Raw genomic sequence first — 144,179 nt, forward strand, 5'->3', positions numbered from 1 at the left:
GCTGCACACAGGGATTACTTTATTTGCAACTGAAATATAACCACTAGTGGAATGAGAGGTAGCAGCTGTTTAATTGCATGCAGCAATAATTCTCAACAGTTTAGGACAGGAATTGCATTTATAATACACCAACCATTCTAGGTAGGCAGAATGTAATTGCTCAAATTGGAATATGGCCAGAACACCAGACTCAACACTTTTGTGAAAGGTGCTATAGGATCTTAAATGACCAAAAGTCTTTACAGTTCTTGGCTTTATATCTTATCAGAAACAGGTCATCTCCAGCAACATACAATTCCTCAACATTATGATGGAGCAGTACCTCAATATGACCTCAGAGGGAAGAATGCCACCTGTCAAATCATCTCAGTGTTCCAATGAGATCTAGCCAAGTAGGCAACACTGCTTGATTATGAAAAGTGGCAGGATCACAGAAATGTGCACTATGGCTGCAGGTACAATAGCCTATTTATTGCTCCCTAATATTCAGCCCAGAAATATTTCTATTGTTTAGTATTTGGATTCAGATGATGCTAATAATGTGTACTAATGGGTAAAATTCAAGAAAACCAATTGGTAAGCACCAGGGAACACTAACAATGAAAAACCTTCCATATACCTTCGTAGATCCTTGAAGAAGGTGGGGGGCAAGGAGCATGAGAGAAAGGAACATAGCCCCTGCAGGGGCGGCGAGTTGTATGGGCCTGTGCTGCGTGGGCTCCAGCAATATTCAGGGCCTGGGGGCCCGGGTCCACCAATGTTCAGGGCTGGGTCTCTCCCCTGGCCCCACCTGCTGCCCCTGCGCGCCTCCCCTGAGTGTCCCCCGGCCCCCACTTGCTGCCCCTGCATGCTCCCCCGGGAGGTCCCTGTCTCTGCCATGCAGGTCCATGCTGCCTCCCTGCATCAACTGCCGCTGCAGGGTCCTAGTGCCTCCCACCCACTACTGACAGGGCAGACTGACCCTGAGCCTGCCCTTCCCCCTCCGACTCTTTCATTTTCCAGCGGGACCCTCCACCAGCACTTGCCCCCCCACCCCGCTTGCATTCACCACTCCTGCACCATGCTGGACAAGGGGCAGCCCCACTCTCCACCCCCAGTGAGGTGACAGTGAGGGGCAGGAGCAAGGGAGGAGGCGCACATGTGATGGCAGTCTCCCCCCACACACACCCATCACAGGGGCCCTGGGTGCACATGCACTGACAGTGGCGCAAGGTGAGTGTGGTGCAGGGGGGAAGAGGGGGAGGCCCTCCCCTGGAGCTTGCTGCTGCCTGCAGGGAGAGGGCTGGGGGGAGTACTCCTCTCTGGCCCCAGCCCCGGGGCAGCCTGTCTGCACCCCAAACTCCTCATCCCCAGCCAGAGCCCTCACTGCCACGCTCCCCAACCCCCTGCCCCAGCCCTGAGTCCCCTCCTGCACCCTTAACCCCTCATCCCCAGCCCCACCCCACAGCCCTCACCCCAACCCTCTGCCTGAGTCCCTCCCACACCCCAAACCCCTCATCACCAGCCCCACCCCAGAGCCCTCACATTTTTACATTATTTAAAAAAATATACAGTAACTCCTCGCTTAACGTTGTAGTTATGTTCCTGAAAAATGCTATTTTAAGCAAAACCATGTTAAGTGAATCCAATTTCCCCATAAGAATTCATGTAAATAGGGGGGGATAAGTTCCAGGGAATTTTTTTTTTTGCCAGACAAAAGACTATATTTTATATACACACACACTATAAGTTTTAAACAAACAATTGAATACTGTACACAGCAATGATGATTGTGAAGCTTGGTTGAGGTGGTGGAGTCAGAGTGTGGAAGAGGGTGGGATATTTCCCAGGGAATGCCTTACTGCTGAATGATGAACTAGCATTCGGCTGAGCCCTCAAGGGTTAACACGCTGTTGTTAATGTAGCCTCACACTCTACAAAGCACCACAAATGGCGGGGGAGGGGGGGAGAGACAGCATGTCAGAGAGAGACAGAGACACACACCCTGTGTATGAGAGAGAGACATTGAGACAGCTGCTGCTGCCAGCAAGCTCCCTCCATTCTGAGCTCTGTCGTGTCCCCCGCCCCAACTTTGTGGAGATGGGGGGAGGGGGACATGCTGACACCAACACCCCTCTTTCCTGCCCCTCCCCCCCCAAGGAGCAGCACACGGCAGTGGGGGGAGGAACTGCCCAGCAATTCATAGTCTGCTGGGCGGCTGCCGCACAGGGAACTTAGGGGAGCTGATGGGGGGCTGTTGGCCCACCCTGGTTCCAAGCCCCCACCAGCTGGCTCCAATAGGCTGCTCTTTCTGCAAGCAGCGGACAAAGCAGGCGGCTGCCAAACAACGTGATAAGGGAGCATTGCACAACTTTAAACGAGCATGTTCTCGAATTCAGAGGTTCTCAAACTGTGGTCCATGGCCCACCAGTGGTCCGCAAGCTCCACTCAGGTGGTCTGCGGATAGTTCCCCCTAAGGTGCACTCCTGGGTGGCCACACACGAGAGAATGAAGGGCCACCCACCTCATTAGTGGAACCGCGCAGGCGTAGCTCCGCTAATAAGGTGCCTGGACCCTGGAGAAGATGCACATGTAAGGTGATGTGGTGGCGTTGGGAGGAATAGGGAGTAGGTGGGAGGGGGTAGGGTGTGAGAAAAGGGGGTGGGGGGAATTTGGAACGTGCAGGGCTACGGCAGCCAGTCAAAGAGGCGACTTTCCCCAGTTCCAGGGCTGCGGCTGCTGGGGAGAGACCCCCTCCTTTCCACCCTGAGCTCGGAGCTGCTACGGTGTGGGGGAGAGGGAGAGAACCCCCCTCCTTCTCAGTCCCAGCTTGGGGGCTGCTGCGGTGGGGGAGAGAGGGAGAGACCCAACCCTCCTTCCCAGTCCCAGCTTGGGGGCTGCTGCTGTGCGGGAGAGGGGGCACATCCATCACATTAGAAAGGTTAAGACTACTGATATTAAAATATGAGTCGTATGCTTTTACGTGTAGAACAAAAAAAGTTAATTATTATTAAGGGTTTTTTTTAAATATAGCACTTTTATCCAACGCGCTTTACAATAGTTAGCTAACGGTACAGACAACATTTGGAAAGATCATTAAGTGGTCCGCCAAGACCCTCAGCAATTTTCAAGTGGTCAGCAGAAAAAAAAGTTTGAGAGCCACTGCTCTAATTGATCAGCAAGGTAACAACAGAACAATGTTACCAGGATGACTTTAAGTGAGGAGTTACTGCATATTGGCTTACAAGGCAGGTGTGGGGGGAGGGGAGGCGGGACTTGGACCTGTTCTGGGCACCATCAAAAATTATACAAACCTGCCGCCTCTGAGCTCCTGGGAAGGAAGTGTGTTCAGCAATGTTCATATCAAAGTAAGTAATAAGTCACCACACATGCACTGTTTGGTCCCCTTTGAGAAACAGAACAGAGGATATTTTTAAATTAATATTGGTGCTGCAGAGTAGGAAAGTTTCTCTTCGGAAACACCAACTCTATACTTGACTTGGGAATAACTTCGAAGGATGTGGAGATACTGCATGCCCTGTATCACTAAAAAATCCGTTTGAGGGCACATTCATCAGGGGCCAGGGTGAGAGGTTGGAAAGGCAAGAAGTGTCAATGAGAGAGTGAGTTTTCTGCATAATGTGTGCCCTGATCTGATGAGAGAGAATGGAGGAGTTCCTCAAGGGGCATCTCACATTAATATTCACTGGAGATGTTTGAACGGTTACACTGTTCACCTGCCATAAACTATAGGGACTGAGGCAGAGATATCCCATAGGCCTATGGCAGGAAGACAACCTGCATGAAAGCACACAGGGCATGATGAAATTAGAAGATTCACAGAAGTCCAAGGCAGGGAAGCAGACCCAAAGGGAACAGGAGTAAAAACATTCAGGAGTGATCAGACAGAAGCTGCTTTGGGCATTATCTTACAAGTTGATTAAAATAAACTGCAAGCTGGCCCCACACACTTACTAAATCCTCTAGACTACAAAGTATATATTTTAACTGTAGTTATTTTTGTGTAAGTGTGTTTACTGGAGTTTTGTCTGTATATGACTGTTTTCCTGAAAAAGGAAGCAATGAGTTTTACTAGACCATTCCAATGTCCATATCACAAACAAAGATATTTTCCCCACAATCTCAAGACACAATACTGTGCAAGAGTACTACACTATCCAGTGTTCACACACATACACACAGTACCACTTATAACACCTGTAATTATCCTTATTTCTAGTTTAAGCATTTTTTATAGGTCCATTTCTGACAAGTGCGATTTTAGTGACTGGAGCTTTAATAGATTCATCAACAGTATATTTGTTGCAATCTGAACTCACATAAAATGCACAGTGAGGTTTCAAGACAATGTTTTATGATAATTCCATAAGGGTCTTTTTTTTGACCATCCTAGAACTCAATTAATTTATTGAAGTCAAATTTGATACTTCTTTTGGGTTTGTTTTTTGGTAAAAGCTTTTTATTTTAATGAGATCAGATACCATGTGAACTGTACATCTCCTTTTAGAGAGTATGCCCTTCTTCAGGAATGCAGGAGAGTGAAGTCTTGTCTAGTTTTTTCTTCCCAAGTGAAATATTCATTTGTAATTGACTTTGCTATTCCAGTAAATTACAAATGGACAAGACCCGCATAGTTTATATAGATGGGATTTACTACAATTTCTGTTAGATTGATATGGGATTCTAGCAGTGAGATACCAGTAAATCAATGCACACTTCCTGCAATAAAGAGAAGACTTATATCTGGAAAGGAAAAACAAAACCTGTTTAAATGTAAAAGACATGGTGAGGAACATATACTGATCGTTTTATCTATTTCATTAAGTGACACAACAAAGTTTCTAACCTTATATTACTTGGAGATGAGTGGTCCCACTATCTGTATTCCACTGTCAGTGTTCAGAGTAGGATAATTCTTGCAAGCAGTGTCCACTGGTCCACGCGTGCACCCTTGGCCTTCTTGTGCCGCAGACCAAGTGTATAAAAGGAAGAGTGGACTGATTACCTTTTCAGTTACTTTTTCTACCGGGAACCCAGGTATGATCTGAAGCAGAGGGGAAGGAGGGTGGTATAGGGACCAAGGAAAGGGTTGTCAGGTCTAATGTTAGAGTCAGGAGCTTGGAACAACTGGAGTGGAAGCCAGAGTCAGGTACCAAGCCAGGATCCAAGCGTCAGGGGTAGGGCATAGGGGCAGGGACCTAGAGGGAGGCAGGAAAACAGAAACTGGAACAGAGGTGGAACCTGGGATAAAGAGGGCAGGAACCAGGAACAGGAGGGAAGGCAGGGCTCAGGAGCCAGGCAAGTAGACAAGATCCTGTAGCAACAACCAGCCAGGTTTCAGAGTAACAGCAGTGTTAGTCTGTATTCGCAAAAAGAAAAGGAGTACTTGTGGCACCTTAGAGACTAACCAATTTATTGAGCATGAGCTTTCGTGAGCTACAGCTCACTTCATCGGATGCATACTGTGGAAACTGCAGAAGACATTATATACACAGAGACCATGAAACAATACCTCCTCCCACCCCACTCTCCTGCTGGTAATAGCTTATCTAAAGTGATCATCAAGTTGGGCCATTTCCAGCACAAATCCAGGCTTTCTCACCCTCCGCCCCCCCACACACAAACTCACTCTCCTGCTGGTAATAGCCCATCCAAAGTGACCACTCTCTTCACAATGTGTATGATAATCAAGGTGGGCCATTTCCTGCACAAATCCAGGTTCTCTCACCCCCTCACCCCCCTCCAAAAACCACACACACAAACTCACTCTCCTGCTGGTAATAGCCTATCCAAAGTGACCACTGTCCTTACAACGTGCATGAAAATCAAGGTGGGCCATTTCCAGCACAAATACAGGTTTTCTCACCCCCCCCTTTCCAAAAAAAACCCACACACACACAAACTATTTTAATTTTCAGAGTAACAGCCGTGTTATTTTAATTTTCAGAGTAACAGCCTAGTTGCATGGACAAAATTCCTGTGCCTCTTTCTGGTTTAAGTCTTGCATCCCAGACAATTGGTAGGGCTGGACATCTCTTCCGATCAGGAGCTTAATGGGCAGGGTCCCATGGGCTAGAGCTTTTCTAACCCCTTTCTCCACTGGTTCGGGCAAGCTCCTTGGTGGCAGCCATGGTCTGAGCATGACCTGGGAGCCTGGGTTCCAGGCCTATGATCCCTCACAGGCGGGTAGTGGCGTACAGATAGGGGTCACACATCTCAAAGAACCTCCAGTTACTATAAGGTAAGTAACTTTTTCTTCTAGTGCTGGTCCTCATGCGCATTCCAATGCCAGACAAAGAGTACTCAAGTAAAAGGAGGATGTGAGAATGCAAGCAGCAGAGTAGCTTGAAGGACCACTGTCCCAAAGGAAGCATCGCAGAGTCCTGTACTAGAACATCTCACAAATGCGTGGATGGAACTCCACGTAGCTGAGTTGCAAATGTCAAGTAGGGTACTTCCTGAAGCATTGCAACAGATGTCGCTTGTGCTCTTGTAGAATGAGCCCTTACCCCATAAGAGGGAGGAAGATGTGACAACTATTAGCAGAGTAGGATGCAGCCTGAGGTCTATTTAGAGACCCTCTGAGAACATATTGCTTGACCGGTGAGAAACAGTCTAGGTGATTTTTTTATTGTTTTTGTCCTTTGTAGGTAAAAAGTCAAGACTTGCATGTCAAGACAGTGAAGTCACTTCTTCTCCTCAGATGCATGTGGTTTCAGAAAAAACACAGGTAAGCAGATGGACTGGTTGAGGTGGAACTCTGAAAGTACCTTGTGGGTGAACTTTGGGTGTAGTTGTAATGAGATTTTGTCCTTATGGAATATAGTGTACGGTGGATCTTCCTCTAGGGCTCCAAGCTCACCTATCCTTCTGGATGAGGTGTTGATCACAAGGAATGCAACCACTGATATGTGACACATGGAATATGTGACAGTAGTTCAAAGGGAGGCTTAGTGAGTGCCAAAGTACAAGGTTAAGTCCCAGTGAGGGGTAGGCTTCCTTATTGGTGGGAAGGTTCTGATTAGGCCTTTTAAGTATTTGTCAGTCAACAGGTGAATGAAAATTAAGGAACCATCTGATGGTGGATGGTACGCACTGATTGCTGCCAGGTGGACTCAGAAGTGTGGGAGAGCCCCGTCATTTTGAGAGAAAGATGATAGTCCACAATAAGGGGAATATCTGCTGACACAGGAGATATGTTTTTCAGCTGTGCGGAGATGGAAAAAGCACTTTCACTTGGCTGAATAGCATTTCCTAATGGAATATTTTCTGCTGTTACTAAGGTTGGTTTTATGGCTTCACAGAAGGAACATTCTAGGGTTGATGCACATTCAAAAATCAACAATGAGTAAGTAAAAGTGCTTTGGGGCTGGGAAGCTTGATCCTGCTCTTTTCCTGGATGAAGAGACTGGGAAAGGAATGGACGCTAATCGGAGGTCGAGATTACATTAGAAGGAGATATGAGACCCAAAACTGTCTAGGCCAACTGGGGGTGATGAAGATGACTCTGTTGAACATTCTGTAGTGCTCAAGGTAGGAGTGGTAAAGGACAAAAGGCATAGCTCAGATGTCCTGACCAGGGAGGAGAGCATCGTCCTGAGCATAGACTTGGAGCAGGGGCGGGCAAACTTTTTGGCCTGAGGGCCACATCGGGTTTCCAAAATTGTATGGAGTGCTGGTTAGGGGAGGCTGTGTCTCCCCAGACAGCCAGGCATGGCCCAGCCCCCGCCTCCTATCCGACCCCTCCTGCTTCTTGCCCCCTGATGGCTCCCCTGGGACTCCTGCCTCATCCAACACCCCCTGTCCCCTGACGGCCCCCCAGGACTCCTACGACATCCACCACCCCCTGCTCCCTGTCCCCTGACCACCCCTGGACCCCCCACCCCTGACTCCCCCCGCCAGCCCATCCAACCCCCCCCCCATTCCTGTCTTGCCCCCCGGGACCCCTGCTCCATCCAACCACCCCTTCTCCCTGTCCCCTGACAGCCCTCAGAACCCCTGCCCCTGACTTCCCTCCGCCACCCCATCCAAACCCCTCTCCTTCCTGACTGGGACCCCTGCCCCATCCAACCCCCCTGTTCCCCACCCTCTGACCACCCTGCCCCCTATCCACACCCCCGCCCCCAACTCCCCTGCCCTCTATCCAACCCCCCCGCTCCCTGCCCCCTTACTGCGCTGCCTGGAGCACCAGTGCCTGGCGGCGCTACAGCTGCACCGCCCAGAGCACCTGGTCAGGCCGCAGCTCTGCAACTGCGCTGCCTGGCCGCCCAGAGCGTTGTGCCGGCAGCGCGGTGTGCTGCGGCTTCAGGGGTGAGGGACAGTGGGGGAGGGGCTGGGGGCTAGCCTCCTGGGCAAGGAGCTCAGGGGCTGGGCAGGAGGGCCCCGCGGGCCGGATGTGGCCCACGGGCTGTAGTTTGCCCACCTCTGACTTAGAGCTTCCCTGGAACAGTAGATGTTGCATCTCCTGTTTATTTTGGAGGCAAACAGATCCCAAGTAGGGGTTCCTCACTGAGCGAAGAGATAGTTCACTACCATATCATGCATCTCCCATTCATGATCAATGGTGAAATGCCTACTGAAAGTGTCTGCCAACACACTGATATCTCAGGAAGGTATGCTGCCGACAGGTTGATTTGATTCCTGATAGACAGAGTATGGTGTAAACCCAAATTGTCAACCTGAGCTTGACAAATTCATACACCCCCTTCACCAGTAGCATGAGAGCCTTTCCTAGTGAGTAGAGGCTTGCCCATCCAGTTCTGAATTAAAAACACTCACCTTCTCATAACTGTTGTTCTTCGAGATGTGTTGTCCACATCCATTCCAATCAGGTGTGCACGCGCTGCGTGCACAGTCGTCAGAAAGTTTCCCCTTAGCAGCTCCCCTCGGGTTGGCTGTGGAGCCCCCTGGAGTGGGGACTTCAAGGCGCTCCATATATGACTCTGCCAACCCGACTCCCCTTCAGTTCCTTCTTGCCGTCTACTTTGACAGAGGGGAAGGAGGGTGGGTATTGGACTGGACATGAACAACGCATCTCGAAGAACAGCAGTTACAAGACAGTGAGTAACCATTTTTTCTTCTTCGAGTGCTTGTTCACGTCAATTCCAATCAGGTGACTCCCAAGCTGTACCCCGGAGGTGGGGTCAGAGTTAAGGAATCACTGATTGGAGCACCACCCTGCCGAGTGCTGCATCATCTCCGGTGTGTCGGGTGATAGCATAGTGAGAGGTAAACGCATGCACTGTTGACCAAAGTTGCTGCCCTGCAGATATCTTGTATCAGGACCTGGGCCAGGAACGCAGCTGACGAGGCTTGTGCCCTTATGGAATGTGCCATAAGAGTTGGGACTAGGACCTTGGCTAACTTGTAACATGTGCAGATGCAGCATGTGATCCAGGAAGATATTCTTTGAGATGAGACCAGGAGTCCTTTCATCTGGTCTGCTAGCGCCACAGACAGTTGGTTCAACTTCCTGAATGGCTTTGTGAGCTCGATGTAGAATGCTAGCGCTCTCCGAACATCCAGTGAGTACAGCCTCTGCTCTTGGGTACTGGTGTGAGGCTTAGGATAGAAGACGGGTAGAAAAATGTCTTGACCAGTGTGGAATTGTGACACTATTTTGGGAAGGAAGGCTGGGTGAGGCCTGAGCTGCACCTTGTCCTTGTGAAAGACTGTATAGGGTGGGCTGGAGGTCAGAGCCTTTAATTCAGATACCCAGCTGGCTGATGTGAAAGATACCAGGAAGACCATCTTCCACGATCTGCTAGTTCATTCTGCGCTCCTGGGAAATAGGAAGCCTCCAGGTGAATGGAGTGGTCTCTGCAGAACTCCCATAGTTGGAGGGCTTCTTAACATAGGGGGGAGGAATGGGCTCCTCCCTATTTGTTGATGTAAAACATGGCAGTGGTTTTGTCCATCATCACTGCCACACTTTGGCCTTGCAGCTGGGATTGGAAAGTTTTGCATGCCAGTTGCACTGCTCTGAGCTCCCTGATATTTATATGAAGGGAGAGCTCATCCTGCGACCACAGGCCCTGTGTTCAGAGATCTCCCAGATGTGCCCCACAACCCAGATCTGATGTGTTCATTACTAGGGACAACGAGGGCAGTGGATTGTTGAAGGGGACACCTTTGCATAACATCTGAGTGTCGAGCCACCAATGTAGGGACTCAGTGGTAGCAGTTGACAGAACGAGGAGTAATGGTCTCAAGTTGCAGTGGGGGAGGTTTAGGTTGGATATTAGGAAAAACTTTTTCACTATGAGGGTGGTGAAGCACTGGAATGGGTTACCTAGGGAGGTGGTGGAATCTCCTTCCTTTGAGGTTTATAAGGTCAGGCTTGACAAAGCCCTGGCTGGGATGATTTAGTTGGGGATTGGTCCTGTTTTTAGTGCTGCTGTATATAAAATTACACAACACAGTGTGAGTGTGTAATTTTATATACAGCAGCACTAAAAAACATACACACTTTATAAAACATTTTTAAAAAATGAAGGTTACTCAGCTGTAAGTGGAGTTCTTTGAGATGTTCTCCACACATTCACACTTTTGGGATGCACTGACGGTACAGTCTGGACTGGTGGAATCTTCTATCATCAGTGGCTATTGGAGCCCTCTTACAGCTACGAACATTCAAAGGGCAATACTATGAAAGGAGGAATGGCACACCAACTGCTTCAGTTTCTTTCACCATCTCCTCAGATCCAAAGCTGTAACAAATACTCTGAGGAAGAAGGGAAGGTAGGCAGGAAGTGTGTGTGAAGTCTATGTTGAAGAAATCCAGTTACAGGAGCGTAACCTTTATTTCTCCTTTAAGTGGTCTCTGCACATGCTGGCTCTTGGGAGTCTGGCAAGCAGTACTCCTCCGCAAAGCAGAGAGCTATAGGAGAAATATGGTGCACTATGCACAGCTCCAGAAGAGTGATAGTTTTTTTGAAAAGGCTGGAATGTGCTCCCCATTGCTTGTTCCCATAAAATATCATTGTAGTGTTCTCGGGAACTACTTGAATGACTTTCCCATGTAGGTGATGAGGAAAAGACTTAAGAGCAACAAATTGGGCTTTCAACTTTAGAATGCTGATGTGGAGTATTTTCTCCTGGAAACCCCAGTGACAGTGAATTGTCAAATTCTTGCAATTAGCTCCCGAACCAGATCGGAGAAGTCAGAGGTGACTGGCTGGCTGAATTGGGCGGTTGAATGCAACTCCTTAGATGGTATTGCATTGTTGAGTTTACAGCATGATGGATAGGAACACATTCCTGGATAGTGTCAAATACATAAATATGCTCTCTGCATCTGGAATGTAGTGTGCTTGTCAGTGCTGTAGAAGGTTCATATTTAGATGTGCATACACAGTTATTTATGTTGCTGAAACCATAAGATCCATTAGTTTGAGGAAGAACACTGTGAGATATGAGCTCTCCTGCAGTATTTCTATTACTTCCATAGGGTAAGCATGTGGAATTTGAACTTCCCGATCAGAGCTGAACATCTGAAGGTCTAGAATGGGTTGGAAAGCTCCATCTTTCTTTGAACCAGGAAATACCTGGAATAAAATCCCTTTCGCCAAAACTCTTTGGGAACTTCCTCTATGGCATCCTACTCTTTTAGTGAACTTCTGATCTTAGCAAGAATGATGTGAGGGGCTCTACTCTTTTATATGAGATGCCAAACTAATGTCCAGTACAATTGTGGTCATTTAAGAGTCTGTGTACTTTAGGGGAAAAAAGTTAACTCTGGTGCTCTGGCCAAATTCAAAATCCAATAATTACATCAATGAAATCAAATGATCTCCTACAGTGCCGAAGTGTTGGGGTGTAAATGTCCAGCAGATTTATTTTGGCAGATATTTTTACTGAATAGGGAGTTAGCCATCCTAATGAACATCATCAAACAAAACTAACTTCTGCAAAACTGACTTGCGATGTCTAGACAGTTCATTTTTTTAAACATCTCATGGATATGAAGTTAGGGATGATGACAGATATTGACCAGCAGAGAGCGCACAGAAGCCACAGGTCTGTTCAGACTGGTAAATGATTCCTAAAGTAATCTTGATACAGCTAATTAACATAATATTTTTCTTTACTATCTGGGTTATGGAAAATAATCTTTAACCTTATTGTTCTTATGGATTTTTAGTGATTAGAGTCAAGGTTCTAGTATCCACATAAGCTAGAGATAAATATAAAGCAAACTCAAAACTCAAGAGATTAGCTGACCCACAAAATAGCTGGAGAAAATAATGTTTTTCTACAATTTGGGGGGGTAAAACATCTGTTGAAAATTTCAAATAAATATTAATCACTATATCATTACTAAAAGTGCATGAATATTTTCTTATTTGTAAAAGCAATCTATACAACATTTCAAGTCCAAAAAAAATTATGTGAAATGGAAAACCCCCATTATTGGCATAAAACAGGATTTTTCTCTATTTAGGTATGTATTAGTACCCACATGCAATTAGTATGTAAATTATAAGCCAATTGCAAGCTGTTTTTCTTCCTTAGATGCTTGTAGGCATTTTTCTACACAGACTGTCCTCCTTTTGTGCTTGTACACACCCTCGCACAATGAAGTCTTGGTCCCCAGGCACTAACTTACATTTATTTTGCTGAAACAAATGACAACATATCATCTAAGATATTGCGTTTCAGTAATAAAGGAAATTAATTTAATGGAGAAAAATTACAAGCCTGGATAAAGAATTAGGGTAGCGGTGGGTGGAAGGCACTAACATTTACCACTCAGAATGATACAGATAGCTCATTATGGGGTACAGTCTTCCACTCTTATGTTGAATAACATTTTACTCCACCGTTACCCCAGTTGCAATATTATTATTTACTCAGTAAGGATCTATGCAACTGAGAGTAAGGATGGCAAAACCTGGCCCTTGGGAAATTTATTTAATCTGAGCTGTTTATATAAATTTACATTATTAGACTTATCCATTCAGAAAACTGTGCTGTCTGGCTTCTGGAAAGATTCATGCATAATTTTTTTTGTACCGCTAAGAGGATTTTCTTTCTTTTTTTAAACTCAGCATAAGTAATTTCTACTGAGCTCTTACAGGGCTTTGCATCTTCAAAATACTGTACCAACATTAATCCTCACATTGCTATCAAGTTGATAGGTTTCATTCCCATCTTACTGATGAGGAAATAGGTTAGGTGATTTGCCCAGAATCATGCAGGAAGCCACAGGCATCAGAACTCCTGAGTTCCTGTTTCCTAGGCCTGATCTAGTGGTCAGAGCATCACGTGCCCTGATGAATAGGTCATCTTAGAATGCATTTAGAGGAGACTGTAGATTCTTCATCTGGTTATCACCACTATCAAGATCTTCACAAACACTCTGCAGTGGACAACAGATATTGTATTATAATATATACATATTATAAATGTAGAAGTACATCTCCTACCAAAGGGCAATTGTATTAATAATTACAATTTCCAAATAAGTTATCAGTGACAGGATTTGTCTGGAATACGCAGATAAGCGCCTGCCAGGTCTGCACCGTAGAGACTGTAGTGAGAGTGGAAGTTAGTTTTCATCCTGACTCATCTTCATTGACCCAGTCAGCCTCCTGAAATTTAAGATGGCATGGACTCCTCCTGATCTTTTTCTTATTATAAACATGAAGTAGAAACCTTAGCACCTTTCTGGTCCAGTTACTAAATCACTCATTTTAGAAACCAGATAGTAAAGATAGCATCAACATTATCCAGAAGTTAGAGGAACAAGATGGGGATCAACTGTCCCAGTTCTATGAACATCAGCTTTGGCCCTAGTGTACTCAGTTCAGAGCATCATGTGTGAACAAAAACCTGCCATACCCAAATTGTGGATAGGCAGGCTGAATCTGAGCATGCAACTCATCGCAAGAACTTTAAAATCAATGCCTTTACCATGGCTTTCTGTATTAAATATCGATCCTCCATTTAGTTATATAGCCACAGCACGAGAACTTAAACATGCCAAAGAATACCCAGAAGTTCCCAGCAGGCAGGTTATGGACAACATACACCAACATCATCTTTTCAAAGAAATTTTACCCTGGTTTAAATGGTTAAATAATGTATTATATACTAGTAGCGGAAAACCCATGCTGTCACAGGTATGGACTGTTGGGCCATCTGTAGAGTCTCCCTCGTGCAACCAATGAAATTGTTGCACGCAAACTGTCTGAAGAGCAATGTTGGGTGATTAGAGGAGTTACCTCTGATAGCACAATAGTCTAGGTTTCTTGGCATGGCATAGATACATGCCTTCTGTCACACAAGCATAATTTGTAAAGTCAAAATGGCTGCGAACTTAAAATTCAACAGCAACAGACCACAAAACCCCGTGATGATTCAACCTGGTCATATCCTGAACAAAAAGTTCAGCTTGTAGCTGTTTCCATCACTTTGTGCTGATTCACACATTCCAGGCTTCAGAGTGACACGCAGACGGGTGACAATTCTGGAATCTTATTTTATAGGTAAGTGTTAAATATTGGGCATACCGGTATAGTTTTGGTTGTTATTTCTTATACAGTTCACTTTAGACAGACAAGACAAGATTCCCTCCTGAAGGTGCTTACAATCTAAATACTGTGAGGGCATGCATGCTGTGTATCCATTACTGTAGTTCCATAGTCCTTCCTTATAAAGAATAAGCTTTAGCCCAGACAACTTAGATTCACTCTGTAAGTAAAATCTAACAAATACTTATTATCGTAATTGCATTTTGCCTCAGTTGACAGTCTGATTTCTTGTTTCCTTTTCCCTATTAATGTAACCAAAACCCGGCAAGTTTGTTTGACACGTTCTGTAATCTGATTAGTTTTCCCGTATCAGCTTTTTTATTTGATAACAACCTAATTTTGCATTTATAGTCAGCCACTAATGTTCAAATGTGCTCTAGATTTGGTTGTGATGTTCCTTACTTTTTGCATCTCAAATATATCACCCCAGTAATATCTGGGAGCCAATATTATAAATGTAGAAGTACATCTCCTACCTTAAGGAAATGGAACAGAGCTACCTTGACTTTAGCAAAGCTTTTGACACAGTCTCCTACAGTATTCTTGCCAGCAAGTTAAAGAAGTATGGGCTGGATGAATGGACTATAAGGTGGATAGAAAGTTGGCTAGATTGTCGGGCTCAACGGGTAGTGATCAATGGCTCCATGTCTAGTTGGCAGCCGGTATCAAGTGGAGTGCCCCAAAGGTCAGTCCTTGGGCCAGTTTTGTTCAAAATCTTCATAAATGATCTGGAGGATGGTGTGGATTGCACCCTCAGCAAATTTGCAGATGACACTAAACTGGGATGAGTGGTAGTACGCTGGAAGGTAGGTATAGGATACAGAGGGACCTAGACAAATTAGAGGACTGGACCAAAAGAAATCTGCTGAGGTTCAACAAGGACAAGTGCAGAGTCCTGCACTTAGGACGGAAGAATCCCATGCACCGCTACAGATTAGGGACTGAATGGCTTGGCAGCAGTTCTGCAGAAAAGGACCTAGGGGTTACAGTGGACGAGAAGCTGGATATGAGTCAACAGTGTGCCCTTGTTGCCAAGAAGGCCAATGGCATTTTGGGATGTATAAGTAGGGGCATTACCAGCAGATCGAGGGATGTGATCGTTCCCCTCTATTCGACACTGGTGAGGCCTCATCTGGAGTACTGTGTCCAGTTTTGGGCCCCACACTACAAGAAGGATGTGGAAAACATGGAAAGAGTCCGGCGGAGGGCAACAAAAATGATTAGGGGACTGGAACACATGACTTATGAGGAGAGGCTGAGGGAACTGGGATTGTTTAGTCTGCGGACGAGAAGAATGAGGGGGGATTTGATAGCTGCTTTCAACTACCTGAAAGGGGGTTCCAAAGAGGATGGATATAGACGGCTCTCAGTGGTAGCTGATGACAGAACAAGGAGTAATGGTCTCAAGTTGCAGTGGGGGAGGTTTAGGTTGGATATTAGGAAAAACTTTTTCACTAGGAGGGTGGTGAAACACTGGAATGTGTTACCTAGGGAGGTGGTGGAATCTCCTTCCTTAGAAGTTTTTAAGGTCAGGCTTGACAAAGCCCTGGCTGGGATGATTTAGTTGGGGATTGGTCCTGCTTAAGCAGGGGGTTGGACTAGATGACCTCCTGAGGTCCCTTCCTGAGGTCCCATAAACTTCCTGATAGTCTATGATTCTATGATACCAATTCCTCACCAGATTGCATCCTTTTAAGGAGACTCAAATTGAGATGGCTTATTTTAGTAGAGTGTGGTCACCTGAAATTACGGATACCACTTTTGATTCACTTCTCCGAAGAGGAAATGTATACAATTTATTTTACAAGTTTAAGGGAATTAGATGCCCAAGCCCTATTGAAATTCAGTGGAAATTGGGTACTTAACTCCTTTAGATTCTTGTAAATGCCAACCTTAAGATTCAGTTTTAAATCAATACAAATTTAAGTACTGTCAATGTCTACAACAGGCATCTTCTTACCGGCTTTATTTAAAACTGTAAAAGTACTTGCTGTCTAGCTGTCCTAGAGGTCCATCTTTAATGTTCACTTAGTGTCAAACCGGCTATGCTTCATCAGCCAAAATATAGGTATTTATTTACAGCAATTTATGATTTACAAAGTGAAAAGTTATGTTAATTCTAAGTACTTTCAAAAAACGAAAATATATGTATCAAACAGTAGTGACAACACTGGTAGAAAAAAGTTTTATTCTCCATCTTCTAAAAAGGAGTTACATAGAGAAAGTAAAAACAAAATATAAATAGTGCTTTAGAGAGTCATTTAAATAAAATTGTATTCAAAATAAATTTAGAGAGGAATCATTATGAAACGTTCAGTCTCCACGCAATCATATCAGAACACAGCTGAGCCTCAGCAATTTTCGAAGTAATTTGTCTGTAAAGGGCACCGCTTACTGTTCGGTTCATACCCAATGAACTTTGCTTCTGTTCGTTTTGAAGCTTCTCTCTGAACTGTCGCACTGCTTCCTTTTTGTCAGACAAAGACGACACTGTAACCCTGCTCATTTCCTTGCCTGCCTCACAGCTCAAGGTCAAGTTGTTTTCAACTTCACTTACTGCAGAGGAGAAAGAACTCCGAAGGGTGACCATTTCCTTTTCCAAAGCTCGTGCAAACTGGTCAGTAAGGATGTCCTTGCCTTCTAACCTCAGGGGTTTTACTTTGCAGGTTGGTGGGAGAACTCCAATGAGGCTATGAAGGCACTGGAACAAGACAGTTTGATTTCTGTAAAATAAAACAAACACAAAGGATACAATTCTTTCAGAATTCGTTAATGGAACTGTACAATGAAGCTACTTTAAACTGACTGGGGAAATTACCTATACATCTTATTGTATAAATCTTTTAAGTTCTATTTCCTGCAGGTAGAATGGCAAGCAAAATCTTCTCTTTATGCCAACTACTGTATAGCCAAAGAATTAATACTAAGTAGACTTGCACATCATCAGCACTGAGATATATACTCACAGTTAAGAGTGCTGTCTGGCATCTGTTTCTGGGACAAGTACTGGACTGTAATTAAGGGGGTGAAGGAGATTAATGTGTTGAGTTAGTGTGTTTCCTTACATGCTGAGCCAGAAGGAAGTTACAATGTGTTTTGTGTGCACATTATAGTAAAGAGTTGTCCCATAACTTGGCATTTTCTTGTTTTTAAGGGTTTACAGAGGGAATGGCTATGTTGCACTTAACCAGCCTTAATTCCTTTAGAAAAGTGTTTTTAGTTTATGATTTCATGGGGCTTTTCAATACAAGAGCAGGAGGGTATAGCAGTGGGCAGGGATGCTTTTCCCACAACTTCCACTATGGCATGCGGATGTAGTATTATGGGCCATGGGAGACTCAGGGAAGACGGAATGGCCTGTCAAACGCTACATCTGCTGTGCTGGGCCAGCCCCAGATCCTCAGAAGAGAGGAGTCTTTGAAGCCAAAGAGCTTAACCAGAGACTTGAAAGCAGCCAGTATATTGGATGCTATCCGTAACTGAACTGGAGTTTACAGCCTAGGCTATCTTCAGTTTCCTGTACATTTTTTTAAACCGCAGACTATAGGGCCTGCCATTTTTCTTCAAGGCATTCTGATTTCAGTCCATTTGAAGACAAGGGAAGATGGAGAAAGCTTTATTTTCACGATAAGGCTTTAGTGAAATAGTGTCCATCTTCACCAAAGATAGCCTGTGGCTTCAGTCTCATAAATTATATGAAATGACAACTATTAGAATGAGAGTTAATTATAAGTATAAGGGCAAAACTTAGATACACTGAAGTTAATAACTTTGATTAGCGATATAACCTGAATTCCTCAAATGTATATTTGGCACTAGTTTTCAATGAATTAATTACACGGGAAGTTTGAAAGATAACTAGCCAGTGGTTTATTAGCAAAAGGGATAAAAACAATGGTAAGACACACAGTTTCTTAAAAAGACTGATATTGAATCAGTTTTCACTAGCAGATTTATTCAGAGTTCCTCAGATGATTCAATCTTTACTCAAATAATGTCCTTTAAATTTGGTGATGATACACTGTATTCTTCATATGAAACAACGAGGCTAATCCCTACTTTGAGTAAAAACTGAGCCTACTATAATTATAAAGGCACACCAGTAATACCTTCTCTTTACTCTGTCTTTTAGACTGAATTGTTCAGGGTAGGGAACGTACCATATTTCATGTTTGAGAAGTATTTAGCATACTGTGTAGGCTACCAAGCCAAATAATATTGCTATTATTAACATAGTACTTGGCCTGATGGAAGAAGTTCTGTGGCCTACCCATTTCTGAAACAGGTAAGATCTAAACGTGGATACATGCTAGTTCAGCTGATCCATACTGAAAAAAATAATGAAGGTGCAATCGTGACTATTCAGACAAAGATTTATACTATCATTTATTAGATTTTGAGGACAGGAATTAATCAGCACTGCATACAGAATATTGAATTAAAATTCACTATGAGATGTTAAGTGAAAAAATGGTTAATGATCAGATCACCATTTGTAGATTTCTTATTTTTAATCACAGTGTTAAAGGGCAAATTTAGTTTTATTTAAATAAAAGTTATATTACCTTTTAGAGAAATTCAGGATTTTCCTAAATTGACATAATCTTGCAATTCAAACTGAATGGCCATAAACTGAAAAAAGTAGGGAACTCATGAGAGTTGCAGATATTTGCACTCTCCAAACTGCCTCGTGAAGTTTGCATATAAGAAGCCCTACAGGAAAGCCTGCAAACTGCTAAGCTTCATTCATTTACTGAAGATCTGTGGTTAGTAGTGAGATTCCAATTCTTAGTGCCAAGGGAATATAGCCAGAAATCTGACTCCGAGACATGCATTATTTTCCAAGGGTAGTAAGCAAAGACAACCCTTAAAGTTGCTGAACATACATTATTGCAAATTCATGGAACTGTGTATTTTGACATATTAAATAGCATTAGTCCTGTATATACTTTGATTTTATGCCCAAGTGTCTGTGCAGAGCACAAATGATTGCAAAAGGCAATCCAATCAGATCTACTAATAGGCATAGGATGGTAATTTAAAAACAGTCCTAAATGGCTGTCACTGCTATACTTATTACACTATGGCAAAATAATTATAATGAAAAAATAATATTCTGCCTCAAATTCAAGTTATGGAGGATGTGACACTGCCCCCCATATTCGTCATAGTAATATTATCTGATCATAGCATAATTCTGATGTATTTTATGCAAAATAAGCCATGTGAGGTGACACTGGAAAAGTTATGATTTGCTGAATATGATTTCTTAAAATCATATGTATCATTGTCTGTATTCATGTATCATTTTTGTATCTGAAGTTATAAATACTAGGTATCTGTATTTCAAATGTAACTACACCAGGGTAACGTCCATTAGACAAGATGCTTTCAGTCTAGATAGCTGGTTGGGAAGGGCGTATTCAGAGCAGTGAGCCATTAGGGAAAACAAAAGGCCTTAGGAGAAGCTTATCTCCCACCTGGTGAGCTGTCTTGAGAACATTACTCAGCATATGAGTGATGGCTGCTATGACACTACAAGGACATGTGACCAGTCTTGGGATGTCAGTATTTTTCCACAGACTGGGTTGGGAACCAAACTTTGGAACAGAGGGTTCCCACCATATGCAAAAGCTATATAAGGCAGGGAGTGAAATCATCTGGTTTTCTTCAGTCCCCACAAAAGACTACTCCTGGAAACATCCGAGGAACAAAGACTGAACTGGGGGAAGTGCTGGACCCAGGCTAAAGCAATTTCTAGCCTGTGAATGAAATACCAGGGGATTCCAAGCTGTGAAGCAAGTGCAGCTTGCCCCTTAAGAATCTGCAGCCTGCTTGCATCATCTTTTAGGGTGAGAATCTGCTAATTCCTATCCTATCTATCTAGTATATTAAGCTTAGTTTGCATTTTTTGTTTCTTTGCTAGGTAATCTGCTTTGATCTGTTTACTATCCCTTATAAATCACTTAAAATCTATTTTTTGTAGTTTAGTAACTTGTTTTGTTTTCATCTAAATCAGTGAGCTCCGACTGGAGCGCTTGGGGAAAAAATCTCTCGCTTGGTTACCACAAGTGTGCATTGTTCTCGTCACACTGAGGGAGAGGTGGACCGGGTATTAAACCCATATACTGGCCAGACTTGACCAGGGCAGGACAGTACTACTTTGGGGTCCCAGGCTGGGAATCTGGTGGTTAGAGAGCCCGCATATAACTGCAGCTACCTGTATGAATGCTGGGGAAAGTGCAGGCTGGAGGGCTTTGAAGTTTGTCACAGCAGTACAGTGTGAGAGGGAGCCCTGGCTGGTGGATCAGGGGGCTCAGTGGGGCTCCAGGTGGCACCCCAGGGGGAACCCATCACATAGAACTTGGTATTCCCTAAGCTTTCCAATTACCATTACCTGCAAAACAATGTTAAAGTTCCTTCAAATGGAGTTTTTAGATTCCAGTTAAAGACAGTGCCATGCAGACTTCCCAATTTATGACAAAACATATTTTCAGGGCATTCTTTGATTGGCATACACTCCATTTGTGACAGTAGCCACATGTTCACTGGAGTCAGTGTGCAGTCAGATGAGACTATCTGAAAGGAGAATTTGAGAGAGACTGCAAGAATAGCAAATATATCTTCCATGGTGCCTGTAAGAGAAAAAATATGAAAGGGTATTAAATCTAAGTATTTAAATATTTTACTAGTTAACAAATACTGATCAAAATGTGTTTTTCTTTCAGATTTCATCCTTAATTTCAATACCTCCTTTTTACTGCTATTTCAAGGAAGCTGAAACTGGGAAGTTTCAATGTTTCCATAGTCACAGATGATATCTACCTTGCTTACCTAGCATTGGTATGTCCCTCTTGCTTGATCTTACATCACAACTGTCACCCTTGGATTCTGTTTCACCTCACAAGTCTACCAAAGCATCCAGCCCTTCCCAGGGAATTCCCTTCCCACCACCTTCTTACTGGGTTCTTAGCAAGCACCCAGGTCAGCTGACAAAGGGCCTCCTGGATATTAGAGAGTTGTAGGGAAAAACATCGGTTTGCCAAGAGAATTATCAATAGCCTACTGTGATATTAGTATGATTGGTGGACCTTGGCCATTGATACAGTATCTCCAAAATAGTCTCCTCTTCCCTGGCTTTGCCCGCAGAGATGACAGAGAATTTCAGATTCCCTGCAGCTGATTGAGAGAGGGAGATAACTGTATCACTAGAGAGGGAGGTCTGATTCTAAAATCAGACCAAATGAGAATTTTTTTTTTTTTTTAAATGAAAAGGGTTTATGTATGGCTGCATTTTGTCATCGGTATGAGGTAATCTCAAAATGTTTAGCTAGTTATCCCAGGAAAAATATTGTTATATAATTGTTTATATGAAAGTTTAATATCTCATACTTAGAGGAGATAAGCAGTAGAGACTGTATCTTTAAAGACATTTTTCTCCCCCTTTCCTCCTCTATCAAGCTCTAAGATTTGCCAAATAAGCTTGTTTGTCAGTTTCTCTTGAAGAATGAGTTTTAAATTTGGTGCCCCTTGTTTCTCTATTAAACAAGAATAAACTGGAACTCCCAATTTACCTTCTCTATATCATTCTCTCTTTGTATACCTCTATCCTATCCCTTCCCCTTATTTAATTTCTCTAAATGAAAAAAATCTCTGCCTTTTCAATTTCTACACATGTAGAAGTCTTTCCATGCCTCTAGAGATGTTACTTGTCTGTGGGCATCTTCTATTTCTGCTACATCTTTTTTTGCAAGAAGATGACCAGAACTGAATTCAGTATTCAGGGAGAAGGCCATTGATTTATAATGGGATAACACCATTATATGTAATGGATATCCTACACATTGTTTGCTTTTTGATCACCAATGTGCATTAAACAGAAAAGAGGATTATAGTTATTTTGATCCCAGCAAAGTTTATGCAGAGCTGGTAAGAAAATTGCAGACAAAACTGTATACACTGGTTTGCCAAACCTGAAATTTCTTGTGAAAGTGAGTCAGGTTCAACAAACTTTTGATGAGCATTTGGCCAAATCACAGACAGTTGCCTGATTCCCTGTCTGCTCACCTGGTCAGCTGCTGGGGAGCTGTGCCATGCAGGTCATGAATCCCAGGATTCCAGGGTCCGTGGCTCCAGAGCAGCCCCACTGTCAGGGTTCCCAGGATTCCCGCTGGTAGCCTAAAAGCCCTGGGGACTCTCAGGGTATCCAGGCTCCCTGCTGTGGAGGGATTAATTGGGGCTTTGCTCCTGGCACCATGGAAGGGAAGCTGGCAGACTGGAGAATCTTGGCTGAAGCCAGGGCTCTCAGGACTTCCAACATTCTCTGCCATGGAGCTGGGAGCCTGGAACGAGCTCCCAGGGTTTGCAGCTTTGGGGCACTTTCCATGGCAGGGCTGCCCCAGCACTGTACACCATGAGCCGGTCTGGGAGCCCAGGCAGCTGCTGAGTGAAAATGACAACAATCTCCATTTCACAGGACAGCAGTTGGACGGGAGAGCATATTTTATTTTGGAAATACCATGTGTCAGCATTTCTGAAATGACATTTTTTCAGAATTTTCAGGTCACAAGAAGTTTTGAAAAAATTGGTTGTGTTCCAATATGGAACGCAAGCAAATTTCAAAGTGTCAAAATTTCTCAAACCAGAAATCCCTCAACCAGCTCTAGTTATATGAAGTTCAAATTATTCTTTCCAGGATGCATTACCTTCCATTCATCATCCGCCATCACAATGCCAATTGACTTAAGTTTTATTAGGTCCCTCTGAAGTTCCTCTGTCTTTTCTAAATAAAGAATCTAAATTTTATGTTACCTCCAAATTGTGCGCTGCTCTCCCCCTTTTTAAGATCAATGAATATATTTAAGCACTAAACCTAAGTACAGAACCTGGGAGCAACTTACTTAAAATTTTTCCACATTGAGAACATATTTTTCCTACTGTTTTCTGTCTCAGTCAGTTTCTAATTCATGACAGACCATTACTTTGTAATGAAATTATACATATTTTGATAAAAATAATTACAATATGAAAAAATGAGATTATGGCTTAAAACAAAGATGAGGAAATTAAATTAACCAGCTCTTCTGACTAATGTGAACAAATCAATGCATTATATATTTACCTGTATGACTATTATTTCTTAGCAAGTTTACTGAATATTTTCCACTTGAAATATCTTCCAAACATAATGAAATTTTCCCACATAGTAAAGTCAGCTTTTTGCTTTCTGGCAGGTTGCCATTTTGATATTTTCTCATCTTAGCATGCAGTAGTATCATACAACATATATCACGGAATGCCAGCAGTGGTGAAAGGCGGGTAACAGCAACAAATGTCTTTGCCCCATTTGACAGAATTTTAGAAGGTCTTCCAAGGTACTCTCTTTTCAGATCATTCTTGCTATGGAACTCTAATTTTATCCTTTTTGGTTGTGGTTCCATTTGGCACGAGGAGATAGACATTGCTGAGAAAGTCTTATTCAGTTTAACTATTTTACTCTGACACTCAATAACTGGAGAAACTGAAGTGAAGTCATGATCCATTACCAGGGATAAGCTGACATCATGCAGTGACCTGTAAAACCCATAAAGATTACTGTACTTCAAGTTCACATTTTACAGTCAGACAAATATAATCAAAGATTTGCAAAGAGGTGTACTGACATTTAGTGCTTTAACGTCTTAGAGATTCAAGATTTTACGCTGTCAGCCCCATTACCAAAGAACAGATGAATTGATCAAAAAAACTTTAACATACTTTCAGACTAATTCATATGATAGTGCAAAGGTGTCAGGTAAGCACTTTGAAAGTATATTTTAATATATACTTTACCCAAGTCAGTATGCATGGTGTTAGGTTTCGAAAACACGGGCTGGGATTTTCAGAGAAGCCTACGGCAGCTAGGTGTCCAATTCCCATTGGAAGTTAATAGGATCTATGTGCTTAATTCCCTTAGATGTCACTAAAAATCCCAGTCACAAGTTTGTGTAGATAAACGATTAAAGTTTATTTTTAAATTTTGTTTTAAAGAGGTATATTTACTTATAATGCAGTACAAGGATACCTAAAATACAGAACAGCAACATTCCTGCCATCTTTAAAAATCTGTTTGAAATGTGATGTTAATTCTTCAAGTGAAGGACAGGGCCCTTCTGCTACTTCAGACTTAATTTTAGAAACCTCTATGGAGTTTTGTTCAAATAGCATTTGAATTTCAAAGTAAGATTCTAAATTATTACACTATTTAACTTAACAGATACGATACAGTGCTGTGTGAAATTTGTGAAATGCTCTATTCACTTTAATATTACTATGTACTGTTCTCTCACAAGGCCCTAAAAGGACTTGAAACAATGTTTTTGTTAATTTCATTTTGTCAGTCAACTAAGCTTCAAGCTATGAGTCAGGTTTAAAAGACTCATGTTTCACAGTTTTCTTTGCAGTGAAGTAACATCTTATGCTACAATACAACATTGCAATTTCGCTCAAAAGGAAAGGGAAATGTTTTTAGGCACAGGCATTGCTAGTTAAATATTCCATGGTCCCATTAAAAACAATTACTATGTTAAATACAAAATTACTACCTTCAGAGCTAAATATTAAAACTTAAAAGCGAAGACAACCTCTTCCCTCAATGGCTCTTAGAGATGAAGATGAAGTCAAGTTTTTTTTATAAAGCTATAGCAATCTGGCAGTTGAGAGAGACCACATGTATAGCTCAGGCACAATGTCTAAAAGGCTTAGCAGGTCAGTTCAATCACAGTCATTGGACAAATTTTCAGTGGCACCCTCCAAAAGACTAACTTTCCCAACCTCTACTACATTGCTTATAGGAATATACATAGGTCAAAAGGTGAGAGCTCTGCCTCTAACAAGCAATATGTTCCTGTGTCAAGTTTAAACGCACTTTTCAAATTAAATACTTGCTAATTATATTTTTCTAGGACATAAGTGAATTAGTGAACACTCTCTAGGGATGGAAAATGTTCAACTAACTATGAAAATCAAGATATATAACAGAATAAACAAGTCATTTTAAAGAAAGTTAGTTTTATTTAATTTTTTTATACATACAGGAAGTGCTACAAATTTATTTACACTTGATTTAAATCATGTGGGATTGCCAAATTTTTATTTGGCTTCACATCAAACACCAAACTGTAACAAAATTCAATTCAGAAGACTAAGACTAGAGTAGCTGGATGCACATCACATGGCCAGATGTTACAAATGTTATGGTCAACAGAAAGTCTGTGATGTTTTCTATGGTACTTTTCTCTTAAAATGACATGGACTCTTGCCAAGAGTGGAAACAGAAACAAACATTTTTAGATTTATTGAAGGAACTATGCTAAGGCAGCAGAAAGGATACAGTGAAAAACAAATCCAGAAATGCAAAAGTTAAGGAACTTTTAGCATTGATGTAGCCACACTGCACATAGGTAGTGTATTACGTTCAGTTTTCTTGCTTCCTATGTAGTTTAAAATTTCTTTAAGTTTATAACAGGGGTTGCTAAACCATGGCTCTTTTACAGTTAAAGTGCGTCTTGTGGAGCCCCCCACGTCCCCTCCCCCGCTCCCCATTCTCCATCTACCAGACAGCGGGGAACTCAGGGCTTCTGCCTTGCAGCAGGGTGGTGGGACTAGAGGTTCTGCCAGAGACAACTGGTGCCTGCTTGGGGGGGGGGGGGGGGAGGGGGGTGCGGCGCACAATTTAAAGGTTTGTCCCCTGCTCCTCCCAACAGCTTGAGTCACACCCCCCAGACACGTCTCCCCGCTTACCCTCAGTGGCCCCTCCCTGCAGCTTCAAGATGTTAGCTCTGCAGGGAGAGGCAGCAGCAAAAGCAGTGGCTCTCCCAGCTATTTGCCACTGCCTCTCCTTATGTCTATAGCTCCCAGCTTGACAGCTCCAGCAACTGCAGTGCACGGAGTGGGTCTGGTGGCACCATGTGACTGAGCGGGGCCAGCAAACTCAGGCAAAAATCGGGGGACGGGTACATGTCTCCCCCCCCAATGTATCACCTTTGGCTTCTGCCCAGTGGGGAGGGGGTCTCAGGGCTTCAGCCCCACGGGGCATGCCTGCCAGGGCTCGGGGCTTCAGCAGGATCGGGGCTGAATTCCTGAGCCTGGGCAAACGTCTCCCGCACAGCTGAACCCCTGAGATCACCCTCCCCGCAGGGCTGAACCCTGAGCCCCGGCAGGCGCCTCCTGCATGGCTGAAGTTCTGAGACCCTCCCACGCCACCAGGCTGAAGCCCTGAGCCCCAGCAGGCGTGACCTGGATCTTGATTTTCTGAAATTTTGTCATATGCGGCCCAGAGGGTAAGTAAGTTTGGCCACCCCTGGTTTATAACATAAAATATAGATTTCTAAAGCACAGAGCCAAAAGTTACAAGTCAAATTTTTAACTTTGTAGTCACCTTCAACTTTGTAACTGCAGGATCCAACTTATAGACTAAGTTATTAGAATGTATTTACTTACAAGTTAGGTGATTCGGTTATTTTTACTCCAATTACCAAACTGTCATCCACCACACGTTGCCATAATTTCTCTATGAGGTGTTCTGGGACCTCAGATGTCAATGTCATTTTTTTATCAAGAGGATACAGAAAATCATCTTCATCATCCCAGAGTGAAACAAGACCTTCCTTACAGAAAAATATATCTGTTTAAATAACTGAAGTGCATATAGTATAATTCTTTTACTGAAGTGTTTTTACTTTACTGATTACCAAAAAGTATTCAGCTGGTCATAAGGACAAAACAGAAATTTACCTGGAATGTGTTATACTTGATGTATGAATAGAAATCTATAGAAACTAATTCTATCCTCTACAATAAATGTAAGATGTGTTTATCTAACTGTGCTTTGCAATGAACTCCTCATATGCATTAAGAAACTCAAAATTCATCCTTCCATTGTGAAACTGATTATATATTACAACAACGCTGTACTGCCACATAACCCTGTTCAAGCCAGTTGGGTATGTGATCCAAAGTTGTCTTGCACTATTGCATCTTAATTTCTTAATAGCTTTTGGTACCTAAAACTATTAATTAGCTAGACATTGACAAAGGTGAGTCTTGAGATGCCCTAAAATAGAGATGCTCCAATGTAGGTTAATTGAATATGCCACACATCTAGGGAAATATACTAAGAGTCAGTTTCCCTAAGTATGTCGCCTTTTCAACCCACAACTGAAAAGTCAGTTTCCTACTATATACCCATCTCCAGTTAAAATAGATCATATTTCATTTTGACAAAAAATATAGAAACCATGACCTCACAATCTATTTTTACCTCTTCTGCAGTTGGTAGGATATGCTCTCGCTCTTGGACAAGATCTATTAATGCGCAGCAAGATTCAAAAAGAACCTTCTCCTTGAGCCGTAAATGCTGTTGAAGTTCCCGAACAGAACTGCAACCAGCCTGTGGGGTATAAAAAGGATGGTGATTAGACTTAAGTCAGCAAAGTATGAATGGAAGTGCCTTAGGGCCTTTCAGCTTTATACTCCACTCTAGACATTTAAGTCAAAATTTTAACTTCAGGGTGCCTGAAGTTAGGCACTGAAATTCATATTTTGAAAATCAGGCCACTTTGCTGACAAAACAAACTTGGGTGCCTAACTTTAGACACTTAAAAAAAAATCTTGGCTTTAAGATAGTCTTCTGGATCCTCAAAGAAATCAAAGATCCACACAAATATTTAGTCATCTCTTCCTGCTTTACTTTTCCTATCTAAATAGAAAGTTCTTTTTTGCCTATGTTGGTTGGGATTATTGGCCAAACAAAGACCTTATGCTTAACTTCTGAATGCCCCATCTGATCAATCTCAAAATTGCCTGGAATGTTCTAGGCAGAAATTGGCATACATCTATTATTTTGATGAAAACCAGAAGGGGGGGGGGGAGGAGGGGAAGCAAAGGACCCATCAAGCCCCTTGCATCTAGTTAGTAGACTTAGCTGCTTCAACCACCTCTTTAATCGTCTATAGGTCCAAAAAAACAAACAAAACAAAAACAAAAACAAAAACCAGTTGATGGCAGCCATTCAGCCTACTGGCATAATCTCAGCTCTGCCCATCATCCCATTAGAGTTTGATGACACCCTGAATGCACTTATCTCCCGGCCAGGAATAAAATGAATAAGAATGGTGTGGAGGATAAATGAAGGGTCATGGAGCACACAGAGGTGGGAGAGTCAATGGAGGAATGCATGGTGTGTGCAATGAGCTCACCCTGAAGAAGCAATAAAGTGAGTAACCCTCTGGTAATCTAATTTAAACTGTAAGCTTGATAAATTATTGAACACTAATTTGCATCTTCTATGCTTTTTCTCCAGAAATCTTGGTGCAGAAGTCTGGAATGTGTTCTGCTTCATGACAAAGCAGCAGTATTCAAGTATTTGTTTAGTAAACTCTTTGCTGTGTCTCCACCTCTGTCCTACTTTCTAGAAGAGCATCAAGAGAATTTTAGAAAAGATTCAGGACACAAAGCTATCTTTTCAAAAGGGAAAGGTTGAAAGATATAAAAGTTGGGATTCATTCCTTTAGTTGTTTCTGCAGCACGAACTCCATGCACACTGCCCCACTCTTGCTCCTAAGCTCCCCATTTGGAACCCTCACATTTGTTTCTATTTCAGGAACTCACTGCAAACCCTTCACCATCCTCATGCCCAGGGCTCCAGGTGTCCATTTCTCATTCCCCCAAAGACTCTCTCTGACTCCCCCATTCTACGTGCTGTGTTCACCTGCATTCCCCAGTCTCCCTCCATTTTCCCCTTCCACTCCATACCAGAGTCCACCCCGCATTTTTCCCTCTTGCCAGAGTCTCTGTGAGCACCTCTTTTCACCCACCATTATTTCTCTTCTTTCTATCTGGGAGATATGTCATTTAGGATATCAACATGTTAAACTGTTTTGGGACAATGGTAAGAGGTGAGATAGGGATATGCTTGATGGAGAGTTACTAATTGGTGCTATCAACCAACTACAGTAAAAGCTGTGTTATCTGGCACTTTATCAACCAGAAAACTCTATTAACTGGCATTTCCGATATCTCCCAATACAAATCTTCAGTCTAGTAACTGGGACGAGTATACTGCCCAGGAGGTTATGCAATTGCACATTCTGCACTCTACTTTTATGCAAAAGAGGCAGAAGACAAGTAAGCAAGCTGATATCATGGATTTATTCAAAAAAGCAGCTTCCAGGGTGTGTCATAGGGTCATTACAAATTCAGCCCAATCTCCTACAATGATAATTGATGTTGATAATGATGACCCTGACACGCTGCAAGATCTTGAAGAGCCTTCTGAATCATCAAAGAAAGATTAAATTATGTTCAGTATAGTTTTAGAGCTTGGCTACACTTGCAGATGTAGAGCGCTGGGAGTTAAACCAGCCTTCGGAGACCGCAGCAGGGAAACACTGCTGTGTGTTTACACTGTCAGCTGCAAGCGCACTGGCCTGGGCACATAAGCAGCTCCTGCAATGCCACAAAGAGCAGTGCATTGCGGTAGCTATCTGCAGCGTGCTTTTCAAATGGGGCGGGGGTGGAGTGTGACAGGGAGTGTGTTGCGTGTATGTGGGGGGAGAGACAGTGTGTTTTGCGGGGCAGAGTGTGTCAGCATGCTGTCTTGTAAGTTCAGACAGCAGCAGACTCCCCTCTCCCCCACCTCTCTCTCAGACACATTCACAGCAGCAGCATTCCACAGTAATGGTTTGCTTTGTCCCAGAGCAGATAAGCACGCTGGCTGTCAGAAGCGGAGCTCGGAAAGGGGATATCCGCATGCCTGCAGCCGAGTTCAAAACAATGACAAAAGTGGCCACTTGACTTCAGAGGATTATGGGACATTTCCGGCAGTCAATCACAGTGCAGTAATGCAACACGTCGTCCACACTGACATCCTGGCGTTTCAGCCAGGGCGCAGCAAGCTCTATGCTTCTCGTGGAGGTGGATTACCAGAAGCGTTCCAGCTGCAGAGTCCAGGTGCTCTACGTGTCTTGCCAGTGTGGACGTCTCAGGAGTCGGGGCGTCCAGGGCTGATTTAATGCGCTAACTTGCAAGTGTAGCCAAGCCCATAGCGTTCAGTGTAATTTTAGTGATTCAGATGTACGCCATGCGCTGTCCATAGTGATATGTAGTGTCATAAGATAACCTACTGTATAGAAAACTACCTGTATTCACCCAAGTGCTTCAAGAAACCAACTACTTTGCAGTGCAGTACTACTACTGGATTGGTAAGTACCTGTATACTATTTTATACTTTATGCATTTTATTGTATTCTAATCATTTGAAAATTGGTATTCTATTGGTAAGTATAACTAACTGGAATTTTTACTAACCAGCATGCTCCCCACCCCCATATCCCTAACATGCCAGATAAAGCTTTTACTGTAATTTGATCTATAGACAATTGCAGAGGTGCTTGATGCTATGGCTCTGCTAAACATATTCCAAGGGCTCCAGGTGTCCTCCATTTCCCCCCTTCGAGTTTTCTGCCCCCCCCCCCCAAAAAAAAAAAAAAAAGGTAATAGGGTTCTGACCCTTGAGGCCTAAAAATTCCCTGAAATGTTGGTATTAATCAATGTGGCATTCAAAAGTTTTCACGTTACAGCCAAACAGTGAAATGCCATTAAGTTGAGAGTAGGATTTCTAAAGCTGGCCAATAATACTAATCTAAGAAATTAAGATGCACAGAATTTGAAAGTAGAGAGCAATTTTTTGAGTAGGAATTAGTCTTGCGCGTTTCACATCGGTCATTTCCCTCTAGCGTAAATGAAGCCCTGGGACTTTTCTGGCAAAAATGATGCATTTCATGACTGTCAATGAAATCTACACTTGAGCAAGAGATAAAGTTGCCAATTAAGTTAGATAAAATAATAATCAGCAGGAGGATGGAAATTTTACAATCCCAGGGTTCTCTATCTAGATTGCAGGTCTATGAAGATCAAAAAGCACTCAAAAGAAAATTTTCAGTATAAAGAATCTTACATGGGAGATAGTCAATGGGTCCATAAGGCCCAAAGCAAAGAAAATTATTGCCTTCGAGAAAGTGGGAGAGACAGGAAGGAGGCACCTATAAAACTTCAGTGGCCAGACAGGAAGGTACTGAGCTATAAAGCTTCAAGTGTCCAGGCTACTTTCGGGGCTAATGCAAAGATTACCCTATGAATATATTTTTCTATAATCATTTTTTGCAGTGTCCAGCTCTCACCCAAACCACTACCTAGACTAGACATTGGGAAAATAAAGCTCTGCATCATCAAAGGTTGATGAAGCATATATCACATCTACATACTGCTTACTGAGAACAATGTGGTCCTGACCGGATTAGGGAATCTAGGTATTACTACACATACAACAAAAGAAATAAATCATAGCGCAGACTGCTTCATGATCTATACCAGTGGCTTCATATATGTTGAGCAGGGCTTATAATAGCAGAAAACTGCAGAACACAACATAAGTGATCCTTTGGGGGTAGATGAGCAAACAATTACCTAAAAATAACCCCTACAATCTCAGAAGATAACAGAGCCACTCCAGGAGTGTATCTTAGCTTGAAAAGTTAACAGGTAGAACAAATACTTGTGATTAATTCTCATAAATTAAGCATGGATATAAGTACTCATACCACAGTGATAGGGTCATATAATAACCAAGAACAGTAAGGTAGTCTTCTGTTCGAATGAGATCATCAAATAATTCTACAGATTCTGAGCCATATCTATCACAGAGCCAGACTCAGGGAATTGAGGAGGGGTGGCAGGGGGGGAAATCAAGAAAGTCTGAGGACACCAGGCACACCAAATTTTCTTCTCCATAACATTACTGGAGCTTATGAAAGAGGAATAAGATGGTGGCTATAAGGTTCCAACAGAAAGCTGAGGAGATAAAACTGGATGTGTTCTGGACTTTGGAAAATTACCCCTCATGCTTGCTTTATTTTTCTTAGTCAATTCCGTTTAGGCATTTTACTTTTGCTTAATTGTTTTGCAAGCCTACCCCCACAAATCAGCTACTGGCATGTGGAAATATACCACCAAGAGGTTAAGTGTCTCGGCCATGGTCACAGACCAAGTCAGAATGAAGAACAGAATGAGGACCCAAATCACTTGACTGCTAGGCATGTGCAAAACCCAAGAGACTACTGTTACTTCCTTTCTCTCAAGGCAAACCATCACTGTTTAGAGAGTCTATGACTGCCCTGCCAGAAGAGAATCTTAAGCAATAAGAGTAACCATTCAAATATTAAGTTGGTATTTAAACACAGTGTATATATAATGGCCATTGTGACAGTCTTAGGTATTTTGATAGAATAGTTTCAACATTACCCCCAAATCCCTTTATTTTCTGGATTTAAGTTGGAAACAAGTTAATTCTCGAAAATATTTGTGATTTTTTTTTCCAGTGCACAGAAATTTTATATATTTTCACACTACTGGTTTTGTTTCTGATGCAAGAACATTTGCAATTTGGTAGGTTCAAATTCTGCTCTCAGGTGCACACATCCAAACTGTAGTAAGGTATGTGAGGAAAGACTATGAAGATTTCTTGGCTAACAGAGTAATGAAATATGGACCACCACTGATGCAAAAAACAGAATACTTAATATTTATTTCTCCCTGAGCCATACTATATGATACAATTAACAGCAGAAATTCACAGCAGAAATTATTTTCTGCTTTTTTGGCATAAATCTATCTTATGTTCTACAACAGGTATATAACATAAGAATGGTCATACCGGGGTCAGACCAACAGTCCATCTAGCCCAGTATCCTGTCTTCTGACAGTGGCTAATGCCAGATGCTTCAGAGGGAATTAACGAAACAGGGCAACTATTGAGCGATTCATCCCCGGTCATCTAATCCCAACTTCCTGCAGTCAGAGACTTTGGCATACCCAGAGCTTGGGGTTGCATCCTTGACCAGTTTGGCTAATAGCCATTGATGGACCTACTCTACATGAACTTAGCTCATTCTTTTTTGAGCCCAGTTATACTTTTGGCCTTTACAACATCCCTTGGCAATGGGTATGTTGACTGGGTGTTGTGTGAGGGAGTACTTCCTTTTGTTTGTTTTAAATCTGCTGTCTATTAATTCCATTGGGTGACCCCTAGTTCTTGTGTTATGAGAAGGGGTAAATAACACTTCCTTATTCACTTTCTCTACAGCATTCATGATTTTATAGACCTATATCATATTCCCCTTTAGTCATCTCTTTTCTAAACTGAATGGTCCTAATTTTTTTAATCTCTCCTCATACAGAGACTGTGCCATACCCCTAATCATTTTTGTTGCTCTTCTCTGTACTTTTTCCAATTCTAATATATCTTTTTTGAGATGGGATGAGCAGAACTGCATGCAGCATACAAGATGTGGGCACACCATGGATCTATAAAGTGGCGTTATGATATCTACCCCTTTCCTAGCAGTTCCTAAAACTGTTAGATTTTTTGATTGCTGCTGCACATTGAGCAGATGATTTCAGAGACCTATCCACGATGACTCCAAGATCTCTTCTGTGAGTGGTAAAGACTAATTTAGATCTTATCAATCTGTATGGTTTTCAACCATCAACACTGAATTTCACTGGCAATTTTGTCACTCAGTCTTGTGCGATCCCTTTGTAACTCTTCACAGTCAGCTTTGGACTTAACTATCTCAAGTACTTTTGTATCGTCGGCAAAATTTTGCCACCTCACTGTCCACCCTTTTTTCCAGCTCATTTAGAATATGTTAAATAGCACAGATCCACGTACAGATTCTTGGGGGACTTCACTATTTATCTCTCTCTACTGTGAACACTGACCATTTATTCCTACCCTTTGCTTCCTATCTTTTAACCAGTTACTGATCCATGAGAGCACCTTCCCTCTTATCCCATGACTGCCTATTTTGCTTACAAGCTTTTGGTGAGGGACCTTGTCAAAGGCTTTTTGAAAGACTAAGTACACTATATCAACCAGATCATTCTTGTCCACAGGCTTGACGACACCTTCGAAGAATTCTAATAGACTGATAAGGCATGATTTCTGTTTACAAAAGACATGTTGACTCTTCCCCAACATATTGCGTTCAACTATGTGTCTGATAATTCTATTCTTTACTATAATTTCAACCAATTTACCTGGCACTGAAGTTAGGCTTGCCAGTGTGAAATTGCCAGGATCGGCTCTGGAACCCTTTTTTAAAAAAATGGTATTACTTTAGTTATCCTCCAGTCATCTGAGACAGAGGCTGAGTTAAGCAATTGATTACATACCACAGTTTAGTAGTTCTGCAATTTCATAGTTGAGTTCCTTTGGAATTCTTGGGTGAATACTATCTAATACTGGTGACTTATTACCATTTATCAATTTGTTCCAAAACCACCTCTATTGACTGCCTCTAGTCTGGGATGGTTCCTTAGGTTTGTCACATAAAAAGAATGGCTCGGGTATGGGAATCTCCTTCACATCCTCTGCAGTGAATATGGATGCAAAAAATTCATTTAGCTTCTCCACAATGGTCTTGTCTTCCTTGAGTACTCAATTAATACCTTGATTGTCTAGTGACCCAATTGACTGTTTGGCAGGTTGCTGCTTCTGATGCACTTACATTTGTTGTTTTGGGGGGGGGGGGGGGGGGAGGGGGCGTGCGTGTGTGTGCGCGCGCGTGTGTGCGCGTTTTGCTATTTACTCTCCAAATTCTTTTTTGGCCTGCCTAATTACACTTTTACCCTTGACATGCCAGAGTTTATGCTCCTTTCTTTCTAATTTAAAAAAACAAACAAACAACTCAGCAATTTACGTATTAGGAAATACAGAGAGCACTACAGAATGCAAACCTGTAACCTTGCTTCGAGAGCTTGGATGGTAAGAAAACCATTCTCTTGTAGTTCTTCCGTAGGAGGAAAATCCTCTTTACAATTGATGTTGCTCTAAAGAAAAGAAAACATTAGTCTATCGGCTGAAAGCAAGGTGCAGCTTACTGACATACAATTATAGAAGAACCTATTATGAGAAATTACAAAGCCACAAGGATCATAATGTGCAATCAAAAAAGTTTTTTTTATCTACCAAATAAAAGTAGAGGTTAATGGTAAATATTGCAAACACCAATTTATGAGAGGTTAATTAACAAGTGCTAGGCTCTTAATTAAGTGTCTTTGGTTAATCAGAAAATAAACAATGTAGCAAATGTTGCTATAAGTATCAACATGTAGCCTCTTCAGCAGCATTATTTTAATTTCCCCAAAGATCTTCTGTTATTGACTGTCACGTCAAGTCAGACAGTTATTTCAATTGATTCTTGTTTGTTATAACCTCACTATTAAAATCATAAGGCATTGTATTCAAATTTAAGGGGATTTGATAGCATATGTACAGCTTTACTTTGCACAAATATTTCTATTAATATCTTGAGCTTCTGTTAATGAAATTTCATTAGCATGTACTGAATGGGTAAGAAAAGGTAAACTGAACTTACTGCGTAGCTGACCTCTCCAAAATCTGTTATAATGAATGTACTTAAACTATCTGTATTAGATTCGTCCTTAAAAAGCAATAAAATTTGTTCAGTCCCAGTGCCAATAAAGTCATCTACCAGAACAGACTTCACTTCTTGCCATCTGGAAGCAACCTGCAGTAAAATGCAATATTAAAAATGTATACACCTTTTTCTAAGACATCTGTATTTGAGATTCAATTTTGTTGCAGTTTGCCTACAATTATCCACTTTTTAAAAAAGCACATAAGTGAGCAATTACTATATTTGCACAAGCGGGTACTTTAGTCAAGGGGTTGGACCACGGTACTGTGAGCTAAAGTCTCAAATTCTGTTTCTAGCTCTATCACCCTGGACAAATTAGTTATCTTCGGTGTCTCAATTTTCCCCATCTGTAAAGTGCATATAACTTCTTTAAAAGAAAAGTCCACTTTTCCAAATAACGTCTTTCAAATACTGCAGCTTTTGAGCGTTCATTCTTAAATACAATTTACAATAAGGATTTTCAGAATTTATTGAGACCCGTGATTTAGTCATGTGATTCCCACCAATATTAAGATAGTTGTAGAGCTAAATTCTGCACCATGTATGGAAAGCTAGCTTATTCATAGAACAGTTAAGGAGATGGTAACTTCAGGCATTTAGAGCCTACCATATTCCCTCTCAAAGCTCAAATTACAAACAAAAATATCAAATTAAATGTTTATGTCAATTAGGTTCATTAAATGCAAAGAACTGAACAAAAAGCGTATTTTGTGCTTTGAAGGCAAACTACGAATTTCCAAATAAAGCAAAATTAAACACAGCTTTGTCAGAATATCAAGAAAACACTAATAATTCACACTGCCTCATGAATGTAGCAAAACTAAAGCCAAAAAATGTCCATGGGCTTCACTTGCTGCATTTCTTTGTTGCCAAAATGTCAGGGAAAGTTAGTAAAATCCAAGCAGCAAATTTAAATTTGGAGTCAGTATCAATTCAGTTCAGTTCTCTAAAATGGATTATGTAAAAACATTCATAACACAGACTTATTATAAGGGCAATTCTTATTCTAAACAACTTTTGAAATAGGAAGAGAGACACTGGCCAAGTCTCATTTTTTTAAATTAAGCAACTGAATCATTTACTGGTTTTTTTAGAAAAATCACAAAGCCATACTAGGAAAGATGTACCCTACTGTACGTAGGTCATTTTAATGGAAGCAACATAAGGAGGAGCAGAGGTTTACACTAAGCTCTCTCTTGTGGGAACCTGACTTACAAATGTGGATGGGGAGAGGAAATAAAACCCTTAAAAACTTCCATTGTTTCTAGCTATATAAGACCACAATACCTGAAAGCTATCTTTCTGAACAGCACAGACATTTCCGGAAGCAAATGACACAACATACAGCATGCCATTTCTGCTTGTTGTCGCTACTTGTATTGAACAGGGCTCCTCATATGGAAGCTGGCAGATATCTTTAGGAAGACCATCTTGGAACCAAATCAACTGTTTTTTGTGGGTGATGGCAGCAGCTGATGTTCTGAATTGGCTTCTTGATATTGCAGTCCTGCGGACATGCACACAAGATATCACGCTGCTATAGGCATGAGGCAGAAAACAGGTGCCAGTTAATATTTTCTGATTTTCAATTGCATATACAACAAACTCACTGCCCCAGATGGCTCCATCTGATTTCGAAAGTGTTTGCCCATCTTTTTCTTCTGGCAAACAAGCAGTTCTTGTCCCTAATACTACAATGCCTTCATTCTCAATCTCATCCGCCCATTCAATGGAAGAAAACGGAACAGAAGCACTTAGCACTGTGCAGGTTTTGGTAGAGATATAAACGAGTTTTTTAGCATGTCTCCATAATACTGTTGGACCATTAAGCAACCTTATATCATCTTTCAATTCATAGTCCAGTTTAAAATTTAAGCACTGTTCAAATTTGTTGGAGCTGTGAAGCAACAATAAAAAGTATTTGAAAACACTATTATTTTTTTTCTCTCTCATCAAAATACAGGGGAGATTAATTCCTGTTCTGAAGTCTGCTGTACAGCTGCAACAAACAATTTCAATATTCAAGCTCCCACCATACATACTAAACAGTCCTGAGGATTTTTGAACAAACAGCTTAGTGCCACTGTCGTATGCCATTCTGTTGACATGTAATCCTCTTGTTTTTTCAGCTGCACATTTTGTTTTTGACAGCTGAAAAATGAGGACTTCTCCATTGTGAGATAAGATTTTTTCTTGTTCATCTGATAGCATTTCCCTTTATGGTTATTCCACTACATGAATTCTGGATGTCTCTTCATTTTTCATTAGGACAATTTTTCTGTTGAACGAAATTTGTAATCCAACTGATCTTTTTCAATCTACAAAAGTAAAAAGAAATAAAACCTTTTCAGATTAATTGAATATAATTCATGAGGATTGCATATACACAAGGATACTAGTTACAAGCCAATCATATGGTCCCTACTGTAAAGTTCTGAAGTTAGTGTGATGTTTGCCACAGTTAGCAATGCAGGACTGGAATCCAACTTAAAAACTTTTAAATCAAATATAGACAATCAGTAACAATTTGTGGTAGAGATCTAATATTTTTACTCTTAATATGACAAAATATCTGTTAGTTAGTTTTTGACGTTGTTTACCAAAAGTATTAATTTACTGGTTTCCAACAATTCTACAACATAAAATAATTTATTTCATTTAAGCTATTTGATAACAAAATTATTTTAAGTTATTTCACACATATGGAATCATGAAAATTCAAGAAGGTAGCTCTTAGGCAGGGGTGGGCAAATTTGCCCACCCCTGCCTAAGAGCTACCTTCTTGAATTTTGCCCCGAGGGCCACATCGGGGTTCCAAAAATGTATGGAGGACTGGGCAGGGAAAGCTGTGCCTCCCCAAACAGCCTGGCCCCCGCCCTCTACCTGCACCCTCACACTTCCTGCCCCCTGACCACCCCCCCAGGACCCCAGCCCCATCCAACCCCCCCGCTCCTTGTCCCGACTGCCCAAACCCCTATTCACACCCCCCACCCCCTGAGACTCCCACAACTATCCAACCGTCCCTGTTCCCCGTCCCCAGAACCTCCGCCCCATCCAACCACCCCCTGACTGCACCCCCGGGATCCCTTGCCCCTTACCCAACCCTTCCCCTCCCCCCCCCCCCCCCCCAGCTCCCTTACCATGCTGGAGCCAGCTATGCCACTGCGCTGCCCGGCAGGAGCTTGCCGCCCGGTGGAATCAGCCACGCTGCCGCACTGCCTGGCAGGAGCGGCAAGCCAGAGCGCTGGCAGCGTGGCGGCAGGAGAGGAGGGACAGCAGGGGAGGGGCCGAGGGCTAGCGTCCCTGGCCGGGAGCTCAGGGGCCGGGCAGGACAGTCCTGCGGGCTGGATGTGGCCCGTAGGTCGTAGTATGCCCACCTCTGCTCTAACAGGAAATTGCAACTCCAAGAACTCCCAAACTATTTACTCAGGCATAATTCTATTTACATTTAAAGAATTTATTCTTGAGCACAGTTACACAAAAAGGTCTTTTTACAAGACTTTATTTTCAGAATAAGAATACAACTATCATGGTTGCCTGGAAAACCTTTTATAGACAAAATGTAAAGAACGGAGGCAACCTAAGCCAAGTGACAGGTCACAATTTATATCCCAACTACATATTCTCAGCAAGCTCCTAAGAAGAACAAAGGTTAATTTCCATTAGCTGGTCCCATAAATCAACAGCAACTGAAAACAGCTTGATTTATATCTAGTTTATTTTTAGCAAGGAAACAAGCAGATGTTGGGAAAATAAATTTAATTCTTAGCTACATTTTAAAAAAAATCAATACTACACATTGTGTGAAATATATATTTTCAAATATGTAGCAACAATTTAAATAATACTGAATTACTTTCACACTAAGCCTTACTGTTCAACAAAATTGCTTTTCATGTAATATTTCTCATTTCAACTGATGCGGTTTGAAAGTTATTTTTTTCATCCCAATCTGGTCCAAATTAGTTAAGCCTTTCTGAGGGAAAAAAAACAATACATTTTCCCCATAAGTTCCATTTAGAAGTTTTGTTCTTGGATAACAACACACCCAAACCAAGACACTTCAAACTTGGCATATTAGTTTTACTGAAGCTTAAAAAGCAAACCAGGTTTAAGGAAAACTGATCAACAGTTTGAGACAGTTGGGAGCTTTTAAGTAGACAGTTGCATATATGTGCAAACTTTCTCCAGGTGTGCACCGAAAGAAGGGAGAACGATTCCACTCCTGTCCTCACTTCTCCACCTATTTCTTTTTTCTAGATGAGATTAGAAATACACAGAGTGGATAAAAAAAAAATCAATGATTTAAAAAATTTTTAAAAATTAATTGATTTTTTGATAAAATGCTTTTTGAGGAAAAAACCTATCTAAAGATAGTTTTAATTAAGATATCTTTGAGCTATAATGTATCTCACCATGGAATAGGGATTATAAATTCTAATTCTATAGTATGAGATAATATATTCATGTACTGTTTAAGAAAAGTTTTGTAAATGAGTTCCAATAGTTCATGGATTAGGGACCCAATTTTATGGGGTTCCAGGGGCTTCTGGATAGATTTAGATTAATCTTTCTATCTACCCAATGGGACTATGTGCTCAGTCTATAAGATAACATCAGAGATGCTTAGTTTTGCAGTTCTCAAACTGTGGATTTGTGTCTCCAGAGATAACATGCTTGTTAACAACAAAAATGTTTTAAAACAAAATAAAAATAAATAAATAAAATAGAGGTGAGAAATAGCAGACCTCAACCCCACTGTCCCTCTACAAATTTGTGTACACAGAGTCAATCCCTTACCTCTCTCTAAAAGTGCAAAGTTTCAAAAAGTTCAATGAACAGAAGATTGTTGGGGGTGGAATAGATCTGGACAAGGAGAAGTCTGGAGATAAATGTGAGAAGGGAGGGATAGGCAGTAGAAACAAAAGTGAAACTGTTTGAGCAGCATATTCCAGAAGCCTTGAGGTCTTTCTGAGTGCAGCCTTCACTGATTTGAGATCTACCATACCATTCTCTCACTAGAAGAGAAAACCTATAATGGCAGCAGGCCGTAAAAGAGACCCAGTTTGTGAATCATAGAATCGAATCATAGAATATCAGGGTTGGAAGGGACCTCAGGAGGTTATCTAGTCCACCCCCCTGCTCAAAGCAGGATCAATCCCCAATTTTTGCCCCAGATCCCTAAATGGCCCCCTCAAGGATAGAACTCACAACCCTGGGTTTAGCAGGCCAATGCTCAAACCACTGAGCTATATCCGCAATGATCCTGTTGTATGTGCTTGTGTGGTAACAGAAGAAGGGAATGTCTTCCTTATAGAAACAACTGATACATCAGGAAATGCACACAGCAGAATATTTACAAGTAGTAGTAGTAAAAGCTATAACAAACTGTGAAAAAAAATTCAAAAGTCTAGTACACACCTTGGTCACAGACAATGCTGCAAATGTATCCAAGATGAGAAGAAATTTAGAGGAGAGTCCCAAGCTAACAACATACAGCTGCAGTGCTCATTTGATGCACCTCCTAGCCAAAGACTTCAGTGTTCCAGAAATAAAGGCTAACCTTGTTGATATTGCAAAATACTTCCGTAACAGCCACTTTGCAGCAGCTGCTCTGAAAAAAGTGGGAGGAAGCAAGCTAACTCTCCCACAAGACATGCGATGGAACTCAGTAGTGGACTGTTTTGAGCACTATATCAAGAACTGACCTAATCTGATGACAGTTTATGAAAAAAATCGTGAAAAAATAGATATCACTGTCACAGCCAAAGTTCTCAACATTGGGTTTAAGAAAAATGTGAACACATGCTGAGAACCCTGAAGCCTATTTCTGTAGCCTTGAACAAAATGCAAGGAAATAGCTGTTTTATTGCGGACACTGTTGAAATTTGGAAAGAACTAAGTGAGATCTTAAAAAGAGAAATATGCAATGACAGAGTTAAATTACAAGCATTAAAAAAATGAATGATACAAGCACTATCTCCAGCTTATTTTCTTGCAAATATTCTCAGTACCAGGGTCAAAACTTCACAGCTGAAGAGGAGTTGGCTATGATGTGGACATCCAGCAATCATCCCTCCATAATACCAACTATAACAAACTTCAGAGCTAAGCGTGAACCATTCAAGAAATATGCGCTTGCTGATGGTGGTTTAAAGAAAGTCACACCAGTGAACTGGTGGAAGTCACTTAAGCACTTGGATTCAGAGACTGTTGAAGTGCTAATCTCACTTTTAACAGCAGTAGCTTCTTCTGCCGGTGTAGAAAGAATATTTTCTTCCTTTGGACTAATTCATTCCAAATTGAGAAATTGTTTGGGACCTGAAAAAGCAGGAAAGCTTGTTTTTCTCTTCCAGATTATGAACAAACAGGAAAATGAAGGTGAAGACGACTGAGTTAACTGAAGAAGCCAATACAGGTATTTTAAATTTTTCATGTTGACCTGGCTGACATAGTTGATTTAATTTTTTTTTAATATTTAACTATTTTAGTAAAAACAATTTTAACAAAAACAAACCTGATTTTAAAAAACTTGAACGTTTAACTCAATTCAAAAATTCATATGCTTGTTTTGTTAAAATATTATATATGTTTGCTGATGAAGAAAAAAAATCCAGAATACATAATGCTGTTGTTTTAGTTAAATAAAACAATTTAAAAACAATTTAAAATGTCTGTCTGGTGATTTTCTCCTCCTAATACAGCATGACAAGAAAAACCTCCAAATATTAATGATTAACCTGTTTAATTGGAGATATTTATGAAGTCATTGGGAGGTGAACTATATGCTTCAATTACCTTTGGTAAATGAAATAACCAATCATTTTCTGATATAGCTGTTTTCAAAAGAAATCACTTTAAAAATGTATAGTGCTTACCTTCTAAAAATGAAACCTACATCTATCTCTCAGTTGTGAAGATTACGTATTAAGGTTATAACAACCAACAAGAATGCACTTTCATGTAGAAATCCATGATTAAATCGAGTCTTCCTGACTAGTGATTTAAATCATTATTTAGATCAATTTGATTTAAATTAAATCCACCCTGGAAATACAACATGTCTACAAGTTACCTTTCACAAACTGCACAATAAAATAATAATAATAATAATAACAATAAAAAGAAAGATAATAGATAAAGAAATGGATTGAAATTTGTTGTAAAACATTTATAGTAAAAATGTAGTTTGAAGTTTTCGCGGATATATTTTTTTTCATTAACAGTCCCACAAAAACAAAAGTGACCACATTCAATTTATAAAAGACCATGTTACAAGTAATTTGCTACCCTGCATTAGTACATGTACTAGTAACTTGTATAAGTTATACCCAACCAATGAACACAAGTTAACGTTACCACAGGAATGAGCAAGTCATTTAACCACTCAGTAAATCAGTTCCCCATCTGGAATAGTAAAACAGGAATAGTAGTAATTCCCTACTTCACATCAGTGTTGTGAAGATAAATACATTAATGATTGTGACAGTCAGATATAATAGTAATAGAAACCATTTAAATACCCAAGATTTATAAATAGTCTGCAAAAGTGAGGTTCCTAATTTATATAGATTCTTATAACATCCTCATCACTGTATTATGTGTGTGCCATTTCCTATTTTTCAAATTCAGTTTATCTAAAGACCCAGAACTTGCAACTAATTCACATGGGGGGACCCATGTGCTGAAATGGTACCTGTCTGTGCAGAGCAAGTTGCAAGATAAGCCTTAAGGTTGTGTCAAAATAGGTTTTTCCAAGTAACAAACTTTGCAGAAATAGTATTTTCATTTAAAAAGCAAGTTCACACCTCTGATAAAATTCCTACCTAGGAATGATCCAAAAGGAAGGGAACTATTGTTCTAGCCATCCAGTGAGGAATCCCCCCATTACCCTACTTACAAAAATGAGTGTTCTAAACTACATGCAAAATTCGCTGCCGCATATTACAGCATATTCGCATTAAAGCTACAATACTAGTTACTAGTCTTCTGCTCTGTTTAGTAAAGTGCTTTTTACAGTAGCAGAGATTCATTGAGCAGATAGGATTTGTTCTAGCACCAAAATCTGGAGATAGTTCAAGGTTTTCCATTTATGGCATTGTTTTGTCATGAATTCCAACAGCTCTCCTATTCAGTCATACTTTTTGATCAAGATGTAAGATATCAATAAGCTACTTATAACAAAAAGAAAAGGAGTACTTGTGGCACCTTAGAGACTAATCAATTTATTTGAGCATAAGCTTTCGTGAGCTACAGCTCACTTCATCGCTCATGAAAGCTTATGCTCAAATAAATTAGATAGTCTCTAAGGTGCCACAAGTACTCCTTTTCTTTTTGTGAATACAGACTAACACGGCTGTTACTCTGAAACATGTATTAAGGATGTCTAATTCACAAAAGAGAAAAACTTTACTAACTTGTACACTTTATATTGAAAAGTAGCTCTCTGCATACCAAACCAGTCTTCAATTCACCAAGCTGAACCTGATGAAATATAGCTGCAGCCTGCATACAGGAATTACCAATTGAGTGGTTGCCACTGGATGTTGCAACTGGCACCATCAATGTGGAGAGAAATGCAAGCTGCAAGTGACTTACCAGGTGATGTGTATATTTTACAACTCTGAATGTGGGCAGAATACCTAGAGTCTCTATTCAGTCTGATAGTTCAGCTATCAACTAGATCAGTGGTTCTCAAACTTTTTTTTACTGGTGGCCCCTTTCACATAGTAAGCCTCTGAGTGCGATGCCCCTTATAAATTAAAAACACTCTTTTACATATTTAACACCATTATAAATGCTGCAGCCAGAGCCGGGTTGGGGTGGAGGCTAACAGCTCGTGACCCCCCCCATGTAATAACCTGGCGACCCCTTGAGGGGTCCCGACCCCCAGTCTGAGAACCCCTGAACTAGGTAAACGCTTGTAAGCCAGGAGAGCCCGACTCCCCAGCTAGAGAAGAGCGGGCAGGCACCTTCCCCAATCTGCCCCCTCCCAACGCACTTCCATGAAGTCCTTCCCTGAGATCCGTATTAATTAAACGCCAAAAGTAAAACTCAGCCCAACCCTCAGCCTCAGGGGTCGCTGCCCGCTTAGGGGGTCCCCCCTCAAGGCGGCGCAGCCCACACCTGAAGTCATCGCTCTTGACATCGCCAATCCCGCACGCCCAGGTCGGGGCACCAGCCGCCTGCCCCAGAGGGGCGGCCCAGTGCGTGCCCCCGGGGCGGGGGCTGTTACGGGCAAGCCCCGCCGGGCGGGGCGCGGATGGCGCTGAAGGGCCGGGGGCGGCCGCGGCGCGCGGTACCCTTCCCAGGCAGCGGCGCCGGGGCCGTTACCACAGGCACGAACCTCCAGTCCCCGCAGCTTCGCTAACCGCGCCCCGGCCCCGCCGCGCTGGCGCTCAAGGGCAAAGGGCCGCAGACCGCGCGCCTGGTCGACGGGGGGGCGGGGGGTAGCGCTCGGGGCCCCCCTCCTCTCGCCCCCAGCCCACGCGACCTTACCTGTCCCGCGCGTGCGCGGACAGCGCCCCGCCCCGCGGCTCCCGGCCGGCCCGCCACGCAAAGCATTGTGGGAGAGGAAACTCTCCCGGCAAGGCCGGAGCCGGGGAAGGGAGGAGAGAGGCAAGACACGACGGGCAGGCGCTGGGCGGGGCTTTGGGAGGCGCGGGGCGGGGCTCGCTCCCGGGCGGGCGTAATTGGGGCGGACGGCGGCGAGCTGATTGATTTGTTGGGGGCAGTTCCGGGAAGCGCGCGGCGTCAGTCGGCGCTCCCTTGTCCCCCCCCTCCCCGTCACGCGCTTCTCCTCCGTCCCCGCCCCGCCCTGCTGCCTTGTCACCTGCTGGTGCGGGGTCCGCAGAGCCTCCGCGGGACCATGGCCGGCGTGAGTAGTTGCGCGAGAGCGAGGCGGTTGGTGATTTCTCCCCCACCCCGAGAGCCGTGTCTCTGCCCCTCCCCCCTGCTGCGGAGCCCGGGGAGTGGGGAACGAGGGGGTCCAAACTTGCGGGGGGGGTGCGACACGAAGGACTGGGGAGGGGGACGACTGGGGGGTCGGGGAGAGTGGCGGGGGAGGGGGACCATTGGAGGGCATGTGGGTTGGAGGACACAAAGGAGTGGGGCGGGGGGCACTAGCGGAGAGGGGGATACCTGGGAAAGGGGTGCGTGGAGGGGGGGTCTCATACAGGGTTTATCCTCTTGTGTCTCAGCAGCAGGACAAGGCTGCCTTAATTAGCGAAACCAGACGGCGCTTTGAGACTGAATATCTGCAAGGTTGGTACCACGGTGGTGGTGATGTCCATCCGTTTTAGGGTTTCATGTGCTGTCCATCCCCAGGTGCAATGCTGGGGGAGTGTTAGGACAAGTGTTTCTTCGCACAGATTGCACATCACACGGTTTGCTCAACCCTTAGTTATTTTGTAATTCTTGTGTCATTTTGCCATTCTCTTTTCCCCATGCACCCAAGTGAATTGATGTCTTGCCCTTCTTCAGGTGAGTTGACATGCGGAGCCCTTCATTTCTAGATCATGGGGTCTAACACATATCCATGCCGTACACACATGGTAGTTTCTGTGAAATGAGTTGCTGCTGTTTGTTCCATTTTCTACTACTCAGGTGATTGCATCATAAATCATCACTGTAATTAGTTCGCTTCTAGTTGGCAGTGTTAGAGAGGAGGCCAAGGATAAAATGGGCATAGTGCTGATTCACTTTGATTCCTATTATTATTTTTTATATTACACTAGGAGCTAAAAGCCCTAGTCATGAACCAAGCCCCATTGTGCTATGCACTGTATAAAAAGACAGTCCCTGCCCCAAAGAGCTTGCACTGTTAGTATAAGACCAGAGACAATAGATGACCTGAAAGAGGTCTCTTTGTGTTGATTTCCCCATGTCTACGCTGGGGAAATACATAGGGTGACAGCACCTTAATTAACACAACGTCAAACAACTTCATTTAGTATTTAGCATTGTGGTATTATAAAACTTGTTAGTTGTTTTCTAACACAGCCAGTGTAAAAGTACTCTAACACAGTGCTTCTCAACCGATTTACCATTGTGGGCTTCGTATGCAGCTCTCTATGTGTTATGTGGGCCCGCACATCCACACAAAATATATGCTACCTGTATGTCCCTGAGGATGCCACATGGATCTCAGCTGTGTGCTGATTGGGCCACAAGCAGCCTGTGGGTTGAGAACCACTGCTTTAACATGATCTCAAACATGCCCCATGATTTGGGGCATTCAGTGTAGATAATATCTCTCCCCTTTCTTCTTAGGAATTTTAATGTAAATTCATGAATATAAGAACCCCGCAGCATAAGAACTATGATACTGTGTCAGACCAGTGGTCTGTCTAGTCCAGTATCCTGTCTCCAACAATGGCTAGAACCAGAGCTACAGGGGGTGTGTACAGAATAGGGCAGTTGGAATGGTCCGCCTGTTTTCCCCTTCCCACTCCCCCCTGGCTTCTGGTAGAGGTTTAGGTTGTCCCGAGCTTGGGGTTGCATTCCCAACCATCGTAGCTAGTAGCCATTGATGAATCTATCCTCCATGAAATTATTTAGTTTAGTTTTTTTTTTTAACCTAGTTATACTTTTGACCATCACAACATTCCATAGCACTGAGTTCTAGAAGTTAATTTTGCAAAAAAGTACTTCCTCTTGTTTGTATTAAACCTGATGCCTATTAATTTCACTGGGTGGCAGCTGGTTTTTGTTTTGTGGGAAAGAGTAAATAATATTTCTCTGTTCACTTTTTCTACACCATTCCTGATTTTGTAGACATTTTATCATATCCTTTTTAGTTGTGTCTTCTCTAAGGTGAACAGCGCTAATCTTTTTAGTCTTGCCTTTTATGGAATCTGTTCCATACTCTTCATCTTTGTTGCCCTTCTTGGAACCTGTTCTGGTTACGTTCTATACTTTCTGAGATAGGGCAGCCAGAAGTATTCAAGGTGTCGGTACACCATGGATTTATATAGTGGCATTATGCTATTTTCAGTGTTCTTTACTATCCCTTCACTAATAGTTGTTAACATTCTGTTGGCCTTTTTGACTGCTGTTGCACATTGAGCTGAAGTTTTCAGAGAACTACCTACAAGTGATTCCAGTATCTCTTCCGTATATATGTGGAATTAATTGTGTTAGTTGTACACCCTGGACTCTTAATATAGTCCTCAAACCTGCAAATGCACATGTGCTTTAACTTTACACCCATGAGTAGTCCTATTGAAGTTAAACGTGAATAAGTGTTTGTGGGGTTTGGGCTATAATAAGAATTCTTGTGACTTGATAGTGAGCGCTTATTGTGCTTTCTGTGCAGTTCTGTTTTAAAAAACAAAACAAAAACCTTGAATGCTGCATAATTGGACTCAAATTTAAATTTGGGGCACATTAATCTTGATTTTTTTTTTTTTTGTTACAGTAGAACAGACAGGGACAGCTATGGTTAAGTTTGTATAATGGCCAGCATTCAAACTCCCTGTTTTCAGTAAATATGAAAGATTGTAACTTTCATCTTTTGGGGCTACAATATTTTAGGCTTTGCCTGAAGGTGAATTTTTCTTTACTAGTTTGGGAAGGTGGGAGAGAGGGTGCTGTCATTGAGCTCAGTGAGTTTTGAGTTCGGGGGACTGGAGGGTGGATATACTTTTCCCACTGTAAAAAGGAAATTGCCACTTTAACAGTCCTTTAACAAGCAGCTACAGTTCTTGTAATGAAAAATTGGACTTTGTCATGAAAATATTCCTGATTAAAGAGCAGAACTTCTGAATTTCTAATGTTATCTTTTCAGCCAACAGCTCTCACTAATAGATTATATTTTATTTGGTAAAACCTGTGTATATGTACCTTCAGTATATTTTTCTCCACACAACTGTTTTAACTAGGCACCTGTGCATAGTCAACCTTCCTTAGCTACAAGTTTTGTGAATTTGTTTAAAAAACAAAACCAAACACGTGACGTAGAATGTACTGTATGAGCACAGCATGCAATATTTACAGGTTTCAGAGTAACAGCCGTGTTAGTCTGTATCCGCAAAAAGAACAGGAGTACTTGTGGCACCTTACAGACTAACACATTTATTAGAGCATAAGCTCATATTTACAAAGGTTTCTAGCTCACTCAAACCAAAACCAAATTTCATCATAACACCTCTCTTCCTTTCTAGGTTTCAGTCCTCTCTCTTTTTAGCTGTGGAGCTGTTTAAAAATAAATAAACATCATTGTCACTTTAATAGGAAAAGTTTTTGTCCCACTCATCTCGTATTCAGAAATGTCTTTGCCTTTCTCTGGTCAAAGAGAAATTATACACTGCTTGAGTGCTGATAGAATTATTAAAATGTATACCGTGGAGCAGAGAACTTACCGTACCATATGAAATCTCTCTACATAAGTAAAGATGACCTTGACAATTCCATAACAGAACTGTGAGACATTGGGGTTCATTTTTGGATTATAAAGCCTCTTGAATATGGTCCTTTTCAGACCGGAAACAATTCCTTCCCCCATATTAGTATCAGGGAAGGAGGATTACTCTTTATCAGTGTGATTTTTATCATGAGACCATAGCCATGTAAGGATGGTCTTGGGTGGTTATCTAATGCTGCTTGGTTCTTACACAATCTCTGTTGAGAAGTAGTATCTTCTTGGAATAGGGAGCAGCCTCCCTGATCATAGCTAGATAAGTCTGTGGAATTTCCATTGGCTATTAGCCACAAAAGCTGTGTTGGGCTGACTAAAACCCTTAAAGAAGAAGCTTATACCATTGCTACTGGAATACAAACAGTTGTTAAAACTTCTTGGAATTCCTATAGAAATATCTTTTCCATAAATGCTTTTTCTGATCATGTTCCAGAGATTTTTTTCTTTAGTTCTATTTTTTTCATGAAAGTAGGATTATGATTTCTTCAGTTAACTTGCCTCGAGGTTGTAATTCTTTGTTTGTGGCATCATGATCCTTCACACAGTAATCAATTGCAGTGCGAAAAAATGAGGATTTTGGCTTCAGTGGGGAACAATCAGCAGAACCAGACAAGCTGTTAAGAATATAGTACATGTTATACTTAATTTTCCTCTTCCCCTTATCTGAGAAAATGTGAGGAACTCTGAGTCAGATACACCTTTGAACACCTGAAACAAAAATGGACTGCTCTGTTGTAAAGGAAGAAAACACTGCTTGATATCCAGTTCTGTTAACCTGTCTTAAATTTGGGCCCCAGCACTGAAGGAGATAGCTTGAGAGATGTGGGCTGCTGCTGTGTTCAGAGAGTCCACTAAACTTGCTTGGAGTATTATATTTGAGTATGAGAGAACTGCTGATTCCACTGTTTTGCCTCTTTATTTAATTACACAAGGAAGTCAGTGTCTGTGATTATACTGGGGAGAGTTTTTTGCCCCATAACAGAAAGGTACCATACCATAATCCAGAATTCATGATCTCTGGGTTGCCTCAGCAGAGAAAGCATACTAAAACTGAGGTGTCAGTGTCACGATCACGTTTACTAATGTTGTAATGTGATGTTATATTGTTGTAGTGTTGTTTTTTTGTTGATACAAAAAGTTGGAGAGCCTTTGAAATATTCGTTTAGTGAAAACTCTTAAGCCTATTGGCTGCCATTCAAGCTTTTTTCACATTCCATAAAAAAAGGAGTAAATTAAAAATATATATTCCTTGTCTGCTTACCTTTAAAGAAATTTGAATATGAAATGTAACCTGTTTTAACTGGTACATCTAACTACAAAGACTAAGGCCAGGTCTATACTACCACTTACTTTGGTATAACTTACATGGCTCTTGGGTGTGAAAAAGGCCACCCCCCTGAGTGACACAAGTGACATCGACCTAAATGCCGATGTGGACAGTGCTATGTTGGTGGTATAGCTCCCACCGACACAGCTACCGCCTCTTGTGGAGGTGGATTCATTATGCTGATGGGAGAGCGCTCGCCCGTTGGCATAGAGCGTTGTCACCAGACGTGCTACCATGCACAGCTGCATCGGTGAAGCCACGCCCATGTAATACTTCTAGTGTAGACTAGCCCTTCATTGCATAGTTTTTGAACCATCTTAAATCTAAAGAATAATCAGACAGAGTATACTGCTGTGTTGATAATTTGCAGTGTAGGACTTAGGAATCAAATTCACCATTTGAGAAGTTTTTATAAGGCTGGTTCATCTATGTGGTTAAAGTAACCAGCTGTTTAATAACCAAATATAGTTTGAGAAACAATACAAAACTTAAGGCATATAAATATAGGATAATTTCACAGTCTAATTTCCCAAAAACTTACATGAGGGTACTTGCATGAGAGTGCCTCTTTGTCCATGTCCCTTGAAGCAATCTGGAAGGAAGATTAGGCAAACCTGAGGTATCTGATCTGGAAAACATATGTTTTCATGTTCACTATGATCTGAGTTTTTCTTACGACATTGATATATTTTTAAAAATGTATTTTCTATCTTCATTGTGTGAGTTAAAGGAAACAGCCTGTGCCTATGAACAAAAATATATTTTCTAGTATCAAAATGCTCTGTATCTGAATATTGGAAATATGCTTTTAAAAGTTCCTTTTGCTCAGCTTGAAGGATTAGTGGCTGCTAGCTGAGCAGTACTGATATGCAAGATTTTGGCAGTGCAGGCTGGTCCATGCGGGGGGGTGAATCTTTTTTGGAAAGAGCTGTTAACATAAGTGGTTGGGGTGGTGAGACAGAAACAATGAAAACAAGATTTGCCGGTAGTGACTGGTAATAGCAACATCTTCTGTCAATCAGTCTTACTTTTTCCTTCTTTTTCTTTGCTAATACTTTTCACTGCTTAGGAAATTTCCACAACTGGCCTTATGGCCTTGTGTTGCTACTGTTGCAGTGTTCCTTTCCTCAATGTAAGTAGTGTGATCCTGAAAGAATACTACTAATTGTTTTAATAGTAGCTTAATCATTCCCCATGCAAAGTCTCTAGTAATAAATAAGGGAAGGGAATTGAAGAAAACATATTAAATATATGTAATAATATTTGAACGATCAATTCATGTTTTTCCTTAGGCATCAGTGCATTTTCAAATACAATTTTGTAACAGTTTCTTAGATTTTTCCCATATGTAGTTCTCTTGGTACACAGAACTCATTTCAAATGTAAGTTTTTTGTTCCTGTCCTCATTTAAGGCAAGGACAAATCTGTAGTTGTCTTTAATATGAGTAGGATCAGACCCTCCATGTTTTGAATTCTCTGTGCTTAGAGAACCATGATTTACATATATGGGAAGGGCTCACAGAGGCTTGTGCTGTGACTAGTTTTTAAAAAAACAGCCCAACACTTCTTAAAGGCAAATGTGTTGCTTGCCTGTTCATGTCTGTTTAGGTTCTGAAAAACATGTTTTTCCAGGCTCTGGCTCTGACTCCAGACTCTGACAAGCCGAGAAATGATATATTTACATTTGTATCAGTGCAGATAATGAAAGAATAAGACCTTGTGTACACTGCGAAGTTTTGTCATCAAAAGCTGCATTTTGCTGACAAAATAGGGGAGGTGTATACACTACAAAGCTGTTTTTGGCGGCAAAACTGCTGTTTTGCTGACAAAACAAAACAGTCTCAATGAGCGGCATAGCTGCTGTTCATTTTTTTTTTGACATAACTGGCTTCTACCGGTATCCCACAATGCCTGCCTGACCGCTCTGCTCACTGTTTTGATCTCTGCTGCCCTACAGGCATCCGCCCCTCCCCTTTCAAAGCTACAGGAAGTATCCAATAGCTGAGTGTGCTGCTCCATTTGGGAACAAAGAGCAAATCATTAAACAGAAATGCTCCTGTTCTGCCCTGCACTAGGAACACTGACTGGGAGTGGGGGGATGGGGAGGGACTGCTGTGCTGCTTTGATGTTCCTCAGCAGGGAGAGCTCACAGAGCTGCTCAGGATGCTACTCCCTGCAGCTGAGGAGGCTGTGGGAGAACTCTGAGGGTTTCACAGAACCACAGCCAGGCAGGCACCCAAAGCACCCTGCAGCCAGTTGCACAGTGGCATAGCTACCGCCATGCACTGCTCTGTGTCAATGCAAGAACTGTTAGTGTGGATGCACTCTGCCGACACAAGGAGCTAGTGTGGCTGTGCAACAGCGGTTTTGATTAAAGCGGCATAACTTTTGCCAGCAAAACTTTGTAGTGTAGCAAGGCCTAAGAAAGATATACTATTCTAGTCAGTTCTATGACTTTATCTGTTGATTAAAAAAACCTTCTATCTTCTGTTGTCTTCTCCCATTGCAGATACTTACAGCCTGTGATCAGATCACCACTTAACCTTTTCTTTGATCACCTAAATAGATTGAGCTTCTCAAGTCTCTCACTGTATGGTCTGTTTTCCAGGCCTTAAACCATTTTTGTGCTGCTTCTTCTATAAACTCTCTACAATTTTTCAGCATCCTTCTTAAAGTATGGACACTGGAACTAGACACAATATTCCAGTAGCAGATTCATTGGTACTGTAGTTAAAGGTAATACAACCTCCTTTTCTTACTCAATATTTACTTGTTTATACATCCAAGGATTGCATTAGCTCTTTTGGCTACAGCTTCCTACTGGCAGCTCACGTTCATCTGGTTGTCAACCATGATTTCTAAGTTCTCTTTAGAGTCCCCTATCTCATAAGTACGGTTTATATTCTTTATTACAAGTTGTATGACCTTGGCTCACCTGTTAGACCTAAAGGAAGAAAAAACCATCGTACAGAGGCACAGAATATGGCCAACCGTTGCTTCTGGTGCTTTGGGTAAAATAGCACATTTTGTAGCAAATGCAGTTAGAAAAGATATGCTCTAATTCCCCCAAAGTGTGTGAACAAAAGTAGATCTGTTCCCATACAAGGCAGAACTTAAAGCAAGAAAGCCAGTGAAACCTAGAAGAAACCCTGGAGGATTCAAAATCCATTCTTCATTCATTGGATCGGTATCCGTTATTTAACAAAAAACAGAAACCCTCATTGTATCAAACTCAAGGTCAATCTTTTCAACCTGCAGATGACTACAGAAAGGGCTCTTGGAAATTATTCAATGACTATTCTTTCAGGAACAGGAAATCAGGTTCCAGAAATAAAAACCTGCAACTGTAATATCGTGTCCTGAGTCTTCAGCAAAGCCACACTTGTCAGGCTAGGTTTCAAAATCTCAGCTCAAATCTTTTGGACTTAATCCCTTTTGGGGACTGTTTGTCCCTCTCAGTGGCGTGGAATATAATTATCTTGAAAAAGTGGATTTGGAGGTTACAGAAAGCAATAATTCCATCTAGATCCATTCCATGTAGCTGCTGTGCCTCTTAGGATTTATTAGGGGGAAAAAGGTATTTTACTCTTCTTGTCAAATCTCCAAAAGAATGAAGGGGATAGTGAGAACTTTGGCCCACTCTAGGTCTGTGAAGATTGAACAAAGTCATTTGAAAGTTGGAGTTAAGAATTGTAACATCAGATCTCATTCCTTAAGTCCTCGGAATTGGTTCTGGCTCTGTACCTCAAAGACGTATAAGTTCTGTTGTCTTGTCAATTACCTTGTTTCAGAGTTGGCATGTACAGATCTTGTATGCCTGACTTTTGATATAATTGCTTTCAAGGTTTATCCGGAAAACCAGAAAGAAGGAAGCAAAGGTGCAGCTGTTAGCCCCAATTTGGGGCTGTCAGTATTTATAAACATCCTCAGTCTAATGCTGGAGCTTTCAGTGCCTCTTCCATACAAAAGGGAAGTATTTTACACCTATGCAAAAAGTCGCCACAGTTAGCTTTCTGAATTTCATAACCTTAACAGAGAAAGAGAGAAGTTTTAATGTTTCTTAGAAGTAGTTACTGGTAATTGTACTCCATCTGCTAGGCAGGCAAAATCTGGAGATTTTCTCTGGGCAGACCGCAAGCCTATTGACCTAGCATCTGCTACCTTTCCCAATGTATTGGACTGTCTCCTAACTCCCAAAAAGAGTTTTCATGATGCTGAGAACTAGCATCTCCCACTAAAAGTCAGAGTTCCTGGGTGAAATATGTGCTTAAGAGCTAAACGTCAGGCACCCATAATTTGAAACTTTACCAGAGTTTTTAACTAATGTAGTGTCTTAACTTCAATCTAAATCAGACTCAGTTTGCCACTTTCTTCCCTAATGTGTTGGGAGTCTCTAAAGTGCATAATTAAAAGCTAACTGCTCTCTGCATATTTAATCTGAAAAAACAGTAGTCCTCTAGACTGCAACTTCTGGGGAAGACCAAAGCTTGTATTCTTATCTGCTTGGACTGTCTTGGTAAATTAATATTTTACATGAAAACACATTTTGCTTTGGAGATCATCATAGTTCCTGAGCGCCTTAGGGTGCATTCGTATAGAGCCAGAACAGTCTTCACAACTTGCATCAGAAATGTCCCTGTAGTGGATATTTTCAGAGCTGATATTTGGAATACTATCCATGCATTAATATGGTATGTAATAGATTTAGACTTTTCTTTGGTGGAGTGGTGTTTAGTCTTCATTTAATCTGATCTTCTTCAGACCCACCACCTTTGTAAAGGTCACTGCAGCAAAAATCTCTGAACTGCAGTTACGGGTAAATAACCTGTCTCCCTTTTCACTTTTTCGAAGTTGTCATCTCTGATAGTAATGACTAATTAAGTGAACATTTAATTTATTGATTAAGGTTTTATAGGATGTTGCTGGGACTGGAAATATGAAGAGTTTAGAGGTTTTGCTGGAGAAAGACTTTCTCCTGCAGAATCTCCTGGCAAACTGGATGAAACTATAATAAAGAATATTGTCAGACATATAGATGTTGAGGAAGAGTCAGCATGGTTGTAGTAAAGGGAAATCATGCCTCACAAATCTACCAGAATTCTTTGAGGGGGTCAACAAGCATGTGGACTAAGGGGATGCAATGGATATAGCGTATTTAGATTTTCAGAAAACCTTTGACAAGGTCCCTCACCAAAGGCTCTCACACAAAGTAAGCTGCCATGGGATAAGAGGGAAGGTGCTGTCATGGATTGGTAACTGGTTAAAAGATAGGAAACAACAGGTAGGTATAAATGGTCAGTTTTCAGAATGGAGAGAGGTAAATAGTGGTGTGTGTCGTCCCCCCCCCCGCCCCCCCCGGTCTGTTCTAGGACCAGTCCTATTCAACATATTCATAAATGATCTGGAAAAAGGGGTAAACAGTGAGGTGACAAAACTTGCAAATGATACAAAATTACTAAAGATAGTTAAAACCCAGGCAGACTGTAAGATCTACAAAAAGATCTCTCAGAACTGGGTGACTGGGCAACAAAATGGCAGGTGAAATTTAATGTTGATAAATGCAAAGTAATGCACATTGGAAAGCATAATCCCAACTATACATATAAAATGATGTGGTCTAAATTTGCTGTTACCACTCGAGATAGAGATCTTGGAGTCATTGTGGATAGTTCTCTGAAAACATCCACTCAGCGTGCAGTGGCAGTCAAAAAAGCGAACAGAATGCTGGGAATAATTAAGAAATGGATAGATAATAGGACAGAAAATATCATGTTGCCTCTATATAAATCCATGGTACGCCCACATCTTGATTACTGTGTGCCGATATGGTCACCCCATCTCAAAAAAATATGTATTGGAATTGGAAAAGGTTCATAAAAGGGTAACAAAGATAAGGGGTATGGAACGGCTTCCGTATGAGGAGATATTAATAAGACTGGGAGTTTTCAGCTTGGAAAAGAGATGGCTAATGGGAGATATGATTGAGGTCTATAAAATAATGGCTGTTGTAGAGAAAGTAGATAAGGAACTGTTGCTTACTACTTCTCATAACACAAGAACTGGGGGGGAGGGGTCACCAAATGAAATGAATGGGCAGCAGGTTTAAAACAAATAAAAGGAAGTATTTCTTCACACAACACACAGTTTAACCTGTGGAACTCCTTGCCAGAGGATATTGTGAAGGCCAAGACCATAACAGGGTTCAAAAAAGAACTAGATAAATTCATGGAGGATAGGTCCATCAATGGTTATTAGCCAGGATGGGGAGAAATAGCGTCTCTAACCTCTGTTTGCCATCACTTGATGACTACCTCTTCTGTTCAGTCCTTCTGGGCCACATGCACTGGCCACTGTCGGAAGACAGGATACTGAGCTAGTTGGACCTTGTCAGGATTCAATTTAAATCGTTGGTCAGTAAATCTTGATTTCATCTGACACAGATACCCATCGTTAGCTGTTGGCCAGCACAGCCTCCGATGCACCTAGCGCCTTCAGGGATCCCAATCTCTGCAGGCCCAAGATGTGGGGAAAGTCCTGGTCCTGGTGAGGCAGAGCAGAGACCTGGGCTAGGATTGTGAGGAGCAGGAAGAAGAGGAGCCCATGGCCAGGATCTTGAGGAGGAAGATGGGCCCCTGGCTGTGGGGGAGGTGATCCTGTTGCTAAATGGCTCCCGCTTGGGGATGTCCCCCATCTCCGGCTGATGGGTGGGTGAGTGAGTGAGTAGGTATTGATAGTGGGACTGCAGGGGGCTCCCTGCACAGCCCCAGGGCCAAAGACAGCAGTGTGGTCTTCCCCCAGCCAGGGGCTGGCGATCCTGGCTTTGTCCCACCAGGATCACAGTCTTCTCCCATCTTACTTTGTGCCTGCAGGAATTGGGTGTCACTGCCTGTGGGGAACCCCCTGTAGTACCCAGTGTCCCAGTCCTGCTCGCTCACTCACTCATGGTTGGGAGTGTGGGAGTCATTTTGCAACAGGGTGGCCTCCTCTGCAGCTGTGGTTTGCCCTCCTTTTAGTCCTGGGGTGGTGGGGGTGAGGTGTCTCTGCTCTGCTCTGCCCTGCCAAGATCTCCGCTTTCTCTGCGTCTTGCACCTGCAGGGACTGGATGTCATTAAAGAATTATTTTCTGACCCCTCCCCCCGCCTTGATTTCCCGCAACTCTGAAAATTCAAGTAGATAAAAATAAAGTAAACAAAGCCGCATATTTTCAAAACTATTTGAAAATTAAAATAAATAAAAAATTTATATTATCCATCAAAATACCAAAAACAAATACTGAATTCTGCCAAGCTGTAATATAACTAGGGTACATAGCTTGTCTAGCAAGAATATTTTACAACCGTGCAATTTATGGTAATTCTCAATGGTTAAACTGTAGAAAATTTTAGTTAAAAGGAGTACCTTCACATTAACAGTAGTGTACTTGATTTTAAATAAAAAGTAAATGTCACAAGACTGAGAATCTCTCCTTATCACTTCAGCAAAAATTTAGAGGAACTTAGTGCATGTGTGAGTTGTACAAATAACCATGCTTAAAAAAACATGTTAACCCTTCTCTTTTTTCTATTCTTTGTCCATTTCACAAAATTAGTTATGCGTTAGCAGAGTGGACATAGATTAATGGCTACTTGAGACATTCAGCAAATGTTAATCAATTTATTTGTTTCATAATTTTGCAGATAACTTCAGGGTTCAACAGATCATCTTTTGTTGTGTACTTGTTACCTCCATTTCACCCCTCACTCTAGTATTCCTAATTTTTATTGATTAGATACCTTTCTAATAGGCTTAGGGCCGAATTCTGTTTTAGGGTAAGTACACAAAGTAATCACTGAGTTAAATGGAAATATGTGCAAATAGAACCTTTACGCCACACTACATCATTACTGGTGGAACCGCCTACTGTTACGGTTGCACAGCACGTCCTATTATAAAAATAATATATGATTGTATAATTAAAAGCTCTATCATAATGGATACAGACAATGGAGCCAAATTAAGGTTGCACAGGCAGCCTTAATTCTGGCATTTCCTAACTTCTGAGTGCTTGATTTTGCAACCTTAATAAAGTTCTTTTGACGTAGTGTTTCTGATTTTGTGTGTGTGTGTGTGTGTGTGTGTGTGTGTGTGTGTGTAATAGATATATTTTATATGCATTTATATATACTCATCAATATCTACATATAAAGATATCAGCCAGCATAATGGTAAAATATCATAATTTTGAACTCTCAATTTGGCAAAAATTAAACATGATGTGTTCGGTCTTCAAATCCATATGTGGAGTCTATGTAGTAACAGAAATCATCCTGGATCATCTAATAAGTTCTACTGTTTTCCAATATATGTTTTCTCTCTTTTTTTTTTTTTTTTTTTAATTACCTTCAGTGATCTTAATGGTAGGCTGTTTCAGTTGCTTGCTGCGGAAATAGCGAGCAGTTTTTCCCTCTTCCAATAACTGAGGTTTAACAAAAGTATTTGAGAAAGGAAAAACTTGTTTTTAGGTATAATCATATATAGCAGTAGTTTCAGAGAGCAAAACCACGTAAGAGATCAATATAAAATCTATGAGCAGCAAAGAGAGAAATTAAAAAGTTTTTCAGTACACAATAAAGAGGGATGCTCAGAAATCTTTCAAAACCTGCAGAAATATATTTTCTCTATTTTTGTCACATGCCCTTATTCTAAGCACTGTATCACTGTGCGCTTGCATGTATGTGTATATATATGTATTATGGTATATATATGTGTTGTTATGGAGAGTCTGAGACTAACCAGGGTGCATGCATGCTCATATATATAATAAAAATAATTAGACACAGTCACTACATCCAAACAGCTAGCAATCTATAAAAGACAAAAAAAATTTGAAGGGTATGGGAAAGTATCCAGATAATGTGCTTTAACCTTATTGTCAGCCACTGTTCAACCAAAGTAATTTTTTTAACTTTTTGTTGTGAGGTGCAATTCCATGTTACAAAGTACATTTTCTTTACTACTTTCATTTTATACCATTTTTATGGAAGTCAGCATTGATCTAAAAACTGAACCTTCTCATCTGAACAAGTCAATAACAATACCCCTGTCATTTTCAAAGGTAGTTATCTAAAGTTAAGCAACAAAACCCATAATTAGGCACCTAAATCAATAACCTGATTTTCATAGGTATGGAACCCTCCAGTTCCCATTTGACCTTAAAATAATTCCAATAAAACGTCTACCAGTTTGTGGTTTCTCGTGTAGGAAGGCTTGTGGTGTTTTTTGTAATCTGAACCAAAAATTACATATAATGGGAAAATAATAAGATAAATGTATAACCAATAGGCACTGTGAAATGTGTTTTGAGATGTAAAACTTAATTTTGTTTAATATGATGGCATAGCGCACAGCTGGGAATGGTAGCCCAGGCCAATGGGGGCTGTGGCAAGCAGCGGCCAGCACATCCCTCAGCCCATGCCGCTTCCCGCAGCCCCCATTGGCATGGAACGGTGAACTGTGGCCAGTGGGAGCTGCAAACGCCCGAACCTGTGGACGCTGCAGGTAGACAAACTGTCCTGGCCCGCCAGCGAATTTCCCTGGTGGGCTGCGTGCCAAAGGTTGCCGATTCCTGTTCTAGATTAAGGGTGCGGAGGCAGTGCATGGTAGTGTGGCTCGACCTGGCTAATGCCTTTGGGTCCATACCCCACCACCACATCTTTGCCACGCTCCAGGAGTTTGGGATGCCAGAGAACTTTGTGTGATCCAAGAGGTGTACGAGGGATGCAGCACCACCATTTGCTCGGTTGAAGGGGAGACCGCTGAGATCCGGAGCGGAGTTAAGCAGGGCTGTCCCCTCAGCCCCATCATCTTTAACTTCACCATGGAGCCGTTGCTGCGAGTGATCTCCAATGGCAGAGATGGCTTCAACCTCCGCAGTGAGAGGGTGAGCGTCCTGGCTTACGCGGATGACCCGGTCCTGACTGCGGATGACCCAGAGAACCTCCAATGTATGCTAGATGCCACCAGTCGAGCTGCCGATTGGATGGGGCTCTGCTTCAATGCAAAGAAGTGCGCAATTCTCCACATTGACGGCAGCAAAAGGGGCTTGGTGCAGATGACAGGGTTTCAGATCCAGGGTGAGCCTGTCATCCCCCTGGCAGAAGGGCAGGCGTACCAGCACCTCGGCACGCTGACTGATTTCCGTGTCTGGCAGACACCTGAGGACACCATCCAGGAGATCTTACAGGATGCCACCAAGATCGACGCCTCTCTGCTAGCACCGTGGCAGAAGATAAACGCCCTGAACACCTTCCTGATCCCCTGCATCTCGTTTGTCCTAAGGGGATCCGCCATGGTGAAGGTACCCCTCAACAAGGCAGACAAGATCGTCGGGCAGCTGGTGAAGAAGTGGCTGTTCCTTCCCCAGAGAGCCAGCAATGAGCTGGTCTACATCACTCACAGGCATGGCGGTGCCAATGTCCCCAGCATGGGTGACCTGTGTGACCTCGCGGTGATCACCCACGCCTCATGCCTGCTGACGTGTGCCAATGCCATGGTAAGGAACATCGCAGCAAACTCCCTCCATGACACAACAAAGAAGCGGATCGGCAGAGCTCCCTCCAACCAAGACTCCGCCACCTTCCTGAGCGGTTCCCTGGATGGCGAATTCGGACAGGACGGGCGTGACATCGCTTCACTGTGGTCCCGCACTCGCAATGACACGCGTCTCCTGGGGAAGTGCATCGGCTGCTGCTGGGAGTGGTGCGAGGAGCGCCAGGAGCTGGGAGTCCTGGTGCCGCAGATCAGGTCCGACGACAACACCATCGTCACCCCGAGCGCCGTGGTATGCTGGAGAGGACCCTGAAGGCAGCCATCCACTCACTGTACATGGAAACCCTGAAGCATAAACCGGACTAGGGTAAAGCCTTCGAACTGACCAGCAAGTGGGACGCCAGCAACCGCTTCCTCGCCGGGGGCGGCTTCACCCGTTTCGCCAACTGGCGGTTCATCCACCGTGCCTGGCTCAACTGCGTCCCACTCAACGGAGCCATCCGCCACGGGAACAGAGACAAGCGTTGCAGGAAGTGCGGCTACTCCAATGAGACCCTGCCCCACGTCCTGTGCAGCTGCAAGCCCCACTCCAGAGCCTGGCAGCTGCGCCACAACGCCATCCAGAACTGCCTGGTGAAAGCCATCGCACCGCACCTGGGGGAGGTCGCCGTGAACTGCGCCATCCCCGGTACTGACAGCTAGTTGCGACCTGACGTGGCAGTCACCAATGAGGCCCAGAAAAAGATCATCCTCGTCGACGTCATGGTCTCCTTTGAGAACAGAACCCCGGCCTTCCGCGAAGCCTGAGCTCGTAGGCTGGAAAAATACGCTCCCCTGGCTGACACCCTGAGAGTGAAGGGCTACGAGGTGCAGATGGATTCCCTGATCGTCGGAGCCTTGGGTGCTTGGGACCCCTGCAACGAGCGTGTGCTGCAGACCTGTGGGATTGGTCGACGCTACCCACGGTTCGTGCAGTGCCTCATGCTCTCAGACACCATCCAATGCTCCAGGGACATCTACATCAAACACATCATCGGCCACCGACAGTAGGTGTGAGCTGGTACGACATCGTGCATCAGCTATGGGAAAGGGACTGAGAGACATTTTCCATTGGACTATATGAGCTGGAACCATAAACTCACAACATTAAATCCCACCAAATGAGGATAAATCCATCCTCGTCATCGTATCCACTCATTATACTCCACACCTGAACATAACCATTATATGAACAACATACCCCCATATCTCAATGTCTGTACTTTGACCCGTTAAACTTTTACCCCCAATCGGGGAGATTGTAGATTATATATTCCTTATGCCACCCGTTCCTAAACCAAATTTCGTACCCCTTAATAATCTGTACCTTATTCCCTGATAACCAGAAATTTCTATGCTTAAACTCTGTACTGTTTTTTTACTTCAACAACATCTTAATAAAATTATTAATTCTGTTAGAAACCAGTCTGTCTTTCTGTGTATTTGAGGAAAAAGATAGGAAGAAAATTTTGTCATGCAGATACTAAAATTGACAAAAATTATTGTATTTTTCTTTAAATAAAAATCATACATAATGCATATCTTTCCAACCCCAAGAAATATTGTCAGTTTCTTAATAAATTCCACTTTTTAATGTAATTGATAAACATTTTCAATAGCTTATATTATTCCACGCTTGCTTAAATGTGCTGAAATCTTTGAGAACTTTTGTATTCCCAAAGAACTGCTGCCCTGAAACTTGCCTAGATTCAATTTCGTAATATTTCTTACATTTACTACAGTAAAAATTTCCATTTTTTAAATTAGATAAATCAGATAAATATGATTCCAGAGATGTGGAAAGATTGCGGCAAGATGATAATTGGGTTGAAAATTATTTAATTTGGCGTCATGATGTTGTGGATGATACATTGAAGATGATTGATGAAAGCTTTCAGTGGAGGAAAGAATACATCGTCAATGGTAAGATGTCATTTACTACTAATTAATACATTGGTGATGTATATCAGTTTCTTACTGAACTATTCCTGAGGCCCTATATACAGTTTCATTAAGTACCAATGCAAATGGCTATATAAATTCTTCTTTGTCAAGTTGCCATATCAATCACTAGTTGTGTTTTATAATTTGGTATGGCTCTGGCTGGGTTGTGAGCATTGGAGCTATTCAATAGCCTAGGGGGCCAAAGATAATTTGGAATTTGAAGGGGTTGGGTAGTTTGCTGGACTTCAGTTCTTTGTGTGTTCCTCTGGTGCAAACCTCTATGGGAATAAAAGTTCCCCTCCTCCGGTCTGAAAATTATTCAGGAGGAGGTGGTCCATACCTGGGAAAACACCTATCCTGCAGGGGTCATAAGCTAATAATTCATTATCTCCTCTACTACTGAGAGGAAAGCAGAATCTTTCCAGATTAATAAAACTAATTAAACCTGTGAAATGTGATCATTGCAGTTATTACTGTAGTGTCCAGAGGCTCCGATCAAAACAGGGTCTCATTTAGGGTTATCAGATGTCCCGATTTTATAGGGACAGTCCCGATTTTTGGGGCTCTTCCTTATATAGGCACCTATTACCCCCCACCCCTTGTCCTGATTTTTCACACTTGCTGTCTGGCCACCCTAGTCCCATTGTGCTTCATGCTGTATAAACATACATAAAGACAGCACCTGCCCCAAATAGCATACAGTCTAAATTAAGAAAAGTTGCAACAAGTGGGTGTAACAGAGCGGGAATGCAGGAGGGAGGCCAATGCTAACAAAATATTTGTAGGTCTTTTTTCCTCTAGCCATCTAAATCTACTTTGTTTTCCCCTCTCTTCCCACATAGATGCTAACCTTTTTCTATTTTAGTTTAAAACAAAAAAAGAGGAAAAAATATTAGTTTGCAAATAGGTTTATCCCTCTATTTTACAATTCATTTATCTCACACATGAACATATTCAAAATCATCAAGTTTCTTATTCTGTTTTAAGATTAAATGGTATTTTATAGTCACTTTTTTAAACAGCAAAAATAAGGATGCCCGATATCAGTTTGCTAAAATAATCCTTCTGTTTGCTTTACAGATTTGTCTGAATCTGCCCTTCCAAAATCGTTGTTTGAAAATGGTGCTCTTTACCTGCATGGATATGATAAAGAGGGCTACAAGTTGTGTAAGTTACATGCACTCTTATATTTTCAGTTATCTAGTAGTCTTTTAATATATATATATATAATTATACATGTTCATATTGGAGACTGCTAAAATGCTGGAAGCAATTACTTATCAGGAACTACCTTTGTGGAAATAAATGAGGAGATCAAGTGAATTTTCAATGAATATCTGACAAATAGATCATGGGCAAATGGTTACATTGCATTTTTCATCATGTATTATTAAGACCTTTAGCCATGCTCGCAAGTCTTTTACTAGAGAGGAAAAATCTTTAGTATTCATATTTTGTAGCTTGAAATTCAGCTTTCTCATTGTAGCGTTCATGATCCCATTGTTAAGGTTACGTTCAGTTTTCCTTCATAAACTGGGACAGGAGGTAAAGTTTTGTAATGCAGTTTTAAAATGTTCCATTAAAATGCAATGGTTTTATCTCTTTTGCTTCGAATATATAGCCATCATGAGTCTACAGGACAGTGTATTGTCATTGCAATCATTTGGTACAGCTGTAACACACCATGCTTACACATACTTGAACTGGTCACAAGTTTTCACATCACTGTTTGAATTGAACTTGTTCTGAGAAAAGCCTTGGTCCTCCATTGCTGTGTACTGCCCCTATGCAGTAATAGTATAGGCAACAAGCACTGGCATTGAAGATGCAATGGTGTAATTAGTTTTCCCTGTTAATCCTCCAGTTCTCCTGACCATCTTTCCAGGTTACCTTTGACAGCCCAGAGAACTGTGTCTGTCATATGCAGATGCTTTGGTTACCAGCTGCATGCAGGCCCAAGAATGCTCAAAATAGTGTAGTATCCACTCAGGTCTCAGATTTGCCTACCTCCTCTTGCCTCCCCCTCACCAATCTCATTGAAGGTAGCAGCACTTGAAGAGGTATGAAACGCCCCTCCTCAACTTGTTTTAAAATAATAAAATAGGGAATGAGGTGGGCGGGGATGAGAAAACAGTTGTTCATGCTTAATAATATTAGCACTTCAATGATCCCAGTTCACCTTTGTAATCTGACTTTTTTCAATGGGTATGTGTGAGGTCCCTTTTTTTGCTCCTATTATTGTATGTTTGGGAACAGTTTTCTGTTTATTTAGGTTAGGAGGATGTCTGCATCTTTGCAGTGGAAAAAGATAGACTTCATTTAAATGAAAAAAATAAAATTTTCAAAATGTAGAATATAGCAGAAAAATGCAGTGAGACCTGATTGAAAATAGCAGATGAGCCTCTGTTGTCTCCTCTCTCCCATGTGTGTTGGGAACCTTTTGTAGTGTCAGTTTATTTCAGAAGCGTGTGTATCTTTGTAAATGTAATTCTAAAAATCTACTTCATCTTTCTGTTCCTGCCAGAGTTATCTAATGACAACAGACAGTGAGAATGTTCAATATTGTCATACGGAAGTGGGCTTTTATTACTCTTTGCCTCCCACCGCGCTCCCCATTCCCTCCCAAAAAGATGTCCAATGAGCACGCTCAGAAAGTATTTTGTAATTACTTAAGCTTTATTTTTCCCCAAATCAAATATAGACAGTACTTCTTAGAAAGTGGTCTAAGGTGGATTGATTTAAATCAGCAACTTAAATCACCAAGTGGAAAGCCTCAATTTAAATGCTCCATTTTAATCAACTTTTCCATTTGTACTTCAGTTATTTTCTAAAGAAAGATGCTTCTTATTGGTTGATTATAACATATTGATTCACAACTAAATAAAGCCATTACACTAGATTTGGTGCACCTTTTTGCTACCTAGAGGGTACCCTATAACTATGTACATATATAGCAATAAATACAAGCAATAAATAGCAATTAATATTAGCGATGTATAGCTTAATTTTTCAGATTCTTATTGTATATTATTTCCATATGTTAGAGGAGTTGGTGGATTTTGTAAGAGGTCACTTAACACTTACCACTAATATGGTTCTGGTATTCTGATAACTTGTTCAAGCTTTTTTTATATACATATGTTTTCTTTGTAGTCTGGTTCAGGGTGAAGTTTCATACAAAAGAGCCTAAACTGCAGTTTGAAAAAAAGAAGTTTGTAGCCTTTTGGTTAGAGCATTATGCCAGAAGAGAGCATGGGAAGCCTTTAACAGTGGTGTTTGATATGGCTGAAACTGGAGTCAGTCACATAGTAAGCATTTTAATTATGATTTCTGTTTAGACTGTGTATAGCTTAATCAAGGCACTCCGTTCCTGTGCAGCACATTAGACCTAAATTATACAGCAAAGGTCCTAGAATCTTGATCTCATAACTGCCCCCTTCTCCCAAACAGTCATGGCAGGTGGCTTTTACGCAGCCAGGCTTTTTGTTCTGTATTTTCTCTTCCCCTTTTGAACTGAGGCAAAGGTTACTTCATTTACTGGGAGGAGAGAGGGTTACCACAGTCACATTTAACAGCAACTGTCTTCCCTACTATATCCTGACCCAATATCTGCCACTGCATCCAAAAATGCCAAATTAGTATGTTAGGTTGTTAGTATTTTTGTTTCCTGCAATGGAATGGCACCCACTTACAGCAGTTGTGAATTTGACCCATACAGCCTGCCTCTAGTTCAGGGATTGGCAACCTTTGGCACGCGGCCCATCAGAGAAATCTGCTGGCGGGACGGGATGGTTTGTTTACCTGCAGCATCCGCAGGTTCAGCCAATCCCAGCTCCCACTGGCCGCGGTTTGCCGTTCCAGGCCAATGGGGGCTGCGGGAAGCGGCAGCCAGCACATCCCTCAGCCCGCGCCTTGGCCCACTTAATGTTGAGCCTCTATTTGTAATGTAGGAATACAAATGTGACAAAGTGTAGATGTTGGGTGTTTTGTAATTTTGTTTATGGCCATGATCTAAAGCTTCAAGTCAATAATGTCTTTTGTATTATACTTAAATAACTCTCTATTTCAAGATGAAAATCATGAATTTCATTAGAAGTTTTTTTTTTTTCATTTTAAAAGGTTGTTCTCCGATAAGGCATATTTCCAACTTCTTCAGGATTTCAGTTTGCAAAGCTACAATGACTAGTTATAAATGATATTTCTTTCTGAGTGTCCTCTGCATATTCCCACACGTGGGGTGTGACAGCCAGGACAGCCTAGATGTTGGAACCTTCTCGTAGCAGTACGCATGAGAGGGCTCAAGTGTTCCTCCTGCCCTTCCCCTCAGCATTCCTGAACTTTTCAAGGGGGCGTGTCTCTCCTTGCTACCTCAGTTCCTTCAAACCACAGCAGCAGACAGTTGTGAACTGGTACAGTTCCCTTCCACTAAAAAAAGATTTAGTGCCTTTAGGGATAGTTTTTTACTATTAGGTATGGTTAGGATCAATTATAAGATAGGTTTAGATTGTTAGTCTAGGATAAATTTTGTTTTATACTTAAATCTTCTATTCCAACTACTGGTTGCATGCAGATCCAAATCTGAAAAGATCACGTTTTAAAATATGCACATCATTTCCAGTGGTATTTGTGGCATCAGATGCTTGCACTCAATGCCTAGCATGCCTGTGTGAGCTTCTCTCTTTTTTTTAAGATGTGTGAACTGCAGCACTTTTACCCTATGAGCAAGAAAGAAATGTCAGAATAGGCTACAAGTCTTATTACAAGCAGCTCTGGATGCAAATCCTGTCTGTTCTGACCCTTCTGAAGGGCCCGAGACTAAGAACAGGAGGCCAGTGTCAACTCTAGATACTTCCAGATCTAAGCAGAAAACAGTTCAGCATAAGACACCAAGCTCCCAATCCAAAGCGATCATGCTGTTGATACCAAAATCAGCAGATCCAACATCTAGATACTTACTACCTCCACTGGTGGTGGCCTTGTTCATAAGAGCCAAACCATGTGACCGCATCAGCTCTGAATACCCCGGCTCCATTGCGTGTGACAAAGCTGGAGATTCTTCACATCTCTTGGAGCAGGATCAAATCTAATGTATCCATATGTAACGAGTAAAAGCACTCAGGAGAATTTTTGCCCATTCCTTGCTTCAGAGGGTTCCATCAGATCTGTTGAAGCTTTTGGAATCGTTGTCAGTTTCTGTGGGTCTTTTGGTCACGCTTGTGATGCAAGTGCACATGGAGAAGGGAATCATAGAATGTCCGGGTTGGAAGGGACCTCAGGAGATCGTCTAGTCCAACCCCCTGCTCAAAGCAGGACCAATCCCCAATTTTTGCCCCAGATTCCTAAATGCCTCCCTCAAGGATTGAACTCACAACCCTGGGTTTAGCAGGCCAATGCTCAAACCACTATCCCTCCCCACCCCCCCCATAGGAAGGCTCCTATGAGTCACCCTCTTCCTTCAGTCTATACAGAAGACTCTCCTGCTATCGGGCTGGATTTTTATCTGAAGAGGAAGCTGCCTGTGGTACAAATGGAATATCAGCAGCTAGACCCAGAATTTGATTAATTCTTCTTTTGATGAGAATGTTGGTAGAGCTTGCAGCTTTTCCTAAATAGAATGGTGCCTATGTTAAAGCTCTTGTCACTATCTTAGAGGAGACTTCTTACCGAGTCTTTGATATTCTCAGCTCTAACTTTGAGTAAAGTCTCTGTGCTGATTTTAGATGGTCTCTGGCAACCAGAAGAATCTATCTGGTCTAATCATGCTTTTTGTCAACTGCTCTCAAAAATGCTGATAAGCTATATCAAATTCCATACGAAAGATTTATCTTGCTTACATACTCTTCCTCCTCGTAATTCATTGGTAGCAGTTGCAGTGACCAACAGGTCAAGAGGTGGACATTTGCATTCTACAGCCTCTGACAAGGAAGGCAGGAATTTGAACTCAGTGGGGAGGAAAATGATTTGTCCTTTCTTCATCCTTTGTTTGAGAGTAGCTACCAGGCAGCGATGCACTTATGGGACAAAATGTTGATGTTTGCAAAGACACTTTCTGAAGACCAGTGCAATATAGTAATTGCATTAATACAGATGGATGGACGGTAGTATAACACACTGTATCCTTTGATGTTTTTGACTTGGTTGTAAGATTGATTGCGATAGCAATCACATGGTTATGATCTTCCACTCTCTCGCCAGAGACAAAATCTAAAATAGTGCATCTGTTTTGAAGGAGATGAACTGTTTAATAATAGGAAAGATTAAAAATTACAGCCAAGATCAATGTGTCTTTTTCAGTTTTGGAGGAAGAATTCCATGGTCTGTGTTCAGGTACAGTAGAAAGCTTTATTCACCATCCTCCTTGTCCTCTTAAGCCCAGAGACATCACTCATGCGATCACAAAGCTTCCTTTGCCTACGTCTGTTGAATGTCAAGCCTGAAGTTTGATAGGAGGATCAAAAGCTGCAAACCAATTGATAATATACTTACCTCCCTACCTTTTGGAAAACTGGCTTTCTTAATTCCTTGATTCATACCGTTTCATCAGTTTGGACAAATATATTTTGAGGGTAATAAAAAAGTGTTCTGCCCAAGTTTGAAACCTATTCTCCTTACAAGATCTCCTCCTTTCTTCTCCCCTGCCCCTTTTTCAATATTCAGGGGTTTCTCCCTCAACAGTGTGCTAAGATCAAAAATCCAGACTCTGATTCAAGCAAGAGCAGTAGAGGAGGTTCCAAGGGAGTTCAGAAATCAGGGATTTTACTCAAGGTATTTCACTAATACCAAAGAAGGATGGATGTTCATCTGATATTACATGTGAGGAAGCTCAGCACTTACATCAGGAAGTTCTGGTTCTGTATGTTGACTGTAGCCTCATGTTATCCTTTCCTTTCAGCCCTAGATTGGTTTGTAGCTCTCAATTTAAAGGATACATATTTCTAGAAGGCCAAATCACTGCAAATATCTCTGCTTTACTGTTGATCATGATTATTTTCAATACAAGGTCTTAACTTGTGGCCTTTCTACCACTCAGAGGGATTTTACAAAGTTCATCTTTGTAGTAGGAGCTCGTCTTGAGACAATAGAGTATTTTTGTCTCCCCATGGTTAGACAATTGGTTTCTTAAAGCCTCATCAAAGGAGAGCCTTATAAGGGATATACTCCTTAATTGAAAATCACTTTGGAAGCTTCAAAGACTGATGAGGGGGCGCAAGTTGACTATCTTGTTGTTCGGGACCATTGGCGTTACCAAGAAAAGATATTACATATGAGGGTACAGTAATTGCAAACTATCTGTTTAGCTCTCAAATCATTACTACCTCACATCCAGAACAAAGCAATACAAGTCATCCTGGGCAACAAGAGAGCAATATATTAACTGAAGAAGCAGGGAGGAACTCACTTGTTTCAACTAGCCAAGGAGATGATCAAGTTATGGGACTGGTGTATCCACTTCAACATCTACCCAATTGCCTTGCTCTTAGCTGGCAAGGAAATGACAAAGCTGGCCAACTCAGCAGAGATCTGATGCAGGTGCATTAATGATCTCTAAAGGACTCAGTAATTTAGGATGTATTCAGTCTTTCTGAGGTTTCTGGATATAAATCTTTTCCACCAGGTAGAACACAAAGTGCCCCCTTTTCTACTTGAGAGAGGGGAGAGACAATCTCCCAGTGTTGGATGTGTTCCTTCTGAATTGGTGGGTGGGCCTGTTATGTGTTTTCTCCTCTTTTACACTTTTATAAAGAGGGTTTTACAAAAATAAGATGTGACTGGGCCTCAATTGCTCCTTCATGTGTGACACAACAGTAATATATACAGACCTTCGTCAACTCTCCAAGGGGATCTACGTATTTATGCCAGTGATGCCAGGCATACTTCTGCAACAGGACAGGAGGATTTATCACCCGAACCCTCTTTAGCTACATCTAGCTGCATTGGGTCTAACAGATGTTGAAATATCCTGTACTTTAGATGTGCAGCAAATGTTATGAACATAAGTGATGTAGATTTGTGAAGTGGGTAGCTGAAAAACATATAAATCCAGTACAGGCACTATGATTGTTCATAGAATTTTAAATATTAATTTTTGTCTCAAAATATTAGTGAACTATGATTTCATTAGAAATCAAGACAAACAGAACTAAAAACCCCTGATAAAAGGCAAAATATTCTTATCCCTAGATGTTTAACCTCCAACGTACAGAACTTATGTAACTTGCTTGTCTGTCTTCAGTGCAAGTCTGTGCTTGTACTATGTAAGAAAGGCCTAACACTGCCATTTAGAGACAGAGGTTTGTTTCTTCTGTTAGGCTGTAGCTCTTAGGAAAATCTCCTGACCCTTTCCTGAGACCCCAGTTCTTCAAAGACTTAATACAGTACATGTGCTTAACTTTATGCACTGTGAGTAGTCTTAGTGAAGTCACTAGAACAACTTTCAGTTTACAGAGTTAAACATGTGTATGAATCTTTGCAGAATCATCTCCTGAATGAGTAGCATTGCATTGGAAGTTGGGGCAGTATTTGAAAAGTAATATCCTATATATAGCCTGTGTATTTTATTGTTTTACTTTAATTGTGAACTTATCTCATAAAATCTTTATTACAAAATTCATAGTTTTTATCTAATTAGGTTTTTGAATTATAATTTGTACTACATTTATTATTTTTGCCTTTATTTTAGGACTTGGACTTCATTCGGTTCATCATCAACTGTTTTAAAGTTTATTATCCGAATTACCTCTGTAAGTAATATATATTATCCTTTCTAAGGGGGATACAATTTTATAGACTGTGTTATGCAATGTTATTTTTATTATATAAATATTCATAACTGATGAGGAGAGAGGTTCTTTTTTTAAGAGATGTGTAAATATTACTTTTTGCATGTGTGGACTGCAAAGGTAAAACCAAAGTAAAGTCGAGAAATGTGTTTGACATGCCCCAGAAACAAGGTGCCATGAGGGCTGGGTAGTTCAGCATATAAATAAGTTCAGTAGTAATGTCTTTTAGAAAAGTGAATTTATGTGCAGCATTCCCCTATCACACCCTCAGACTGGTTAGCGGAGCTAATCAACACACATTTATTAACTTAATTTTGGTTTGAAGTTCATATGTAACATATGGATTTGTATTAAAAGTAAAGAGTCTAAAACAAGTATTTTTGGAGGTACATATTCACCCAGTTGTTCCAGTTTTAGAATTTTTGTAAGCATTGAGTTAATATTTATAGATTCCAAGGCCAGAAGGGACTATTGTGATCATATAGTCTTACCTCCTGTATATCACACATGATACAATGTCTCCCAAATAATTCCTAGAGCATATCTCTTGGAAGAACATCCAGTCTTGGTTTAAAAATTATCAGTGATGGGCAGTGTTCCCTCTAATTTTTCCCACATGTGCGGAATTCATTTTATGTGCACCAATATGGAGGTGATGTGTGATGCATCACCTTCATATTGGTGCACATAACAAAATTCATGCGGTGGGGTGGGGCCAAGGAGTTTGGGGTGTGGGAGGGGGCTCAGAGCTGGGGCAGAGGGTTGGAGTGCAGGGGTGTGAGGGCTCCGGCTGGGGGTGCAGTCTCGGGGGAGAGGCCAGGGATGAGGGGTTTGGGGTGCAGGCTGTCCTGGGGCTACTACGAGGAGAAAGTATTCCCCCTAACTCTCTCCCCACAGCCCAGGTGCTGCTGTGGGGGAGAGAGGCTCCTCTTCCTGCTGTGGCAGTTCCAGGGCTTGGGCTGTGGGATAGGTGCCCCCCCATGGCTGGGTTGGGGCTGGGGCAGTGGCGCCCCTCCCCAAGCCATGGCAGGTCCTGGCTGGGCAGATTCCCTGTGCGACGCTTAATAGGCTGCTGCGTGGCCACACAGCTTACAGGGAATTTAGGTGATGGGAGAATCCACCACAATAATTAACCATTAGAACAATTTACTAATGACCCTCACTTTTAAAAATTTACACCTTATTTCCAGTCTGAACTTGGCTAGCTTCAACTTCCAGCCATTGTATCTCATTATATCTTTCTCTGCTAGACTGAAGTGTGCATTATTAAATATTTGTTTCCCCATGTAGGAATTTACAGAATGTGATTCAGTCACCTCATAACCTTTTCTTTGTTAAACAGGTAAATAGATTTAGCTCCCTGAGTCTATCATAAGGCAGGTTTTCTAATCCTTTAATCTTTCTGGACCCTCTCAATTTTTTAACATCCTTCTTGAATTGCGGACACCAGAACTGAGCACAGTGTTCCAGCAGTGGTCGCACCTGTGCCAAATACAGCGGTAAAATAGCCTCTCTGCTCCAACTTGATATTCCTGTTTATGCGTCCAAGGATCCCATTAGCCCCCTCGGCTACAGTGTTGCACTGGGAGCTCATGTTTAGCTGATTATCCACCATGACTCCTAATTCTTTTTCAGAGTCAATATTATAGTTGTGTTGTTTTTCTGTCTTGTTTCCCCTTCTTTCTTTGTCCATCTCTGTCCCTTTCCTCTTCAGTTTCAGGGTTTGGCCAAAAGTTGGAAGATACTGCTATACCAACTGGCACTCTGTAGCAGCCAAGAGGCTAAAGATTGAGTGGAAATGGACTCTTTCCTACTGTCTCAGAGATGATCCCTCCATGACAGAGTTGAGGCATATTGGTGGGGCTGTATGGGGAAAAACTTGCACATTGTCCATTTTAACCTTCATTATTAATAGATACAAAGCTTCAGTCAGTATTGCCATTTTTCTCTTCCATGACTTCTGAATTCATTTAATTTTTTTTCAAGTGAAAATGTAGCTGTAAACGTTTTAAAGTTTAGCTGTTTGAGTGCCATTTTGCTTCTTAAAATAGAAGGTATAATTCTGTTATAGTTGCTAGTTGTTAGTATTTCACACAATGAAATTATTCATTAGAATAAAGATGCATATTATTTGCATCTTTCATCTGGCATTTAATACAGTAATTTAAATGAATTCCCTGAATTCAGGATGTGGGTAACCATTCTGGCTCTTATGGGATAATTTTGCCTTTTTTGTATACCAAAACAATACATGCTATGCTTTCCAGTGGGCTTCCTAATACTTCTGTTCATCTTACCATAGGGATAGTTTTGTATACAGATGGAGGAAAGCTAATTTTTTCCTAAAGAAAGTAACCATGGAAACGGAGTGTTCTGCTTTTAATAATCCTCTAATAGTAACACTTTCTCCCCTTTTGGTTATTAATATAGAAATAATATCTTTCTTTTCAATTATCTCTTCTTCCTATTGTCTTTGCAGCAAAGATAGTGATCTTTGAAATGCCATGGATAATGAATGGTAAGTTAAAGTAAACTAAGCTAAAAATACTTTAATTTTCTGTAATAAGTTTTTAAAAAACCCTGTTCTGATATGATATTAATTCAAACATAAGAAAATGAGTTTAGGCTTTATAAAATGTTATTGTGTGTATACATAGAAATATATAACTAATGCATAGGCCAAATTTTTCTTTTAGTTAAGCACATGGTCCTTTACATTTGTCAATTATTAGGTCATTGAATGCTTTAGTGTGCAGCTTCCTGGCACAGTGTACTCTGACTCAAAGATTAAATAGTCTTCTTCAAAGTGCGATCAAGACCTGCATCCCCCTCGCCACTTGCATATCTTGGAAGCCCTCAATATGCAGATTATTTCTTGAAGCCTCCATTTTTGTGGTTCCCTGAAACCCAATCCTCTCCAGGTCCAGACTTGCTAGGCTTCATAAACATTTTTCTCCTGTGGCCAAATCCAAATAGTACATTATGCAGGCTAGGGCCTATGCATGACGTTTATCATTGCCATATATATCTATGCTGATACGTGTACTCCAGTAATCAACCTAGTCAAAACACTTGTTAGACAAGTTTTATTCCTCTATATTGCATGTGCGTGCATAGCTATAAAAATTTTTTGCTGTATGTGCATCTCTATTAAGACTACTTTAGTTTTACATTAAGCAGGTTCAAACCGCTACCATTTAAAAGAACAAACCTGCCAGAGAAATGCTTCATTCTCCTAACTTTTCTCCCACCCCAAATTTCTCCTTACCCACTTCTCCCTCCACCTTCCCTTTCCTCTCCAAAATAAATTACTGGTCTGCGATTCAAGAGGGCTAAATATTTAGTCTTTGACCTGTCACTGCTTCAGTTCATAGCCTGATGAGGTCTTAGGAAGGATGTAAGTAATCACGTTAACGTCTGGGTCATGGAATTTGAGCCAGCTTGCTTTAGGTTCATAGAGGACATTTCCAGCAATCGTTGGGAGCAAGTTACCATCAGAGACCCAAAGTCTTCCCCTACTTCAGCCACCTTTGCAAAAACGGGTTTTTGTCCGTTTCTTGCCCCCAACCCCTGTGTGTAGCATATGTCCTGGACAACTTTGAATTGTGCTGCTTTTTCCAGTAGGAAACCATGCCAAGTCCCATTCCTCCTTTCCTTTTCAGAGATCCCTTTCACAAGCAGAAGTCCTGGCCCTTATCTAGGGTAGAGCTGCTGAATGAAGTTCAATACACCCCTTCACAAGTCACTATGCCCTTGACAAGATTAGATGCTTATTTTGGGTGGGCAGTACTTCAGTTACTGTCCAAGGAGCTAGTCTCCTGTAGTGGGGCACTTGGAAAACAATATCGCAAGCAGACTGTGTACCAACAATAAGTTTTGTTGCCCAAATACATTGCCTTCACTGAGCCACCTCTTCAGTTTTGGAGCACACATCCAAATGAGGTTTCTGGGTGTAGAGGGGTACTGCTTTGGGAAGTGGGGTTGGGGGGCAGGCACACAGGATATTAATATTCTTGTTCTATGGATTGTTGTCAAGGGCACTACCTAACAGCCAACAACTACTCAAAAACATTCCATGACCAAGTGACCGAGTGCAGAACTCTTGCTGTGTGGCTCCGTAGAGAAAATACATTCAGAAGACGAGCTACCACTTGTAAATAATCCCTCTCTGCAAAAGCTAGAGGCACCTGATATTTCCTTACTTACTTACTTTTTCTTCCCCTGAAGCTTGTGAAATTGGTCTCAAGTACTAATGCAGAGGGAGGCAAATTGTACCAATGAAGAAAACTTAACACAAAACAAACCTACAGAAAATGTGTCTTGTACATAATATATGATACATTATAAAGATTTTATCGGCACACATTTATGATGACCTGTATTACTTGGTTATGACTTTGCCATTCACAGGTAGTACACCAAAGCACTCTTTGTAAATTCATGCCAATAGTTTTTTTTTTATACCACAAAATCATGGTATGTGCATGTGCTCTTTGCCTAGTGGGACATTTTATAACGGGTAAAGAAACCCTAGATGGACATCTAGCTATTTCACTGAATTCAGTGCTTAGCCTAACATTGTATGAGCATTTATTTACATGCTATCAATGGCAGATAAAACTGCAGTATTTGTTTCAGGCAGCTTATGTATTATTATTTTTTGTCTAGCTGCTTTTAAAATTGTGAAGGGTTGGCTTGGTCCAGATGCGATAAGTATGTTGAAGTTTACAAACAAGAATGAAGTGCAGGAATACATCAGTGTAGAGTATCTGCCTGCCTACATGGGTGGAATTGTAAGTATATTGAAATTTTAAAATACCTTGTAATTAATAATATCTTCATGCAGTTTTTGTGTGGATATAAATTGCATGATCACTCACTGTAGTAGAGCCAGCTAGCATTTTTCAGATAAGTGTCTGACAGTGTCCACTTGATATTAATAAACTTACAAATTAACTGTTCAATGATTTAAGTTGTTTTAAAAATCTCAACTGATGACTTTCAAATTTTTGGTATATTAGTTTTAAAAAAGCGTTTTCATAGCTCTTTTTGTAAGGTAGGAAGTAATTCTGCAACCCTAATTTGGTGACTTCATTTTGGGAATTTTAATGGTGTGAATAGGAAAAAGGGGGTTTTGAGTGTACACAACTGCTGTTTCTCACCTCCCTCCAAAGCCATGATTGAACGAAGACTCTCCAATCCTTTCTCTGGGCTTCCACCCTCTCTAGCTCCTTCTGTTACCCATCATCTCAAGTGTCCTAAAACCCTGGCGTACTTGGCAACTTCTTTAAAAGGAAAGTAAAGCCCAACTGGTTATACTGCTCTCCAGTACTGCGTTATTGTCAGCCTTATTCATACATAATACAGTGCATTCTAAATGTTGATGCAGGATAACCAACTTGTGTAAGGGGCATAAATTTGTCACCAAGCTAATAAAAGTAAGTAATTCTGTGATTTCCTATCCTTTTTCCTCAAACTTTGTAACTTTCCTTTAATAATATATATATATATATATATATATATATATATATATATATATATATATATATATATATATATATTTTTTTTTAAACCCAAGCAGGGTAAAAGTAATACCACTGCCATAGGGGGAGATAGGCAATGACAATCTGCTTTCCCCCCTGCAGCGCATATTGAATATTAATACACCATCATTAAAGAAAAACATAGCAGAATGCTATCTGAGGGACCCTCTTGAGACAAGATAGGGGTTCTGTTCCTTGGACTCAGGGATAATGAGGCATGAGGGACCCACTTTCCTAAACTCCTGTTTGGGCAGGATGTCTCTCTGGATCCTCTTCTCAGTACTTGCAAGAAACATCCAAAGGCATCATTTCCCAAGGAGCGAGAAGCAGTAGCAACCCAGGGATTGAAGAGGAGTGGTTGAGTGTTTTCTGTATGTTGAGGGAGATGCGGAAACTGACAGTATCTAGAGAGTGATGATTCTGCTGTCATCTGCTTCCCATATCTCTTTCCCCTGGCATATGTGGGTAAAAAGGCTTGCTGCTACATAGGAATTCTAGTGGTCAGCATCAACAGGGGTGGGGAAATCATAATGATGAGCCATAGCATTTTATTTACATTTTGAAGTCTTCATTATTAAAAAGCTTGGGACCTTATTTAATTGAAATCTTGATTGCAGTGTCTTTTAAAAAATACATTGTTAAATCATACAAAATACGTGTCACAGTCACAAAACAAAACAGTGGTAAGCAGTTAGTGAGGAAATCCTATAACTTTATATCATTTTTGTTCAGAACCACCCTACGTACTAGTTCGCTGTAAAGATCAAGGCATAACAAAATTTGAACATTTAAAATCAAGTAATTAATTAGACCTCGCGTCCCAAAAACTCTCTCTTTCATTGGTACTGGCTACTGTGACCTGTTTGGAAGCTATTTGTTTCCATCTTTTCCAAGTCTTTGAAGCAGAGCAAGAGGAACCTCTGAAACTTTTTTGAGCAGCCTGTCTTTAAGTACCTTCTGGTGGCTCTTGAACCTGTGGTTCACAGGAATCTATGCACTGAGGAAATTGACCCAAAAAATCAGTTCAACCAGTGGTAAAATTGGTTGGCAGTGCAGTGCAGGCAAAGTCCCATGACTGATTCTGGTTTTACCACAATTTGAACCAGTATGAACTTCTTAATACATTTCCTCAATATAGACATGGCCTAGGTGTTTTGAACATGGTGTTTAGATTAGTACACTTTCCCTTTTTTCCTTTTTAAAAATAATCCACCATAATTAAGGCTACATTTATGTCACGGAGGTCATGGAAGTCACAACATCCGTGACTTCCAGAGACATCGGTGACATTCTCTGCTTCAGCCCCATCGGCTGCGGTACTCTGGAGCTGGCAGCCAGTGGGGCCCTGGCAGGGTTCCAGTGACAGGCCACAGCAGCGACGGGGGGCCCCTGCAAGGTTCCAGCGACAGGTGAGAGACTCCTGATGGGGCCCTCCTCAGAGTTCCAACAATGGGTGACAGCATTGCGTGGGGAGAGGGTGACGCCTAGGGCGAGCGCTGGGGGTGCCCTGTTTTTTCTTCAGGAAATATGGTCACCCTGCAGCTCCCAGCCACTGAGGGCGGGGCGGGGGCGGGCTGCAGCTTCCAGCCGCTGCAGGCAGAGGGGGAACCCCACAGCTCTCAGCCACCACAGTGGCAGGGGAAACCATGGAGCTGCTGCAGCAAAAGACACAGACAGGTCATGACTTCCGTGAATTTTTGTTTGTTGCACGTGACCTGTCCCGTCCCTGACTTTTACTAAAAATAACCATGACAAAATCTTAGCCTTAACTATAATCGATGTATCATGTGTGTGATATGAACTAAAAGCACATGTATAATGCTAGTTCTTTAAACATTAATAAATAGGCTGTCTGTTTTAGTTTTTACAGATCCAAATCATGGACTAACTGTCTGCATGATTTTCTTTAAAACCAAACCTGTTATAAAATTACAGAAGTACAAAAAACATCTGAAGATCCACTTTTTTTTTTCTTATTTTGTTTTAAGTTTGCCTTTTTGTAATGTAAAAACAAAACTTGGTTTAATTCTGCCCCACAACCCTCCTAAGATTTTTCAATACCAAATTTCAACTCTGAACAAATTCTGCAATCTCTTTGGGAATATGTAAACATTGCCACTAACTATAAATTAGTGGCTGTGTTAGAGGATTATCATATTTTATTATTATAGAGGACAAAACCCAACATCAACTTCTTGCTCATGGGTCGAATGGAACTTAAAATGTATAAATGAAATATGTATGAGGTGTAAAAGGACTAAAAAAAACCCTGATAAGATCTGTATTTTAATTATGCTAGTGAAATCACTTTTCCTTCCTTTTGATACGCACACGAATTAAATACTCTTGTATTTTAGGATACTTTCAAGTACAGTTACCCTCCATTGGTTGATGATGATTTTCAAACTCCATTATGTGAAAATGGACCTATTACTACTGAAGATGAAACTGAAAGTAAAGAGGAGATGGAAGCAGACAGCAAGGAGGCTGGAGAATCCATTGAAGAGCAAATTCTCAATGTGAAAAAGGTATCCATTAACTCTATAGGCTAAGAAGGAATGAAAATATGAAAAGATGGACATGGTTTATTTTTTATGGCAGATTTTTACAGTCTGTTGTAGTTGGATGTCTTTTTGCCACTTAGTGAAAAACTAGTAAAACCCTAAAGACTAGCTTCACTATCATGGATGGATTACAGTACACACACACAAATCTAGTATGTGTGTTATTCTGGTATTGCTCAGTTAAATGTACAATATGACAATTTAAAAAAAATTTTGACTTCTCCCTAAAAAGTGAGGTTTCTCTAGAGTTATAGTCCATTTTTATACTTCCCTCGGGGCAACCATTGGATTGATTTTTAATACCATATATCTAGTTTTCTCAATAGATGTTTTAATCAGCTCCTGAGGAGAGGGAATACTAAATATACAATTGAAAACATGCTATGGAGAGCTAGTGTCTAGCGCAGTATTAGGTTTTTATTTATCTTATTAGTTACACAATTCCAGTTAATCTTTATATGGTCACAAAACAAAGTAAAGCCCTGAATTCTGCAATCTGATCTACGTGGCTGTAACCTTACACCTGTGCAGAATTCATTCCAGTATCGGGGGCCAAGGAGTACATAGTGGTAGCCTCTGGGAAATGTAAACTTTGTCCATTGGTATTCTTGAAAAATAGCTAATGTAGTCCAAAATCTCTAATTCACTGTTATTGCCATAACTTCTGAATCAGAATATGAATTTAATAATTTCTTGTATCATGCCTATTTAATATTAATTTTATAGTACGCAAATTTTCAGTTTGAATTAGTATTTTAATATTTTGTCATGTTTTGAACTGTATGGAGCAATTTCTATTTTAATTAAGATATTTTTAAAACTTGGCCAGCCAAATAAATAGATTCATAGAATTTAAGGCCTGAAGGAACCATTAGATCATCTACTCTGGCATCCTCTCTATCACAGGCCCTTAAATTTAGTCCAGTTATCCCTGTGTTGAGCCCAGTAACTTGTGTTTGGCTTAAAACATATCTTCCAGAAAGGCTTCCAGTCTTGATTTGAAGATGGCGAGAGGTGAAGAATCCACTGCTTTCCCTGGTAGATTGTGTTCCAGTGGTCAATTACACTCATGTTAAAAAAATATGTGCATAATTTCTAATTTGAATTTGTCTGGCGTCCGCTTTCAGCCATTGATTCTTGTTATGCCTTTCTCTACTAGATTACATAGTCCTTTAATACCTGAAATTTTGTCCCCATTGTAATCAAGTCATCTCTGTCTTCTTCTTGATAAGTTAGGCTGCACTCTTTAAGCCTCTTACTTTGTCATTTTCTCCAGCCTTCCAATCATTTTTGTGGCTCTTTTCTGCCCACTCTCTAATTTTTCAACATCCTCTTTAAAACATGGACACAAACTATATGCAGTATTCAAGTATCGGTCTCACAAATGCAGTATGTAGAGGTAAAACTACTTCCCTACTCCTGCTCACTGTTCCATTGTTTATGTATCCAAGGATCACATTAGCCCATTTCGCCAACGCACTGGGAGCTCACGTTTAGTTGCTTGTCCACTGTGACCCATAAACCTTTTTTTGCAGAGTCACTGCTTTCCAGGACACAGTCCCCCATTCTGTAGGTATGTCCTGCATTCTTTATTCCTAGATGTAACTTTACATTCAGATGTGTTTAAAATGCATTTTGTTCGAATGGGTCGAGTCTAGCAGTTGAGACAGGTTGGTTGATTGTCTGACTACCTTCTCCTTATTATTTACCACTCCACCAATCTTTGTCATCTGCATATTTTATCAGCAGTGACTTTCTGTTTACTTCCATACCATTAGTGAAAATGTTGATTAGCATCAGACCTAGCACTAGTCTTTGTAGAACCCTACTAGAAACACACCACTACTTCCACAGCCAGATTTTAATCCATTTAAAGTATACTCTACTGATCTTTTATAATGCTCATTTTTTAGTTAGAGTGTTGTATGGTACTAAATCAAATGTCTTGCAAAAGTCTATGTATATTACATCTATGCACTTACCTTTACCAACCAAGCTTGTAATCTCAAAGAATGGAATCTGATTTGTTTGCCAGGACCTGTTTTCCATAAAATCCTGTTGACTGGCATTAATCCTATTCATGTCCTTTATCAATTCAATATTGTATCAGCTTTTCTATTATTTTACTAAGGATTTGTCAATCTAACCAGCTGATAGTTACCTGGGTCATTCTGCTGACCTTGTTTAAATATTGGCACCAGATTCACCACTCTTCCAGAATATCCACAGTATTCCAAAATTTAATAGAAAATTAATATCAACAGGCCAGAGATTGTCTCAGCCAACTCTTTTAGAAGTCTTCAGAGCAAGTTATTCAGGCCTGCTGATTTTAAAATGTTTATCCTTGGTAGATTGTCAACATCCTCTTTAGTTACTAATGCACTGGAAATTACTTAATCATCCTTATATGATGGGAGTACATCATCCTGTTTCTTTCCAAATAAACAACAGACATTTATTTTGAACACGTCTGTCTTCTGTGCATCATTAACCGTTTTACTATCTCTGTCTAGTAATGGACCTATACCAAAAGGGTCATTTTAACCCCAGACTATGCAATTTTGATATTCTTTTACTTAGAAGTTATAACATAATGGTATAAGGGAATAGCTAACTTTTGAATCATGCATTGAACCAAACCAGAGGCCTGTCCTGAGTTTCAGGCCACAGTTACCTGCAAATGAATCGTGGATGTTAGACTTGGTTTATTATCTTCTTCCTTTTTCATGTAATTGAGTCTTTTTTTTTTTTTCAGTTCCTTACAACCATATGTTTGTTTTTGAAAGTAAGGACAACATGTGGTCCTCATTTAACACCCTCAGCATTCCATTGTCTAAAGAAAAGTTAATTCACTCCTCCTTACTCCCTTCCCCTCTCCCCCTTTTTTTTCTTAAATTTTTACTGACCCTTTGGATAATCTATGATGATCTAATATGTTAACCAAATTGGAAAGTAAGATGTAGCCCAACAGACATTTAGGTTTAATCCTAAAATAAATAAATTAATCCATCTCCTACAAAGTTGCATACAAGCTCTCAAAAAGGCTGTAATTTAAGCTCCATACTGAGGTAAATACTGCTCCTATTAGCTATGAAGAAGCAATAACATGATGCTACCAAGGAAGGATAAGACTATAAACTGTAGGATATCTGAAGGTAAACAAACCTTCCAAATTTATTTTTGGAAAAATTCCTTATGTCTGAACCAACCAGACATCCTGGGGGCCATCTTTGTAAATTAAATACTTTCTGCTTTACTTCCTTACATGTTTTTAACATCAATGTTTTCCACCAAAAAGTGTCAGATTTTGAGATTAGAATCCTACCCAAATGTGTTAGCTATCCTGAGAACAAGGAACTACTGAAACCAAATAAATCTATTGCCTTTATGTTAAGTTTCAAGGTGATAAACTTGAATTCCTTTCTTGTAATAAAACCAACTTGTATAGAATTGTTTGTTATAAGCATTATATTTGTAAGTAAATATTCTTATCCCTTTCGGATTATACTCAAGTTATTAGCATAAGTGATTGTAAGTATGTGAATAAACATTTCAGCACTTGGAATGTTGTGCAAAGTTTGAGAATAGAAGTTGGGAATTTAATATTAGACAATATTGTTAGTTTTAGAAATAGATTTCTTGTTTATTTTACTAATGTTATCAAGGACAGTGCCTAGAATAGCTAGAATATTTTAATAGTTTGAAATTAGGCTGTTTTATAATGAACTTGGAAGTTGTTTAAAATTAGAATCAAATTGAGAATAACTTCCTATACTTGAAAGATGGGATAAACTCTTCCCAAATTACAGCTAAGTGAAAGAAGAAAGAATAATCTTTAAAACTTGAAAGTGAAGGAAAACTTCAAGAATATAGTCACCAAGTTACAACAAAATATAGGAAAATTTTATCTGATTTAAATGTTTCAAGAAGAGTTAGCAACAGAGAATAAAGCTAAAAGACTTCTCAAGCAATTCTGTTAGTATTGTATTTTTAATTAATAATTCCAAATAAGTACAACCTCAGAGTTATCAACACCTTGGGAATGGAGGTTGTTCATAACTCTGAACAAAATGTTATGGTGGTTCTTTCAGAAGTTTACAACTGAACATTGACTTAGTATAGCTTTTAAACTTTACTACACACAAGAAAAATGCTGCTTTTAACTATCTTAATTTAAATGAAATAAGCACAAAACAGTTTCCTTAGCGTGTTAAATCTTTTTTTAGACCCCCCCCCCCATTTTTTTAGTAGTTTACATTTAACACAGTTCTGTACTGTATTTGTGCTTTGGGGGGCGGAGGGGATGGGAGGGGTCCGCTGCTGTCTGATTGCATACTTCCGGTTCGAAATGAGGTGTGTGCTTGACTGATCAGTTTGTAACTCTGGTGTTCGTAACTCTGAGGTTCTACTGTGTAGCACTTGGAAAGATTAACTTTTCTAAAGCTTGGATGCCACCTACTGGATGGGTAGGAAACGTGCAATGATGCTTTGATATGTCTAATGGATACATTTATCATCTGCAACCCGAGATGGGTATATCCCCAAATTTTGTGATGTGATGGAAGGTGGTGGTGTCAATAAACTAATTCCTTTTAGAGCTGGGTTAGCCCACCATTACAGCTGAATGGAATTAATGTATGAAAAGAGATGCTAAATACAGTTGAGGAGTTTTGTCCTTTATCTAAGCAATCCCGAGGGTGAGTCTTCATCCAAAGGTCCAAAAGTCCCAAACACACTCACTTCAGTTCTGCTTCCCGTGAGAAATGCTCAATGTTTGATTCCACTCTCCCGAGAGAGAGAGTGATTTTCTTTAACCAGAATCCTTTATGAACAAAAACTTGGGTCTTGGACCTTAACGTCCAAGGTCATAACTATAAGCAGCTTTGGGAAAGAGAGCTTTCCTAAAGAGCAAATATGCCAAGAAAAGATCATCACCACACCAGAATACTCCTCTGATAACAGATGGCAGAGTATGATTTGAAAATTAATATTTATCTCTGAGATGTCATAGGAAGATACTTTGAAGGAAGTCAGAATTTGGCCTTGGAGAACAAAGGTATTGCCTTTCTAGAATACTGAACTCTTCTGAAGTTCAGACCTTTGTTTCTTTAAATCCAGACCTCTGTGCTGATGGGATTTATATATTGAAATATACCAAATTAATAAACTTAACTTCTACGGATGCTACTGAAATACCGGATTCCAAATAGATATCAAGCAAGATTACACTCGGAACAGGAAAGAAAAGAGAGCACTGAAGTAGCCTTAACATTTGAAATCCTCGAAGAGCCATAACTGGACTGTTACAGGAGTTAAACCTAACACCTTGTAATTAAATTGCTATAGTGTTTGATTCAGTTGTCTGTTTTTCATCTAGATAGCACTATAATTGTAGGAAGATATTATATTGCATTTTTATATGTTCAGGCTGATCTAATAGTCACCTAGCTTACTAAAGTTATTTTGTTGCTTAAAGAATTAATCTTGAACTCAGAATTGTCTTGCTGTGTGCTGCCTAAAATCTGAAACTATACGGTGTCATATCTTTGTGAGCGTGTTTGGTTAACTTTTGTCCAGTTAAAATTTTAATCCCTAAATTTAAGCACCACTAAAAACTGATTAATATACTCAAATCACTGTTTGTTTGTTTGTTTCTCTACTGTATCTGACTTTCACTCACTCCTGGCAGCTGTGATACATCTGCAAATGTGTATCATTACTTGCTCGTTGAAGAAATCCTCCGATCTCTCCCTTCTATGACCATTAAAGTGTGTGTATGTGTGTGTACACAAGAGCGCTCTTCTAACCTCACTTCAAACGTAATTTGTGTTTTATAAAAGAAGTGTGTTTATAACATCTAGAATACTTTTGTATACTGATCTTGATTATGTTGTGTATTTCTCACTAAAGAGTTAATAGCATGTGTGAATACTTCATGCTCCATACTCACCTCATTTCCATTTTTGTGTGGTAACTTTATTACTGGTTTACCTTCGTTTATTTCAAATACAAAGAGCATTGTGGTGTTATTACTTTACTTTTCTGCATATCAACTTTGAGTCACAAATCTCATCAAGTGCCCCCTTGCTGGCTGCCCACTGGACTGAACCATCAGACAGTCCCATACGTAAACACACACCTTCTCCAAGAACTCCACCCTAGAGGTCTGAAGCTTCTGACTTACAATTTCTCTCTGGAAGCAACATGGTAGTTGTAAAGCATTCAACACATACTGACACTTTGCCCAGAGTCTAACACAACTGCTCTTTTGCTTAATTATATAAAGCACACGAGAGTACAGATCCGCAAAACAATAGACTGTACACACCTTTCCCTGCTCAGTTTCCTCACCACTCCAGAGCCTTCTTTGGATGGGGTCAGAGTACCTGTGAAGTCCTTGGGGCCAACTCTTTCCAGGAAAGAGAGGGTTTCCCTGCCTCATGCAGGCTCGTAGGTGTTGTGAGGGAGTCTCCTTCTTCATCATCTGTAACTTTGTTTTCTCCCATCCAGTGCTTCCGCTTCCTCTTCCTATCTGGCTTCCTTGGTTGTGTGTTTCCTTATTTAAACCCTTCTTGGTCACCTGGCTGCTTTCTTTTTGGAATGTAATTACTCTTTTTCGCATAATGTTTTGCACCTGAAGTGCTTTCCTTTTGTCCTCAGGCTGCAGTGTTACTGGTGCGTGTCCTGCCAGCAATGGTGGAGCCACATACAGAGAGGCATTTGTGGTAGAGCAGTTTTAAAGAGGAACATTTTATAATAACTCCTGGTTGACATGATGAATTGATAGGTTCTACAGACAAATTGTCATATTTCTCCTTTGTTTTAAAAAATAAATAAACCAGAGTAGGGGTACTCAAGTATTCTAAGTATGTTCTGAGGCCCCATTTTTAGACAGTGTCTACTGTTACTATTAATTCAAACTTCATACATTTATAAAACAATTCCACTGATCACACCATTTATATGAGAACTTTATAGGTCAGTTCCTATCTACATCGTATAAATCTTCTCCCTCATTATGCCAGGAAAGGGATCAACGGGTTCGCCATACCCACATATATTTGCCTGCTAACACCTGTTTAGGTATGCCCTCATGTTCTTCCTCCTAGGTCCCATGAATGTGACTTGACCCTCTTTTCCTATTTTGAACTGGTGGCATTTGTCCTGGTCAACAAGCTTCTGTCCCTCTTGCTCTGTCTGCTCGCTCTGATGCCAGGCCTACAGCACCATCTCTCTCTCCTTCACAAGCAGCCTTTTCCACTCCAGCCTCCATAGCTTTGGACCTATCCCCATTGCCATATGTCTGCTGGAGCATCTGTGGCACCATATGCTTGGTCACCTGCATGCCCTGTAGGAGAAGGGACCCTGGTTTGGAGTGAGTGTCCCATCCTGCCTCCAGGCACAGGAGTGAAGCAGTGCCATCAACGCCATCTGTCTCTCCTTCACAAGCGGTCTTCACTTCAGCCTCCACAGCTCTGGGCTTCTCGTCATCACCATTACGTCTTATCGACCATCTTGGGAACTGTCCATGGCACAGTCTCTTTGGTCACCCGCCTGCCCTGTAGGGGGAAAAAAATGGGATCTAGTCTTGCCCCTGGTTTGGAGCAGGTGCCCCATCCATCCCCTGATATATGTGTGCAATGTGGCCACCAACTCCCAATTTTTCTGATCAGCAGAAGCCAGACTTCACTGTGCACACAGGCTCAGAATCTGCTCTTTCCTGAGCTGTTCCTAATTCATATTTGGCAGCTATTTTTACCCAAGGCAATTAAAAGATCTGCTCCTGGCTTTCAGACTAACAGCAGAAGTGAAGTCCCTTGCAAAAGTGTTTTTAAAAGCTTCTACTACTACACTAATCCCAAGCACTGCCACCATTCTGCCATAGATCCGGTCAGGCACCCCCCTTGCTGGCCACCCACCAGACTACTGTGAAGGGAGTTTAAGCCTCTCTGTCCCTGGATTCCCTGGTGTTTAATCTTCTAGAGCCTGAATGGAGTCCAGCCACTGCCCCAATCTTGGGGTCCCTAGGCACGCTCTCAGAGCACGGACCTTCCATCTGGCACCCCCTTTTGAGTGCTGGAACCCACTGCCCAGCTGCCTACATCCCCTGGGTAAGTCACTGACCCTTCAGACTCTCCGATATTTAAGTACACCCTCTCCCAAAACTCCACCCCAAAGGTGTGAAGCTTCTGGTTTAGTTTAACTCTTTTAAGAGGCAACACAGTAGTTGTAAAGCATTCAGCACACACTGGCACTTTGCCTAGTACCTGAGGCTACATCTACACTACAAGCTAGGGCTGTGGTTCTCAGCTTGTGCATGCATACTCACACTAGTGCTCATGAACTAGCCTGAGTATAGATGGTAGCATGGGCGGTGGAGGTACAGCTTAGCTGGGCTGAGTGAAAACCCACTGGAAGCCAGCGGGGACATACTTGGCATGGCTAAGCTGGTTTGCTGCTGTCACTGTCCATGCTAGTGTGGCTACACTACTATTTGTACTCACGCTAGTTTAATGAGATCTAGCATAAGTCTGTGGACGTGCGCTGTGAGTCACGCCCCAGCTTGTAGTCACACCCATCGCCTAACGCAACTGCTCTTAATCATATAAAGGGCAAGAGTACAGGTCTACAAAAAGAAACACTGTACGTGTCTTTCCCTTCCTCAATTTCCTCACCATTCCAGAGCATTCTTTGGGCTTGTGTCAGAGTTCCTTGGGGCTGTCTCTGTCCAGTAAAGCAGGCAGTTTCACCGCTTCATGCAGGCGGTCATATGTTGGGTGGCTTCTCCCTCAGAGAGTCCTTCCCCGTTTTCTGTGACTTTGCTGTCTCCTCCTACCCGGTGCTTCCTCTTGCAATCTGACTTCTGTTCTTTTGTGTTTTCTTATTTAAACCCCCTCCTACTCAGCTGCCCTCTTTGTTCTGTCTCCTGGTAGTTTCCCACTGTTTAAAAAAACACCACCACCACCCCAACCCTCCGCTAAAATGGAGGAGGAAGTAGCTTTTCCCTTGAGATGCAGTTTCTCTTATGCATAACCTTTGCCCCATCATTAGCCTTAAATACCTTCCTTTTGTCCTCAGTAGTGCACCTGGTGCATGTTCTGTCAGTAATGGTGGATCTTCATAAAGTGAAGCATTCATGATGTAGCAATTTTTAATAACATTTCATAATCCATAATATCAAACAGAATCCAAACATTGGGGTGATTCCCAAATTATCATATTTTGTCCTTGCTTACACTTTTTTGTGTGTTTTGTCTGTGACCAAACATACCTTCATATAGAGAATCCCTTATGCAAATACACTGAATGACAAAAGCACCTCATTGCACCTAACTCAAGCTTACCAAATTTTGGTTTGCTAATTTCAGCTTTCACCTTACTCTTCCTAAATGAACTGTTTTAGCCCCTGTCACCAAATTAAACATTTGCCTATTAATGTCACAACCCAGAACTAAAAGTATCCACTTTGTGCTGTTGAAACAATTGTATTATATGTATGAAGTTATTGGAACCTCAGCTTCTTTCATATTGTTGTAATCTTCAGCTAGGCATATGTACATAAACAATATGTAATTGTCACATGACCTTGTATTTACCACGTTAAATTCTATGATTAGCCCTAGAACTGTAGTTTCTTAAAACACAATTAAGAATCACTAGTTGTTTAACTAGCCTTGTTTAAGTTGGGAGTACTTTCAAGTGTATTATCCCATTTTATCATTTTTTATTTAGTTTGAGACTCTTGATATTAAGTTGAATCATAGTTTTGTAACCTAGTTTACTTTAATTAAATTTACATTTGGTTTTCAGGTACTATGTTCTTAAGTATGTTTATTGAATTGTTGCTGTTTCTTAACTGTTAGTCTCTCTCAATGGGAAACACACCCATCTGATATGTTTAGTGTTCTAAGAAGTAATCGATTTGAATAGTGTTGATTCTCATGAGTGTTTAAATCTTATACTCGCTTCTGTGATACTAGTCCTTTCACATAGTTAATTGAATTTTATTTTGATTTTCTTTCGTTTTAGAATGTCATACTGAAAGTTGCTTTTCAAGCATGAATACCTTGTATCACTCATTTATTTACTTTACTTTTTTTATGTGTTGTAACTTATTTGCATATTCATTCTTGATTGTTTTTTTTTTTTTTTGGTTTTCTTTTTGTCATCGTAATTCTTAAACATTTTTCTTTATTTCAAAATCAAGTTTCATTATTGATTTCCATGGCATTCCCTAGTGCTTGAAAGAGAACTCTTGGTGGTAAATAGTGGGACTACCATCTGAGTTTAGTCTAATGAAATGATTAATAATTGCTGTTAATCTTTTGAATTTTTTTTTCTGAACAGATTGCATGAGAAACACTTAGGTAGTAATTCCGTCTATTTAATTCTTGTTTCTCCCAGGTCTCAATTTTGATAATTTGGTTTGTGTTTCTTTTAGTAATTTTAAGATAAAATTACTTGGTGCTTACACTCTTTCAGCCCCATAGTTCCTACGATTTCTTTCACTTTTAATATACTTTAAAAACATCTTGTTTTATATAAAGAGTTTGTCTTCTTCTGACTTTTCTTTTCCTCCAGATCAGTTTGGCTCATAATTTCCCTCAGCTTTGGTAAATTACCCCTTTTGAAGCATCATATATATTACTTGTAGGGCAGTGCCTACAGCGTTCCACATCATCAGCATTAGGCTTCCATCAGTTTTATTAATCAAATCACATTTTTTTAAATTCCCATGATTGCTTTATATCTTGAACACTAAGGCACAAAGATGAGTTTAGCAAAGTCCATGAAATGTAATTAAATACAATATCATAGTTTATTTTATCTATCCTACATCATATTTAATCATTGTTATATTGGGATATTTGTTTGAATGTTTTGCTCTGCATTGGAGGGATGAGGCCAGTGGTTTGTAAATTAGAACAACTTAGGGTAGCTCTATGTCCAGAGTTTTAAAGAAATCTCCAAGCTATGAGGCATCAGGCTTTTAACTTGTGTGTGTGTGTGTGTACGTACGTACGTACATACATACATACATACATATGTATAATATGTGTGTGTATATCTAAAAATATATAATTTGTTAGAAGCCTGATTGTGTGCGTGTGTTTCAAAGCCATCATACATTGTTCATTCATTGAAATTACAAGGAACTCAAAGATTAACAGGGTCTATAACGTGTAAATTTGGTGGAATGAGCATCTTGCCATTACATTTGCTGCAGAAATATCTACATGATTGTAATCTGTATGACTCATATGTTTTTTATTCCTTTATAATTCTGATTTATTTTTACTCAGGTGTGTTCTGTAGAACAAATTTCCAAACCAGAAGAGAATGACAAAACAGATTCCAAAACAAAAAATGCAAAGAAAGCATTAACTGTTTTTAAAGGACCATTATTACATATAAGGTAATAGTGTGCAATAATAATTTTGTTTGCTTTGTTGCGTATTGCTTTGTTGTGTATTGTTCACTTAAAATTAATTTGATCAGTTTAAAGCCACAAGAAGTATAGGGCTGGATGAATGGACTATAAGGTGGATAAAAAGCTGGCTAGATCGTCAGGCTCAACAGGTAGTGATCAATGACTCCATGTCTAGTGGCAGCCAGTATCAAGCAGAGTGCCCCAAGGGTCGATCCTGGGACCGGTTTTGTTCAATATCTTCATTAATGATATGGAGGATGGCATGGATTGCACCCTCAGCAAGTTTGTAGATGACACTAAACTAGGAGGAGTGGTAGATACGCTGGAGGGTAGGGATAGGATACAGAGGGACCTAGACAAATCAGGGGATTGGGCCAAAAGAAATCTGATGAGGTTCAATAAGGACAAGTGCAGAGTCCTGCACTTGGGAAGGAAGAATCCCAGGCACTGCTACAGACTGGGGACCGAGTGGCTAGGCAGCAGTTCTGCAGAAAAGGACCTAGGAGTTACAGTGGACAAGAAGCTGGATATGAGTCAACAGTGTGCCCTTGTTGCCAAGAAGGCTAATGGCATTTTGGTCTGTATAAGTAGAAGGATTGCCTGTAGATCGAGGGATGTGATCGTTCCCCTCTATTCAGCACTGGTGAGGCCTCATCTGGAGTACTGTGTCCAGTTTTGGGCCCCACACTATAAGAAGGATGTGGAAAAATTGGAAATTGTCCAGCGGAGGGCAACAAAAATGATTAGGGGACTGGAGCACATGACTTATGAGGAGAGGCTTAGGGAACTGGAATTATTTAGTCTGCAGAGAAGAAGAATGAGGGGGGATTTGATAGCTGCTTTCAACTACCTGAAAGGGGGTTCCAAAGACGATGGATCTAGACTGTTCTCAGTGGTAGCAGATGACAGAACAAGGAGTAATGGTCGCAAGTTGCAGTGGGGGAGGTTTAGGTTGGATATTAGGAAAAACTTTTTCACTAGGAGGGTGGCGAAGCACTGGACTGGGTTACCTAGGGAGGTGGTGGAATCTCCTTCCTTTGGGGTTTTTAAGGTCAGGCTTGACAAAGCCCTGGCTGGGATGATTTAGTGGGGGATTGGACCCGCTTTGAGCAGAGGGTTGGACTAGATGACGTCCTGAGGTCCCTTCCAACCCTGATATTCTATGAAAACTAAAATCAAGAGTTAAGTGACTAATCTTAGGGGAGGGGGAGAGACAAACCTTTAGTTCCTAGTGCACGCGTGCACACAGAAAGCACGTACACCTTTTACTGTTACCAGCTTTGGATTCTAGCAAATTTAAATATGCTGCAGAATATTGTGGCAGCTTGCCTGTGGAGAACTTAATTTACAGTGACTGTAACTGGTGGATAGAAAGCACTTTTTTTTTTCCTGTTGCTATAAATAAACTCAGATTTGTGTTACGGTAAATGATTGAGAGATATTATTTGTGTTTAAAAATAGTGGATTTTGCTCAATGAAAATTTGTATAAACATTATTCTTATTTTATTGTCAATTAGTCCGGCAGAAGAACTATTTTTTGGATCCAAAGAAATTGGAGAAAAAAAATGCTTGATTGTTCTGACAAATGTGACTAAAAATGTAGTGGCCTTTAAGGTAAATATTATTTGTGTCCAGATGTTGTTTTGTTTTGCTGTCCACATGCTTTTCATTTGTTTAGAAATATAAATTTGTTGTGGCAGATTTTGTGTAAAGTCCCAAATCTTTCATGGAATAAAGGTCAAATGAGATAATTAACAGTAAAAATAATGAAAGGGTGGTATACTTACACATATTTGGGTGTCCAGCCATTGCTAGATCTTCTTCTCTCTTCCCCCCAACCCACCCCCCCCCCACGGTCTCTTTCTTTTCCATTTTAGTATTTAGAGGAAAAAACGGACTATTTTATTGAAGGTTTTGTAGGTCATCTAATATTTTATGTTTCATCCAGTGTTATGTCTGGGAGCAGATTATAGAAATTAAAACAAACCTTTGCCTGCATTTGTCGCATTTGTCACATATGAAACCAACACCAAACACGATGGTCAACAGCATAAATCCATAAAAGAACCCCATATGAAAGAGGATTTAGGAATGATTAAAAATTTTGCCTCATGGTTTTCTGGATCCTCCCTAAAAAGAATGAAGGGGGAACCACTATGTACATGATCACTTTTTATTGTTTATTCCATGAACAAGTCATCAGCACTTTGTGATCAACTGTGTCGAAGCTGCTGAAAAATCCATTCCTCAGTAGATCACCTTCAGAGGAATAAGTGCAGTCTCTGTTTCATGTTCAACTCAGTAGCCATATTTTTAGGAATGCAGGAAATTAAATGAATTTAAGTATGCATAGACTTGGTTTACCACCACTTCGTATATATTGTCTGCATATATACATGATTCAGGATTCAAGTTGTCAAACTAGCAACTTTCACAAGTATTACGTTCAGTATTTTTGTTGTTTTAGTTTTATTTATGTAAAACAAGAGAGAGAAGAAATCAGTCTTTACCAAATAGGGAAGGACAAAACTGATAGAGGAAGAAATTGGAAACATTAGCTTCTAAGACTACTCCCAAAAAGGAAAAGGGTGTTGGGTGTGTTTTTGTTTTTGTTTTTTAAATCTATTGTCTTCGTTACTCCATCTTTTGGCAAGAATAGAGGGCTGTTAACATTTCAGGAACACCAAACTCTGTTTCGTCGCTTCTTTTTTGTAAATTAGCAGTAACAGAGCTGGTAGGCAGAATGTGTTTAAACTCTGACATATACTTGCTTGTTTTTATTTTTAGGTGAGAACAACTGCTCCTGACAAGTATAGAGTTAAACCAAGTAATAGTAGCTGTGAACCTGGTACATCAGTAGACATAGTAGTATCCCTCCATGGTGGTAAGTAAAAACTCACAGGACACAATTTTCAAACAAGTCTACAGGCGGTACATGCATAATTAACAGCTCTTCTTTGAGTTGGCCTCTGTCTATACTCGTTGTGGGCCACACCTCCTGGCACCGTGACCTTTGGGAGCTGCTAGAAGAGCAGTGGACTAGCCATGGAGATTTACTTAACATAACAAGACACCCAAACTGCATTTCTTTCCCCTTGGTATTGCTGTAGTATCACAGTTGACACTGCTTCATTATCCAAGTTTTTTGCTGCTAAAATTGGGTGGGCCCAAGTCAGGTTATCTGCAGGAATGGCTGAAGGCTGTTTTAATCTGTTGCAGTAGTCCCTAGTGAAGGATTTAAAATAAGCATCATATTTAGAGATGTATATTGAGGAGATTTGGTTTGAATTATTTTCTTCATCCAGTAGAGAAGTGTTCTGTTAATCACTAATGCGATTAACAGTAGTTCTGTCTTTTTACCAAAGTGTCAGGTTTTTGAATGTGAAACAATGAAAATGAGGTTGGCTTCTGGAGAAGTTGAACAAACACACACAATTTATTTCATTCAATACAGATAACAATGTTAATATTTCATCCATGTGATTTGTAATTATACTGAAATTGTACTGCTTACTGATATTTGATGGAAAAGAAAAAATTCAAATTTTGTGTTATGGAAGTAAACTGTAAGTAGCTTTGGGAATACATTTCTACAAAGAGCAGTTGCATCTTTCTGCTTTGTTAGCTCTTTTATAATTAAATAATATGGAATCTTTTAACAAATTTTAGAGAGGAATGTTTAGCATGAGTGAATACTAAATTCATTCTTTATATTTCCCATAAGACATTGCCAGATATGTCTCCAAATGAGTTCTCATTTAAAACATTCCTAATTAAAAATGCATCATTATGTTTAATTTTCTTTTTAATCTCAAAGGGTCCACATGGTGAAATAATTTTGCTAAGGGTAATTATGTCAAATTATACCATAAATCCGCTAAAAGTGTTGTTAGTTTGTTGTCTTCTGCTTCTATTGCTATCCAGCCGCTTTTTTTACAAACCTTACCAAATTCAGCAAGTCCATTTTGTGAAACAACAGCAACAAATATGTTTTGAATTGTTCATTAGCATAGGTTTTCATGTTGCAGTTTAGCTAAATAGTCTCCATTTGGAAAATTTTAATTCCTACGGTTTAATATGTTTTCTCTTTTATTCCTGTGTGACTTCACAAGTTTTTGATGGCTATTGTAGTTGCAGTATACCTATCTTTTTCACGTGATAGTCCCTGTGTGTATTCCACATGTGGGTGCACATTCATGCCATGCTCCTGAGTCTGGAAGTGTTTCTTAGCGTGTCCGTTGACCTACAAGTGCATATTGAGTCTCCTCATGGCTCCCAGGTGAGGGTATAAGAGGTAGTGTGGGTCGATACCACTCCAGTTCCCTCTTACCGCTGCATGGCCTCAGTCAGAAGCCCTGTTCCTTCATGCTGCTAAGAGAGTGATTTTACTTTGTATATAGTATGTAAATAATTTTGTTAGTATAAGTAGATAAGTTAACTTTTATAGTACTAGGCAAGGCTGACAGCTTCTTAATGAGGCTTTGATCCCCAAGCCCTTTACCACCCATCAACCCTTAACCCTAGGTAGGGCTACTCAGGAGACATCCCTTGGGGAGGATCTATTAATGGAGATTCTCTATGTCCTAGTGAGGAGGAGAGAATTGAAGATGATAAAATATGGGTAGGATCTGATGAGAAACAGTCATATGAAAAAGAGTCTCATTCAATTACATCATGTAATGTCAGACAGCTAAAAAGTGACAAGTTTTTAAAGTGCTTTTATACAAATGCTAGAAGTCTAAATAATAATATGGGTGAACTAGAGTGCCTTATATTAAATGAGGATACTGATATAGTAGGCATGACAGTAACTTGGTGGAATGAGGATAATTAATGGGACACAGTAATACCAGGGTACAAAATATATCAGAAGGACAGAACGGGTCAGGCTGGTAGGGGAGTGGTACTATATGTGAAAGAACCAAATGAAGTAAAAATCTTAAATGAATCAAACTGTACCATAGAATCTCTATGGATAGCAATTCCATGCTCTAATAATAAGAATATAGCAGTAGGGGCCTATTACTGACCACCTGACCAGGATGGTAATAGTGACTGTGAAATGCTCAGGGAGATTAGAAAGGCTATAAAAATTAAAAAAAAAACTCAGTAATAATGGGGAATTTCAACTATCCCCATATTGTCTGAGTACATGTCACCTCAAGATGGGATGCAAAAATAAAATTTTCTTCACACCTTAAATAACTGCTTCTTGGAGCAGCTAGTCCTGGAACCCACAAGAGGCAAGGCAATTCTTGATTTAGTCCTAAGTGGCACACAGGATCTGGTCCAAGAGCTGGACCGTTTGGTAATAGTGCCCGTAATATAATTAAATTTAACATCCCTGTGGCGGGGAAAATACCACAGCAGCCCAACACTGTAGCATTTAATTTTAGAAAGGGGGACTACACAAAAATGAGCAAGGTAGTAAAACAGAAATTAAAAGGTACAGTGCCAAAAGTGAAATCCCTGCAAGCTACATGGAAACTTTTTAAAGACATCATTATAGAGGCTCAACTTAAATGTGTACCCCCAAATTAAAAAAGTAAGAGTAAGAGAACCAAAAAAGTGCCTAAACAACAAAGTAAAAGAAGCAGTCAGAGGCAAAAAGGCAGCCTTTTAAAAGGTAGAAGTTAAATCTTAGTGAGGAAAATAGAAAGGAGCATAAACTCTAGCAAATGAAGTGTAAAAATATAATTAGGAAGGCCAAAAAAGAATTTGAAGAACAGCTACCTAAAGACTCAAAAAGTGATAGCAAAAAAATTTTTTTAAGTACATCAGAAGCAGGAAGCCTGCTAAACAATTAGTGGGGCCACTGAACGATCAAGATATTAAAGGAGCACTCAAGGAGGATAAGGCCATCGCTGAGAAACTAAATACATTCTTTGCATTGGTCTTCACGGCTGAGGATGTGAGGTAGATTCCCAAACCTGAGACATTCTTTTAGGTGGAAAAATTTGAGGAACTGTCTCAGATTCAGGTGTCATTAGAGGAGGTTTTGGAACAAATTGATAAACTAAACAGTAAGTCACCAGGACCAGATGGTATTCACCCAAGAGTTCTGAAGGAACTCAAATATGAAATTGCAGAACTACTAAGTGTAGTTTGTAACCTATCATGTAAATCAGCTTCTGTACCAAATGATTGGAGGTTAGCTACTGTGACGCCAATTTTTAAAAAGGGTTCCAGAGGTGATCCCAGCAAGTACAAGCTGATAAGCCTGACTTCAGTACCGGGCAAACTGGTTGACACTATAGTAAAGAAAAAAACTGTCAAACATATAGATGAACATGATTTGTTAGGGAAGAGTCAACATGGTTTTTGTAAAGGAAAATCATCCCTCAACAATCTACTAGAATTCTTTAAGGGGTTCAACAAGCATGTGGACAAGGGGGATCCAGTGAATATAGTGTACTTAGATTTTTAGAAAGCCTTGGACAAGGTCCCTCACCAAAGGCTCTTAAACAAAATAAGCTGTCATGGGATAAGAGGGAAGGTCCTCTCATGGATTGGTAACTGGTTAAAAGATAGGAAAAAAGGGTAGGAATAAATGGTCAGTTTTCAGAATGGAGAGTGGTAAATAGTGGTGTCCCCCCAGGGATCAGTACTGTTCAACATATTCATAAATGATCTGGAAAAAGGGGTAAACAATGAGGTGACAAAATTTGCAGATGATACAAAACTACTCAAGATAGTTAAGTCCCAAGGAGACTGCGAAGAGCTACAAAAAGGTCTCACAAACCTGGGTGACTGGGCAACAAAATGGCAGATGAAATTCAGTGTTGATAAATGCAAAGTAATGCACATTGGAAAGCATAATCCCAAGTATACATATAAAATGATGGGGTCTAAATTAGCTGTTACCACTCAAGAAAGAGATCTTGGAGTCATTGTGGATAGTTCTCTGAAAACATCCACTCTGTGTGCAGTCGCAGTCAAAAAAGCGAACAGGATGTTGGGAATCATTAAGAAAGGGATTGTTAATAATACAGAAAAGATCATATTGCCTCTCTATAAATCCATGGTACGCCCACATCTTGAATACTGTGTGCAGATGTGGTCACCCCATCTCAAAAAAGATATACTGGAATTAGAAAAGGTTCAGAAAAGGGCAAAAAAAAATTATTAGGGGTGTGGAATGACTTCCATATGAGGAGACATTAATAAGACTGGGAATTTTCAGCTTGGAAAAGAGATGACTAAGGAGGGATATGATAGAAGTCTGTAAAATCATGACTGGTGTGGAGAAAGTAAATAAGGAAGTGGTATTTACTCCTGCTCATAACACAAGAACTAGAGGTCACCAAATGAAATTAATAGGCAGCAGATTTAAAACAAACAAAAGGAAGTATTTTTTTACACAACTTACAGTCAGCCCATGGAACTCTTTGCCAGAGGATGTTGTGAGGGCCAAGACTATAACAGGGTTTAAAAAAAAAAAACCTAGATAAATTCATGGAGGATAGGTCCATCAATGGCTATTAGCCGGGATGGGCAGGGATGGTGTCCCTAGCCGCTGTTTGCCAGAAGCTGGGAGTGGGCAACAGGGGTTGGATCACTTGATGATTACCTGATCTGTTGATTCCCCCTGGGGCACCTGGCATTGGGCATCAGAAGACAGGATACTGGGCTAGATGGACCTTTGATCTGACCCAGTATGGCCAGTCTTATGTTCTTATGTAGTGTAGTTAATATAGTAGTTCTCTTCCCTGTTTGGGAACCGCATCCCCCTCCACCCCACCTCAGGGACTATGCCCAGGATCTTCAAAAACTGTGTCTTCTACCCACACTTTATCTGTGTGAGTGTCAAGCAACAGCGGTGCCTCTACTGCCTGGATGAGGCACACACCGTGGCACGCTGAACCCTCTGTAAGTCCTTCCCTCCCAGGACCAGGGAAGCCCATGAACTCCGCCTCCGCAAATATCTTATGGAGGAGGCCATGCGTCCCCAGGCTCACTCGGATCCTGGCCCAGGAGACCCCCCCCCACCCCCGTATAGCGGCTACCACCAGCAGTGAGTGCCCCCTCGAAGCACAGTGCTTGCCTCAGAGCTGGCGGTACCATAGGCTAAGGACAAGTCCTGATACGAGAGCAAAAAACTCTCACAGGCACAAAAGCCAGGTCTCTGCAAAGAATTGCTCTCAAGCTCAGCGTTTCCTCCTCGAGCCGAGTCGGGAGAGATGTCACATGTAGATCCAGCTGGACCGGCACCCAAGATACTGCAGAGGCAGGGTAAGGCCAGGCACCAATGGGACCCAATGGTACGGACGGTCACCTGGGCACCCAAACATCTCGAACACTCACCGGTACGTGCAACACCACCCATTCCTCTGGGTTTATGTACTGTATCACTGTCCACTTTATGAAAGGATTATTCAGCACCTTTCCACTAGTGCTGAAGCTCACACCATCATGGGAGCTTAATCTTGTTCTCTTCGCCCTCACAAGACCACCCTTTGAACCAATGGCCACATACTCTTTCTCCCACTTCTCAATGAGAGTGGCATTGTTGGTAGCCATAACCCTGACCAGACAAGTCAGTGAGCTTGCAGGCATGATAGCAGACCCCCCCCCGCCCCGCAATATTCCACAAGGACAGGATGTCCTTACAGCTCCACCCCAAATTCCTTCCAAAAGTGGTATCCGAGTTCCAACTCCATCAGTCCATCCACTTCCCAGTATTCCGCCCGAAGCCACACGCCTCCCCACTGACAGGGCCCTGCACTCCCTCGATGTCCGATGCACACTAGTGTCCTTCCTCCACAGGACTGGACCATTTCAAAAATCACTTAAACTACTGGTGGCCATTGCCAAAAGGTCAAAGGGACAAGCCCTCTCATCCCAGCCCATCTCCAAATGGGTCTTGGAGCGCATCCTCAAATGCTACAAACGCTCCAGCTAACACCGCCAGGCAGAGTCATGGTTCCTTCTACACGGGCACAGGTTGCCCCCTCAGCCTCACTGGCGGATCTCTTCTGGCAAGACATCTGTCGAGCTGCAACGTGGTGTCCACGCTTTGACGGCACACTACGCCATAACACAAGTGGCCGCAACAGACACGGCCATGGGCAATGCCATGCTACAGACCGCAGTGCCATTAGTAAGTATCCTCACACCCACCTTTGTGCTGATCATTGCTCACAAGATGCCCACATGTGGAATACACATAAGGACCATCACTCAACGAAGAAAAGGTTACTTATCTGTAACTGGAGGTTCTTCGAGATGTTTGGTCCTCTCTGTAGTCCATTACCCACCCTCCATCCCCTCTGCTTTGAACTGGATTTTGTAATGGTAAGAGGGGAAACTGGAATGGCGTCGACCTGCACTACATCTTATACCCTCCTTGTGGGAGCCATGAGGAGACTCCCTATGCACGTACAGGTGAATGGACACTGCTAAGAAACACTTCTGGACTCAGGTGCATGGAGTGCATGCACCCTCATGTGTGACAGACACACAGGAACCACACATCTCAAAGAACTTCCAGTTACAGGTAAGTAACCTCCTCTTTCTAGTATTTGTGCTGTTCTGTTAAATTTACTTGAACTGCACAGTTCACATTTTCCTTAGTAACTAAAATTACTTTTTAATTTCCTTCCTAGAGAGGTAAAGTGATGTTTTTGTGTGTATATATACAACCTCTGCTAAATTTATTGTTTTGGATTTTTTGGTTGAGGATAGGTTTTGCCGCTTCCCTGCAGGACCGTTTCCTGATAATGGTAGCAGAAATGGACCAGTTTTCTGGAGCAGGTGTGCCAGAATTAGCTCAGTTTTGGAAAGAAGTCCCTAGAAACAAAGTGATGGAACATAGGTAAGCATATAGTTGGCTTAAAGGCTTTCTTATGTGGGTTTTGTATTTATTTGTGCATCATCGTCAGTATTAAAGATTCTACAAGCTGAATTATGCTCTTGGTGACCCCTGTTCATCCCCATTGCGTGCAGTGGGTTCTACAGGTAAAACTGATTGGGACTTCGTTATTGATGCATAAGCTGTAATAGAACTGAACTCTCACACTGTTAAGTGTTAACATGAGTAAGCAGCAATAGGAAAAAATACTTTTGTAACAACAGTTAACAGATGTTACTGCATAGAGTAGATATGCTGAGTAAGAAAGTGCTATTTTTATATAATCACTTTTTACATTAGAACTTCAGTTCAACATTCTCTTGATAGTGGGTTTTTTTAAGGGGGGAGGAGGTTGTACAATTTCTTAGGTGTTTTCTAAACAGCAAATAGTTAGAAAGAAGAATTAGGTAATATAGAAATATTTTCTAGTCAATGCTAGAATGCTCTTTTCCCCCATCAGACATGCACTGGTAGAAATGTCTCCTGCAGAGCCTCCAGACCTGCTTTACTGAGTGTATACATTAATCCGTGATGCAAAGCTTCTCCAGAACTCCACTTTATTTCATGCACACCTTAATTACCCTTACTAACAACTGCTCTTCTACACATATTTGGAAAAGTATGTTCTGCATAACATAACATACATTTTCACTTAGAACCTTCAGAATTTAGCTAAATCCAAATCAGTTTTCACCAGGACACCAAAAAGAATATCTCAAAACATTCATTCTCTGGTAGAAAACAGGGCTGGAAAATTTCATCCTACAGTATGAATGTTGGAAAAAGTTAACAGCAATTACAGTAAAGTCTGGAGAACGGAAGCACTTGGCTTTAATAAAACTGGCAAGTTTGTTAGGGCATTACAACCTAATAACTCTCCATTATATGTTCCCGCCTCTTTATTGAAATTCATGTTTTACTAAATTGCTTTTTTGTTTAATTAAATCTGTTTTTCCAGCTCATATATGTTTGAGATGTAAATGTTGAACCTAACTATGTAATTCAAAATGATACATAGATGCTCATAAGAGACTATCTTATAATAATTAGGCAGTTCATAAATGCAACCATTAGGTACATTTACTATTGCTCTGTCATTTAGTAAACTCATTCTTTCTGGAAAGTGTAAAAGCATTGTCACTTTTCAAGGAATTGTGGGATTATTTCTCACATTTTAGCTTTTTTTTCAAAATACAAATCTTGTAAGGGTAGATTCTTCCAAAATCCCCAAAGAAAAGAATAAAGTTCTGTATAGGAAAACATGACACAATTTTTAGATCATTTTTGTTTACACATACTGGAAAGGTAAACTGTGTGCATTTGCACACTGAGTTTGTAAAATGTAAGTAAATGCTTTCTTGCTTAAACACTGGTATTTTGTTAGGGTAGGCCATTGAGCAATAGTGAGAAATTGCTTGACTATATTAAAGCTGCCACAACAGCCTTCAAGGGATACTTGGCTAATAAACCAATACAAATGAAGGCACCAGGAAGCAAGATGTTCTGAAATGTGCTTGATCCAGTAATGTGGAATGTGGCATGTAGATTTATATGGTGCTGACCTTTTCGTTTTCAAGGAAACCTATTTCAAGTAGAGTAGAGCATGTCATTATTGCCCACCTAAAGTCATGCATTGTTGTTTGAATATTTATAGCCGCAGATTAATAGCTCCATCTTGCTAAGTCCTCTCCCAGAGGAAGCCAGTTAGCATTTTGTTTTTTCAGAATCAAGTTATTCCAAAGCATTCTGTCCTTTTTATTCTGCTTTATTCTTCTCTCAAAAGTTTTAGTATTTCCATTCTTCTCACATAAGAAGACTGAAAGAAAGTCTCTTGATAAGTTTCAGAATAGCAGCCGTGTTAGTCTGTATTCGCAAAAAGAAAAGGAGTACTTCTGGCACCTTAGAGACTAACAAATTTATTTGAGCATAAACTTTCATGAGCTACTGAATGCATCTGATGAAGTGAGCTTATGCTCAAATAAATTTGTTAGTCTCTAAGGTGCCACAAGTACTCCTTTTGTTAATAATAAAACTCTTGATAAGTTTGATTCTCCCCGCCCCCCCCCCCCCCCCAGGCAAATAAATGCATCCATCTCCTCTCTAAATGATCTCAAGTGTTTCCAAAATGGTTCTTGCTGTGTTTTATAAAATGCTTTAATTTTCAGTATCATGTGTGACATCAAATGCATGCACTGGTTATTTCTTCTCAAGTAACTTTTCTAATCTTCTTGTTGTTGTAAACCATGTCTTGAAGCTGGTAACTATGTATATTTAGGCATGCTTTGAAATTTCTGCTTTCTCTAAATATTTTATACTTAACATAAATGAAACATTTCTTTAGTACTGAATCTTGGATTATAAACATCTATATAGTATATGTAACAGAATGGTTAAAAGCATAAAGATAAGTGATATATTCTGAGGCAGTGGTTCTCAACCTGCAGCCTGTGGGCCACTTGCAGCCCAATGAGCATACAGTTGCAGTCTATGTGACATCCTCAGGGCCATTCCTGTAACATATATTGTATGGATGCGGCCCAGATAACACAAAAGAGCTGCAAATGTGGCCAATAATGGTAAATAGGTTGAGAATTGCTGTTGTAAGGGATTATTCTATTCCTGTTCTGCCTTCATACTTCAAAAGCTGTCACAACGTAACCATGGTATTTTGGGCATGATCCATCTCCTGTCTACTTCATTGGGGTCAGAATCATATCTTTGATAACAATGTTGTATTGAACGATTCAATGGTAAAATAATTGAACTGTAATATGTTTATGAAAAGTGTGTTTTAGGATTTTTGTCCTTTAAATGTTTTTATGTTTTAGTTAAAACAAACAACTTCATAATATTATTGATAAACTGCATTTAAATTTTCACAGGTTAAGATGTCATGTTGTAGAAAGTGGCAAGCCTTCTACTCTGACATTAAAAGAGAATTCATTTAATATCCCTACAAAAACCAATGAAGATTTACACTTACAGGTAAGAGTGTTATTTCATACAAATGGTCATTTAACAGAATTATAGATTAATAGCTTACCACTATAAATGGCAGTAGAAGATTTATTGAAACAGTACAAAACAAGTTCAAAACTGAAAATATTTTCAATGGAGGAATTGAATGCTACAAAGTAACTGTAAACCAAATACAGTGACGTAATTATTTTAATGATTCTTGAGATAATGAACTCTACTACATTTTCCACTTCCATCACAGTACTCTCATTCCTTTTAGTAATTCTACTACTTGAGGTATGTAATACATATAAGTGTTCCTATCTATCGATTAGTAGAAAATGATCATTTTTTATATATGTACATACACTATCTATCTACAGATAGATAGATAGATAGATCAAAATAGAATTGTTTATACCTCTGAAGTAATATATTATACAGATGTGATCCAAATTATGGGAGCACACTGTGATAGAGGAATTCTTGAAGATTTTTTGTGTGTATCTTATAAAATATACTATTGGCTAATTCTGTATTGTAACTGCGTCTCAGAGTTACCTACAGCTAAAATCACTAGAGATAGGAGACTTCATTCAGTTAAAAGCTATTTTAATATCATATAACCTATTTTTTTTCCAGCTAACTCAATTATTACAGGTTAATAAGAGACTTCAAGAGCAGATTGATCGCTGTGTCTGGTTCCAGCAGCTAATAGTTGTATTAGCATTGTTCTTAGTTGCTATTGCTGCCTTTTGCTTCTACCTGTTGTACACTCCGAGATGCTAAACAACAATGCTTTGTACTACACATGCTGCCTGTGTTAATCAGGTTGAAAAGAGAGAATCCAATGCTGCTCCATTAAACTATGAAACTACCAAAAATGAGAGAGGTCTGTGCTCCCTTGAGACGGTAAAGTACAACGTTGAGTAATACTATTTGCTGTTAAAAGAAGAAACAAAAGACCAACAAGAGCTCAGAAATTTACTGAAACTGTCTTGACACAGTACAGAAAGAAGAGGATATTCGAAGAGCTAGGAGCTATGTTCACTGGACAAGTTATTGAATATTACCAAACAGAAAAAATGACTAAATGTAACATAACTTAAAACTGCATAGAATATATTATTTTTCTCATTTTGGTTGAAGTACTTTAAATGTCACCTTTTTAGTTTCATTTCATTCTCATGCATACAGGATGTACTGAAAGGTGCAGGCAGGCTGCTTAAATGTATTTAAAAAAACCTCTTATTTTTTTACAGAATTAAAATAGTTACATAGTACAGGTTAGATTTTTCTTATGATATGTGTGAATGTACATAGTGTATATGAAAAGAGGGACACATGAACCTATAGTACACAGTAATTAGATGGTCATGCTTTTTGAAATTCAAGAACAGCATCCTTATCATGGTTAATTCTTTATTTTTGTGTTTTTTTTCTGAATGTAAAATTATTGTATCAATATTTCATGCCAGACAGTATACACCGTGCATCAGTTTTTAGCCATATTCCCCAGAAAAAAATGCCTGCCATAATTCCAAAGACATTTGATAAAACTACTTTTGTTGAGACACTGTCGTAATTAATTATAGATATTTTGTTCTGTTAAATTTCCCTACTTTAATGTTTATTAATTCCATGTTGTTGTGGAAGGAACTCTTTATTCAAACTCCAAAGCAACATGCTGTTAAGTAGGTCAGCAATAGTCAACTGCATGATTCAAATAAAAGCTAAAAAAAAAAAAAATCAATGTAGGAAACATTTCTGAGAGATGTGCAGTATACTTCAATCATGCATGAATATTTGGAAGAAACAAGCCAGGTCAGGAAAAGACTGGATATATTAGACAGACTATGAAAAATACAGTATCTGTTGCTTCTTTGAAAGCATTTTAGGAATGATCTATAAAATGAGTGAGAATTTATTCTAGCAAAGATTCTTTGTACTCATTTCTGTAAATATTTATATTGAAATTATCTAAAAATTAAAAACCTAAAAGGAGACATGGTATCTTTCATAAATTTTTAAATCCCTTTTTTTTTTTTTTTTTAAACTAAGCCTTTATAATAAATGCTTGAAACTTAAAACTGAAATCTGGTTCTTGTTTTCTCCACATGTTGCCTTGTCCGGATAAGTCTCTTGATTAGTACTGGGCCGATGGCTTTGATTTTTTTAAATCTATTAGAAAAGATAATTGCAGAGTTCAGGGTATATTTTTAAGGTTCTGTTCCCCCCAAAAACATATTTAAGGGGAAAAAACAGGACAAACTTTGGGTGTCTGTCTCTCTCATGTCAGTGTCTCTTTAATGATTATAGGTGTGGCATCATTGACAAAGTAAAAGAAAAACTGATCAGTATTTTATTCTACGAAATTGTAGGTAGTGAACTAAAACTAATTCTGATGAAGCAGAATATCAATCCAATAAGGTTACTGGAAATGTAGTATATAAATGGAAAGTTTCTTCAGAAATATCTTCGTACTTGGTGAGCTATCCTGTATTAACTCATACTTCATGTTTTATCACAATGTTCTCTTCATTTTTCATTATTCTGGGTGTCTTCATCTTGCTTTCTGCTGTTTTTATTTTCTACAATATTGAATACATTCAAACATAGGTTACTATTAGCCATATTGTTTACATTATTTTCCTATACTTCATATTCCAAATATTTCACCATCAACAAAGCATTTACTGGAACATCCTCTGGAAAAATAATCTAGAGTTCTGGTAACATTCAGTAATTTTGTAAATTAGAAACAAGATTTACTAATTCTGTTTATAAAATGCTGATCACTAATTTTGACTGGATATAGTAGCACTTTATTGTAAAATTGCAAGGAATATATTCTTAGAATCTTTGCCAATATAAATATTCTAATGTTCTGGTGCTTTCATATATTTTCAGTATTTTTAATACTATCTTAGTATTTACTTTGTATAATTGATCAGATGAACATGTTTTCTATTTTAATATGTTTTAGAGGAATAAATGCACTTGTGAAATATAAGGAAAAATGTAGCATTTACTGTTCAGAGTCTTAAAACATTTATTGTAAGAGTTAAAAATCTGTGGGTTTTGCAGTAGGGGTTTGTCCTTTTAGGGTACAGTTCCTAGCACAATGGGACACCAACCTAGTATTGGTCTCAAGGTACTTAGTTTACCAAGATAGAGTGTGTGTGTGTTTGCAGTGTCCACACACACACACACACACACACGTGCACATACACAATCTTGTTAAACCTAACTAGAATTTCAGTACCATACAGCATATGAAGATATAAATGTAATCCAAAGAGCATAATGAACCACAGAATAACTTCTCTTTTGGGGCTAGGTTTATTTGGTACTTCCTCAGTACAAGGACTTGATGACCTCTGAAGGTCCCTTAGTGTCCTGCATTTCAATGATCACACAACATACCATTCTTCTTTGAGCAGTGTCCCTATGGGTGATCCACTTTAGGCACACATGCGCCTCTTGAGCCTTGATTGGAAACTTTCAGCTAGACGTGTCTGTTTGGCCCATGCATGTGCCCTGTGTATCCTAATGCCAGATTCCGAGGCTATACAGGGGTGCGCAGGTGATCCGCCCTCAGTTCCATTGCAACGGCCTTGACCTGAGATGGAGACTTGGCATGTCTGCCTTGAGCATGCCTCAGCCTCTAATTTTTCCCTAGTGTTAAGATACATACTTAGTCTAGTAGTTGTTGGTAGTTTGTGTAGTTATAGTTAATTAGTTTTATACGTGTTGAGTGATTGGTTTGTTCTCCTTTCCCTTTTCCCTCTGGGAGACTCTCTATTTCCTGGCAGAGCATACCTGGCTTCAAATGCTGCCTCTCCTGCCAAGAGGCTATTCCTGTAAGCAACAGCCACTCTAAGCATGTCCATTGCTTGGAGGAGTACCACATCTCCCAGGAGTGCAACTTCTGCTTGGCCCTCAATTCTAGGGGAAGGAAGAACAGGGAGATCAATTAAAGACTGTTTGCGATGAAACACTCCCTGTGACCAGAACCAGGTCAGGAGACCCTCTTCCCCTCCCCCACACACCGTACATCTGGCCGCAGACAGATCCCTTCCACCTCTACTTGCTGTAAATTGACAGCAATTTACCAAACTGCTGGTAGTGTCTTATAGGGAGACCAGGGTTATGCAGCCTTCACCTTGCCAACCAGCCTCCTCACAGGAGACAGTTGAGGAGCAGGAGGCTCAGCAGATGAGGAAACCACCCTCGAAACTCCAAGTTGTCTTTGTTGGCAGACGAGGGGGTTATGCGTCCATCAGCTTCCATTGCTGACAACTTCAGACAATTTCAAGATCTCATTAGGAGGACAAAAAGGTCAAGGTTCCACAATACAAAGTGCTGGATATCTTGCAGTCAGCAATACTGTCCAAAGTGGTGCTACCCATCATTGAGGCTAAAACGGTGTGGCAAACACCTGCCACTGTTCGGTGTGCCCCTCCCCCCCACCTTGTAAAAGGGAAAATAAAAAGTACAATGTTCCCCCTAAAGATTCTTTGTTTTCCTATTTCCTACCTAACTCATTGGTAGTACATGCAGTAAATGAATGGGATATAGACAGAATTTTTCTAGGTTTACCCCTTACAATAAGGACTAGAAAAGGCTGGATCTCCTATGGGCAAAAGTCCTATTCATCAGCAACCCTGCAATTTTTGATTGCTAACTAGCAGGCAATCATGGCTAAATACAACTTCACCAATTTTAACAGGTCCGTGACCTTTATTGAACAATTGCCACAAGAACACAGGGAGCAGTTCCCGTCTGTGGTCTCTGAGGGCCAATTAATAGCCAGAACTGCTCTTCAAGCATCCTTAGATGCTGCAGACACTGCTGCCAGATCCATCTCCACAACGATAGTTAGGCTTGGGGCATCATCACTGCAGCTCTCAGGGTTTCCAGAAGAGGCACAGAACACTGAGGGGGGACCTCCCTTTGACAGTCAAACTCTTCTTGGAAACCATGAATGTGTCCCTGCACATACTGAAGGACTCGAGAGCTACCTTACAATTCCTGGGCATATATACACCTACAAATAAGAAAAGTTTTAATATGTGTCAGACTGCCCAGAGGTCACATTCTGCTCAGTTTTCTGGATTCCATAGATCCTCTGAACCCACCCCCCCACCCCCACCCCCAAAAGAGACAGATTCCAGAGAAAGAGAGCTGCTCAGGCACCCAGGCATCATCCAAGCAGTTTTGTTGGGTTGGTCAAGAGTTTGAATCCTCCCATACCTCTGGAGTTATAGTTGCACCCATTGACCCAGCTCCCTCTTTGGGGACCACCCTTTCTGTTTCCAGCAATCTTGGAAACAGATCACTACCGACAAGTGGGTCATGGAGGTCATAATATCAGACTATACATTTTACACTGCTCCCTCCCCTCCACCTCCATTCCCCGTCCCCCTTCAGGGACCCTTTTCACAAGCTTATATTAAGACAACAGGTGGACTCTCCTCCAGCTAGGAGCAATAGAAGCAGTCCCTTCCCCTCACATGGCTGCAAGAGGTTTTACTCAAACTGTTTCCTAGTGTCAAAGGAGGACAGAGGATGGAAGACATCTTAGATCTAAGATACTTAAACAAGGACATGAAGCCTCAAAAGTCTAGGATGATGACTCTGGCAACAATATGTCCCTTACTGGAGGAAGGAGATTAGTTTTTGGACCTTTACCTACAAAATGCTTATTTTCATATATCGATACACACATCATACAGGAAATACCTATGCTTCACATTAGGCCAGGATCATTTCCAATACCGGGTGCTTCCCTTTGGCCTGTCATCATCCCCAAGGGTGTTCTCAAAGGTATTGGCAGTAATGGCAGCTTACCTTCAGCAGGAAGTGATCCTCATCCTTCTGTACCTCGACAACTGGCTGCTCAAGGGTCTCTCCTACAAAAGTAGTGTTATCATCCTTCCACATGGCCCTGGCTCTGGTCCAGGAGCTGAATGTAAAAAAATCCACATTGACACTTGTACAAAGGATGCAGTTTATACGGGCATATTTGGACCCTGCCTTTGTTTGGGCTCTTTAGGACACATGGCACCTTGCACCTTTGTGATGGATCACACAAGGCTGCATTTTTGATGCTTCCAATGTTGGCTCTGATCAACCTGCTCCCCAGTCAGGAATACCCTGGACAGGCTGTGATGGTTCCCCTGCAAGTTTAAAAAAAAAAAAAAACACTCCCTAAGCTGGGGCAAATCAGTGTTTTTGTGGGCATCCCTTTCTGGTGCCTGACCCATCAGAGACTTTAACAACCGATGCATCCCTGTTAGGCTGGGGAGCCCATCTCAGTGCCATCGCAACTCAGAGCAGGTGAACAATCCAGGAAACCAGTCTACATATCAATCTATTTCAGGCCTGTCCGAAATGCATGCAGTCATTTTCTACCCCTCAAGGGCAAAGCAAACAGAGTCATGATGGACAACATATCCTGCGTGTTCTACATCTACAAGCAGGGAGGAATGAGGTGCCCCATGCGCTGGAGGAATGAAGCTATGGAACTGGTGCATAACCTGTCAGATCTGTATTCCAATTGTCTACCTCACAGGCATTTGGAACGCCACAGCCAATGCCCTCAGCAGACACTTCGCACAGTACTACGAACAGGAGTTGGGAACTCAGATTCTCCACAGCATATTCCAAAGATAGGAACTGGCACAGGTTGACCATTTTTGCTTCCTCAGAAAACAAGAACTGCCCTCTTTTCTCCTCACCACTTCTTGAGAGACACCTTCCTTCTATGTTGGAAGGAAGGGTTTGTTTTATTTTCCCCCCCTACACCCCTAATTCTGTGGGTCATAAACAAGATCAGACATGAGAGCCAGAGTCACCCTTATAGTACCTACCTCTCCGAGACAGGTGTGGTACTCATACTTGCTTCACCTCTCCAACTGCCATTCAAGCTTCCAGCCATTCCTCATCACCTATCTCAGAATGTGGGTTGTGTTCTTTATCCCAGCTGAGTAGTTCTGCATCTCAGAGCAGGTTCCTCAATGCTCTGAGATGCAGAACTCAATATCAGCCTTTCATCCCACAGTGGAGGGATACTTCATATTTTGCTCACCCAGCATTTCTAGATTCATTAAAGGTTGGGCTATCTGTACCCCCACATTATATGGCCAACCCCAACCTGGGACCTCAACCTGGTTCTCAGTCATCTTATGAGACCTCCATTCGAACCAATGGCAAATTGCTCCCTGCTCCATTTATCTATGAAGATTGCCTTCTTAGTTGCCATCATGTTGGTCCGTAGGGTCAGGAAAATCAGGTCCTTACTGGTGGATCCCCCTGCTTTTACAGTGTTCTTCAAAGATAAGTTCTTACACCCACAGCCTAAATTCCTACAAAATGTTCCACTGGATTGCCACTTTAATCAGTCCATCCACCTACTAGTGCTTTTTCCAAAATGTCATAGTTCTCAGAAGGAATCCTATTTCCATATCATGGATGTTAGAAGAGCTTTGGCCTTCTATTTTGGCTAGACAATTTTGAAGATCACCTAGGCTTTTCATCTTCTTTGTGGATAGATCCAGGGGATTCTCTCTCCCTATTCAGAAACTATCCAAATGAATAGCTGTTTGTATTTTCTGTTTGTTACGAGTCTGCAGGTACTAACCCCCACTTATGTGATAGCACATTCAATCAGATCTCAGGCAACATCTATGCCATTACTGAAGAATGTACTAATTTCTGAGATACTGAGATGGGCTTCAGTACATGCATTTATGAAAGATTATGCCCATGACATCAGAACTGATGCAGCACTTGGTTCTGCAGTATTATCTTCAGTTCTGGACTCCATTCCAAATCTCCCCCCTCCTAGGGATACTGCTTGGAAGTCACCTGAAATGGAGCACCGATAGGGACACCACTTGAAGAAGAAGAAGTTACTCCCCTTGTGCAATAACTGTGGTTCTTCAAGGTGTGTGTCTGTATGGGTGCTCCATTACCCCCCACCCCCTTCTCTGCTTTGGACTGTTCCTTAGGAGATGTTTGGGTAGAGAAGGAACCGAGAGCAGTTCAGCCGCACAGCCCTATAAAGCCTTGGCGTCTGGCACAAAGACGCATAGGTCATATGCATGTGCCGAATGGGCACGGCTAGATGAAAATCTCTGATCAAGGACCGTAGAGGCACATGTGCACTTGAAGTGGAGCACCCAACAGAGGACACATCTCGAACAACCTCAGTTATTCAGTGCAAGGTGAGTAACCTCTTCAAGCATGTTTAATCCTAAAACAGCATGTTAAACTAACTTTATATGTGTTTCAGCTAAAGACTATGTACAAATTAGTATTATCAATAGTTTTAGGCTCTTGTGATTTATTTACCCAGGAAAGCACAGTTTATTTTTAACTGTTCATTTTGAAGAAGGTCCTACTTCTGAAGTTGAGTAGAGTCATATAGCACACAATGATCAGGCTAGGTTATTTGAAGTGAGTGGCTTAATTTAAAATAGTGCATGGTGGAAGGATCATTTTCAGCATTTCCTTCTGAGGCCATATGCATATCTAAAGTTCTGAGCCAAAAAACATTTTAGGGGACATAAATCCATGAATTGGTATTAAGCAATAGCAATATGTAGAAAAGTGGGTCTGTGTTTTTCCTTATGTTTTCCTCATCACAACCAATGCAATGGATTCATGTGCTGCAAAATGCAACCGTTACTAGATGAATCATATCTGTTGACACTTGGGGAGCTAGGATTAGAACCCTGCTTCCTGAGCTGTAAACACTCACACTTGAACTAAAGGAGAGCTCCCTTATTTTTACAAAAGTAGCAAGCCCCTCACACTCTATGGGCCAGCTAGTTGAGGGCAGAATTGTACATGTGCACACAAACCAGTACATTATGTAGTAGCAACTGTATCATCTGTGTGACAGCTAAAACTCCCTGGGCTACTTCCCCATGGCCTCCCCCAGCACCTTCTTTACCCTCACCACAGGATCTTCCTCCTGAAGCCTGATCACGCTTGTACTCCTCAGTCCTCCAGCAGCACACCTTCTCACTCCCTGCTCCTTGCACGCCCTCCACTAACTGATGGGAGGTCCTTTTTAAACCAGGTGTCCTGATTAGCCTGCCTGCCATAATTGATTCTGGTAAGTTCTTAATTGGCTCCAGGTGTCTTAATTAGCTTGCCTGTCTTAATTGGTCCTAGCAGGTTCCTGATTGCTCTAGCACAGCCCCTGCTCTGGTCACTCAGGGAACAGAAAACTATTCATCCAGTGGCCAGTATATTTGCCTCCTTCCAGACTCCTGTACCCCACTGGTCTGGGTCTGTCACACAACCTAATGATGTATTGGAGCACAGACCTCTTCAGTGGTAATTGTGCAGGAATTCAAGATATAAACGAAGAGTTCTTCCATTCTCTTTTTACTAGCTGAGGGACCGTGATTTCACTAATGTCATTGCACAGACCGGTTGATGCCTTCTGATCAAGAGACCTGTTTTAGTCATGAATGATAGGTAGAATTGTTCTGGTTGAATAAATGAAGTGTGAGACAAGTTGCATTTGTGCTGAAGAATGTGTTAAAAGGGGCAAAAATTAAGACTCCTACCCCGAAAACATCTTTTCTTGCAGTGGAAGAGAGCAGCAGAATAGGATGTCCCTCCTGTCCCCATTGATCTATAATCTTCCATAACCAGGCTTTCTTGAAAGGTACTGTCAGAGGAAGATTAGGGGTTTGTGGGGCCTGGGCCCAGAGCAAGTGGCGGCCCCTCACCACGCCTTCCACCTGCATTCTCCCCCCGCCCCTCCCCAGTGTTCCTGCTGGAGAGCAGGGTCAGGGCGCACGGGCTTGCCCCATTCCGCCTGCCTGCCCAGTGCTCCTGCCAAAGAGTGGGGTTGGGGCACGAGGGTGCCCCAATTGGCTGAGGCCCCCTGGGCTGGGACCCATTGGCACAGTGGCTAATTCACCACTGGGTACTGTTTTGTAACGTCCCCCACCCCCATGGGTTCTGCCCTCGTGTCTGGAACTGGAGATGATTAACAAGTCTGCCGTAGTCAAGGCTCATCCTAACCCGTGCCCTCCCCTCCCTCTTTCCTCTTACTCTGTTCTCTGATTACATCAACCCACTCCACTCTGCCAGTGATTCCTGCTCTCTCCTGCCAATCTCTCCTCAAAGCCCAATTCTACTGTGACACAAGAACCTGCCCAACTTGTATGACCAGGTTGAGCAGCAGTTGGAGCCTGCTGATTATACTTTGATAAAAGCTTTCAAATGGTTTGTCATCATCAAGTAATGCATATTGTTAGCCTGTCTGACTGCTACTGTTGGTGGCTGGTTGGATGTGCCATATGAGTTGTCATGATGTCCATGTGCCACCAGGGGGATTCCCCTAAATTGGGTGAATTCTAAAATGGAAGCATTAAGGTAGTTTTAGATTAGCTTTTTGCTATCAGAGTTGTGCAGGGTAGGATCTGGCTCTGGAGTGTTATCAATTCTTGTAAGGTTTGAATTTTCTCAATAATTAGAGAGACCTCAGATCAGTCAGCTTGGTTGAGTTTATTAGACACTTAGCGCATAACAGATAAATTACCACAGTCTGTGAGACTGCAGCTAGTGCTCATTAGATTGCGCTATTGTCTAGTTCAGCAATTGGCTTACAAGCTGGCATTCTTACCAACCTGTTTACAGTTTCATTATTTCCTCTTTTTCACAGACCATCTTATTTTTAGTATATTATATTCCAATAAATTTCCAACTGCATAATCAAATATCTGTTGTTTACTTGTGTTTTATGGCAGATTTACCTCTCTGACAATGGAGGGAAGTAAACAGCAAGGTCCCCAAGGATCTGTACTAGGACTTGTTCTGTTCAACAGATTCTTTAATGATCTGGAAAAGGGAGTGAACAATGATGTGGCAAAGTTTGTAGATGATACAAAATTATTTAAGATAATGAAGTCCAAAGCTGGCAGCAAAAAATTAAAGGGTGGAATCTCACAAAACTGGCAACAAAATAGCAGCTGCAATTCAACAATAAATGCAAAGTAAAGCATATTGGAAAAAATAATCCCAATTATACATATATAATGAGAGGTTCTAAATCAGCTTTCACCACTCAAGAAAGAGATTTTGGAGTCACCATGGATAATTCTCTGAAAACTTCATCTCAGTGCCCAGCAGCAGTCAAAAAGGCTAACAGAATGTTAGGAACTATTAAGAAAGGGATAGATAATAAAACTGAAATATCACAATGTCACTTTATAAATCTGTGGTGCACCCACACCTTAAATACTGTGTCCAGTTCTGGTTGCCTCATCTCAGAAAGGATATAGTGGAAGTGGAAAAGGTTCTGAGAAGGGCAACAGATGATCAAGGGTATCGAACGGCTTCCATAAGAGGTGAGACTAAAAAGATTAGTGCTGTTCAGTTTAGAAAAGACGACTAAAAGGGGAATGTGATAGAGTTCTATATAATCAGGAATGGTGTGGAGAAAGTGAAGACAGAAGTGTTGTTTACCCTTTCCTGCAATACAAAAAACTGGGGTCATCCAGTGAAGTTAATAGGCAGCAGGTTTAAGAAAAAAATAAAGAGGAAGTACTTTTTCATACCATACACGATTACCCAGTGGAACTCATTGCCATGGGATGTTGTGATTGCCAAAAGTATAACTGATTTCAAAAAAGTAGATAAGTTCATGGAGGGTAGGTCCATCAATGGGTATTAGCCAAGATGGTCAGGATGCAACAGCTTGTTTGGGGTGACACTAAATCTCTGACTGCCAGTAGAGGGAGGGAAAAACAAGGGTGGTTCACTCCAACTGCTCTGTTCTGAACACTCCCCGAGAAGCTCTGATATAGGCCAGTGTTGGAGACGGGATACTGAGCTAGATGGACCCATTTGTCTGACCCAAGGTGGCAGTTCTTATGTTCTTTTTGATCAGGATATTTTTGTGTTTTGCAAACTCAAGCATCTTGTCAGTGCTCGCTCTCTCTCTGCCTTGGAGTCACTCCCTGCTCTGCATATGCACTCAGAGTGCTCCCCCTGTGCTCTCACTTCCATGGGGGTAGCAGGATGTGGAGTGAGATCTGGGCAGCAGCAATGCAGAGGAAGGCGCAGAAGCCAATGAGTGGACAGTCAGCAGCCTGATAGCAATCGTAGCCCGGTCATGGAGAGGGGCCAGCTGGGGATGCAGGAGGGGGCAGAGTTGGAATGAGTGAAGCAGAGGGGTGGGGGAAGCAGGTGGGGCTAGGAAGGGAGGAGAAAGGGGCTGGAGTTAATACAAAACTAATATTGTTGCACAGTTACAGGATTTTAAAAAGTCGTTATATACCATACAAACACAGAGTGTGTGTGTGTGTGTATATATATAATATATATAGTGGTGGGACCCCGAAGAAGACAACTTACAGTTGGTAGGGTGCATTAGTAAAATATTTGGTAACCACTGTCTTACACCTGTACTCAGATATTTGCATTGGCTGGCAAGTTTCCAGGTGGAATTCAAAGTGCTGGTTATAAACTAGAAAGCCCTAAATGATTTGGAGCCTATTTATTTGGGAGATCACCTTTGTGTTCTGTGTTAGGCAAAAAGTGTTTTGTTTTGTTTTGTTTTTTTAAGAATTAGGCAAGCACAGACACTGAAGGGGTTTCCTTATGGTATTGGGAAGACTGATAAGCAGCTTTGAAAATATGGTGCCATAGCGGCCAGTTATATACATGCTCATCAATTCATTTGCATTTATTTAATACATATAGAGACAGACATTGTTACAAATCAAGAAAGAACCCAAAACAAAGATTAAAAATAAGAACAGTACATACGTATAGCAATTATTTTATTGCATTAAGTATTTATGGCTACCTTGTTGGGAAAAGAGGCGGGGTGGGGGGTAGGGATGACTGCTTATAGATATTTGGTGGGCTGTGAAGGGAGGGTTAGCATTGTTCTAAGAGCTGAGTTACTGGGCGGGCATTGACCATATAAGCTGAGCTAAGTCATTAGGTATTGACAGAAACTATGTCCTTGCTTTTTAGCAGTTTGTCTTTTTTTGATGGCTGAATTTTAACTCCCTCCTGACAGTACCATTCAACTACTGTTGAGTTCAGTGGAGGTGCTTGAGCAGGAGCCCTCTAGTTGAATAAACAAGAGGAAACTGCTGGTGAGACATTGTCCATGAGGTTCCTTCATTTTTGATTTCACCAACCCTCTGCCCTGGAAACAGACTGAATGTTATAACCTCCTTGGAATGCTGGAACGCCCTTCTATTTCCTCCAAGTGTCTGGGGAGGGGAGCGGGGGTTGAAGCTGCCTGGTTATTACTGTATGCTGCTAGTGGGTATTTTACTATGGTTTGTAATGTGGGTTTCTTTAGTGGAGTGGGATGAGCAATCCATTTTGGTATTGTGAAAGTTTATTAAGGTTGCCCAAACTTTTACTCAGAAGAGAGAGCACTATCAAATCCCCATCACCATAATATCTGGTGCTCTAGAAGGTTACAAAATACAGCAGCAGCTGCCTGAGGTGCAGTCAGTTCTGTTTTCTCTACCACTTAGCGTCTCTTGATTTGTTTATGATGATTGTTCTACGTCCAGTCACTTCAGCTGTGCAACCTTAACATTGTGTTGGGACTTGTGTCACGTTTATACAAAATGGAATGCCTCTGCAAATACTTGGCTAAGGCTTCTGCCCGTATCACGTTCTTTAGTCAGCAATAAAACTTTTATTCCTAATTTTACTAATACTAATTCCTAATATTCCAGTCAACCCCTGCTTTGTTTTTGTTTTACTAACAGAGTATTACACAGAGGTTCTGCCTCCAGTCAAAAATGTATATTGTCTGTCATGCTCTCTGGAGTGGCTCACAAGTGAGAGTACCAACTTCAGGGCAGACTGTTAAGAAGCAGGGTACAAACCCCAAACTGTGTGTGGGTACTATACTTACTTTTCACCAATCCAGTAACAAGTGTAAACTCCTCAGGCACTACAGCTTTAACATGGAGCCACAGACAGTCCCCTTGGACACTCCAGTCTATCTTGCCCCCCAGACAAGCTGGACTCTGCGATAGATGGACACTACAGCAAAATATACACAAATCAGATTACTCCCAGTCCCAAAGGACCAATCACTTACCCCAGGTCAACTTGCACCTCAGATCTCACACCAACAACAATGCTTGTAGCCAATCCTATAGTAAACTAACAATAATTTAGAAACTAGGAAAAATAAATGAGGTTCTTTACAAGGTTAAAGTAGGTAACATATACACACACAGATGAGTTAGTTGTGAATTCCAAATGGTAATAGAAACATCTATAATAAGAAAACTTTCTGTCTTTTAAGGCTAACCCAAGCTAACCAGTTGGGGAGTCCTTGCTTATGCTTAGAAATCCTCTCCCCTCAGAGCCCAAGAAGCATACAAATAATCAGTTCTCTTTTAACAGGCATTTTCATTCCCTTCCCCCCAGCATTCAAGCTGAGGTGGGACGAGGGCCTTAGCACATACCCTCTTCAGGGCTGTGGGGGAAGCAATCAACAAAGACTTTGTTCCACAGTGGCCCGTTTGGATCCAATAGTTCTTCCCGATCGGCAGGAGGTAACACCTCTTCTGGTGAAGTGGTATTTCGCATATGGTAATGCTCCCCTGACTTTGTGGGTGTGGGGGGCTTTACAGTCTTAGCAAACATTTTTGTATTTACGGAGCAAACATTTAAACATTAAACTTGTAATATGGGATACAGATATTATAGGTAGGATTAATACATGCATCCTCCTACAAACATTCCATAAAGTCCAAACACATTCTTATAACTCTAATATTGATTTTAACTATAATAACCCATAGGTGAGCCAGACTCGTTTCCAGCTATGCATTTGTCAGTGTTCAGTGAGGCCTAGGGGCCTTGACATGAGCTGGCACCTGGTCTGCCAGCATCACATTGTCAAAAAAAAAATATGTATTTCATTCTTCTTTCTTTGGCCCCTGGGGTATCACTGAGCCTTGGCATGATACAATTGTCATGGATCCACAGGATCTGTGCTATGCCCCAGTTTTTAAACAGTCCCTTGGAAGAACTCCTTCAGTGTGGCAGACCTCCAAAGGGTCCCACTCTTCCTTTAAGGTAGGCCATGTGGCCTCAATACCTCAGGCTGGGCGCCAGCACACCTACTTCCCCCTGTGAACTCTGCCCAGTGAGTTCCGTTGAAATAGACTCTGCTCAGAGACTTGTACACTGTCTGCACCTCAGCAAGTCTTTGCAGTGACAACCAAGCAGCCTTTTCAAAACAGAGTAGGGTTTATTAGCCAACTGGAACACAGCATCGGGAAGTCCATAGGTTAGCATAGGGAAATAAAGGTTAATACAGAGTCCATACTGGCCAAGCCTGTGCCATCAGGCAGCCAAGCTGCCATGGACTCTATTTCAGGCTCTGGCTCTCTGTCCCTTTTTCAGGCCTGATCTACACTAGAGTTAGGTCAATGTAAACTGCCTTTCATCAACCTAGCTGTGGAAGTGTCTTCACCTAAATTTGGCTCCTGCCAATGGAAGTGCTTCTCTACGTCAATGTAGTAACACCACCTTCCCAAGCAGCGTACAGTCCCAGTTCATGTAATGAGGTTGACACAGTGTTGGTGTAGATGCTGCATTGCTGACGTCAACCATTAATGGTGTCATAAATATAAAGGGAAGGGTAAACACCTTTAAATCCCTCCTGGCCAGAGGAAAAATCCTTTCATCTGTAAAGGGTTAAGAAGCTAGGACAACCTCGCTGGCACCTCACCAAAATGACCAATGAGGAGACAAGATACTTTCAAAGCTGGAGGAGGGGGGAGAAGCAAAGGCTCTCTCTGTCTGTGTGATGCTTTTGCTGGGAGCAGAGCAGGAATGCAGGTCAGAACTCCTGTAAAAAGTCAGTAAGCAATCTAGTTAGATATGCGTTAGATTCTGTTTTGTTTAAATGGCTGATAAAATAAGCTGTGCAGAATGGAATGTATATTCCTGTTTTTGTGTCCTTTTGTAACTTAAGGTTTTGCCTAGAGGGATTCTCTATGTTTTGAATCTGATTACCCTGTAAGGTATTTACCATCCTGATTTTACAGAGGTGATTCTTTTACTTTTTCTTCAATTAAAATTCTTCTTTTAAGAACTTGATTGCTTTTTCATTGTTCTTAAGATCCAAGGGTTTGGGTCTGTGTTCACCTATGCAAATTGGTGAGGATTTTTATCAAGCCTTCCCCAGGAAAGGGGGTGTAGGGTTTGGGTGGAAAGATGTTTCCAAGCGGGCTCTTTCCCAGTTATATATTTGTTAGACGCTTGGTGGTGGCAGCAATAAAGTTCAGGGGCAAAAGGTAAAATAGTTTGTACCTTGGGGAAGTTTTAACCTAAGCTGGTAAAAATAAGCTTAGGGGGTTTTTCATGCAGGTCCCCACATCTGTACCCTAGAGTTCAGAGTGGGGAAGGAACCTTGACAAATGGCTTTCAGGAGCAGTCCCACAGTGCCCCCCACTGACAATACAATTGATACAAGCACTCCTCGTGAGGACGCACACCGCCGACACAAAGAGCCAAGTGTGCACGCACACAAGCAATTTTATAACTGCGGTGGCTGTATGCCGATGTATGTTAGGTCGACGTAATTCTGTCATGTAGACGTCGCCTGAGTCTCAGGTGAGAAATATCCAGCCTCTTCCCAAAAGCCCAGTCTTATCCCCTTGCTGTCACCTCTTAGTCCTTTGTTTTCAAGCTGAGCCATGCTGAGTTCACACACCCTGCCTGCTGGAGCTTCCCACTGTTAAGTATTGATTGTTCGATCACTGAGGCTTCCGTTGCTCCATTCTCTCTGGACCCTCTGTTGATTTGGGTCCATTTGAACCAGTTCTCTAGCAGCCCAGTCATTCCACCTAGACAGCGAGGTGACACACACACACCATGTCTCCTGCAGTGCCCAAAGAGCAGACTTCACCTTTTTTTTCCCCTCACTGGATAGCAATGCAAAATACAGAGGGACGCTGAGGCACGCATAGGCTTCATAAAAATATTAAAGAAAATTCCCACTTTGTGACAGCACTCGATAAGGAACAATGATATTCCTGAGCTGTCTTTCAAAAACGTTATGATTCAGAATGCCTCTTTTCTCTGAGCTCTGACTGTGTCTTGCTCAGAAGAATCTTTGCGGACCATACAAGTGGGTCGGCGTGTGTATATGTAAACACTCACTATTTATATAGTTGGGTATATAGGTATTGTTTTCTCCTTGCTGGAATCCTGGAGATTGTGTCTAAGTCTTGCTAGAAAGGGTAGGTAGTTCAGTAGGTTAGTGTACTTACCTTTGGAATTCTCCATTTAAATCCTCGGTTACATTTAGTTGACTCTCCCTAGTCCTTTTGTGTACCACAAGGTAGCCATGTGATTCAGCAGCTTCTGCATGAGAAGCCAAGGACTAAGGTTCCGGCCATTTCCTTATCTTGGGTGGGCACTGAGCGAGTTTCCTTGAAGGGGAGCATGGAGAGCTCATCCTGCACAGCATCATTCTCCCCACTGTCAGGGATGACAGCAGCTTCTCCTCTAGCTCTGCAGGGATAGAGCTCAATAGGGCCTGGGGCCAGGGGACGGCGTGGTTGCAGGAAAGACAATGGCATTTTTGGGGCTTTGGTTCAGGCCCCAAGGGACTTCCAGTGTCACACAGGAAGTCTAGCAGAGCCAGGAACAGAGTCCCGATCCCATCCGTCTCAGTCCAGTCCCACAACAACCAGATCCTCCATCCTTTCATGCAGAAAGCTGAATTAAGAGTTTATAGTTAAATGATGAGGCATGCTAACAAATCGTGTGTGGTGTTTCTTTTTTTAAATAACCTCCATGTGTTTCCTCAGCCCCCAGCTCCACTACAATCACTTCCAAGCAGTTTCATTTCTGACAGCTTGGAGCCAGCTCTGAACACTTGTTCTCCAAGCCTCAGGGAAAACGTCAGAAATGGGGAACGTCATTTAAATAAATACAGATGACAGAAGTAGTGTGAAAAAGAAACACAAACAGAATTTAAGTTTTTCTTTCGTTTTCTAGCATGGCACAATTGGGAAATTGCTAAAAGGAAAAGCAAATCTGTAGAAACACCACAGATGTCTCATTAATCGAGTACAACTAGCACATACACATTGATGCTTAACCCTCTGGCATCTGTGCATATCTGTAATTCCCATGCCATAATGTTTCTTTGTGCACGTTCATATACACAAAAACCATTGACCATATAAATTCCTATTCTCACAAACCTGCTTTAAACTTATGTACATCTGTTATTTTTCTGATAGCATGCCAGTGGTGCTCAGTAATGTTCACAGCAAGGAAAAAGGTGTGGTACCTGCCTTGAAGGCTTTACAGATCTAAGGACCTGATTCTGCAAAGGGGATCTATAAATATGGATCCTCATTCCTGAGATGCTGTGCAGGTATAAGGGTCCGTGCTTGTAGGTCCACAGTATAGATGGCAAAGCTGCGCTAGATCTACTATGGGCTAGATTGTGATTTTAGGCACAGCCCTGGGCTAGGGGTGGTGGTGTATAAATTGGATCATCCCAGGAGTAGCCCCCGCAAGCAGAGATACCCTCCTTGCTTTCTCCTTGTGCCAGATGTGTATTGGATTTGGGAGATGAATGCACAATCTGTATTTTATTATAAACCCTTCCACCAACACCAGTACAATGTAACATCACGGTTTTAAATGCCTATATCCTCCAGCCCTCTTTACTAAGGCCCAAGAGGAAATGAGATCTCTCTCTCTCTCTCTCTGGAGCTCTTTCCATCTCAGCTTCCTTTCCCTTCCCCACCCCTCCATAACACTTCCTTCCTGGCTTTTATCAGGTTAGCCAACTGAGAGTTAATTAGTTCCTTACATCCCCCAACCTCTCCTTTTGATAGCTAATTGTGCCATCAGCCACCACTGGGGGAACTAATTGAGGTTACAGTGATCAGAGTGCTGACCCACTTAGAGTACTTCTAGCCTATACCAGCAGCAAATTACAACGCTCCCATGGCAGTTCAGCTAGTGTATTGGGTGGATGAAACCAAGACACCAGGTATTCCTACCCACCTGCTCCAGGAGGAAAAAGACACATAACGCCCATTTACTCCTGCATGCTTAGACACAAGGTTGGGGTAGATTGCACAGGCATGCAAGGGTGTAGTGTCTTATTCCCTCTTACTTCCCTGTGAATGTGTGTAGTCCATGGGTAACGTTTTCAAAAGCACCCAAATGACTTAGGTTCAGGTGGATGGGGAATGACTGATGTCTTGCCCCCCTCCCCCCATTCAAAGTCCCATTTTCAAAAATGACTTAGACACTTAGAAGCCTAAGTCCCATTGGCTTTCAGTGAAACTTAGGCTTCTAAGTGTCTAAGTCATTTTTGAAAAAGGGATTTAAGTCACTTGGGTGCTTCTGAAAATTTTACCCCAAGCCCAAACAATGTAAAGGATGTAATGCAGTTTCAGATCCTCAGAAGTAAAAGTCTTCATGCAAAATGGAGATACGTTAGAAAATGGCCTTTTTTATCTCCCACACACACACCCAAGTGACTGGTTAAATTGTTCATTTTGAATAATTTATCTGATGATTTGGGGCATTTCTTTGTCAAATATTCACACACATATTTTCATTTTTCAGCCAGCCCTCAGGTGGTCAAAAATGTCTCTGCACTGATTGAGAGTCTGTTCTAAGGGTACAGTGCTGAATGGAACAAGAAGGCTGGAAGGAGGGAATGAGAAAAGGATGCCATGGATGGTCTGCAGGGTGTGAGACAGCATATTGTGACGTGTAAGGGGACTTCCACATTTTTTTTTTGCAGTTATGTGAAATCATCCTGTTTTCTCTCTTTCTCACAGGATTCATTGTTCAATATTTGATTTTCCAGGCATCTGTACTCAATAGCATTAGCTCCTGTTTGTGATTTAGTCATGAAACACAACTGGCTTTTATCATTTGGGTTGAAATCCTTGTTTTCTGAACTCTATATACCCATAAAGCCTTTCCAAATGTAATTCATAGGTTCTGAACATAGAAGTTTTTCCTGAAGTTTACTAAAGAGGAGAGAGATTGTGATACCTTAGTGTACGCATGAAAGGGGGTCAAAGAGTATCATACTTCCTTAACTGAATTAAACTCAGTAGCATGCTCTACTTGGGACTAACCTTCAGTAGCTCTTGGGAAACTTAAAGTGCAGACTGCAGATGCTCATTCTCTGAGTAGAACTGCTCAGGGAAAGCATATTGCTCTCATGTGCTACATTCTGCTTAAGGCTGTCAGTTCAAGATGTTGGTTACTATCTATGAAGGCGAAGGCCTAAAGGTATAAGTCCTGGTTATCAAAGAAACAGCCTCTCCTCCATACCCTGCTACTTTGTGTTGGCCAGGAACACATTAGCTGTCTGCCTGAAGGTGTGAGGCTCACAGGAACTGGGGGAAGAATGGCCTCAATGTCAGGTCCTTCGTCTTTGATATTTGTTCCTACTCAGCATAAAGCTGGGGCTAAGCCTGGATACCTTTAGAGCAAGCTGTAAATTGCACCTCTGTGTTGTGGATTTCCATTAAATACAAATCTAGAGTCCTCTGGTATCCAGCCTGAGAGTTGGATGTTTCCTTTTCTGGTCTTCCGAGGATGTTAACTCAGTTCTGTAGGGGGCACAGTGTACATTTTGCTAGAGCCAGACTGAGTACATTGGGATGGGCAACACACTATTCTGAGCACCGCTCTCCACTATCCATGGTGATGTATAGAGCTATCATTTCCAAGATTTTCAGGCCTTAGAAGCCAGCCTAGAAACATGTGGTGTGGCCATGACAGAGAGAAAACTAAAAATTCCAGTGGAGAGAAAAGGAGGCCAAAGGCCTAAAGAGAGTGACTTTTAGCTTGAGAAATGCTGAGACTGCAGGAATCGAGGTCCAAGAACCAGTGGAGTTGGACAAGGCAACTAATAATGTGTTAAATAAGAGCTATTTGAATGCAAATAGGTATGGAGGCTTACACACATTGTGCAAGGGGTAGAAGACACAAAGCGCTCTATAAAGAGAGGCCGTGTGTGTATATTATAACCTTGTAATCAAAAAGGCACATGAATTATTTGCTGAGAGGCTTACTGAGAGGAGACTTTGGAAGGAAAAGAAAAAGAGACTGGAGGCTGAATAATTTGCTTCAAGGGAAACCAAGGACATGTGTACTTACGGCAGACTGCAACTTTTCAATCTAAAACCAAGACAATACAAAGTAACACTTAAGAAACTAGCTTAATTCCCAGGTGATTGCTCCAGAATGGGAGGTCATGACCACTCAAAGGTAGAACTGGGTGCGGATTCATGGTCTGAGTGACTCTTATCTGGCTCTGTCTCCCCCTGCTCCTCTTACCTTATGTTCCTTACATGACCTACTTCCCCCTGCCACAGGTTCCTGACATCTCCAGATAGAAACCAGTAATGGGGAGGTGGTGCACAGCCACAGCTATTAACTTGAAATAACCAGCACAGAGCAGAAAGTGGGTCTGCATATTGGAAGCAGTGCTGGTGGTCCTGTGAGGTGAGTCCAGAACATGAAACTCCCCACCTCTTTGGAGGGGTGCATCTGCCATTCTCTGAAGGGATTTGGGGAAGGAATAGAAAGGCTTGTGAATGGGGGCACATCTCATTTTATTCATGAAGGGTGGACTTCTGGTGGAAGAGAAGCTGAGGGACTGAAAATTAGTGGATAAACTCAGTTCCATGTTGAAGAGTCAATGTGAGGATGTAAGAGATATATAGATGTTATGGGACTTGTTCATGTTTGTGCAGTCTCTTCTGAATGTGAAGCACTAAATCAAATCTAAATAATGCACTTGCATCAGCTTTATTTTAGCAAGGAGCCAGTATACAAGTGTCTTTAAGAATTATCTTTACTGTCCATGAAAATGACAGTACTAGCCAGAGCCAATGTGAGACTGGCAGACATTCATGCAGGTTTCCAGTCTAAGGTTGCCTCCTGTCCAGGTTTTCCCAGGATCCTCCCTTTTTTGAGGTAGCTGTCCTGGGAAATCTATAAGGGTGTTCAGTACACACTGACAGCCAGCCGATTTTATGGGCTCAGGATCACCTCAGATGTCCCTGTTGTTTAGTCTGGGGTGGCAGCCAGAATCCCCACACAGCTCTATCTAAACTCCTCTCTCTATCTGTGGTACTTATATGGTCCCTATCACCACAGAATCTGAGTGCCTCACAATCTTTTGATCTATTAACCATCACAACACCCAGTGAGGTTGGGAAGTACGAGGGGGAGCTGAGGTACAGCTCCTCAAAGGTATTTAGGCTCCTAACTTTCGTTGAAATCAATCAATGGAAGTTAGGAGCCTACATATTTTGGAGGATCTGTGCCAGAGAGACAGAGGGCTGTCTAAACGGCATGGCAAGATGCACTATGGGTGTGTGATTTCTATGGCGCACCAATATCTTGCGGACTAAGTGGCCCCGTGTAGACCCTGCTAGTGCACACTAGCAGTTCCCTAGGGCACATTAATGTAGTACTGCAAACTGTCCTATATTAAAGCACTCCAGGGAACGTTTAGGGTGTGACAGCTGGGTCTACACAGGCCAGTTAGTGGGCAAGACACTGGTGTGCTTTAGAAATCACATTCCCATAGTGCACATTGCTTTGCTGTCTAGACAAACCCTAAGTGACTTGTGCAAGGTCACACAAGTCTGTGGCAGAACAGGAATTGAACTTGGGTTTCCTGAGTCAAAGGCTAGCCCCCTAACCACTGGATTTAAAACTGCTGCATTTTTCTTTAAAAGAAACAAGTGAAGAGAATTTTGTATGCAAGCTCATGGTGTGCCAAACAGCTCTCAGTCTTTTAGTCATCTGGGCCAGGCAGATTTCCTTGTACATGAAAACAAAATAATAAACTTAGGGTTCAGAATGAAGCTGGGAGAAGGTTGGACAGCTGTGTGGTTTAGCCATCACTGTGTTCTTGTTCATGAGGAAGTGACAGATGGCAGCAGTAATTTTCACAAGCATGTCCCCTCCTCAGACCCCATTTTTAAATGAGTCAAAAGGAAACAAAATAGCACATGGGTCAGCTTGATGGAATGCATATAATATAGTAACTTTTTATCATTTGCCTCTAGTCAAGTGAATCACTGCTGTGGTGCTGAAAAATTCTGAAATGTAGCATGACAGGGTTCAGGTTTCACATGATAACTGAGAGGTTGAAATGAGCTCATTTTTGGATGCAAATGGATGGAAAGACTTTCAAATATCACTCTTCCCAGAGCCTGTGGAGAAAGACATTTGCCCAATATAATGCCTACTGGAGATAATCTGAAAGTAATTATACACAATTAAACAAACCCTTTAATGTTATATGACATATTTTACTCACCAAAGACTCTTACAGAACTTTCTACTTGAGTTATTTTGCAATATTCAGGTACTATGCATCACCAGCTCACTCTGGATACATGATTGCTATACAGTTTCCAGCAACTCAGGGGGAAACTATTCAGTTTTCAGGAACATTTTAGAATACACAATTATGTGCTAACCTTGCAAAGAAAGTGCTCACCTTGTGAACTATGGGTTATTTGCCCTTTGAAGCACAAGCATGATTCCAATTAAGGCTAATGGAAATTACACATACTCCACAAGGGGTGAATAAAACCATTTAATTAGAGACCTTGTGATTTTGAGAAAGCTTTAAGGAATCAGCTGAAGTAGCAGTTTGAACAGTATCCTTGATAATATATTTTACCAACTTTGGTTTGCCACAGAAAATACACTTTACTCTATACATTTTGAGCAATAAATGGAAGCAGTTTCATAAGGTGAGAATATTACAAGAGGGTATAATATAGACAAGCAGGGATTCAAGATAAAGTAGCTATAAGCCAGAAGCTTAGGGAAAAGTTGACAGGGTCTCAGACAGGGAAAAGGAAGAGAGAATTCACATTGGTTTACTGTGCTCTAGACTGCAGCTGGATTGCCTCAGGATAGGATAACATTCCGTTATTGTGACACATTGCATTTGTGACTGGGAGCTGTGGGTGGCCATGCCTGCGAACAGTCATTGTAAATGGTCAGTGTAAACAAACTGTTTTGCGGCCCGCCAGTGGATTACCCTGATGAGCAGCAGGTTGCCCACCACTGCCCTAAGAGATAATACAAGCAAGCTGAAGATTCAAGCAAACTGCACTTGCTCTACAGCTTGGAATCCTCTGGTGTTTCATTCACAGGCTAAAAATCCCTTTAGCCTGGGTCCAGCACTTCCCCCAGTTCAGTCTTTGTTTTTCAGGTGTTTCCAGGAGTAGTCTTGTGTGGGGAGTGAAGAACCCAAGATTATGTCACTCCACAGCTTATATAGCTTTTGCATGTGGGAACCGAGCTTTGAAACCCCTTGTTTCAAAGCTTGGTTCCCAGATGGTCTGTGGAAAATCACTGACATCCCAAGATGGAGTCCAGAGACATGTGGTCAAATCACATGTCTTTGTAGAGTCAGAGCAGCCGTTACTCGGAGGCTGGCTGTAGCATTCTCAGGAAGGCTCGCCAGGTGGGAGATAAGCTTCTCATAAGGCCTATTGTTTTTTTTCTAACGGTTCATTGCCTTGAATAGGCTCTTCCCCACCCAGCTATCTAGACAGAAAGCATCTTGTCTAGTGGGTGTTACCCAGGTGTAAATACATTTGAAATACAGATACATAGTCAGTATTTATAACTTCAGCTACAAAAATGATACATGCATACAAGTAGGATAATCAGATTCAGCAAATCGTAACCTTTCCAAGGACATCTCGCACGACTTAGCTTGCATAAAATACATCATAACTATGTCATAATCATAACCTCATACTATCGCGGTGAAGAATATGGGGTGCACTGTCACAGCATTATCATCACATGCTCCCATTGCTTCATCACCCAGTAACATGCTAGTAGACCAGTGCTACGATGCAACATCTCAGAGCTATCATGACACTGTGGCAGGAGGCAATGTTGTAATCTAATGGCTGATATTACAGAAGAGCAGGGCCCTTTACCTCTTGCACTCCCTGGGCCACTGTAACTTTTCCTTATAAGTTGGGAGCAGGGGACTGATATGACAAAAAACTTTAATAAGTGGGAGGGTGGTGAACACAGGTGTGTTTGAACTGGATGGGAGGGGCGGGGGAAGAGTGATTCTCCCAACCTTTTATTTTAACAATAGTTTTTCATTTTTCCAACTCGACGTGTGGGTGTGGTACATCCACTCGCATGCCCCCTTCCCGCCTCCCACAGTATATTAATCAGGATTTAAAAATCATTTCTATATGACTGTATATTTACTTGATGCTTTACAAACATAGGCCCTGGCTCTGCACACACTTATGAATGGGTCTAGTGTTTACTCAGTCAGGTAGGAACTATTACTATAAATTCAGTGGAGCTACTCATAGCAGTAAGTACTAGTCCCTTTCTTTCCCCTTCTCCAGGCCCTCCTATTTCCCTGTCTCCTTGCTCCTACTTAGACGCCTGCCCCTGTGCACTTTATTCCAGTATTCTACCCCTCAGTCCATTCCCTTCTCCCCCCCTCTGCAGCAGGCCAGAAGATATTGTAGCAAAGCCTAGATTCAACAGCACGTCAGCTATACCTATAAAGATATATGTTATTTATATTTTAAATGATGTTCTGTATATCTTTAAAAAGGACTCCTCATATATTAATTAACACCACCAAATACTCAAAAGGTGCTTCAAGGCACTGTATCTTTTTCTGGCCTTCACCAAATCTCAAGGCATGGATGAGATGTGACATACAAAATTCCAGGGGGATCAATCTTTTTCGGGGAAAATAAGACGGGGTTAAAATCAGGCTTATAATGGTAAGCTAATGTCAACCCTAACAATGAAGCGGATGCTGCTGCTCCATAATAATGTGGTATGTGACAGGGTCGGGCCAGATGGCTACAAAAGAATGGTCGAAGGTAGATACATTAGTTCCAGGTTAAGCAGGTCCCTCTTCCCTGGGTAAAATAACAGGGACTATTCCAGAACACTCAGGAACTTTCTAGGACTAATTAAGGCATGCAGGCTAATTAGGACACCTGGAGCCAATTGGGAAGCTGCTAGAATTAATTAAGGCTAATTAGGACACCTAGTTTTAAAAAGGCTCTCACTCCAGTTAGTGAGGTGCGTGCAAGGAGCTGAGAGTGAGAAGGTGTGCTGCTGGAGGACTGAGGAGTACAAATGCTATCTGGCATCAGGAGGAAGGTCTTGTGGTGAGGATACAGAAGGTGTTGGGAAGGGGCCATGGGGAAGTAGCCCAGGGAGTTGTAGTTCTCACACAGGTGTTATACAAAACACTATAGACAGCTGTGATCCACAGGGCCCTGGGCTGGAACCCGGAGTAGAGGGTGGGCCCGGGTACCCCTCTTCCCCCCAACTCTTTATTGGATACAGGAGGAGTTGACTTGGACTGTGGGTCCCACCACAGGGGAAGGTCCCTGGCCTGTCCCCCAACCCACTATGTGAACTTTTTATTTTCCCTTAAAGAAGCAGTGATGTCATGTGAAATGCAACATGATCTCATAAATAAAAAGCACTTTTTTCATTTGATGAGACATTATGGTGAATGAGAGCAGGCTGTTGATAAGAATTATCTTCCGCTACATGTGAAGCCATTTTAGTTGCTAATAGTCATACATTCTGAAATATGTCGTTTCGCTTTCAAGACAGAGGCATAGTAATTTTCATTTAGTAACATATTAACTATCTGGTTTGAGCTTGTGGTTCTAATATTCCTATATCATGGAATTTGTCCCATAATTTATTGTTTCAAAAGGCATTCCAGCCACGGCACGAAATATCCAGTGATTTCCACAGAGTAAAATAATCCTACTCTGGTCTGGTGATGAACTAGGCCATCATCTATGATAGGGGTTTCCATTTCAAATTTCTCTTAAACCATGTAGCAAACTTTGGCAGCTACTGTATGAGAAACTGATAGAACAAATTGTGTTGGAAAAATTCTGCTGTGGTAATAGACCATCAAGCCAAAATATTCTTGATTTCAAGAAAATGGTAAATCTGGTGTAAAGGCAATTTTCCACAGAGAAAGGATTTAGGCTGTGTTTTTTTTATAGTTAACACAATAATGCTCTGCTCTTGTACAGTGCTTTACTTCGGATAATCTTACAGATAGCGTGGTCTGCAGTGGGTTTGCCCCAGGGCTACTCTTACTAATGCTGGGAGCTGTACCGGGTTCCGGAATTTGGCCCTGCAGGAGGGAGAGAAGGTGGTCCCATGGTTAGGCCACTAGCCTAAGACTTGGGAGACCTGGGGATATGTCATTGTTCCACCACAGATGTCCTGTGTGAGCTTGGGCAAGCCATGGAGTCATAGAGTTTAAGGCTAGTCTGACTCCTGTATATCACAGGCCGCCAACACCACCTAGAACCTGCACACTAAACCCAACAACCAAAATTAGACCAAGGTATTTAAATCCACAAGAGATTAGATGATTGTGAGACACAGGCACCTTCCTGAGCCTGAGTTCCCCATCTGTAAAATGGGGATTATAGCACTGCTACCTCGCAGGGGTGAGGTACATTAAAGAGAGAGAGCTGCTCCGATACTACAGCAGAGGGGCCCTACAAATACCTTACACAGATAGCAGCACGGAGTCTATGAGATGCAGACATGACAAAGAGCCCCCCCACCTCTATTCTCCTGGCCTGGGCCCTCCATGCTGCCCCTTTCAAGAAGCACAGCACAGAATCTGCTCCAAGGAGTGGATCCTTTGGGTAAGAAGGTGCTATTTATCCATAGTTGGTTTTCAAACCAAAACTTACCCTCAGCTATAAGACAATTCTTCTTTCCTGAGAGATGTTTTCAGCCCTTCTTGAAATAAGTGCCCAGGTGTTACTGTCACCCTCTTCCCCCACAAGACAAACACACACAAGTATAGGTCCAGGTACTGGATCTTAAACATCCATGAAGACCAGCACTGTGCAGGCAATGCACCTGGTGGACTTGGAATATATTTAGAGAAAGGGGAAATTTGTCTTTGTAAGAGAAATGTATGAGACTAGAACCTTATTTTAGAAGATGGTAGAAGGCACAGAAATTTAAAACACCTAAGAGGAACAGTTTAAGAAAATATAGACTAGGCAAGATACTTTGCTTCAGAAACCTTCCCCGACCCACCACATATACACCTTTCAATTGAATGAAAACAAATCATCCGCTTCAATTGTATTGCTGTTGGTCATGCCACTGTATCTTTGCACAGTATTATAAAGTATGGAATGATATGAACTTGAACTCCAGTACAGCAGAAATTTATTTATCCAGCGTAAATAAAAATGTGGAGAATTAATAAAGTTATCTGAATTTTTAGTAAAATAACTTGCTCTAGTTGATGGGGATTGATATCAAAGTACTGTAAAAATTCTCCTTCATTGAGTAGTGGACTTTTACCAAAGGCAATGCTATGCTTTTTTATGTGTACATATCCTAAATTAATTTCTGATCTATTAAGAACACGATTATTTAACACTGGCATTGTATGTGAACTGCTGACAAATCCTCACTGAAACAATTCATTGTTCTGAGGCGAGCAAGAAGTGATTGCCACATAGCAGAATAACCCTCAATTGAGGAGTGTGGGTGGATGTTTGTAGACATGCTAGACCCAGTCCTGTAAACAATTATTTCAATAGGACTGCTCCTGACAGTAAGCACTATGCTTGGTACCAGTGTCTGTACCACTTGGCCATTGGTAGCACATCTGCAGCATCTCTCCATTTGCCCCTTAACTGTTGTTCCACTTGGCAGGATACAAAAGCCTCTATTGTTCGTTGTTCTCATTTCAAAAGACTGAAGAACACAGGCAAGCTGTGAGCTGAGTTTCATTAAAGAGCTGTTTATTTTATCCGTCCATTTTTCTGGACTCTCCAAGTTCATGTCACTTTAAGACTGCACCTCCTGTCCCTGCTCTTGATTATCCTGATTTTCAGTCTCAGCCCTCTTTGTCTTTCCCTGTTAATGTTATCCTCCACAAATACATGGATTAATACACACACACACACACACACACACACACACACGTTTTCTTGTATAGTTAATACTGTTATGGCAGGAGTCAACAGGTGACGCTGTTATAAATTGCCAAACAAGTTCTTTTTGTTAGTCTGAGCCCTGTTCAGTCTTTAAGACATGCTTGCATTGTTAGTTTTGACACGCAGTATCTACTGTGGAGCTGTGGCAAGTACCAAGGGAGATTGCTGCCAAAATACTAATACTGGATTCCCAGTAAGCATTTCTGACTCAGAAACTCCCTCTAGCTAGAGAGATTAAAGCAAAAAGCAATTTCCAGCAGAGGCTATTGCCTATATGCTGTTTGTCCACCTCTGTTCCAGGACTCGTGTATATGTGTAAGTAAACAAAGTTATACTAAAAAATATAGCCAGACTCCATGACACAGATTTTTCCTACTATGGGAAGCTGATGTGCAAGGCCCTGAAATTCTGTTACTGCTTGACAAAGAGGCAATGATATTAATATCCGGTATGTACATATATATCTGGTAGTTTTTTTTCCATAGACAAGACTCTCTCCCACTGCTGTCTGTAAATGCAGTTTGCACCTCCTTGCATTATTAAGAGCAACCCTTATGGGGAGCTTGCTTCTGAGGAGTGGCAGTTTTAAGTTTTGCTAGCAGCCCCCAAAAAGCCTCTCCATGGAGGTAACACCAGGTATGTACTGAATCAGCCCTTTGGATGGCCGATGAACACCCCTCCCCCACCAGCCCTATTCATTTCTGGTGTGTTGCTGGGTGCTTGCAGACTTCTGAGTGAAAGGTTGATATAAATCTATCCCCAGGGACTTTCTGCCTTAAATCCTTCCTGTTTGCTATAGTTTTCAAAGTGATTAAGTACAAATCACTTTGGGTCTGGTGCTGTAGCCCTCACCCAGGCAAAACTCCCATTGAATTTGATCTCAGTCAGAACTGCAGCAGGATTAGTTGGGGATTGGGGATTGGCCCTTCTTTGAGCAGGGGGTTGGACTAGATGACCTCCTGAGGTCCCTTCCAACCCTGAGATTCTATGATTGGACCTGAGGTTCTACTCTGCATGAAGGGTACCGTGTAAACATGTATCGCTGTGATAACCTGAGCGCCCTGTCTGCTAATGAATAAACTCTGAGATCCAAGTTTTTAAGAGCAGTGCAGATGATTTTTACTGAGTTAGCAAGAAACACCCTCAGGTTGTTATTGCATGGAAAGTGGCTTTAATTATGTATTCAACTTGTAAATGAGGGAAACCCCTAAAAATCAAAAATGAAACAACTACGATGAAACAAAACAAACAAAAATCCAGCAACCTGAATGGGCTCCAAACTACTGGAAGAGAACCTTTTTTTAAAGATAGACTATTTTGCTTGTCCCATCAATGGCAAGTCCACTTCTTCCCATTCCTTCCCACTGTTTTACCTTTAGGTCAGCTTTTCTCCCCAAAATAACTGCACTATATTTTAGTTTTACCTCATGTCAAACATCTGAATTGGAAGGGAGTCTCTGAGTCTAAAAACAAATTACAGTCCATCCAGTGAGAGTGCAGGGAATTGCATTGTTTAGAAAACCTGCACAATTATACATCAGAAACACTAGGGCATCTCTGTATTGTCACATTGGTTGAGATGATTCCAGTTCATCACAGTGTACTGTACGGAGACGTGACCATAAAATGGGGGAAACTGTGCATTTTACATAACATTTTATTTGATTTCACTGCATTCAAGAAGCTTTGGCTCGTGGTCTGATGATGTAACTGAATACATTTATGTGAAATCGTACGGCATATGCTTATTCAACCCATTAGTGCTGTGGCCTGAGCTACTTCCCTATGCTGAATAACAGGCTCAGAGTTGAGTATATAGGTGAGAAGTCAGTGAGTCACTTAGCAAGCTGTGTTGCTGCTGTTATTATTTTTAATTGGTATTCTGGTAGCGCCTAGAGGCCCCAGTCAGGATCAAAGCTCATTTGTGCTAGCTACTGTACAGGTATGCTCCCTGCCCAAGAATCTGGCACCAGAAAATACCCAGGTGACCCATATTACCACTTTCTAAATTCAAATCGGATTTAACAATGGATGCATTGTGACTAATCTACAGATTGTCATGTTTTCACTTGGCGTTACTGACTGGTTTTGCAGACTGAATACATTCACAAGCAATAGAACTGGCACACAAATTCCAGTTGCCCCCTTCACACCAGAATTTCCCCAATACTGTGATTCATGGATACTGTAAGACCAGATCCAAGTATAACACCACACTCTTAAAGCAATACAGATCAGAACTATTCTCATTATCTTCCAAATGTATATATTAATTATTTTTAATTTCCAGTCATTCTTTTGGTTTCCCAGACATTTCAATTACTCGTCTCTTTTAACACTTCTTCATTGTGGTTGAGGCATTCTTAGTGAAATTAAGAGATTCTCTAATCCTTGCCAGCGTGGGACTGTGCAGTGTGTGATGGGAAGAGTAAAATGTTCAAAACTGGCTAAGTAATTTAGAGTAAAAAAGCAAGTAAGGCAGGCCCCTTAGATCCATTCAAAGTAGGGTGTGACTTTGAATGGATCTTAGGGGCCTGTGTTATCTAGGGGCTTTTTTTCCAGGATATCATTTTTCAATGCAAATTTTATTTCCCTGTCTGTCAAAAAGCATGCCCCCCAAATCTCCCAAAGTATGACACATCCTATTAAGAAATCCAAGTGCTGGGTAAAGTGTATACACAATGGCAATTCCTAGTTTTGAACTGAAACATTGGGTGGACTCATTCAGAATTTTATCAGCATTCAAAATTAAAACTGAACACCAATTTCCAATTCACTGTGAAAGTGGCAAAGAGTCCTGTGGCACCTTATAGACTAACACACGCATTGGAGCATAAGCTTTCATGGGTGAATACCCCCTTCTTCAGATGCATGTAGTGGAAATTCATTGTGGAGTGCTTCATTCACCCAAAACAGGACTCTGCTTCTCCATAAAAGCTTCAACAATGTTTCTTTTCCCCAGAAGTATATAGTGCACAGTTACTTTAACATCTCGTAAGTCCAGGCTGGTCCTTCCTAAGGCACCAGATGCCATCTCAGGTGCTTTCTCTTTTAGCAGAGTGACTGAATGGGGCTTCGTCTACAAAAACAAAATTTGTCCCAGTGTCCAATGTAGCCTGTCTACATGAGCTGCTTGAACCAACATAACGAAGGGTATGTCAACCCTGCAGTCAGAGGTGTGATTGCGGCTTCGGTGGGCATACCTGCCCAAACTTTAAGCTAGCTAGCTAAAAATATTAGTGAAGATGCAGCAGCATGGACCATGGTGTAGACTAGTAATGTAAGTACATACTTAGGGGTCATGGGGGGCTTGGGCAGTCCGTGCTGAAACCTGCACCGTGCCTTCACTGCTATCTTTAGCTGTGCTGGCTGTATGGGATGCCTACAAGAGTTGCAGTCACACCTCTGATTGCAGTGCAGACATACCCTGAATCAATAGTAGTGCAAGTTTACACTGGTGCAAGTATTTTTAATGTTGACAAGCCCTGGGTGTAACAGTTTTAAGCTGTTGACACCCTAGCTTGAAAAAGGGCCCACTGATCTTAGTGATTGTTATTTGTGTGTTTGTTTGGTTGGGGGGGGGGGGTTGTGTGGTTTGGTTTTGTTTTGTCTTTTAGTGCCAGCCTTTAGATACTTTGACTGTGATTTTCAGAGGGGCTGAGAACCTGCAGTGTCCACTGACTTTGATTTTATCTGTCTAAGATGGTCTGTATGGAACCTTTTCCCATCATAACTGAGCACCTCATGGTTTCTGATGTGTTTATCCTCACAACTGTCCTGTGAGCTAGGGAAGTGCTATTATCTCGTTTACAAGAGGAGGCACACAGAGACTAATTGACTTGTCCCAGGTCACACAGGAAGGCTGGCAGAACAAAGATTTGAACCCCGGTCTCAGGCCAGAGCCTTAACCATTGAACCAGCCTTCCTTTCTATTATAGCAAAAGGTTCTCAGCACTTCTGCAAATCAGGGCTAAGATGTCTCAAATTGGGCACCCAAACCCCAGAGCCAGTTTTGCAAATATTGTCCATGGAATGTAAGCACCTAATTCCCAAGCAATCTGGGCATTCTGATTTAGAGTAACTGAACACTGGTAACATTTTGAACAAAGTCTAGCAAAGGTAATATGCAGTCTTTGAACTTCTCCATGTTCCTGATAACAAAGGTTTACACAAGTAAATTATTTCTCAGGATGCTACCCTACTTCATCAAACTCAGGAGCCTGAGCTTTAATGATTTCTGATGTAATCTTTCAGCAGCAACTTTGGAAAACAGAAGATGCTCTGTACACTCTGTCTCCACTGAAGCCCTCATGTATTCTTGTTATCAAGATGTATCATGAGAAAGGTATTAAAAGTCCCTTTACAGAAGGAATTAAAGAGGCTTTGCCTGCTTATTAAACAGTGCTGTTCTATAATCCCTCTGTCACTGAGAATTCAGGCTCATGGTTGGCTCGCTCTCTCTCTCTCTCTCTCTGAGAGGTGCTGTGCAATGTGAAGTGCCAGTGAAATGAAAATGTAATCTTTTACAGCTAACTGCCTCCTTTTTTCTTTCAAACATGAAGAAGCTTCACCCCACCCCACTCCCTGAACATTATGGGCCAGCTCCTAAACCCACTGAAGCCAATGGCAGTCTTTTCATTAACTTAAGAGGGCTTAAGATCAGGTCCTTTGTGTCTTCAGTCTTTTCAAAGAATCTCGTAAGAGCGTCAAGCCTGCACGGAAGTATGGTGAGAAGGGGAGAAAGCAAGTCACCAGCTCCCTGCAGTTTTCTTATTGTAACGTCTTTGTATCAGGACTACAGTCAAAGAAGGAGCAGCTGCAGTGAAGTGTTCTGGGGACTGAGAGCTACTCCTTTTCCTCTGAATACAACTCTGGTTAGGCAGGGCTGGCCCTAGACCAAATGGCACCCAGGCGAGAAGCGTCTTTGGGGCCCCACTCCATTTGTTAAACTTTTGAATACCTTATTTTTGATTGCATTTGTAGCCCATTTCATGACTTGGATGCACAATTTACATGCATAATTTATCCCCATCATATAAGACGATAAATTTGCACGCGAGGATCTGTAAATCTGTATTTATTCATGCCATGTATAAGCAAATAAAAAAATTGTTTCTTGTATGCTTGCCTGCTGTCTCATGATCCAAACTGAAGGTATAAGGGGTGGCAAGAAATGACCACTTCTCCAGTTCCTTTCTACTGTTCACTGTCTGGGATGGAACCCTTCTGTATTCGTAGCCTTCTAGTGTTCCTTTCCAGCATCAGCTCTGTCAATAATTTTACACTGTTTTATATTAGATAGTTCGCTTAGTTAAGTATTAGATGGCTTGGAGATCCGGGGCTTCCCCCACAATTTCTTTTGCTCCCTCATCTTCAGAGCATTTAGTATGCCCAGGATTCCAAGCTTCAAGTCCTGGCTGGCCTGCCCTTGGATCTTCCCAGTGAGTGACCCACGTGAGAGTTGCCTGTATTGCCTTGAGGAATTACACATTCCCTCAAAGTGTGACATCTGCCACTCTTTTCTCCCCCGCCCCCCACTACGCAGTCTTGGGACTTCAGACTCAGTGAGCATCTCCTAGAGCTCTTTATGAGACCTCTGTCTGACCCAGGACTCAACCCCCTCTATCTTGTTGATCTGAACCTCTGGGTAGTATCCCACCAGTGCTGCCGCTTTCCAGCTTGGAATCCCCCAGAAAGCCCAAGGACTCCTCTAAATGGAGACATGAGGAAGGTAAGGAGAAACACCCTCATAAAAAGAGAGAGACAAAAATCACCAAATAAGCCTGCTAAAAAGGGGATTGCCTCGCTTCTCCCATTGGTGAGACTCCATGCCCCAGAGCAATTGTTTCTGTCCAGGGATCATGGGCTGGCACCAACAGCACGGAAGTTTCCAGTGCTCTTAATCCATCTATGAAGGAGGCAGGATGGACCAACTCTTGCACTGTGCAAGGATAAGAAGGAGCATTCACCTTCTGCACAGTATTGCACCGCACCAAGACTGCTGTGCCCGAGCTCACACTGGCAGCCCACCCAATACATAAGACTCCTGCAAGCTTTGTTCCTGCTGGGCCTCAGTACACCCTTCTCAAGGGCCTGGCAATTGTTGCTGAGCCTGTCAGACCCAGTTCTATTGAGAGATATCACTACTCCATCAATGTGCCATTCACTGGTCCCATGTAGTAGCTGTGCAGTGGATGTTCCAACAGTACGGGGGCACTTTTTGCCGGTGTATGCCTCCAGCCATGTTGCCTTATGACAGACTGCACTGTCGGCTCTGCCTATATAACTGGAGAGCTCCAATTCCTCAGACATACAAGAGGTGGTACTGATGGTTCCCCCAATAGTCCAGGCACAAGACATCAGCCTTCCAGAGCCTTCTGGAGGCTTCTGCATCTCCATGACCTGTACTATTGGGCTAGGGATGTCTGGTACTCCCATGGGGCCTGCCTCCTCACCCTTATGATCCCAAACTCTGGCCATACTGGGGCCCTTGGAATCCATAGTTTCAGGCCCCTGATTACAAGGACCTTGGACACTGCTTTCAATTAAGACCACCTCCAAGACAGGAATCTCAGCTGCCCTGTGATGGGGTATATCAACCCTGCACTGGCAATGCAGGGGTTAACAAATTGGAAGAGGTTCAGGATCCCACCCATAAACTGCTGGACATTCTCCACTCTACAGCTCCTTCCAAAGTGCCACTCCCTATCCCTGAGGCCACACTGGAACCTACCAAGCTATTTGGCACACAACAACCATCTGTGCCTGGTCCTGAAAGCGGGCTAAGGAGAAATACTTTGTGCCCTCCAAAGAGGCAGAAAATTTGTTATCCTACCCTAACCTGAAATCCCTTGTTATCCATGTGGTCACAAAGCAAATCAGGCTGCACCATCCTAGGTCCACTCCCTCAGACAAGGACACCAAGAGACTTGATTTCTTTTGCAGAAAGTATTTTTCATCAGCCAGTCTACGATTCCGTATTGCGAACTACCAGGCATTCAGGCCAATATCTGACTTACTAAATTACAACAAGTTGTCAGCGTTCTCTAAAAAACTACCACAGGAATGCAGATCCCAATTCCAGGTTGGAGGAGGTCCAGTCCACTCTTCTTAATAGCAGGAAGCCTTCTACAAGGAGGTGCTATGCAGACAAATTGAAGACGTTCTCCTTTTGATGTCAGCAGCATCACTTATCTCCCACCTTTCGAGCCCATGGCCTTCTCAGTGAACATAGCCTTCCTAACTGCTATTACCTCAGCCAGGAGAGTGGGTGAGCTCAGGGCCCTCATGGTGCACCCACCTTATATGATCTTTTACAGAGACAAAGGCTCCCTGAGGTTACACCCCAAGTTTATCCGCATGGTTTCTTTTGATATTCACTTGAACCAAATGGTCCACCTACCTGTATTCTACCCAAAACCTCACAACATTAGTGAGGACAAGAAACTCCACTCCCTGAGCATACGCAGAGCTTTACGCTTCAACTTGAGCAGGTCGAAGCTCTTTTGGCGTCTCTCTGAGGTTATTTGTCTCCATCATTGAGAGGATGAAAGGGGAAGCAATTTCTTCCCAAAGACTTTCCAGATTGATTTCCAGCTGCATCCTCCTCTGTCGGGGCTCATTCAACCAGAACACAAGCTGCTTTGGTAGCTTTGCTGCAAGGAATTCCACTCTTGGAGATCTGTAGAGCAGCAACCTGGTGCTCCGGTCATAGGTTTACTGGGCATTATGCCCTGGTTCAAACTTTGGCTCAGGATTCTTCCTTTGGTTCAGTGATACTGTGAATAATGGTGCAAAGAACTTCCTCGCACCCTCACCCTCAATAGACACTGCTTGGGAGTCACCCACAGAGAATTCCCATAGGGACCAGCACTTGAAGAAGAAAGGAAGGTTACTTACCTTATACTAACTGGAGTTCTCCAGGTTCACAGATCCTCTTCTATTTGCAGTAGACCAGGAATGGGAGAGGCGGTTGGTCCACACCAGCCCTTATAGCCTCAGTTGGGAGCACATGTGTAGCCATAGTGAGTACCCATAGGGCCCACACATCTCATGGAACTCCAGTTATTATAGGGTAAATAGTCTTCCTTTTCTTCTATTCCATTAATTAAGTCTTGTTACAGATACCTAATATATTCAGTTCCTGTTATTATTAGTATATATTATTATATGATTGTGTTATGTTGTTAAGAGCTAGGTGAAACTTTGTTATGGACTGCGTTAAAACCCCATTGAGACTGATGAATCATAGAATCATAGAATCATAGAATATCAGGGTTGGAAGGGACCTCAGGAGGTCATCTAGTCCAACCCCCTGCTCAAAGCAGGACCAATCCCCAATCAAATCATCCCAGCCAGGGCTTTGTCAAGCCTGACCTTAAAAACTTCTAAGGAAGGAGATTCTACCACCTCCCTAGGTAACGCATTCCAGTGTTTCACCACCCTCCTAGTGAAAAAGTTTTTCCTAATATCCAACCTAAACCTCCCCCACTGCAACTTGAGACCATTACTCCTTGTCCTGTCATCTTCTACCACTGAGAATAGTCTAGAACCATCCTCTTTGGAACCACCTCTCAGGTAGTTGAAAGCAGCTATCAAATCCCCCCTCATTCTTCTCTTCTGCAGACTAAACAATCCCAGTTCCCTCAGCCTCTCCTCATAGGTCATGTGTTCCAGACCCCTAATCATTTTTGTTGCCCTTCGCTGGACTCTCTCCAATTTATCCACATCCTTCTTGTAGTGTGGGGCCCAAAACTGGACACAGTACTCCAGATGAGGCCTCACCAACGTCGAATAGAGGGGAACGATCACGTCCCTCGATCTGCTCGCTATGCCCCTACTTATACATCCCAAAATGCCATTGGCCTTCTTGGCAACAAGGGCACACTGCTGACTCATATCCAGCTTCTCGTCCACTGTAACCCCTAGGTCCTTTTCCGCAGAACTGCTGCCTAGCCATTCGGTCCCTAGTCTGTAGCTGTGCATTGGGTTCTTCCGTCCTAAGTGCAGGACCCTGCACTTATCCTTATTGAACCTCATCAGGTTTCTTTTGGCCCAATCCTCCAATTTGTCTAGGTCCCTCTGTATCCTATCTCTGCCCTCCAACGTATCTACCACTCCTCCCAGTTTAGTATCATCCGCAAATTTGCTAAGAGTGCAATCCACACCATCCTCCAGATCATTTATGAAGATATTGAACAAAACCGGCCCCAGGACCGACCCCTGGGGCACTCCACTTGACACCGGCTGCCAACTAGACATGGAGCCATTGATCACTACCCATTGAGCCCGACAATCTAGCCAACTTTCTACCCACCTTATAGTACATTCATCCAGCCCATACTTCTTTAACTTGCTGACAAGAATACTGTGGGAGACAGTGTCAAAAGCTTTGCTAAAGTCAAGAAACAATACATCCACTGCTTTCCCTTCATCCACAGAATCAGTAATCTCATCATAGAAGGCGATTAGATTAGTCAGGCATGACCTTCCCTTGGTGAATCCATGCTGACTGTTCCTGATCACTTTCCTCTCGTGTAAGTGCTTCAGGATTGATTCCTTGAGGACCTGCTCCATGATTTTTCCGGGGACTGAGGTGAGGCTGACCGGCCTGTAGTTCCCGGGATCCTCCTTCTTCCCTTTTTTAAAGATTGGCACTACATTAGCCTTTTTCCAGTCATCTGGGACTTCCCCCGTTCGCCATGAGTTTTCAAAGATAATGGCCAATGGCTCTGCAATCACATCCGCCAATTCCTTTAGCACTCTCGGATGCAACTCGTCCGGCCCCATGGACTTGTGCACGTCCAGCTTTTCTAAATAGTCCCTAACCACCTCTTTCTCCACAGAGGGCTGGCCATCTACTCCCCATGTTGCGATGCCCAGCGCAGCAGTCTGGGAGCTGTCCTTGTTAGTGAAGACAGAGGCAAAAAAAGCATTGAGCACATTAGCTTTTTCCACATCCTCTGTCACTAGGTTGCCTCCTTCATTCAGTAAGGGGCCCACACTTTCCTTGGCTTTCTTCTTGTTGCCAACATACCTGAAGAAACCCTTCTTGTTACTCTTGACATCTCTTGCTAGCTGCAGCTCCAGGTGCGATTTGGCCCTCCTGATTTCATTCCTACATGCCCGAGCAATATTTTTATACTCTTCCCTGGTCATATGTCCAACCTTCCACTTCTTGTAAGCTTCTTTTTTATGTTTAAGATCCGCTAGGATTTCACCATTAAGCCAAGCTGGTCGCCTGCCATATTTACTATTCTTTCGACTCATCGGGATGGTTTGTCCCTGTAACCTCAACAGGGATTCCTTGAAATACAGCCAGCTCTCCTGGACTCCTTTCCCCTTCATGTTAGTCCCCCAGGGGATCTTACCCATCTGCTCCCTGAGGGAGTCAAAGTCTGCTTTCCTGAAGTCCAGGGTCCGTATCCTGCTGCTTACCTTTCTTCCCTGTGTCAGGATCCTGAACTCGACCATCTCATGGTCACTGCCTCCCAGATTCCCATCCACTTTTGCTTCCCCCACTAATTCTTCCCTGTTTGTGAGCAGGAGGTCAAGAAAAGCTCCCCCCCAGTTGGCTCGTCTAGCACTTGCACCAGGAAATTGTCCCCTACGCTTTCCAAAAACTTCCTGGATTGTCTATGCACCGCTGTA

At 41.5% G+C, this 144,179-nt stretch overlaps 2 protein-coding genes across 7 annotated transcripts; one reads left to right on the top strand and one right to left on the bottom strand.

The window, feature by feature from the left end:
- Positions 1–16,669: 16,669 nt before the first annotated feature.
- FANCB (FA complementation group B) lies at positions 16,670–45,650 on the bottom strand. 3 transcript variants are annotated; one of them, XM_074967200.1, is made up of 9 exons: positions 45,572–45,650; positions 37,361–38,391; positions 36,011–36,163; positions 35,370–35,462; positions 27,835–27,963; positions 27,015–27,181; positions 23,656–24,107; positions 20,932–21,169; positions 16,670–17,257 (listed from the first exon to the last, which is right to left on the bottom strand). In XM_074967200.1, the coding sequence occupies exons 2-9, from the start codon at positions 38,282–38,284 to the stop codon at positions 16,837–16,839; spliced, it is 2,577 nt and encodes an 858-aa protein (XP_074823301.1). In that variant the 5' UTR covers positions 38,285–38,391; positions 45,572–45,650; the 3' UTR covers positions 16,670–16,836. The 3 variants fall into 3 exon arrangements, with proteins under 3 accessions (XP_074823301.1, XP_074823285.1, XP_074823293.1); XM_074967184.1 differs by lacking the exon at positions 45,572–45,650 and adding an exon at positions 45,420–45,551; XM_074967192.1 differs by lacking the exon at positions 45,572–45,650 and having other exon boundaries at positions 37,361–38,740.
- Positions 45,651–45,846: 196 nt separating this feature from the next.
- MOSPD2 (motile sperm domain containing 2) lies at positions 45,847–106,240 on the top strand. 4 transcript variants are annotated; one of them, XM_074967213.1, is made up of 15 exons: positions 45,847–45,950; positions 46,273–46,336; positions 63,151–63,306; positions 64,408–64,494; positions 66,481–66,635; positions 72,008–72,068; positions 74,587–74,625; positions 76,776–76,900; positions 80,008–80,178; positions 91,518–91,630; positions 93,164–93,260; positions 94,434–94,530; positions 101,331–101,460; positions 104,379–104,481; positions 105,097–106,240. In XM_074967213.1, the coding sequence occupies exons 1-15, from the start codon at positions 45,942–45,944 to the stop codon at positions 105,241–105,243; spliced, it is 1,554 nt and encodes a 517-aa protein (XP_074823314.1). In that variant the 5' UTR covers positions 45,847–45,941; the 3' UTR covers positions 105,244–106,240. The 4 variants fall into 4 exon arrangements, with proteins under 4 accessions (XP_074823314.1, XP_074823322.1, XP_074823337.1 ...); XM_074967221.1 differs by having other exon boundaries at positions 45,868–45,950; positions 46,276–46,336; XM_074967236.1 differs by lacking the exon at positions 46,273–46,336 and having other exon boundaries at positions 45,934–45,950.
- Positions 106,241–144,179: the final 37,939 nt, after the last annotated feature.

Source organism: Natator depressus, chromosome 1, assembly GCF_965152275.1.
Source record: "Natator depressus isolate rNatDep1 chromosome 1, rNatDep2.hap1, whole genome shotgun sequence".
Classification (NCBI taxonomy): domain Eukaryota; kingdom Metazoa; phylum Chordata; order Testudines; family Cheloniidae; genus Natator; species Natator depressus.

What these genes read in the sequence shown, in the direction of transcription:
- MOSPD2 (XM_074967213.1), top strand. An exon ending in AAATTCTCAATGTGAAAAAG is followed by an intron (nt 80,179 to 91,517) that starts GTATCCATTAAC and finishes ATTTTTACTCAG; the next exon opens with GTGTGTTCTGTAGAACAAAT. An exon ending in ATGAAGATTTACACTTACAG is followed by an intron (nt 104,482 to 105,096) that starts GTAAGAGTGTTA and finishes TTTTTTTTCCAG; the next exon opens with CTAACTCAATTATTACAGGT.
- FANCB (XM_074967200.1), bottom strand. Translation starts at nt 38,284, where the DNA reads ATGCTATCAGATGAACAAGAAAAAATCTTATCTCACAATGGAGAAGTC. An exon ending in TTGGAGAGGTCAGCTACGCA is followed by an intron (nt 35,463 to 36,010) that starts GTAAGTTCAGTT and finishes TCTTTTCTTTAG; the next exon opens with AGCAACATCAATTGTAAAGA. An exon ending in TCCTACCAACTGCAGAAGAG is followed by an intron (nt 27,182 to 27,834) that starts GTAAAAATAGAT and finishes TTTTTCTGTAAG; the next exon opens with GAAGGTCTTGTTTCACTCTG.